Source organism: Plecotus auritus (assembly GCF_963455305.1).
Source record: "Plecotus auritus genome assembly, chromosome: 9".
Taxonomy (NCBI): Eukaryota; Metazoa; Chordata; class Mammalia; order Chiroptera; family Vespertilionidae; genus Plecotus; species Plecotus auritus.
Genome location: NC_137783.1, coordinates 91097523 through 91241701, shown reverse-complemented (window position 1 = coordinate 91241701; position 144179 = coordinate 91097523). Strand labels below are relative to the sequence as shown.

Below are 144179 nucleotides of genomic sequence, written 5' to 3'. Positions count from 1 at the left end.
TGCGCAGAAGTCCGTTTTCAGCTCTCAAAAGAAATTTCAATTGTTGTACTGTTGATATTTGGCTCTGTTGACTAAGGAGTTTGCCGACCACTGCCCTACACCATTTTCCAGGCTGGGTAGCAGATTCCTTTAAGGTATCTCATTGTGGCTCCATAAATTTGTAACCACTTTCAGTTACTAAAACAGTCACATTTTGGATCTTTAAAACTGAGTGCTGTTCATTTAGCTTCAGTCTCAAATTTGATCCAAAGTTCTTGTTCTCATTGCCCTAGCACTGGCTAAACTCATGACTTCAGCAGCTTGAGAGGAGAGGGAGGAACACGGGGTTGTTGAATTCTCTCCTCTTGACCTCTCCCCATCCTCCACCCTCACCCCACCCCCACTGCCTGCCTCTGATGTTGAGGCACGGGGAGGGAATGGGAGAAGAGACTACTCTTCTGTACCTATCCATGATGAAGTTTCCAGCCCTCTGCTGAAGGCAATGGCGTCTTTTCTGTCAACCATGGGCAGGCTAGCAATCCCTTCACTGTTGCTGACATCCAAATATCCTTGAACCTCTTTTTTCTATTCACACTTCATTCCTAGTTGATCTCACCCAGTCTGGTGCCTTTTTTTTTTTTTTTTTTTTAAATATATTTTATTGATTTTTTTACAGAGAGGAAGGGAGAGGGATAGAGAGTTAGAAACATCGATGAGAGAGAAACATCGATCAGCTGCCTCCTGCACACCTCCTACTGGGGATGTGCCCGCAACCAAGGTACATGCCCTTGACCGGAATCGAACCAGGGACCCTTCAGTCCGCAGGCCGACGCTCTATCCACTGAGCCAAACCGGTTTCGGCCAGTCTGGTGCCTTTTAATATTTTTTATACATTAAAAAAAATTCCAATATCAAACTCCTTGTTCACTGTCTCTACTTAGATGTTCAGTAAGCATCTCAAACTTTACATGTCCACAGGCCTGCTCCACCTGAACTCTTCCCAATCTTAACTAGCAGCAACTCCATCCCTTTAGTTGCTCAAACCAAAATTTAGGATCATTTTTCTTTCTTTCTCTCTAACCCCACAGCCAATATTTCAACAAATTCCGTAACTCCTCCCTTGAAGACTCATCTGGAATCCAAATCCTTCTTTCCACGTCCACTGCTGCCTCCCTCATCCAATCCTTGTTAGCTCTAGGCCAGATTATTGTAATGACCTTCTAATGGATCTGCTTTGCTTCCTACTATCTTCCTTAACATAGCAACCAGAGTGATCCTATTAAAACAGATCAATTCATGCCTGTGCTCAAAATCCTACAAAGGGTCCCTATCTCATCCAGAAGAAAAGCCAGAGGTCTTGCAATGGCCTAGTAGGCCCTACATGATAACTTTCATCCCCTATTATATCTTTGTCCTCTTCTTCTGCTACACTCTTTTCATTCACTTCACACCAAATAAGCTGATTTTCTGCTTCAACACTCCAGGCATGTTTTATTTTTTTTTGAAGTCTAATTTACACACAATAAAATTATAAGTCTTAGTGTCCAGTTCATAGAATTTTTGACAATTATATCCACCCATGTAACCAGCACCCAAATCAAGATCTAGAATATTGCTATCTCCTGAGAAAATTGCCTCGTGGTTTTTTTTAGTCAACTTCTACCCATCCCCATAGGCAACCAGTGCTTTTATTTCTGTCACCATAGATTAATTTTACCTGTTCTTAGACTTAATATAAACAGAATCGAATAGTGAGCTCATTCAGAATGCAAGAAACTTCCCTCATCAATTACGTCAATTGTTATAACTATTACAAGTTAACAAAGATGCTTGTCTCTGAAATCTTAAAGTGATTTTCAGTACCTGCTCTGGTCAGGGAATAGCTAGGAAAACACAATTCACTTACAGTGTTTACAGTAGAGGTTACACAATGCAGGAAGTTGGTTGCACAGGTGATGAAGGAGCTAGGAAGCCATGGTGAGAGGGAATCCAGAAATTAGCCATTTCAGGAAACCACTGCTATCCCTAAGCTGGAAGATAAATGGAGGAAGCAAAGTTACCAGAGCCCAGGTGCCAGGGTCACTCAGCAGGAGCTTGTTTCATGGCACACCTGTCAGACAGGACAGGTGCCATGGAAAATACATAGCCCAGCCAGAGGTATCCACAAGGAAGAGATCAGCAAAGAGAAATAAATACCCTGGCATCTTCATTTCTCTCTCACTCCAGGCTCCTGGAGAGCTTCCCATTGGTCACACTGAGCCAGAAGCCAACTGACACCTGAACCTGGGAAATAGCCTACAGGGACTAGCCTGCTCAAGCCGGGGATGGGCAAGGAACAGATCTGAGGGCAGCAATTAGAACTGTGACAAAGCTATAGCATAAATACACATAGCAGAATTTGGAAAACATTCAATAATTCTATCAGAAACATTTCAAAATGCATGCATTAACATAAACAAATATAAATGGCCCTGACCGGTTTGGCTCGGTGGATAGAGCGTCGGCCTGCGGACTGAAAGGTCCCAGGTTCGATTCCGGTCAAGGGCATGTACCTTGGTTGCGGGCACATCCCCAGTAGGAGGTGTGCAGGAGGCAGCTGATCGATGTTTCTCTCTCATCGATGTTTCTAACTCTCTATCCCTCTCCCTTCCTCTCTGTAAAATATCAATAAAATATATTTAAAAAAAAAAAACAAATATAAATGCCTTATGCTCCCCTAGTTTCAAAAAGGGAAAGGAGGAAGGAAAGAAGGGAGGAAGGACTACCAAATGCTAAAACATTATTCAAGTTGCTTAACACTCAAACAGAGTTTGAAGTGGGGGTTCTTTTTTTTTTTTTTTTTTTTTTTTTTTAAAGTGTGAATTTTTTTTTTTATGATGTGTGAATTATCTCTTTTTTTTTTTTAAATATATTTTATTGATTTTCCACAGAGAGGAAGGGAGAGGGATAGAGAGCCAGAAACATCGATGAGAGAGAAACATCGATCAGCTGCCTCCTGCACACCTCCCACTGGGGATGTGCCCGCAACCAAGGCACATGCCCTTGACCGGAATCGAACCCGGGACCCTTCAGTCCGCAGGCCGACGCTCTATCCACTGAGCCAAACCAGCTAGGGCGTGGGGGTTCTTTTTGAATTCCATCCTATTCTCTTATGGCATTGAGATCGGTAGTAGTGAGGCAAAAAGGATTAGATAATTCCATGTAATTTTTGGTCACTCCAATTGCAGCATGGAAAAAGAAAATGAAGACTAACAGTACTTGTTCAGATCTTAGCTTGATTTATCTCAAAAATTTGTATATTTTTAGAGCAATGAAACTAGTAAATAAATTTGGAAGATAAAGTTTCTTTTTCTTCTTTTTGACACTGTAAAGTTATTTCAACAATTAAAAAATAGTCTGGGGAAAAAAGATTGTGCCCCTAAAAATCAAGGGTTTATATACTTCTTAAGTCTGCAATTTACTAGGCAGAATGTTTTGGCAAGACTCACAATTAGGCCATTGCTGTTATGACTGCGGTTAACTTACAAGCAGTGGAGAGTGCCAAGGATTTTGAGTTCCAAGACCCGGCTCTGAGTTCCACCTGGAGTACTTTCCTACCTGTGTATTTTTGGACAAACAACTTGGCAACTCTGAGACTCCAGTCATTTGAAATAAAGTAGCTCCAGTCATGGTACCACGCCACAGGGTCATTGTGATGATTAATGAAATAAGGTTGGTGATTGTTACTGCACAAATGTTGGCTGTTGTTTTATCTCAAGGACCTGAGAATGAGCCTTTCTTTTATCCGATGAAAAAACACGGAACACAAACATTATGTCGTCAGAAGCAACCTAAAATAGCCACTATATAATTAACTCAGTCTTCTGAAGAAAAAACAACTGCAGGATTAGAGAAGGAAAAACACAGACAATTTTCAGTGCCTTCTCAGTTGCAACAGCTGAATGAAGACCTGTCAAACTCATTTATGGTACCCAGCCATGTTACTGAATCTTTACAGCCCTAAATATTCCAGATGTGTAGGGCTCACTGGTGTCTGGTAAGCTAGTAAACAAGCTAAACAGTGATTTTCTACAAAACAGTGGATTAAAAAATCAGAAGAAGAAATGAAGAACACCTGAACATTTTTATCTTAAAATAATTGACAGAGGGGGTGGGGGAAAATTAGTTTTGTAAACCCAAGTTTCTAGCAGCAGTATTCTTACTTAAATAATCCTGGAAAGCATTTTGTCTACCAAATGACCAAGTCCTGGTTTCAGCTCCATTGCTTATCTTCCTCTCTAATTCAGACCCCAAGAACAACCTATTGCAACCCACTCACTCTCCTTTTAAAAGATCATTTACTTCATAAACCTCTCTCTCTCTCCCTCTCTCTCTCTCTCTCTCTCTCTCTCTCTCTCTCCCTCCCTCCCTCCCTCCCTCCTTCCCTCTCCCTCTCCCTCTCCCTTTCCCTTCCCCTCTCCCTCTCTCTCTCTCTCCTCCTTCCATTTTAGTCCCTTGGAGGAATTTTATACATCCATCATACAATGAGTACTTAAAGACCTACAGTTGTTACGTGCTCTGCTAGGCCAGGGTTGGGGAGGTGGGGAAGACTACATTAAAAGTAAACAAAGATCCCTAACCTTATGAGTTTATATTCTAGTGGGGGAGACAGACAATAAATAACCAATATAATAAAGAGGTAAATTAGATAACATGTTAAGTGAAAACTGTTATGGATTGAAAAATGAGTTGTAGACCTGACCTTGAGGAAGGGAAGAAGGGTAGGAAATTCTCCCCTGTCCTTTCAACAGTCAGCATTCAAAAGACTGATGTTTCTGTGAAGACGCATTCCTTCCTCGGGAACAAGGTTTCATACAGACAGTAATAGCCTGTTCCCTTCCCATTCATGCAAGTAATGGAATTTTACACCATTGTTTTTACTCTTTCGATTTCCAGATCTGATTTTGTGGAACGACATATATTAAGATACCCTCGTTCCTCTATCCATTATATTTCATTAGAGCTAATTTAGCTTCTCATCTCCAAGTCCTCAATCTTTCCATGTTCCCTTCACTAATAGAATAATTACCAGTTCATATCCTTTGACGTCAGAATAGTCCGACCAATTCAGTGTTTTACCAATTCAATTCTGAGGCTTTCATCTGATTCCCTGGACCTCATTCGAACTTCCGTGGGTATAAGTCTATCTTAATAAAAGACACTGACTCTGGGCAAAATAGTAAAGCAAGTGAAGACTGGGAGGGAGCCCCTCCACAGTCCATTTATGAGGCTCTTAACCCATTTATTGCTGCACCTTCTTCTCCCTTCCAATGGTGGACTATACCCTACATTACATATTTCCCTCAGCCAAAGCCTACACCCTGTATGGCAATACCGTGAGGACTTTCCACATAACTGGTAAACCAATGCCTGCTGATACATTAATTCACAGTTACTTTAAGTAAAGTGAATATTTTATTTAAAGAAAGGGGGGTGCTTCTGGCTTATTCTTATTCAGCATTGTATCTCCAGGGCTCAATACATGTTAGTACTCAATATATGTTTGATGTAAGAATGAATGAATAACATTATTACAGAAAAATATAATTCTGACATACAGGAAAGAAACAATGTGAATTTTGTGTAAGTGGTTGAAACTTGGATTCTATCTCTCCTATAACTGAATGCTTTATCCCCTACTCATACATGCTTTGATTTTATTTCACCATGTTTCATTTGTCTGTCTGCCCCTCTTCCACTGGACCCGGAGTTCCTTGAGAGATTATATGTGTTCAGCTGTTTTATTTCCTGTCATTAACATCCAGGCTGGGAGAACACCACTTGTTTCCAGCCAGAGAAGAGCAGGGATGTCTACATTCCTCCTCAGGGAAGAAAAGCTGGGAGAAACTACTAATGTCTCTCCAAGCCCTCTCACTCTTCTCCACTGTGAAACATGGGAGAAGAAATCACATAGCTCAGACCCATTCACCTCCAACCCATCCTCTGTGGCTGCCATGGGGTAAGCTGGAGAGGGAAGGAGTTATACTGCTCTTCCAGGGCCTGGGTGGGTAGGTCTGCCCAATTCAGAAGTAAAGTCTTAAGTGGTTCATTGGGAATGTCATTTCTAAACCACAATTTCTACTCAGCCTTACCAACAAAGCCAGTTTTCCTTCTCTGTTAGATTCCTGCATCTACGCCTGAATCGGCTCTCACTGCCACTACTAGCACAGGGCCTGGCTCAGGATATGCACTCAAAGATGAATGAGATTAATAAAATAATGTTGTCAGGGTCTTTGTGATACTTGAATGGAAATGAAGAATGACCTTGATAAGCACAAGGCACTTTCAATGCTCAGGAAAATGGGGAGTAGCTCTCATTCAAAAGTCTAGGAGTCATTAATGTATTTGAAACTCGAAGGCAGCGATTTTCATCTCATGGCACAGATAAACTAATTACTAAAATTCTGTGGCACACCAAAAACTATATTTTTTGCCTATCTGGCAAAAGAAAAAGGTATAAGGTATCATTGTGATTCATTCAATATTATTGCTGTGTTGGCAGTTGGCGGTTTTTTATTTGACAATCTAAGGGAAAAGAGGTCAGTGCCTCTGACTAAATAGTCAGGTACTGCATGTTTTAAAAATTCTTGTATCTTACCAGTGTGCACACCAGTTGAAAAATCACTGCTCTAGGGAATAGGTTTAGGCTAGGATGAACTGAAAAATGTATAACTTGTCTCTGTTTTCTTATCTCCACTATATTATAAATGTGTTGACCCAGAGCTGGGGCACATCCAGCAATATGTGACATATTTATCCTAGAAATACCCTTCTCAAAGTGTAATCTGTGAGATTCTGCTTGAGCAAGATGCTCTTGGGGAAAAGGAAAAAAGAAAGAAAGAATAGAGCATTGTGGTCAAGAGTATGGGTTCTATAGCCGAACTGCTGGTTCAAATCCCAGCAAAGGCACTTGCTCATCATGACTTTAGCAAAGTTTTTTAAGCACTCCAGGCCTCAAGGTCATCATTCCAGAAAAATAAAGATAAATCATAGAATAATTATATGGATTAAATGAAGCAATCTGTGTGTAAAACTATGTAAATCTATAAAAGTAATCTGTATGTAATAAATAGTACATAGATGCTCAATAAATGCTGGTTTCCTTATATACATCTGATAATTGTATTACCTCCCTCTCTTAGAGATGTGCAATGCTCCTATGTTTACTCACCGCTCTGGAATACCCTGCACTAAAGAAATGCATTGTACTTTGTTCAATACAGGACTTTTTAAATGTATTTCACCATAAATTCTTTTCTGTGTGTGGGTTTTCAAATTATTCTTAACATCCATGCAAAACTTTAGGCAACAGTGCCATAGGATTGTGAATACAGCCAGAGCCACACACAATCCTAGTGGCCATCAAACCTTAAAAAAAGGAGATGCAATTCAGAAATATACACCCATTTGGCCAGTTAGTCATTTCTGAACTCTTAAGAGTACAGCTTCCCTTCACCATCTGCTTTTTCATGACCAGCAGTCTGCACAGGCCTTAGCTAATTGAACATGCAAAGTGCTACTCACAGACAATGATCTCAGTATATATTTTAACTCATCATCCACCGAAATCAGAGATGAGAGCAACATCTAATGGCTGCAAATACATAAATAGCCACTTCCATTCACTTTCAATTACTCTGCAGAGAAATCTGGTCACAAATGAGCTCAGTAAATTTACCATATGTTATCATCAATAGCCAAGCTGAGCAAAATGACCCAATTTGTTAGAACATTAATCCTCTATAAGTGTTCCAACCCTAATCAGTTTATGGCTTCAGATTGCTTAATGGTAAAGTTAAAAGAACCCCCAGGGATGCCCAGGTGTGACCTTCAGTTAGTCAAATGCAGACAGTATCCTGATAACATGGATGCAAGTGGTGCTGCCCCAATACCTCATTTACACTACAGTACATGACATTGACTAAGTCATCTTGGTGGAATGTCCAAATCTTTGAAAGTAAGGATTATGTCTTATTTATTTCTGAATCTCCATTGATGGGCATAATATCAGGCACATAGGAGTCACTCAACATATTTTGTTAAATGAAAGATCAAATAAATGACCCTTAGTAGTCACTTTCAATAGAAGGGGGTGTTTTTTATACCTGTCAATCTGCAGATGGAGCTGAAGGCTCTCTCTGCTTGATTCTACCTGTGAGGAGCAATTCTGAAGTTCTGATAATTTAAGTAAAACTGGTAGAATAATGTAACAATTAAAAGCATAGACTCTGCATCATACTTTATGGATTTCAATCTTGGATCTGCTTCTTAGTAGCTGTGTGACCCTGGGCAAGGTACTTAGCCTCTTTGTGTCTTAGTTACTAAACTACCAGATAGGGATAATAATGAAGGTTGTCATAAAGAGTAAATAAATTTTATATATTTACATATATAGCTTTCTACCTATACATATGTCTATATCTACATCTCTATATATCTATGTAAGTATGTATCTGTCTACTGAATGTGTAGGTGTGACCCTAAACCTGGGCTTTTACTGTGTGAAGGACTAGGAGTAAAGCAGTAATGAGTTGATTGCACCCATGTAAATTGCCCTCTCTTAAAGTTCTGTTCCCTTTTCTGCATCTCTTAGAATTCACTTCTTACAAGGCTGATGCAGCAGGAGAGTGAAAAAGCCTGGCAAGGAGTAGTGTATATTTGTATGGCCTTGCCCTCTACTCAGATCTCTCTGGGACCTACTAGAAGTGGTATCTGGTCATCAAGCACAAGGCAAACTTGTGCCCTTTGGCCTTCTCTTTCCTGTATTCTTGGAGTCTCGCACTCACATCTCCCACCACCCAGAGCCCATGATAAATTCTAGCCATGCAAAACCCCCACATCTCCATCAAAGAACTGTATTCATATCCTCGCTTGGATATTGAATCAGTGTAACATGAATTCATATAATTAGTAGGATGATTGTTGCTGGCTGACGAGTGATCATCTCAGGGAATCATGATTTATAGTAACCTTCCTTTTCCCAATTAAAAAAAAACAACACCAAATGCCATTTTAAAAATCAACTTAATTGAGGTAAAAATTATCTTAAATAATAAAAGGCTAATATGCAAATTGACCCAACGGCAGAATGACCGGTTGCTATGATGCTCACTGGCCACCAGGGGGCAGATGCTCAACGCAGGAGCTGGGCTCACGGCTGGCGAGCTCAGCAGCAGTGGCAGGAGCCTCTCCCGCCTCCGCAGCAGGGCTAAGGATGTCCAGGGAGCGGGCCTAAGCCACCAGTCGATATCCCCCAAGGGCTCCTGGACTGTGAGAGGGCGCAGGCCAGGCTGAGGGACCCCCACCCCAGTGCACAAATCTCGTGCACCCGGCTTTAGTATGTAATAAAATGCTTCCATTTTTAAGTGTTCAGTTTAATGAAATTTGACAAATACCTATATATATCTGTATAAGTACCATCATCATTAATACATTTCTACCACTCCATAAAGTTCCCTTGTACCCCTTGGTAGTAAATTATTCCCATTCTAATCCCCAAGCAACCACTCATCTGCCACTATGACGAGCTTTTCCTTTGCTAAATCTTCATATAAATTCACTTTTGTGTCTTTTATTCAACACTAGATGCCTAGTGCACAAATTCGTGCACCAGTGGCATCCCTTGGCCTGGCCTGCAGGGATCGGGCCAAAACCAGTTCTCTGACATTCCCCAAGGGGTCCTGGATTGCAAGAGGGTGCAGGCCAAGCCGAAGAACCCCACCAGTGCACGATCGGGGCTAGGGAGGGACGTGGGAGGTTGGCCAGCCAGGGAGGGACTGCGGGAGGGCTCCAGGACATGTCTGGCCCATCTTGCTCAGTCCCGATCAGCCGGATCCCAGCAGCAAGCTAACCTACCAGTCAAAGCAACTGCCCCCTGGTGGTCAGTGCAGGTCATAGGAAGCGGTTGAGTGTCCTTAGCATATCATTATCATATTACACTTTGAATATATTTTATTGATTTTTTACAGAGAGGAAGAGAGAGGGATAGAGAGTTAGAAACATCGATGAGAGAGAGACATCGATCAGCTGCCTCCTGCACGCCCCCTACTGGGGATGTGCCCGCAACCCAGGTACATGCCCTTGACCGGAATCGAACCCGGGACCCTTCAGTCCACAGGCCGACGCTCTATCCACTGAGCCAAACCGGTTAGGGCTCATATTACACTTTGATTGGTTGAATGGGCAACCGGACAATTGGACACTTAGCATATTAGGCTTTTATTATATAGGATGGTTTTGAGAGCTTATCCATGTTGTTATGTTTCAGTGGTATGTTGCATTTTATTGCTAAATAGTATTCTAGTATATGTATATACTATAATTTGTTCATTCATTCACCTGTTGATGAATTGTTTCAATTGTTTGCAGTTTTTGGCTATTATGAATAAAGCTGTGAAAATTCATGAACAATTTTTCATGTAGACATATGCTTTCATTTCTTTTGGGTAGATTCTTAGGCTATTGCTGATCCTATGGTAATTTTGTACTTAACTATTTAAAAATCTATCAGTCTGTTTTACAAAAATTTTATAGTTTCAGCATTTATATTTAGGCCTATGAACCATTTCAAGTTACTGCATGAAAATGATGTGATATAAGGCTTGTTCATTTTTTTTTTCTGAACTTATACCCATTTGTTCCAGCATTATTTGTGAAAAAGACTTGGTTCAAAGGCACTTCAGTACACACACACACACACACACACACACACACACACACACAAACACACTATCTTCTGTTCTATTGATCTGTGTGCCCATCCTGACATCAATACCATACTGTCTTGAATATCATAGTTTTTGTAAATCTTGAAAAGAGATGGTGTAAATCCTCCAATATTCTTCTTTTTCAAAATAGTTGTCATTACTCTAGATGCTTTGTAGTTTCTTATAAATTGTAGAATCAGCTTCACAATTTCTACCAAAAAAGAATTGCTGTGTTAGAATTAAAATTCTATGTCAACTCAAGGCAAATTGATATTTTAATAATACAGCATCTTCCAATTAATGATGATGGTATTACCTTACCATTTATTTAGATGTTCTTTCATTTATCTCAGAAATGTTTTGTGGTTGTAAAGTATTATAGTGTACAGTCTTAATATCCTTTGCTAAATGTATCCATAATTATTTTATGTCTTTTATACTATTCTAGATGGAATCACTTTTTATTGCATGTTCCTGAGGTTCATTGCTAGTATATAAAATACAATTATATTTGTATACTACCTAGTATCTTGTGACCTTGCTAAATTCACTTGTTAATTAAAGATATTTTACCATGAATATGTATTGAATATTGTCCAATACGTGTTCTGCATCTAAGGAAACATATTGTTTTTCTTCTTTATTCTAATGATATGATGACTGATATTAATTGATTTTTTAATGTAAATCAACTTTGCATCTGTGAGATAAACCTTGTTCATTTTTTATTATTTCTATAACATATTGCTGGTTTCCTTTTGATGATAATTTGTAGTATAGTTTTGTTTCAGTGCTGATGAGGGACATGGGTCAATAGTTTTCTTGTAATGTCTTAGTCTGGTTTGTTATCAGAATAAGGCTGGCCTCATAAAATGAATTAATAAGTATTTCCTCCTCTACTGTTTGACAATAAAATTTGTGTACCATTTGTATTATTTATTCTGTAAATGTTTGAAGGAATTCACCTTTGAAGCAATCTAGCAAATCTGTAATTTTATTTGATGGAAATCTTTTAATTTTTAATGCAATATCTTCTCTATAGGGCTATTCAGATATTTTTTTTTACCTATGTTAGTTTTGGTAATTTATGCTTTTAAGAAATGTTTATTTCATCTAAACTGTCAATTTGTGTGTGGGGGGGGCATATAGTTGTTCATAATAATTTCTTATTTTTCTTTTAATGCAGAAAGATCTATATTGATAAATCCTCTTTAATATTATAACTTGAATTTTTTTCTGATCAGCCTCACCTGAGGCTTATCGATTTTATCTTACTTTATTTTTTCCACTTATCCGCTCTATGCCCTCTTCCACCTCCACGTACCCCGCCATCAGCACACACACACAATCACCACACTGTTATCCATGTCTATGAGTTCTCTTTCTTTTTCTTTTTTTGCTCAGTCCTTTTACCCCCCTCACTCTTCATCACACACACACACACACACACACACACACACACACACACACCCCAGAGCTGTCTTCCTCTCTATCTATGAGTCTGCCTCTATTTTGCTTGGTAGTTCAGTTTGTTCATTAAATTTCACATATGAATGAAATCATATGGTACTTGTCTTTTTCTTACTGGCTTATTTCACTTAGCATAATGTTCTCTAGGTCTATCCATGCTTGCAATTTTATTGATATTTTCAAAGAATCAACTTTTGTTTTTATTGACTTTTCTCTTAGTCCTCTTTTCTATTTAATTACTTTTTGTCTTTATTATTTCTTCCCTTCTCTTTATTTTGGGGTTTATTTCCTCTATAGTGTCCAACAGCATCTTCTTAAAGTGGAGGCCTAAATTGTAATGTACTTTTTTTATCCTGATAATATTCTAGTTTGAGTCTAGTTTAATATAGCCACTCTATTTTTCTTTTGATAGTTTTTTCTTGGTATTTTTTCCATTCTTTTACTTTTAACCCAGGTTTAGATATTTAAAGTAGGTTCTTGTAGGTATTATAGAGTTAATTGTTGCTTTATTAATGTAATTGGAGTAAAGTTCCTAAATAAAAGGCCAATTTGACAATATTGTTTTTTTTATTTAGGGTCTTTAGTCCATTTACATTTCATGAATTATTGATATGGTTGGGCTTAAATCCACAATCTTGCTATGTGGTGTTTATGTTTGTCTGAATAAGTCTTCTTTTTCTTTTTTATTTAATTTATTGGGGTCACATTGGTTAATAAAATTATGACTATGTCTTTTTCTCACCTTCATTTCTGAAGGACATTTTTGCTTAATATAGAATTCTAGGTTAATAGGTTTTATTTTCTTTTTCCAGTAGTTTAAATCTGTTTTTTCAATTATTTATTGGCTCATATTGTTCTGATAATAAGTCTGACATCTTTCTTTGTTCCCTTTTATATTCATGATATTTTCTTTTCCTCTGGCTGTTTTAGGATCTTCTCTTTATCATTGATTTTCAGTAATTTGATAAAGATATACTTTGGTAGGTTTTTTTTGCTTATTGTTTATGTGATTGTTAATTTTGGTTGGGATTTGTTGAGTTTCTTGGGTTTATAATTTATGGTTTTTATCAAATTTGGAGATGGTTTTTTTTTTTATCAAATACTTTTTCTATCCCCTATCTTTCTCCTTGGATTTTATATAGGTTTGTAGAGTACCTGAAATTGTGTCAAATATTGCTGAGGTTCCATTCACTTGTTTTAATCTATTTCTTTCTCTGCTTTCCTTTGGATAGTTTCTATTCCTCTATCTTCAACTTCACTGATGTCTTGCACTATACTATCTAATCTTCTGTTGTGTTCATCCTATAACATGTTCATTTTAAATATTGATTTTTTTCATTCTTGGACGTTCCCTTTGATTTTTTAAAATGTTTTTATTTCTCTACTCACTGGTTTGTTTGTTTTTAATTCCATGTGCATATTTGTTACAGCAGTTTCAAAGCTGTTACATGTTGATTTCATCTTCTATGTCATATCTAAGTTTCTTACTACTAACTAGTTATTTTCCTGGTAATGAGTCACATTTTACCATTTTTTTACATGTCTAATCATTTTTATTGGATGCTTGGAATTGTGATTGTTACACTTGGAATGCCTAGATATTGTCTTCCATTAAAATGTTTTCGAGTTTGTTTTGTCAGGCAATCAATTTACTTGTGGATCAATTTGATCTAATTGATGTTTGTTTCTTTTCTTTTCTTTTCTTTTTTTTTTTTAATATATTTTATTGATATTTCACAGAGAGGAAGGGAGAGGGATAGAGAGCTAGAAACATCGATGAGAGAGAAACATCGATCAGCTGCCTCCTGCACACCTCCCACTGGGGATGTGCCCGCAACCAAGGTACATGCCCTTGACCGGAATCGAACCCGGGACCTTTCAGTCCGCAGGCCGACGCTCTATCCACTGAGCCAAACCGGTTTCGGCTGATGTTTGTTTCTAAAATTTTAGGAATGTCTAGAGTAGCCTTTACACTAGGGTTAATCTTGCCTTACAACTAAACTGTGAACCTTCCGAGGTCCCTATTTAATATTCTATGAGGTCTCACTACTTTGGCTAGTTGGAACTCAAATAGTTTTCAGTCAATTGTAATCTATGAAAATTGCTTAGTGCGTCTCCTTAGTGGTTCCTTGCTTGGCAGTGAGGAGTTTTCATGCTCTGTATAGATAGATTAGAATTCAGCAACAGACTAAAGTGGACTTCTGTGTAAGTTTCTCTGCATGGCTGCCTGCTCTTTAGTTCACTGATCTACAAATCCAGCTACCTCAACCTCCTCAACTTCTGATTTCTGTATCGTCAACACAACAGGACCACTGAGTTCTGCTTGGGCTCTTCCTCTATGAGCTGCCATCCAGAATGAACAGAAAGCTGGGGTCATTGGAAGAATGACCCCACATTGCTTTGCTTACCTTCTCTCAAGGGTCACAGTCCTGTACTGCCTGTTGTCCAAAATCTGAAGATAGTTGTTTAATTTGTTTCCCCCAATGTTCTAGTGTTTTGGGTGGGAGAGCAAGTACAGTCTCAGTTACTTCATCATATCTGGCAGTGAAAGTCAAACATGGTGTTTCAATTGCTGTTATACTATAGGAAAAAAGTTTTCTGATTTAACTAAAATTTACATTAATCTACAAAAGACATAACCTTCCCCTTCAAAGACCACAGTAATTCCTTTTAATCATTGAACTTATTTGAAGAAGAGCAAAGAATAAATGGTCAAAGAAATCCTAAAGTGGTGATGTTGGCAAGGATTTCCATACAAAAGGATGTACCCTTTTCAGTTAGCAACACTCTTCACCTCTCACCCTTCCTCACCCGCAGTCTTGGTTCTGGATTCCCCCTGCAGTACACTATGCCCTTAACTTTTTTCAAAATATCTCTGAACAAAATTTTCTGCCTAATTATCCATCTGTTCAGAGCCCATCTCCCCATTCAGAGACCGTATATATGGGCCACACTTCAGTGGTGGTGGGAGACTAGCTCAGTATTTATTGCTTTTGACCAAGGTAACATCTGTTCTTGTCAGCAGGCACTTTCTGGGGACAACAGTTCTGTCTTTGTTGTTTAACTCAAAAGAGCACATCTAATCATCCCAGGTAGGAACAAAGGCTTCTTGGCCAGTCATTCAGAGTGAACATTTTAATTAGATCAACTCTTTAAGTAAGTCTCCAGGTGAATAACTAATAAAACTGGAGAACTTTTCATAACATTTGGACAAAATATCTATACCTCCTTTCAGTCTCCAGAAGAGCAATAAAGGGAGCATTCAAAATGATTGCTACTTAATTGACCTCCAAGGAATGATACAGCCTTACTTGACAAGTATGTACAGTTTGGGTTTTTAGTTTTATTTATTATTTATTTTTACTGTTTTTAGTAATTTGTTAATTGGCACATTTGGAGTCATTTAATTATTAATTCAGAAACAGTTATTTCACAGTTAATATGTGTCATGCCCTATGCTAGCCATTCTCTAGGGATGAATGGATATGGTGGCTGTTTCCCAGAAGTTCACCGTCTCCTGAAGGAGCAAGATATGTAACTGGATTATTATAATACTAGAGGCCCAGTGCATGGATTCGTGCACCAGTGGGGTCCCTCTACGTGGCCTGTGGGGATTGGGCCGCAGCAGGCGTCTGGGAAGGAGCCTGAGCCAGGCCAGTGCCGCACCACTCCCGCTCATCCCGGCTTGCTACACCTGCCGCAGGCTCACTCCCAGTCAGTCCCAATCTGGAGAGGCTTGAGCCACCTCAGTGGCGCTTGCCAGCCATGAGCCCAGCATCTGGCACCCATCGGTCAGCTGAGCTGCGCTCCCATTGTGGGAGCACACTGACCAGCAGGGGGCAGCTCCTGCATTGAGCGTCTGCCCCCTGGTGGTCAGTGCATGTCATAGCCCGGTCTGCTGGTTGCTTAGGCTTTTATATATATAGATGTTGTGAAGAGATGTGCAGAGAGCTACAGGAACACAGAAGGGGGTGTAATTCTCCATGCTGTAAGAAAAGCTACCCACAGCAGGTACTATTTCAGTAGTAGATTATAGTCAATATATCTGAACGTCTCAGAATTAAGATAGTTTTGAACTGAAAACATTGTAAGAGACACAGGGAGCTATAAATTAATCATTATAATACAAAGTATCTACCTGTGGAGCCTGGGAGGAGCTGCTGATTAAAGCTAAGTGAGGATATTCTTGTGCTCAATGCCCAGATTATCAGAGAGGAGAGAAATCAAGAGAGCAGGTCTGATGTAGTTTATAGTGAAAAAGCTGGATCCCTATTAGAAGGCTGAGTAATGATTGCATATGAAGGAGAAACATAATTGACTAACAAGCATGTTCTCATAGAGCAATAATGCCTAATCTAAGGTCCATGACTGGGTTTCAGCTGTATGGAGACAATGAACCTCTCCATCCCTGAATTTGTCTTTGCATTTTTAGAAGTTTGCCCATATGCATTTTTTCTTTAAAAAGTTTCTTAGCTTTGATCAGGTTGTCAAAATATCATGTTAAATACCGTTGCATAGTAAATTATCAGGTAATGGAAACAAGCCATGAAGCCAAAAAACTCAAGTTTGAGACTTGGGTCCTCCATAGACTAGCTGTGTGGCCTTGAATATGTCCCTTTATCTCTCTATGCCTAAATCTGTCATCTGCTTACCTTGTACAATTATCGTGAAAGTCAAATGATTTCATAAAACATAAATTGCTACACTATTATCTATAAAAATAAAAATTAACTTAAGTAAATGCAAATTGAATTTATTAGAAGTTTATTGCTTGATTAAATATGGCAAATCTACTCTAGTGGTTAATTCCTGTATGTGTATGTGTGTGTGTGTAAATTTAAAAAAAATTTTCAGTGTGAAAGTTTTCAAACATATGCAAAAGAAGAGAAAATAGTATAATACACCCATGTACTAGTTTCCATAATTACTAGTATCAACATTTTTCCAATCTTGTTTCATTTATACCCCCATTTCCTCCTCCTCCATTTGCTGAATTATTTTAAGGTAAATCCAATACATATTTTACTTTAGTATATTTCTTATAAAATAAGGACTCTTTTTTTTTTTTTTTAAGAAAATGGCATTACCATTTTAAACTTAACAATATCACTATCACACCCCAAAATAACAGTAAATCTTTAGCATCATCAGTGTTCCCATTTTCTGGTCTTTTTCCTGAATCAGCTCCAAATAAGGTTCACTGAACCTTTGGTTGATAGAGCTACAGAGGTTCACTCCATGCTGACCTTCCCAGGTCCTCCTCGCCAGGCCCCTAGATGCCCTTCTCCTGCAGCCAGGGCTGATCAGGCCGGAACTCTAGCAGCAGCTTCAGCCACCAAGTGGATTGGAAAGTTATTTTTGTTGCCATATCTGTTATCAACTAGGGCTCTGCCTGATTTTCCTCTGAGCTTCTGCTTTGATTTCCCTGATTAGCATCTGACCATTTAACTATTGCTCTCATGACTACTAGTATATGGGGTGGATTTAGTGCCCAGCTACAAATTCTTTGACGCTCCTTCTATTGAGTAATGATGTTTATGCCCCACTTGAATCTGGATGAGATTCCACTGCTTTGACCAATTAAATACAGCAGAAGTGGTACAATGTGACATACAAGACTGAATCATTAATGGCCAGGGAGCTTCTATCATCATGCTGTACCATTCCACCATGGGGAGCTCAAACTACATGGAAGGGCCACGTGTGGTCATTCCAGTTGACAATCCTGGTTGAGCAATCTTTACACCATCCCACAGGTATCATACCTGCAGCTGAAGAAATTTCTAGATTATTCCAGTCCCTAGTCATTTGAGTCACTCTAGATGTTTGTCTTCCCAGTTGGGACTAGAGGTGTGATAAAGCAGGGACAAGCCACCCTCACTTACGTTTTATTAGAGAGCACCCTGTCTGAAATCCTGACTCACAGAATCCATTAGCATAATAAAATGGCTTATGTTTTATGCCACTAAATTTTGTGGTGGTTTGTTATATACAATGTTAATAACCACCCTAGTTCTTGTCATACCTGTTTCCTTAGAGGGCTAAATACCCGCCCCCACCCCCCAAGCTCCTTTCTTAGTGCAATACACCGAGTGTCCACGATTTGGGAGACAAGCTAAAGAAACAGACTGAGAGAGCTTACTAGTCACTCTGCAGAATTTAGTGTAATCCTCATTTCTAATAAAGTGACTCACTCTGACCCCAGGCTGTATTTGTCATCACTAAATCCAAAGTGACTTGGTTCAATTTTTTGGACAATAAACCCCCAGATTCCAGGCTTAAAGGGGTGGGAGAAGCGTTCAAATAGTCTAAATTCCAATAAACCTTCATTAAGTCCATGCTTACCCTGCTTCCAATTCCTAAGTCTTTCTGGGTCCTGCAGAGTAAAGCCTCGTTGTTGGCACCTTCTTTTCATTCGGCTAAGTTGGAATCCACAAGCTTTCTCTCTTCTACAACATTTGTTGGAATGTCATATCAGGTGTAGTTTCCGACTGCCTTTTCTCTATCATTGTGTATTTGTGCCTTGTTTTATTCATCCTCAGGCATCTGATCTAGAAGCAAGACAGGGAAAATGGCTGGAGGGCTGATCTTATTTTCTGCATTTGGACTCGACCTCAGTCCCTGATTTCTGGCCTGCCTCTTATCCCTGTCAAACACGATACACAATATTGTGGCGTTCTGAGCTCAAGCTTTCTTTTGTTTGTTGCAGACTTTCAAGCAGCCTTCTTATTTTCAGCCCTGGGCCTCAGTGCAACCTCCACAGTACCTGACACCCCCAAATTCTGAGCCTTGGAAGGTTTCTCTGGGGTGGACAAGCTCACTACTAGTAAGTTTCCCCTTTTGTAGACTCCACTCTGCTACCTCAGTCATCACTTCTCTGTCTACTTTCTATCTCCCAAAAATGTGCCAAACTCCTGCATCTGCTGAATTGCCATTTTTCTCCCTGAGTCCATAGCTTTTAAATTTCTTTAGTTTTAATATGATCTTGGAAGAGGATAGAAACCTATGTGGTTAATACATCAAGTTTAATAAAAATTGAAAATCACCAATATTTACTTAGAAAGTGACCAATAAATAATGAAAGTTTTGCTTAGATACAAATCAGTATTTGTAGAAATAATGAATAGCAGTTGCTGTATTGTGTCACTCTCAGTACCTAATTTTCTTCTTTATTTTGTGAGAGGGTATTGCAGAATATTGAGAATCTTCTATTTCATAGAGAAAAATTGCAAATGATAATGTTTTTAACAGATTGCCCAACAGTCTCTGTTGACTCCTGATGATATCTAACATTGTAAGCAATAAAGGGGAGAAATTCCTAAAAGAGCAGAGAATGGGAAAGGGGATATCCATGTAGAAAAGTCATTGGTAAATTTTCATAAGATAGAAACTAGATGATATAATACCAGTGGATGAGCAAAAGTAGATGGATCTCCAACTCCAAGCATGTCCTGACATGGCTGAGGCAGAGGCCTGATCAATTTTCATGATACCCACATAGTCAAGAGATAATAATTATCATGAGTTTTACTGAGCACTTACTACATGTCAAACAGTGTTTTAAGCTAGGTGTTATCCCATTTAATCCTTCAACAACCTATACAATTGATACTAGATCCATTTTATAGATAAAAAAAATTGAGGCACAGAAAGGTCAAGTAATATGCCCAAGATTCTCAGCTTGTAGGTGGTAAAGTTAGAAGTGAAACTCGGGTAATTCATCTCCAGTATCTCATACTGGCTGTTTCAAGTGGCTATATTCATTTTATTTTGCATGTAGAATTCAAACTTTAAGGTTTACTTTTATCGTTGATATTTTATCTGCATTTATAAGCTGGAAAATACTGGAAGACTGTATTGTAAAATTGAGCTTATTCATCTTATTAAAAGTTAGAAAGCACCACAAACTTACAAATGCTAAATCTGTCTATAATATAATTGGATCACGTTACCCATTCACATATTTCCTAAAACTTCTATTTCTCCATGAAAATGCCACACATCCAGGGGATGCATCTAAGTGTTGCCTCACATTTAATTGAGCACAGTATATGTGGGTTGCTATCATGTACTTATATATATAACTTTATGAGGGAGCACACACAGCAGGCTGAAATAATAAAACACTAGAGTAGGCCTACAAATCTCCTATCTAATGCATTTTTTTAAAGTACAAATACAAAAGCTGTCAAAATTTTTATTCCAAAGTTTGCACAAAAGCAAGCTAAACTATGTATCATAAGTCAGCGCATAACATGTGGCCCCTGTAGTAGCTCAGAGGTACCTCAGCGCCAGCACACACAAAGCCCCTCACCCACAGGTACTTATACTGTACTTATTCTGCATGATTCTGTGCCCTACACCTAGGGACTCAAAAAAGAAGTCACATGGACACTGGTAGGAAGGGCAGAGATGAGTAACAGGCTGGTCCCACACCCACATGTGGCAGCTAAAAATCGGGAGGGATATCTCCGCTGCGGAGGTTCCTCACTGAAGAGCAAGAGGTCCCAGCCCCACATCATGCCCCCAAGTCCAGGGTTTCAATGTTGAGAAGAGAAATCCCCATAACTTCTGTCTGTAAAAACAAACAAACAAAAAATAAAAACAGTGAGAATTGAGGCTGAGTCCGATGGAGGCTGCTGGAATCCCAGGCAGTTTTTAAAGGGCCTGCACAGGAATTTCCTATGACTGAGTTCTAGCACTGGGGTGGCAGCTCAAAAGGAATCAGGGGCATATGAGGAGGAACTGAGGTGTCTGGCATCAGGGCATGAACTGGGGGACAGCTTTCTCCCAGATAAAAGTACCTGGCAGAGGCCACTGGTCCTTTGATAAGCACGCTCCTCCACAGAGCTGGGAAGTGGGTGCTATGTCTGAGTCTCCACCAGCCTGCCTATCACTGTTTGCCCTACCATTGTGATTCCCTGAGACCCCACCCCACCAAACTTGCAGGCCTACCCAAGCTGTTTCCAGTGGAATGTCCTGTCTTGGCTCACACTTCAGACTTTTCTAAAATCTCTCAAGCAGCATCTGGCCTCAGCATGCCCCTTACCCCTCTCTAAATGGCTCCAGGTAAGCCCAAGCAGCAGCTGGCTGTGTTTCACAGCTTGGCCTGTCCTGGGCACCTCCAAGCCCAGGACAAATAGCAGAAAACTGCAGATTGTTTTGTAGCTCAAGCCCTGAGCAGAACACAGGTGACCACTGATCATGGCCTACACCTCCCAGGGAGGCCGCAGAGCCAGCACACGCGGTGGACAGCTGTGGGTTGGCATTATAACCCAACCACCTCCATGATATCAGTGGTTGTAGCCAGTCTTTGTAGCAGATTGACCTGGGGGTAAATCCCTCCAGTTGACAACAGCAGTCAAGGATCAACTATAACAGGAGGGTGTACACAGCTCACATGGGGTGGGCTGTTCTCAGCTTGGGTGATAAGGGAGGCTGTGCCACTGAACCCTACAGAACACTTTCTACATAAGGCAACTCTACCAAGCCTGGGAGACTTAGCGGTTCTACTTAAAACATAGAAACAAACACAGGGGCCGGGGAGAGGTCAATGGGGGAAAAAGGAGATTCATATAATACTTTAAACAATAAAGAATTTAAATTAAAAAAGAAACAAATACAGGAAGGCCAAAATGAGGAGACAAAGAAACATGTCCCAAATGAAAGAACAAAACTCCAGAAAAAGAACTCAACAAAACAGAAACAAACAATCTACTAGATGCAGAGTTCAAAGGATGCTAATTAAACTTAGGGAAAGAATAGTTGAACTTAGAGAAAACTTCAGCAGCATAAAAAAGAACATGGATACCATAAAAAATAAGTCAGAAATGAAGAATACACTAACTTAAATGGAGAAAATTTACAGAGAATCAACAGCAGAGTAGATGATGCCAAGAACTGAATCAGCAATTTGGAATATAAGGAAGCAAAAAACACCCAATCAGAACACCAAAAAGAAAAAGGAATCTTGGTAAATGAGGATAGCGTAAGGAGCCTATGGGACAACTTCAAGCATACCAACATTCACATCATGAGGGTGCCTGAAGGAGAAAGAGGAGAACAAGAGATTGAAAACCTATTTGAAAAAATGACAGAAAACTTCCCTAACCTACTGAAGGAAATAGACATACAAGTCCAGAAAGGATAGAGAGTTCCAAACAAGGTGAACCCAAAAAAGCCCACACCAAGATATATCATAATTAAAATGCACAAGGTTAAAGACAAAGAGAGAAGCTTAAAAGCAGCAAGAGAAAAGCAGTTAGTCACCTATAAGGAAACTCCCATAAGACTGTCAACTGATTTCTCAACAGAAACTTGCAGGCCAGAAGGGATTGTTAAGAAATATTCAAAGTGATGAAAAGCAAGAATCTAAAACCAACATTATTCTAGACCTCAAAACTATCATTTAGAATCGAAGGACAGATAAAGAGCTTTCCAGACAAGGAAAAGCTAAAGGAGTTAATCACCACCAAACCAGTATTAGATGAAATGTTAAAGGGTCTTCTTTAAGAAGAAAAAAAAATTATAAAAAATAGCCAAAACCGGTTTGGCTCAGTGGATAGAGCGTCAGCCTGCGGACTGAAGGGTCCCAGGTTCGATTCCGGTCAAGGGCATGTAACTTGGTTGCGGGCACATCCCCAGTGGGAGGTGTGCAGGAGGCAGCTGATCGATATTTCTGACTATCTATCCCTCTTCCTTCCTCTCTGTAAAAAATCAATAAAAATATATTTTTAAAAAAAATATGAAAAATAAAATGGCAATAAATACATATCAATAAATGGATCTGAAAAAAAACACAATCAAAAAAGAAGCACAACAGAAACAAACTCATAGATACAGAGAATATTTTGACAGTTGCCAGATGGGAGGGTGTTGGGGAGGTTGGAAAAAGGTGAAGGGATTAAGTACAAATTGGTTTGTTACAGAATAGTCGTGGGGAGGAGGAGATCCAAGATGGCGGCGTAGGTAAACACCTAAACTGCTGCCTCGTACAACAATTTCAAAACTACAACTAAAAGACAAAACGTCTATCACCCAGAACCACGGGAAAGCTGGCTGAGTGGAAGTTCTACAACTAGAAGGAAAGAGCAAACAGCATTGAGGGGTGCACAAGCGCTGAAAAGCTGAGGTACGGAGACGCGCGAATCGGGCTGGCGACGGGTGACTGGGAGCGCTGCTGTTTTCAACCCGAAGGGAGATAAGCTCCCGATTACTCTGAACTCGTTACTGGGGAGACGCGGGGGACCCAAACTCCTACGGGGAGAAGCTGGACTGTCTGCCGTGGCGTCGGAAAGTGAGGGAGGCTTGCTTGCAGGGCTGCACGCAGGAACAATTGTTTATTGTGCTGGGGCACGGACGCAGGGACACGGTTGGAGACGCAGAGCCACAGAGCGGGCTTACTGGCAGCCATCGCTGTTTGCCACACCCTAGCCTAGTGACGCCCTGAGACCCCGCCCAGCACAATCTACAAACCCACCCAAGCTCCAAGCAGCGGCTTTAGCATATGAATGGCCTGCCCTATCGCAGCTTAACCTAGCAAACTTGCAGCCCAGGTCAGACAGCTCCAAAACCTCCAAACCCCAAGCAAAGAGGAGAAAACTGCAGTTCTTGCTGTAGCTCCTGCTGGGTGGCCTCAGACAGTAGCTGACCTGCACCCCATTGGAGATCCAGAAGCCAGTGTACCTAGTGGTCAGTGTGAGACACCAGATTTCAACTCCTCACATCCATAAGTGATACATTCAAGAGGCAGACTCAGTGAGCACCAAAGCCCCACTGAAACAAGTCCTGCACCATAAGCGTGTCTCCAGCGCAGCAGTTCTTCCATTATAGACACAGCGGGTCCTCACAGCCAATTGGCCTGGAGGTCAATTCCTCCCAGTGTACCAACAGCAATCAAGGCTTAACTACACCAAGACTTTGCACTCAGCCCACAAAGGGGTGTACCAAAGGCGTCCACCTCAGGTGATTGGGGAGGCTGAGCTACTGGCCCCTATAGGTCACCTACCACACAAAGCCACTCCGTCAACACAAGGAAGCAGCAAAATGGGGAGACAAAGAAACATGTCACGAATAAAAGAAATGGAGGAAAGCAAACTAATGGACGACATAGAGTTCAGAACCACATTTATAAGGTTACTCAAGAATCTTCTAAAAACCGCTGAGAAACTTGATGAGACCTCTGAGGAGCTTAGTGAGACCTTCAAGGACCTTAATGAGAATGCCAAAAAAATGGAAAAGGACCAGTCAGAAATTAAGCATACACTGTCTGAAATAAAGAATATACAGAAACTCAACTGTAGATCAACGTACCCCAAGAATCAAACTAAAGATCTGAAATATGAGGAAACAAAAAACACCCAACCAGAAAAACAAAAAGAAAAAATCCAAAAATATGAAGATAGTGTAAGGAGCCTCTGGGACAACTTTAAGCATACCAACATCCGAATTTTTGGGGTGCCAGAAGAAGAGAGAGAGCAAAATATTGAAAACCTATTAGAAGAAATAATGACAGAAAACTTTCCCTACCTGGTGAAAGAAATAGACGTACAAGTTCAGGAAGCACACAGAACCCCATACAAGAGGAATCCAAAGAGGACCACACCAAGACACATCATAATTAAAATGCCAAGGGCAAAAGGCAAAGAGAGAATCTTGAAAGCAGCAAGAGAAAAACGGTTAGTTACCTACAAGGGAGCACCCATACGACTGTCAGCTGATTTCTTGGCAGAAACTATGCAGGCCAGAAGGGAGTGGCAAGAAATATTCAAAGTGATGAACAGCAAGAACCTACAACCAAGATTACTCTACCCAGCAAAGCTATCATTCAGAGTTGAAGGTCAGATAAAGAGCTTCACAGACAAGAAAAAGCTAAAGGAGTTCATCACCACCAAACCAGGATTACATGAAATGCTGAAGGGTGTTCTTTAAGAAGAGGAAGAAGAAGAAAAAGGTAAAGATAAAAATTATGAACAACAAAATGACATCAAATACCTACCAACAAGTGAATCTAAAAATCAAGTGAATAAAAAATCTGAGGAACAGAATGGACTGGTGAATATAATAGAATCAGGGACATAGAAAGGGAGTGGACTGACAATTCTCAGAGGGGAGGGGGTGTGAGGGGTGCGGGAAGAGACTGGACAAAAAGCTTACACCTATGAATGAAGACAGTGGCGGGGGGTAAGGGCATGGGGTGGGGTGGGGAATCAGGTGGAGGGGAGCTAGGGGGAAAAAAAGAGGAACACCTGTAATAATCTGAACAATAAAGATTTATTTTAAAAAAAAAAGAATAGTCGTGGGGATGTAAATAAAGTACAGCATAGGGAATATAGTTAGTAATATTCTAATAACTATGTATGATGTCAGATGGATACTAGATTTATTGGGATGATCATTTAGTAAGTTATATAATGTCTGATCACTGGGGTATACACCTGAAACTAATACAATACTGTATGTCAACTGTAATTGAAAAATAAAAAGATTAAATTTTTAAAAAATATGTGAAGATTCTGTGACATAAAGACAGCCCATCTGCTAGTTCTGTACCACACTGAGAACTTGTAGTCTTGAAAGACATTCAGTGAAAGGGCATGTAACTTGTTAACTTTGGCAGCTTCCTAGTGCATAGCAGAATTCTGACTGTGCTGTGTTTAAAGTACCCCAGTGGACTCAGCTCAGCTCAGCTGGCAAGGAAAGATCTGCTAGATGGTCTATAATAACAATATTTGATGGCAATCAATTGTGTATATGAATTTTTATAATCATGATCTTATTTGATTCTCATAGCCCTGGGGATTGATGGTTACTGCAATATTATTGTGACACTTTAAAAGTGAGGGGGCGGGGGGGGGGAAGTGAGATGCAAAAAAAGTTATCTTCTCAAGGATTTCTGATTCCCAATCTCACATTTCTTTCCATACACCACAAGCCTTTAATTCAATAATTAATTTTACAGAAACTCAGCTCTGAAAGTTATGCAATGGCATAGATATCCCTTTCTCTTGAAAGGGACAAATAATTTAAAAGCAAGTGGGTATCAAGGACTTTTTCAAGGGAGCAAGTTCCAGTTGTCCCTCAGATTCCATTTTTAGGAAATAATAATAGCCCATTTACTGAGCATTTACTATGTGCCAGGAAATGGGATCAGCAACTTCTGTGCTTTATTTACATTTAACAACACCATGTGATTAACCTCCATTTTAGCGAATGATAAAACTGAGGCTCAGAGAAGTTAAGTAACTCACTGATGCACAGCCAGATAGTGACAGTGTCTGGGCTTGAACCATAATCTAACTCTAAAGCCTCTGTTCTTAACCAACACATCTTGTGGTCTCTGTATGCAAAACCGTGCTAAATCTAATGGGAGATAGCTTGTCTTTGAGTCAAGGAAAAGTTAAAGTGTTTTCAACAATTGCCATGTAAGAATGCTAGAAAGTGTTATTTAGGAGTTGGGGAGAATCATCAAAAACTAGTTTAAATTGTTTGACTTAAACTTTAGTGGTCAGGAAAAATTACTTTCCCAAATTACTCCTTTCCCTGAAGTTCAGGATACATGAGTTGTTATCCCACTTTTTTATTTTGTATATCCTTGCTAAAGTTTATCTTTATTGTTATTTTAAATGCACAATTCTCTTTATTTACTTAAGGCAGAACAGTTTTTTCTAAAAATAAAAAAACTCTTGAGCACTAGGTCATTTTAAAAAAATAAATACCCATCTAATTTTTATATATTTAAAAACATGATTATATTCATGCTAGATTCTTTTTTTAAAAAAAATATATTTTATTGATATTTTACAGAGAGGAAGGGAGAGGGATAGAGAGCTAGAAACATCGATGAGAGAGAGAAACATCGATCAGCTGCCTCCTGCACACCTCCCACTGGGGATGTGCCTGCAACCAAGGTACATGCCCTTGACCGGAATCGAACCCGGGACCCTTCAGTCCGCAAGCCGACGCTCTATCCACTGAGCCAAACCGGTTTCGGCTCATGCTAGATTCTTATGGCACAGTCTTTTTCCATATAACTTGCCACTTTTCTCTCCCTGTAGTTATTTTTTAAAAGATGCTTTCATTTTTCCTTTTCATTATTTTTATGGATTTGATCAAGCTGCTTTGTCTAGTTTCCCCCCGATATCTTATAAGTTGTACTTCCCTTTCATTTCATTAATGGCCACAACCCTTTCCTATGCTCACAACCACACTCATATTTTCCTATTTCATTGAAGAAAAGATGCCGATTGGTTTCTCCCACCTCAGGGGTTCTATTTTTTCATTTTCTCCTCAATCCTTTATATGCTCACTAGAGGCCCAATGCACAAAATACATGCACAGGTAGGGTCCCTAGGCCTGTCCAGTGATCAGGGCCAATTCGGGCTTTCCGGCTGCCAGCCAGGGCTTTCCTTTGTTCCGCACCGCCCCCTGGTGGTCAGCACACGTCATAGCAAGTGATTGAACTCCTGGTCTCCCAGTCAAACTCCCGAGGGGACACTTTGCATATTAGCCTTTTATATATATAGATTCCCCTTTCTCTTGCTGTCTGTCATTTGCTGTCTGCCTTACTTGCTTGAAACTTTGGGAATGGAATTTAGTCCTGTTTCTTATCTCCAACTCTTAGATTTAACGGAGATAGTCAAAATCTTTGTAGTGCCTTCTTTTTCAATAGTTCATTTTTATCACTTCCAGATAGTGAAAGACCCCAGGCTAATACTATCTGTTTAGATTTAAAGATAAAAATACCTTGCAAGCTTCATTGCTCACCACTGTTTCCTCTCTGCCACATCTCCATACTGTATTTCTTTTTCTAGTTCCTTTGTTTATGTCTTTTCTAGAATAGTTTTCTCATATGTAGAACATGGGTGATACAGTCTTTGATTACTAACACATCCACATTCTTCTTGACAGGAGAATGATACTTGGCTAGAGTAGGATTCCTTGGTAGCTGCCTCTCTCTGTAAGTGGTTTGTGAGATGTTGTTTCACTAAAGCTTCTGGTGTTACAGATGAGAAGTCAAGTTCCTTTTCCTTTGCAGGAAACCTGCTTTTTTTTTTGGTCTGGAAGCTTATTAGATTTTTCTCTTTAGCCTTGGAATGTAGACATTTTACCAAGATATTTCTTTTAAATCAATACTACCAGAAATTTATTAATTCCTTTTAATATGTAGACTCAAGCCTTTCATAGCTCTAGGATGATTTCTACTATAATTTAATGTATGTCTCTATTTCTTCTGTTCCTTTTACATTTTTTCTTTTAGAACTCCTTTTAAAATTATTATTGCTTTGCATGTCAGGACTCCTTAACCTATATTATAAAGAAATGAATATATTCTCTCATTATTTCTGCTTTGCACTTTGGATGTATTTCTTGTCGTTATTTTTCCACTTATCCAATCTTAGCAATGACTATCCTCTCCATTTACTGAAATGTTTGGTTTGGATATCACCTTTTTTTTATTTTAGCACGTGTGTGTGTGTGTGTGTGTGTGTGTTTAAACTTCTATATATTTAATTTTGTGCTTTTTTTTATTTTAAGCCTCCATCATTGTTGTGACTTTTTAAAATTTAAATTCTTTATTGTATATAGTATTACATAAGTCTTCTTTTCCCCCATTGACATCTCTGCAGCCATTTCCACCCCCCCCCCCAGCACATGCCCTCATCCCCCTACTGTCTGTGTCCATTGGTTATGCTCATATGCATGCATACAAGTCCTTTGGTTGATCCCTTACCCACCCCACACCACCTTAGGTTGGACAACCTGTTTGATGCTTCTGGCTCTATTTTTGTTCATCAGTTTATGTTGTTCATTATATTCCACAAATAAGTGAGATCATGTGATATTTATCTTTCTCCAACTGGCTTATTTTGCTTAGCATAATGCTCTCCAGTCCCACCCACACTGTTGCAAATGGTAAGAATTCCTTCTTTTTTACAGCAGCATAGTATTCCATTGTGTAGATGTACCACAGTTTTCTAATCCACTCATCTGCTGATGGGCACTTAGGCTGTTTCCAAATCTTAGCTATTGTAAATTGTGCTGCTATGAACATAGGGGTGCATATATCCTTTCTGATTGGTGTTTCTGATTTCTTGGGATATATTCCTAGAAGTGGTATTGCTGGGTCAAATGGGAGTTCCATTTTTAATTTTTTGAAGAAACTCCATACTGTTTTCCACAGTGGCTGCACCAGTCTGCATTCCCACCAGCAGTGCATGAGGGTTTTTTTTTCTCCGCATCCTCGCCAGCACTTGTCGTTTGTTGATTTGTTGATGATAGCAATTTGGACAGGTATGAGATGGTACCTCATTGTTGTTTTGATTTGCATCTCTCGGATGATTAGTGACTTTGAGCATGTTTTCATATGTCTCTCGGCCTTCTGTATGCCCTCTTTTAAAAAGTATCTATTTAAGTCCTTTGCCATTTTTTTATTGGATTGTTTATCTTCCTTTTGTTAAGATGTATGAGTTCCCTATAAATTTTAGAGAGTAGGCCCTTATCAGATATATCATTGGTAAATATGTTCTCCAATGCAGTGGGCTTTCTTGTTGTTTTGTTGATGGTTTCTTTTGCTGTACAGAAGCTTTTTATTTTGATTTAGTCCCATTTGTTTATTTTCTCCTTAGTTTTCATTGCCCAAGGAGCTGTATTGGTAAATATATTGCTATTACATATGTCTGATATTTTGCTGCCTATGGATTCTTCTAAGATTTTTATGGTTTCCCATCTTATGTTTAAGTCCTTTATCCATTTTGAGTTTATTTTTGTGTATGATGTAAGTTGGTAGTCTAGTTTCAATTTTTTTTGCATGTATCTGTGCAATTTTCCCAACACAATTTATTGAAGAGACTGTCTTGACTCCATTGTATGCTCTTGCCTCCTTTGTCAAATATTCATAGTGGTTTGGGTTGATTTCTGGGTTCTCTGTTGTTGTTGATGTTTGCCAGTTTAATTATGATGTGTATTGGAGTTGGTCTTTTTGGGTTCATCTTGTTTGGGACTCTGTGTGCTTCTTAGACTTATGTGACTTTTTTCTTCCCCAAATCAGGGAAGTTTTCTGTCATTATTTCTTTAAACAGGTTTTCTATTCCTTACTCAGCTTCCTCTCCTTCTGGCACCCCTACTATGTGGATGTTGTTTCCTTTCATGTTGTCCCAAAGCTCCCTTAGGCTCTCCTCTTGCTTTTTAAGTTTTTATTCCAGTTGCTGTTCTGCTTGGGTGTTTTTCTACCTTGTCTTCTAACTCACTGATGAGGTCCTCAGCTTCTTGTAGTCTGTTGAAACTTTCCATTGTGTTCTTTATTGTAGTTATGTCATTCTTCGTTTCCTCATTCTTCTTTATTTCCTCTTGGTTCTTGCACGTTGTTGAATTTGCCTTCCATCCTTGTCAGTGTCCTTATGACCATTGTTCTGAATTCTTTCTCTGACAAATTGCTTGCCTCCATTTCTTTTCTTTTCTGGTGATTCCTCCTTTTCTTTCATATGGGGGTTGTTTCTTGTCTCCCCATTTTTGCTATTCCTTTGTGATTGTTTCTATTTATTAGATCAAACTGCTATGCCATCCAGATTTTTTGAATTTGTCTTATATAGTAGATGTCTTGTGGGTCCCAGTGGTGCAATCTCTCTGGTCTTCTGGTCTGGGTATTTTGGGAAGCCCCCTACTTGGGATATTTGAGTTCTTCTGGTGTAGTTTGGTCTTGAGTGCTGTTGTCCCATTCATGGATGGAGTCTCCTCTCAAGGTGTCTGATTATGTGGCTCACTCTCTACCACATTGACCAAACAGCACAAAATACAACTCGACAAGACATGACACAAAGGGAACAAAACCCTAATGTACTCAGGACACCAATAACCCCAATAAAAGTAACTACCAGAGAAAAGAGAATTAGGAGAGAGAAAAGAGAGCAAAGATGATATCGGGGGTGGGGGAGGGAGGAGGTAAGAGACAAAAGAAAAAGAAGAAAAAAATGTGGGGAGAAAACACCACAAAACAAACAGATAAACCAAAAAATGCAAACACCCAGAAAAAGAGGGGGACAGAATCTGTAGAGGCAGAGCTTATATATAGAAAGTAAGGTTAAGGAATTGAATGAATAGGGGAAGAACCATGGTCCAGTATAGAGGAGGTAGAAAGAGAATGAGTGGATAAGAAATAACAAAAAAAAAAACACAAAATTAAATTAAAATGCTACTAATAAAAAATTTAAAAAATAAAAAGATAAAAATATATATTTAAATTTATCTATTCATTTATTCATCCATTTTTTGAAAAGAAGAATAGAGGAGAGAGTAGGTAGGCTTGAGTTTATTGAGTGGAACTAACTAAACAAGAGAAGAAGAGAGCAAGAAAGGAGAGGAAAAGCAAGCATAAAAAATTGACTAGTGAAGAAAGAGAAAAGAGAAGCGTGTGTAGAGTTGGAGCAGGGGAGAGGAAATTTGATATATGAGTAAGCCAACAGAGACTACAATAATAATAACCCGTCAATAAATCAGATAAAGATGATCAATTTTTAACAAGGGGTAAAAAGAAAGGAAAGAGAAAAACTAAAGCGGGCACAGGAGAGGGGAAAACAGGATGAAAGAGGGAGAAGTGGTGAAAAAATGTTTAAAGCTGATTTCTTGTGACGGGATGAGTGGCAGAGTTGGTGCTTTCACAAGTTCTTTTGAGATCTCCCTCCACGCCCCTGGGAATTCTTTATCATACTTTCCACAACATGGGCAAGAAGATACTTTCCTATAGCTCACTGCACATTCTTAAAACTCTGGGTTTTCTTTTGACTATTCAATGAAGACTCCTTGCTGGAATCTCCTCACTGCTCATCTCCTACTAATCCAAAACAGTCCTCTTGGGCAAAATTTGGAACAACTCCACACTGGCTGAATCACGTTTCCCACAATTGGAAACACTACTCACACATCTTAGACCCAATAATTCCTGAAAATGAAAATCAGTCTCGATGCAGCAACGTTTCCTTTGTTGGTACCATCAGAGAAGCCAGCCAAGCCAGCTGATATCTGCCAGATTTTAGCTTTTCCAGGGAGAAGTCACACTCCAGTGTGGGCAACATATCAAGCTCTTCAAGTGAGTTCATTGAAAATTCTCTCCTTTTAGCCTTGGGTGCAGAGAAAGGGCTTACAGTTTAGCTCTCCAAACAAATCTTTTCCTAGGTACCACTTTCAACCTGTTTAGCCCCTCAGTGTTGGTGAGGGGTTAAGAATTGTGTCCTGGGTTTTCAGTTACATTCTTTTCACAAATTTCCTGGGGTGGCCCATCTCACTTCGGTGTCTACCATCTATTGTAGCTGGTTGTTTCACTCATGACTTCCATTTCATATCCTAGTACAAATAATCTATGTGCACAAGCTGAATTCATAGCCCTATTCCTACCTAAAATGTTTCTTTTTCACTCTTTTTCACTTGCTCCCCAAAAGGTTTTCTTACTCCAGTGTTTTGAGACAGGTACATTGAGAGCACAGTTATTTAGAGGACATAGAAAATGTGTAGGAGGGGTGGGATGAGGGCATGCGACAGTGGGTAGGGGAGGCTGGGGGAAAGTCAGTGGGGGAAAAAAAAGGAGATATATGTACTACTATGTGTAATACTTTGAACAATAAAAAAAAAAAAAAAAGAAAGAAAATGTGTAGTGCTTTATGTTTTAAGAATAATTTCTATCACAACGTCCTCATGCTTCTTTACCCACAAGAGAGACTAAATACTGACATTGCCCTTTCTCTCTCTACTCTGTGCAACCACAGAGATATTTATAGTCCGGGAACCAGGCTACCTCACCGACATGGATGATCAGGAATTGGAACCCGTCTTGGTCACCATAGCAGCAGGCAGCCAGTGACATCAGAAGCCTGACATCGGTCAGTGCTGCTATGCTGAAGGAAACCAGAAGTTGATATAAAGAAAACATTATATAAAATGCTTTTTATTTCTTTTGAGAGACATATATATTTACCATTAGTTTTAACTGCTAGTTTGACTATGAGGACACCCTGCTGTAGGATAACTATGCCATAACCCAGACTAAGTCAACTTGTATAAAGTCTTTCTAATGTAAACAAATGGATGCATTAATTATGCTGGCCTTTGGTGTTTGTTGATTCCTATCTGAACTCCATTTTTCCTAATGTTCCGCTTTCCTTCTAGCTACACTCCAGGCTTCTCAGATTAACCCCTCACACTTATTCTACTGCATCATTATTTCCATTTCCATTTATTAATTTTCAGTGAATCTCCTAATCCAGACCTGAAATAACTTGAAACCTGCTTAGTTTATTATTCAGAACTAGAGGCCTGGTACACAAAATTCGTGCATGGTTAGGGTCCCTAGGCCTGGCTGGCGATCAGGGCTGATCTGTGGGGCAACCTGCAGGGTGATCAGGGGCCTTCGTTGGCACCCACCTTGGCCGGCCTGGCACCGCCCGCTCATCAGCCCCACCCCCCGCCGCCGCCATTTGCCTCCCTCTGCGAGACAACTGGCGGGTCGATTGGGGGGCCCCCGCTGGCACCCACTTTGGCTGGCCTGGGGCCTGCAGGCTGGGGGCAGCTCCTGTGTTGAGAATATGCCCCCTGGTGGTCAGTGTGCATCATAGCGACTGGTCATTTCACCAGTCATTCCACCGTTGGGTCAATTTGCGTATTAGGCTTTTATTATATAGGATGATAATGCATGTGATACATTTGGCCCAATGCCTCAATAATATTGGCCTCAACAGAAGTTAGTGATTTTATTCAACAAAGAAAATTTGCAGTTCTCATCATGACTAGAAGTAGCTAGCAGTTTGGTTGGTTGTTATATGGGCAAGGCAGAAATGATTTTTCTAGCTTAAATTAACAATTAAGAATATGAAAAGAAGGGCTTTCAATAGAAGCTGAATGGCCCCGTTCATATGAGTTCCTGGTATCCTGGAAGATCTTTCCTACAACTAACAAATAAGGGAGACCTTAACAACCCTCTCAAAGAAAAGTCCATGCCACAGGAAGTGCACAAAGATGAGCAAAATCTATAAAGAAGTGATCGTTCAGGAGCTGTTCAGTACATGCAATAGCTCGGCTCAGAGCACACCATTCCAGCCAGCAGGTGCTCCAAGTCTCAGGCCATCAACCATGGGCTGTGTATTATATAACCCCATGGAGGGTTTCTGACTTAGGACTGCTGATTCCCTGACTCATCATGTTGCCTCTGAGTATAGTGGGTAGAGAAACTCCCTCATAGGCTTTAGAGAGAAAGGAATGTGTACAGAACTTCAAGGCAGATATTAAAAGCAATTATATAATAAAAGCGTAATGTGCAAATAGACCAAATGGCCAAACAGCAGAATGACCATCAGGGTGACCATCCAGGATCATGCTATGACACCCACTGGTGCCAGGCCAGCCAAGGTGAGTGCGATGCTATTGGTTGGGGGCCCGGCCATCACCCCATGATCGCCCCGCAGAGGGAGGCCCAGGCCACCAGTTGGCGGGGAAATCAATTGGGGGGCTCCACGATTGCCCCAAAAAGGGAGGCCCAGGCCACTGACAGGCAGGCTGCAGCAGGTGGGTGGGGCCTCCCTCTGTGAGGGAAGCCCAGGTCCTGGGTGCCAGCAACTGGAGGGAAGCCCGGGTCCCAGGTGCTGGAGGGAAGCCCATGCCGGCAGCCAGGGGAAGGAAGGCATACTCTTGCATGAATTTCGTGCATCGGGCCTCTAGTTTTTAAAATAAAACTCCTGAATTCAAAATTGATACTTCCAAAGGCAAACATTTTAAATTCTTTTTTTGTGTGTGAGCTGACTGACTGAATTGAAAAGTTGTATTCTGGAATTATGCAAAACCAATTGCTTTTGCAAATAGGTTTTCCATTTATAACAATACCTAGCCCATATTTAATAAAATTTCCCGTTGCACAGCGTAGCTATGAGAATGCTTGCTCTTACTACAGTGCCTCCCATGGCTGGCTGCACAACAAATGAAGATTGTAGGGTATTATTTAGTAGTGAAGTGCTCCCCCTAGTGAACATAAGTAGGAATTTAAACAAAAACAGAAAAATCTTGAAAATATTTCAGTTCCTCTTTAATATTTAAATCATAGAATTAAAAAAAGTAGGGCACTGGCTACTTTGATTGGTCCTATAAGCTGTAGTGTAGTAGAGAGACACATTAAAATCAAGGCTTTTTAGGCTACTGTAAGGGTTGAGATGGCAAGTCATTTTAGGGTTTTGAATGCAGCAGGGTCTCTCAACCCTGTTATTATTGACATTGTAGGCCAGACAATTCTTAGTTTGGGCAGGGCCATCCTGTGCATTGTAGGTTGTTTAGCAGCATTCCTGGCCTCTACCCACTTGATGTTAGCAGCATCTTCCTACCCCCCATTCCCACCGCCCCCCGCTTCCGCCCCCTCCACACACACTCACTCCTAACAGTCCTGATGACCAAAAATGTCTCGATATTGATTGCCAATTTCCCCAGGAGAGCAATATATCCTCCAGCTGAGAACCACTGGAACGGAGGGATGACACAATATGACATCCTTTAATAGAATCACTCTCTGTTTCTCTGTTGAGAGTAGCCTGCGGACAACAAAAATACCAGATAGGAATGGAGATGGTGAAAAGTGGTCAAATTCTGAATATATTTTGAAGTTAGAACTGACCAATTTTGAAAGAACAGATATGAAGACAGGAGAGAGGAGAGAAAGAGGGGGGAGAGAGAGAGAGAGGAGAGAAAGAGAGAGGAGGGGAAAAGGGAGAGGGAGAGAGGGAGGAAGAAAGGGAGAGAGGAAGGGGACAGGGCGAGGGAGAGAGCAGAGTCAAGGATGACATCAAGGACTTTAGCCTGAAGAATTAGAACTGAGTTGTCATTAACTGGGATGTGGAGACAGAAAGAGGAGCTGACTTCAGAGGCTTTTTAGATATCCAAAAAGAGATGAAATACAGTCTGGAAATTAGGAGAGGTGAGGTCCAGACTGTTGTTATAATAATATATATAAGTTGATCTATGAAGTGAATATATATATGAAATTCCAACTATTCAATGTAAGAAATGTGAGAAGGAACCAGCAAAAGAAACTGAGAAGCAATAAGTACAGTTGGAGACAAACAGATCAGTGTGATGTTCTGGAAGTCAGGAGCCTTTGCACAGTTTTTCTCTTTATATGAAAGGGTTGCATCTTAGTAACTTCCTTCTTAAGGTTATCATTTTTGAATATATGCAATTTTTCTTATTTTCTGCAGTAACATACTTACCTGGCTGTATCCCCTAGATTGTGAGCTCCTGAAAATATAGATCTCTGCATCTTTGTAGCAACCAGCACAATAACTGGCATAATACATGTTCAGTTGATACTGAGATTTAATAGGAAATCCACCCTTCTGAAATCAGTTAAATCGAGGCTCTCAATTAATTCACAATTAGCAATAACTCAGACATAATTCAAATAACTGAGATGTTTAAATTCTGTGTTGAATCATACCATGAAAGGGCACTTTATAGTATCGAAGTTAAGTTCTAGGTATCTTTTTATGTATATTATCTCCCCAACTAGACTATTATCTTGTCTTCAACTTTTATCCTATCAAACAACCTAGTATAGTCTAATCATACTCCAAAGTTTTCAAAACTTTACTATATGTAGCTTGATTTGTTGCTTTGAAATAGCTCATTGAACATTTATATACTGTCCCCACCCCCGAAAAATATTTCATAAAAGCAATCTGAATGAACAGTTAGGAAAATAAAGCTTCTGTTTGGCCTGAGCCAATTACATCAAATCTGTTGTTTTAGGACCTCATCCTGGATATAAGTAGATAAAGCTTATGGTAGGTTCAATAATGGTCCCCCAAGATGTCTATGTCAGAATCCCTGGAATCTGTGAATGTTACCTTATATGACAAAAGGATTGTGATAAAGGATTGAAAATGGGGGAACATCCAGGTGAGCCCAATGAGATAGATTATATATAAATAATGCCTAAGCAACCATTACGGCCGGTCGACCAAACGACCAGTCACTATGACTCACAATGACCACCAGGGGGCAGACGCTCAATGCAGGAGCTGTACCCTGGTGGTCAGTGCACTCCCATAGCCAGCCTCTGCAGCTGGCCAACCTCCTGTGGTCCCTCCCCCCAGCCGGTTGGCCCCAATTGCCCGCCAGGCTGAGGAACCCCACCCGTGCACGAATTCATGCACCAGGCCTCTAGTGTCTTCATAAGGGGGAGCAGAGGGAGACACTACAACCAAAGAGAGGAGACCATATGATAATGGAGGCAGAGACTTAAAGATACTAAACTTTTAGCTGTTAAGATGGAGGAAGGGGCAAAGGGCCACAGAATGCAAGAAATGCAGCCCAAGACGCTGGAAAAGCCAAGGAATAGTATTCTCCACTAGAGTTTCATGAAGAAAACAGTGCTGTCAATACCCTGACTTTAGCCAGTGAAACTGATTTTGGACTTCTGGCCTCCAGAACCATAAGAGAATCTTTGCTGTTTTAAGCCACTAGGTTTGTGGTAATTTGCTACAGCAGCAATAGGAAACTAATACAAAGCTTTTGAGAAGTTTTATTGTGAAATATTAGATTTAGAAAAAGGTACAAAATGTCAACAGTCGGATGTGTACAAGTACAGTATTTCAAGTCTATACATGTGAACAGCTTAACAGGTTCACCTCAGTATGCATATTTAGACCAATACAATCTAAAAAGGGCTGTAATATTCACAGGCTATTAATACATAAATAGCTTGAGCCAAAATGATCCACACTGGTAAATGCTAATAGCTGAAAACAGGCTAAAAAGCACAATACAGCACACCATAGTATCTCCTTACAGGTCCACATTTAAAGAATATCAGCTCATTATGTCAATACACTATAGATCCGGGACTAGGACTCAATTGCTAATACAACTGAAATCATTTTAAGTGATAAAATAAAGTCATGGGATAAAGGGAGGGCATTTAATCAGTGCTAAATACTGTGAAACCCCTAAAAGATTTTAGCAAAGTTTAATTATTTAGATTGATTTTCAATTTTCAATGTTACCTAAAAAAGTGGGAAGGGGCACCTTTCCTTTGCAGCAGCTCCAAAAAAGGTGTAAAACTACTACACCATCTTATTTTAAAACCATAATAACCACGGTGGATTGTCAAATGACTATAACTAGAACATAAAACATTAAAATCTGTGATAAGAAGGCAGTATCTAACATTGTTCAAAGTACTGAAATTTATGAAGAACATTACATATGAGGATCTCATAAAAATAAACTGCTTTAGTTCTTCCAAGTCTTAGAGATTCAGTCTTTTGCTATCACTTGAAAATTACCCTAGATTATGTTTTCAAATTTGGCAAGGAATTGTTTTATATTGCTTTATAATGAATAAACCATAGGAATAATCGACTGAAACATGAGTCATATTACAAACAATTACAATTATCCTGTGTTCTGAGAAAAGATGACCTTTGATGAGATTCATAATCATTGCTTGCTTAAAAACAAAACTTTCCAAAATTGACAAATTTAATAATCAGTTTTCTTCAAACAAATTTACCCTGCTCATAAATTCCTAAGAGAAAGAGCTCTTCCACTCTATCCAATATATCTAGCAATGCCTGATGCTTTAAAATTTAACTACAAGTCTGAACTGGCACATATTAAGTAGGCCATCAATTCCATTACAGGCTGAAAACCGATGGATCTGAATATAATTAGTCAATAACTTCCCATAACCTACCCCACCCTACCTTAACCTTTTATAGACAATTTTAAAGACTCTTATATAATTTTCTTATAAATAGTACCTTAATCTTAAACAAGATTCCAATTTATTCAAAGATAGTCACAGATTGATTTAAAAGTTATTTAATTTTTTCCAGATTTGCTTTAAACTTACAAATTAAGTATGGTGTACATAAATATTAACTTAGATAACCACGTTATGAGGAAAGCAGATATATGGACCACTGCAGAAAAATTATAAATTTTTAAATTTTTTATAAAAGAAAATAAAACAAAACATGTAACTTATAAAATATGAACATGAAGCCATATCACATAAAAATAAAATTACTCTATCACAAGTGATTTAAAATTAAATCTTTGGGGAAGTATTTTGACTAATTCAATGAATTCAATGACCAACAACTTCCCGTATTACACAGAAACAAACCACAAAATCATCTAAAGTTTATATGCATTATCAGTTCTTAATGCAACCTCAAACATTTTACTAGCAAGTTTGATTTCCTTTTGAAATAGGCTCCTGTACATATGCATTTATATACAAACATTTATTAAACATGATTTTAAAACAACTATGTACAAAAGATCAACATTCCTATAAATAAAAACATTAGGTGGCAAAAAGGCACTTGTAAGTAAAAATCCACAGTTTATACAAAACAAAACACTTTTAACCTTGGGTACTGTACAATAAACATTAATTCCTATACCAATAATGAAAATACTAGTATACTAACTAATGTTAATTATGTAAATTTAAAAACATATTTACATATTCTCTGAAGTTCATTTAATAAAAGCACCATGATTCTTCTCTCCTAAATTAATGTTGATGCAAAGTGAAAACACAATCACCAAAAAAACCAGTGTTCACCATTTTCCTTGTTTAAAAGCTTTTGTATTTCTAAATTGAAAACTGTTTATTTGAAATTAGCATGGTGTAAAACAAAAAAACAAAACAAAAACCCTGTTGCTATGATTTCTTAAAAACATACCTACTCTATTATTGCATGTTACATTTTATAAAAAGCACTACTCATGCACTCCGTTACAACTGTTTAATACTATTGCTGGCAAAATAGTTCCTGGATATCAAATAATAAAAAGTTACTTCAAACCAGTTGAAGTTTTATTTGGATGTTTTACAACTTAAAAATCTTACCAGTTACAAAAGTGAATAGGAAATATGCCAATTCATTTGATGTGCAAAAATATTTTTTCACTACACAGAATTTAAGCGCTTTACTGAAATTTTTTCAAATTTACATTTTCAGCAGAAACATTAAAACTTTCTCAAGGAGATGTTAGTATACTTCCACTTTTGTCAAACTTTTTACCCTTTGACAATGCAGCAACCTGTTTGAGTAGTTCTCTGTTTTTGGCCTGTGGGAGACAAAAACATTTAAAAGATTTAAGATTAACAATATTTGAAATATTAAGACATGCTAAAGACTACTACTTAATTAATGCTGTTTTTTTCATTTATAGAACAAGATTTCATTGAAACACTAACAAATAAGAGTATACTTAGATTCATCTTTTTAACTATGGCTATGTAGATGGAAAATTATAGATTGGTTTGTAAATGTCAATATTAATGTAATTGTTGATTAAGGATATAACCATTTACAAAAAACAGGCAACTTAAAGTGAATCTGCTTAAGCCAGAGTCAATATTTTATTTTATTATTATTATTTTTTATAATTATATTTTTATTGACTTCAGAGAGGAAGGGAGAGAGAGAAACATCAATGATGAGAGAGAATCATTGATCAGCTGCTTCCTATACGCCCCCTACTGGTGACCAAGCCAGCAACCTGGGCATGTGCCCTGACTGGGCATTGAATCTTGACCTCCTAGTTCATAGGTCAACGCTCAACCACTGAGCCTCACTGGCCAGGGTGAGAGTAAACATTTTAAATAGGAAAAAAAAGTTGGCTCTTAATCCTAAAAACATGAAGGGGAAAGTTTTATTTTATGATGAATAAGATCAAATGACTCAAGTGATGATCTGTGGAAGGACTATTTCCCTATGAACTATACAAAGCCTTTTATTTGATGTTCACCAATTAACAGAACAAGCTTAAGAAGTCCTTTTTGCAAAATGCTGACTTTATTACTTTGCCACAAAGACTCTTATCATAATGATATTCAATTCTTAAAAAAAATACCCATCAGAACCACCCTTCCTAATCTTATTTTTTGTTCTGTTACTTGCCAAACATTTTGTGCTGGCTTTGATATAATTTGAGCAGTTATATCATCATTTTTAGTTTCACAAAAGGCTGAAGTTTTTTTTCAAAGATTCAGAATTTCACATTGTCATCTACCTGAACTGAATTTGCATTTCATTCAAATGTTGCATCCACCACTGACAAAGACACTATCCTTGAGCCAATGTGCTGCGACATATTTTGACTGTCTCCCTATGTAATCTCCTGACTACGGAAATGTAAATAATAAGGACTCTCCATATATACAAGTACATTAATGATCAGATACTTTTGGAGCTTTTGAGCCAAAATGGGGAGAGTGCCGACAATAGTTTGAAATCTGAGCACTGTCCTAAAATTTTAAAAGATATCCTCTGGTTATATTTCCAAACCATTTTCCTTCACAAGTCTCAAGAGTTCTTATTATTTAGGTAGACTCCATTTTAACCTCAGTGCTTCATCTTCTACTCTAACTTTAGCCTTTCTATGGCAACATACATCCTGCCTTCTCTGCATACCATCTTAAAAGCAGTTTCATGAAACAGAAACCTTTGCAGGCTTTGTGCTTTCACTGCCCCACTCTTTCCCAATCAAACTCTCCCTAATTAATACCTATGACCTCCAAAATGCAAATATTCTTAGAGCAATCTTATATTTGTAAGTCAAAAGTTTTTTTCATGTTCGACTCCATAACAGCATTTCTCTGTTCTTGGTTGTTTAATATTTAAGGTGGTAATTAAGAATTTCAATTTCAAATTTAGAAAACCATCAAGAATTTAAAAGGGCCCTGACCCATTTGGCTCAGTGGATAGAGCATCGCCCTGCAGACTGAAGGGTCCCAGGTTCGATTCCAGTCAAGGGCATGTACCTTGGTTGTGGGCACATCCCCAGTAGGGAATGTGCAGGAGGCAGCTGATCGATATTTCTCTCTCATTGATGTTTCTAACTCTCCATCCCTCTTCCTTCCTCTCTGTAAAAAATTGATAGAATATATTAAAAAAAAAGAATTTAAAAGGATTTTTATTTTTCCTTAAACCTAAACAATTTGAGAAATTCAGAGGACAAATCATTAAGAATGCCTGACAGTTAGTGATCATAAACAACTGCTTATTACTCAGTTGACCAGTCCTAGTCAAATGTAGATTTTAATTGTTTTCTTCCTTTCTTTTTTTAAATTAAATTTTTGAGGTGACATCTATAATAATAAAAGGGAAATATGCTAATTAGACTGGACAACCTTCTGGACAAAGCCGGGGCTGTGAGGGCCGAGGCAGAGGCAGCTGCCACGGCAGTGGGGTCCAAGCCCCTGGCAGAGATTTTGTGCATTGGGCCTCTAGTTGGTTAATAAAATTATTATATAGGTTCCAGGTGTATAATTACAATTCTATTATACAACATTGGAAAACTGCATTGTGTGTTCACCACCCAAAGTCAAATCTCCTTCCAACACCCTATATTTGACCTCTTTTACCCCTTTACTATCTCTCCCCCATCCCCTTCCCTCTGGGAACCATACTGTTATCTGTGTCTATGAGTTGTTGTCTGTCTTGTCTATTCATTTGTTGATTCCAGTTTTAATATCTCATATATGAGTAAAATCATATGGGTCTTGACTTCTTCTGTCTGACTTATTTCCTTAGCATAATATTTTCAAGAGTGATCCATGCTGTTGCAAATGGCAGTATTATTTGTTAGCTACAGATTTAATTTATAACTGAAATAGACTTCCTGGCCAAAAAAGAAGTATCTTAAGAAACAAATTTTAAAATATAAATGTATGAAGAGCATGAAAAAGGATATGTCTGCAAATTTGCTTCAAAGAGATCTCCATCAGATCTGACAGTTATATTTATATAAAAGCATAACAAATTATTAAAAAGTTAATCTTAGTTTATAATTTTCATATTCTAAGTATGAAATACCAGAACTCAAATATTTGGTAATGATAGCAATGTTTCCTTTTAATTCTATAGCAGCTAATTTTCTTTTTTTTAAAAATATATTTTATTGATATTTCACAGAGAGGAAGGGAGAGGGATAGAGAGCTAGAAACATCGATGAGAGAGAAACATCGATCAGCTGCCTCCTGCACACCTCCCACTGGGGATGTGCCCGCAACCAAGGTACATGCCCTTGACCGGAATCGAATCCGGGACCTTTCAGTCCGCAGGCCGATGCTCTATCCACTGAGCCAAACCGGTTTCGGCCAGCTAATTTTCAATATATACAGTCTCCTAATCATGTCACTAATAAATTCAGTTGCCAATAAATTATGTTAAAAAAATGCCTTTAAGAAAAATAAATAATACATCAGTTATTAAATGGAGATAAGACCCAAACTGTCTATTCTAATATAGGTATAAAAATATATTTTATAATGCAACATTAAAATATAAACATTCAAAATTTATATACTAATATTACTTCTTTATTATGCACCCTCAAAAATGCATTACATTGTTTTAAAACTCTTAAGCAAGTTAAGTTACAAATGTTTAGAAATGCTGGCATAAAGGAAAGGTTATCTGGATTAGGAAGCACACATATCCTGCTTTGAATTCTGGCTCTGCTACTTATCTGCTATGTAATCCAGAGTCTATTTTTTCACATGTAAACAGAAACTTCACCCCCCATAACAGGAGCTGAAAGAACTAAATCCTATATAATAAAAGCCTAATACGCTAAGTGTCCGGCCGACTGTTCAACCAATCAAAGTGCAATATGCTAATGATATGCCAAGGGCACTCAAGCGCTCACTATGATGTGCACTGACCACCAGGGGGTAGACGCTACGACCTGTAGGTTAGCTTGCTGCTGGGGTCTGGCTGATCAGGACTGAGCGAGACGGATCGGACATGCCCTGGAGCTCTCCTGCGGTCCCTCTCCAGACCCGATCGTGCACCGGTAGGGTCACTCAGCGTGGCCTGCGCCCTCTTGCAATCCAGGACCCCTCAGGGGATGTCAGAGAGCCAGTTTCGGCCCAATCTCACAGGCCAGGCCAAGGGACACTACTAGTGCACTAGTTTGTGCACTGGGCCTCTAGTAAATATATAAAACACTTAGCCAAACACAGTAGCTCCTATATAGTAGGCATTCAAATGTTAGTACCCTATCCTCTTTTATCAACTCATCTCCTAAATGAGAGGCAGCTGTTTTTAATTTGTTATTCTTGACATTTCAGATAATTTAGGGTGTTTGTGGGTGTGTTTTTTTGGTATTTTGTGCAATTTTTTTCTTATTATGCTCAATGCTTTTTTCCCATTTGATAATTAAAAATGTTTTGAGAGCTATTAGAGCAAGGTAAATTTCCTGCTCAGGGGTTCAGTTTCTTATCACAAAAAGATAAGACAAACAGTTAACTATATTTACTCACCTACTAGTACATGGTTGCTAAAGGGAATGGGATTAAAAGAGGGTATTTAGCTGTAATAGAATGTCTCCAGATATGGGAAAGTGGTCTGATAACAAGGATGAAACAGAAAACCTAAGTAACATGAGATGGTAAGAAAACTACAGAACAGGAGAAAGTCCAGTCAAATCAAAGTCAAAAGATATAGGTTTCTATGTCACTTCAGACTAATTATGTGAACACAGTTTCATACCACATAACAAAGTTATCTTAAGGAGCAAAAAATGATAGTCTATGTAAACTCACATTGAAAATGTCATACTTCTATATAAATATTAGTCACTATTCTCTCATATGAAAACTTAGCTATCAATCAAGAGGTAGGCTTAAGATGCCAATCAGGCTAAAAGGACAAAGATAGTAAATATAATAAATACTATAAATACACTAAAAAAAAAATCAAACAATAAAATGCTCTTTTGAACAGAAGTACTAAGTTTTATCATATTTAAGTACTGCTTACAGTTTTTCTGTTACTTCATTCTGGATTAACTCCGGAGTTTTGGTTATACCACACTAAATCAGACCAGAGATCATCATACAGAAGATTTTGTTCCCAGGTAATCATTCAACATTAATAACTGAGAAAAATAAGAGTGTCATAAAACTAATACTTGCTGGTGATGATAAACAATAATGTGTAAGAAACCTAATATATGGGCAATCTCTCAGGACAGAGGGAAAAGGGGCAGTTCCATAAATCACCACACATTCAAAAAATTACCTAAATGCCTATTATGTGCCAGGTTCCATGCAAGATCTCTCTTCAAAATTCTTTGTAATAGTACAAAGAATAAGAGTTAAGAGTAGAGTAGACAGAGATAAGAGTAAACAACTTGTACTTCAAATTTCAACACGTTTTCCTAAATCTAATTCTGATCTTACACAATTTAAGCTATTTATGAAGAATACAGAGCCAAAAGATAGAAATCACAAATATTCTTTGGTGTTGCATTGTTTATAACAAAAAATAGGGCAAAATCCTTACTCCCCAAGCTGCACTCTCCCATCAAGAGTCTAAAGCTGTGTGCTGGCATGTGCTATGCTTTTAAAACTTCTGAAAACCCTGTTACCCAAAGATTAATTCTACAATAAAAGACCATAAACCAATAGGATATGTAATTAATTTAATGTTGTCTAATTTCTAAATTTATGAAACCTAGATGAGAAAAAGCTTGGATGCTCTCCATCTCAGTGTGCCAGACATCAGATACTACCTTCTTTGTAACTGTGGTGGCCCTTGGCTTCATCATTCATTTGTTCGCTATATAAAAATCCTACTGAGTATATGCAGTATACTTGTCACTATTTTGAGATTGACGTAGTGCCTTACATCACTGCAAACAATGTAAAGTTCTTCCACTTGAGGACCCTGAAAATTAGTTTTCTACACCCATCTCCCTTCCCATTATGTGGGAGGAAATAGGAAGAATAATTGCACAATGTACTAAAAACCTTGTTTTCGCATATCCAATATTTAATGTTTTGCTTTACAATGATCACTGTAATGACATCCTCCTCTAAAATTTCATTTGACGTTTAGGCAGAAGTTTTATTGAATCCCCTATTGAGTGATTTCTTTTAATGGGAGTATGATTAAGCAATAACTTTTAATTGGAGTAGGATTAAGAACTATTGGGAAGTCTAAATCAAAGCTGAAAATGCACCAAATATGCATAAAATAGGGATACCAATACCTGTCAAAGGCAATGAATACTATTAACAAAGTTTAGCTTTCCTTGTCTAATAGTTTACATAAATAATGTCACTTACCTGAAGTTGTTCCACAGTTTCTTTGTGAGCTTTTTCCATACTGTTCATTTTTGTTCTCAAGTTTGACTCTTGGTACTGAAAGTCTGCCTTTAGTTCAGTTAACTAATAAAAACAAAGATAAAAAAACACCATATATATGTATATGTGTGTGAGATCATTTTAAATATTCTTTACAATAAACTCACAATTCATTATAAAAATGGAAGATGTTAACAGTGGTTTCCTGAGTTTTATAACTTATCTATAATTTGTTTTGTGAAATGATAAATTCTGTCTACTTTAGTATAATTTTAATGTTAAGATAGATTAATATTAAACCATTACTAAAACTTTTGAGAAGTTGTCTTTTTGTTTCTATTAAGGGCTTCAGCCCAGCTAGCGCGGCTCAGGGGTTGAGGGTGGATCCAGGAACCAAGTGGTCACTGGTTTGATTCCTGGTCAGGGCACATGCCTGGGTTGTAGGCTGGATCCCCCACCCCAGTAGGGGGCGTGCAGGAGGCAGCTAGTCAATGTTGTTTCTCTCTCATCAATATTTCTATTCCTCTATCCCTCTCCCTTCCTCTCTCCCTCGAAAAACAACCAACCAAACAAAAAACAACTGTATTAAATAAATAAAGGGCTTCACACTGGACAGTTTGGCAACTGGTATGCCAACAGGAAAGCTTAAAGACTAATACCCTGAAAATGCTTCAGTTAAAATGTACTTTATGTTATATGTATACAAAATAAACAATAAAACTGGTTTCAGGTTAAAATAATTTCTCAATAATTAAGAAAACAGTTTCACACAGAAAAAAGTTTCACACAGGGCAAGTATAAAAAGAAATGATCTTATGAACCAAGAGCTATATTGCTTTCATTTGAAAACATATGACGGAATTATGTACTCAATTCCAACTAAAATTTGAGGTAAATATGGAGAACAAAGCACAGGAAATACAAATAATAAGAAAGGAAAAGGGGTTTCTTTAAAATTTGGGCTAAACTAGACAAATGTAAGAAAAACACAAAGAAGGCAATGTCAATTTTTCATATATATCAATGACACAAAAATAGAAAATCTCATGACTTTAAACTAAAAAATAAGTTGGAATTATGTAATTCTACTATTAGAACCATGCATAAGAAAGCTTCTGGGTAGTTTTACATGATTTTTATTATGTAAGCTTTAAAGGTTTGCAGGGTGGTTTTTGTTTTGTTTTTTTTTTTTTTTTGGTAATTATCTAATAGCTAATAAACTGAAAGATGTACAACAGCCAAAAGAAAGTCACGGTGTCTTACATTTTTATTTTCTGAATAAAAGCCAAAGCTTTTGTCAATTAAAGAATAACTGAATTCTGCCCTGACCGGTTTGGCTCAGTGGATGGAGCATCGGCCTGCGGACTGAAGGGTCCTGGGTTCGATTCCGGTCAAGGGCATGTACCTTGGTTGTGGGCACATCCCCAGTAGGGAGTGTGCAGGAGGCAGCTGGTTGATGTTTCTAACTTTCTATCCCTCTCTCTTCCTCTCTGTAAAAAATAAATAAAAAATATATTAAAAAAAAAAAAAAAGAATAACTGAATTCTCCCTTTTTCACAGTACAAAGAAATTCCTGTTCTGAAATGCCAATTCATATCAGATCAGCTAAAATAATTATTCTCATTATTCTATGAGTTGCCTCCAGATTATGAATTTCTGAAAGATAAGGACTGTTTCTTATTTATTCATCTTTGTATCCTAATGATCTATATGTGGCTGGCTCTAGAAATCGCTAAATAAAGTGAAATAAATTCAAGAAAATAACTTGGTTGTCTTAGATTTACATTTATAAGAAAAACTGCAAATATATAACTACTTTAGACTTACAATTAATTACTTTCCTTACATCACTGCTAATTCCCATACCCATTAGTGTTTTTTAAGAAAAAAGGAACACTAACAAAAGCAGAAAACTCAATGTATGCACTAATATAGAATAATTATGCTAGGAAAAGGAAAAGTAGCTAAAAAAAGTCAAAATTCCACAATTCATTACTACTTGGTTTTGGAATCATTATTATAGTAAACTTACCATTTTATTTAACCTTTATCTAGGTTAATACAGATATACCCATCTTAGTGCAATAGAAATGTCTCTAAGATTTTGAGCATGAAACAAATTTCCATAAAAGCCCACTAATATAAAAAACCTGCAATTAATAAAAAATGACCCTAAAAAATAAGACACAACTATCCTATTTTTCTTATGTCAATCCTTGATTTTCTATACTGAATTTGCTTAAAATAAGGTACAAATGTATTGAAATAAATTTAGATCTGTTAAACCATCAAGGTGTGGGAAAATGTAACATAAAAGTTGTTGAATGTACCCTAACCGGTTTGGCTCAATGGATAGAGCATCGGCCTGCGGACTGGAAGGTCCCAGGTTTGATTCTGGTCAAGGGCATGTACCTGGGTTGGGGGCACATCCCCAGTAGGAGGTGTGCAGGAGGCAGCTGATCGATGTTTCTCTCTCATCGATGTTTCTAACTCTCTATCCCTCTCCCTTCCTCTCTGTAAAAAAATGAATAAAATATATTAAAAAAAAAAAGTTGTTGAATGTCAGAGGTAAAAGCTAGCTCAGACTGAAGCACTACTACAGATAACTTAGAAACAGGTAATTCATGTACATATTTATAATCAAATTATAATTTTAAAATTAAGGTTTGTAATATTTTCCTACTGCATAAAATATCTGAAATAGAATAAACTAGTCTAGGACAATAAAACAAGTACAAATGTAGGTTCTACCCTCAAAGATGACAAAGAGTCTCTACTGAGTCTTAGAACAGTAATAGCAATATGAGCACTTACACATGCCAGGAGCTGAAGTACTTACATGTTCATTTAATAGTAACAACCATCCCAGGAGATGGCATTAACACTCTCATTTTTAAAATGAGAAAACTGAGACCCAAAGAGGTGAAAACATTCCACTCAAGTTCACCCAGACAGCGTCAGAACTTTTCACTTAATGGGCAACATATTTTGGTATTCTTTTTGATCTAACTGATAAAGTCCCATGAATACTTACTTGATGCAAAATGATTTTAGACATGTAATGCTAATCACTGACTAAAACACAGGAAATTCCCACACATTTACTTTCACCCGTTATTTGATCTCAACTAAAATAAATACAATTGGATTATCAACAACTATATTCAATTGCTTTCTTAAATCATAAGAATTCACATAATATACCATTTATATCTCATTTTCAAATTAATATATTATTTTAAATTACAGGCTTACTGAAAACTAATGTTCAGAAATTATTATAATTCTAATTAGCTCTCTACTGACTCTTAGAACAAAAATTCTGAAAGACTATTTTACCTATCTTCACTAATGGCTTAGGTTCCAATTTGGGCTTTTGTTATGTGTTCTACAAGAATCATGTATAACAAACATTACCAGATTATTAAAGAAAGTCTAATAAAATTCACATTTATCAAGCAAGAGTCAAAATGTAAGTCTTACCAAGCTTCAGTGAACCATGTTCTTACCTTTTTATCTTTTTCTAAAATGGTCTGGTCTCTCTGCTGTAAGAGACGTTTAAGTGACATCACTTCTTCTTTCAGTTGACTTATAAGGACAAAATTGTCTGTTCCCCCACTATCTGCTGACTGATTTATAGAGCTACTAAAAAGAAAGAAGTAAAACAGAATTAAATGAAGTAGAAGGAAAATAAGCAAGTGTTCAAATTGCATAAATTAGACAATTCCACAAACATCCTTAAGGCTAATGCAAAAAAATATGTACCTGACAGAAATGGATGCAACTGGCAAATTACCTTACTAATGGCACACATTACATACACCTGCAGAAATATAATTCAGTATTAGCTTTTAGGGGGTCAATACTTCTAGTGTAAAGCAATAGGCAGCCAATTTGTACAGTAACATCAGCAAACTTTTGGCTAATGAACTAAAACAAAGTCACGCTCATAATACTTTACATCTAAAAACATTTTCCAAGCAGGCCAATTTAAAATATCACAATTAGATTTGTGTTTCATTGAAGTATTATTAAGATAAAAAGAATGTTCTCCATTCAGATTTGTTTTCCTATTTTCAAAACCCAAATTTATTTCCCAAATAGAACAACATAGTTCAGTGCCACTTTCTTATTGCCAAAATTAAGTTAAAAAATTTTAACTGATTATGTCTATTCTTCTGGATGACTCAAAGAAGTCAATGTAGAAGATACATGTTTCTGATCTTTCACCTAGTAGTAACTGGCAATCAACTATAACTGTTCAACTAAGTTGGATTTTCGCTAAAAGGAATTCATTTTTACCTATCTCCATTAGATGGCTTAGATTCCAATTTGGGCTTTTTCTTTGGAGTTTCATTCTGAATTGCTGCAGAGGATTTATGGCTGAAACCAAACATTAATAAGAATAATTAGAGGAAAAAGGGCTGAGGCACCAAATGATAAGTTATTCTTCATCCCCTAAAATATTACCAAACATCATTGATTTTTTTAAAAGCCTAAGTAACAAGGTTAATGGGATATCACACTTAAAAAATACTTTTCAAAATACTTCAGAAAATATGTTAACATATTTACCTCTGTTTCCACAGTCCCTGCTCTTGTTCTGGACTCAGATTGCTGATTCTGAAAAATATATAAATGGCATCTAATAACAACATTTATTTAATACATCTACATTTAATAACATTCTTCCCAATGAATTTACAAGATATATGTTTATTATAATCTCTTGTTCAGAGAAAGGCATATTCAATTAAGCAAATATATATTGAATAAATCACATTCTAATAAGATGCATTCTAATCAGATGACTGCTAGTCATCTTAAGTTCTTCAAAAAAGGTACAAAGATAAGAACTGAATTTTATTTTAATGAGGACCTCCAAATTCAATTTACTATCATACTAAGGATGGAAGGATATGACCATGAAACACCACAAAAGGGATTTATAATTATAAAATCTGAGAATCATCATACTTAGACTGCCCTTATTATTTCAGATAGGGCGATTTCTACCTTTAGAGTCAGGGTTTCCTAATAATCCTACATGAAGATTCTTCCTTAGGAGTAACTCAAGTTGCTCAAAATTGTGTGTCAAGTTGAACCAGGAAATACCTTAATTTCTTTGTTTCCTTCCTACTTTTTCTAAGAACTCTCTCCAAAGTCTCTAGATCTTTCTTTTATCAGTACTCTGAAGAAGTCATCCTGAAATATTGGGAAATTTCATAGTAACAACTGATATAACTTTTACTTATAATTAGTATTATACCACTTTTTTCATTATGCCATAATATCAATATAACCACTTCATAATGCACTATGAATCCTACAAACTTCCCCCCTGTACTTGCACATTAGCCAATTCTTCATTAATCCCTAATTTACTGGCTCAACATGTATAGAGCATCCACTACACATCTATTTATACAATATAAGAGATGTAGAAGACCTGGGTTGTGTGGCCTTTTGCAAGGTACTTAAAATTCCTTAGTTGCCTCATCTATAAAATAGATATATCTGACGATTAATGAGTTATTTATGTATGTATAAATATATATATCTATATATATGCATGTTTGTGTATACATTTTTCTATTGTTTTAGTCCAGAAGTTTTTTTAAACAAAAGCAAAAAACAAATCATGTTCTTAAAAATCGAAGTAAATATCAAGTTGAGGAATTCATTTTTTAACCTATATACTTGAGTTTTTCCTTACATGTGGCAATATATGGCAACTCTAAGAAATTCAGTTGCCATTTTATTTTTAAAAATTTCATTATTAGCAGTAGCAAACCATAAAATCACATGTGAATTAATGGCACTATCCAGATTTCAAAATGAGAACAGTCATCATAATATATAAAGAGCCAGGGTCCGTCATGACCTAAACGTCTGGAAGGACAACCGAATACCAGGCTAGGGTCCCGGCCGGTGCGGCAGGAGTCAGTCCTGGGTCCCAGCCGCCCGCCCACAGCGCAGTGGCAGGAGGGAGCTGTGGGAAAGGAGCCATGCTGCCATTGGACTGGCCTCTTGGTCCCTACCCCTGGCCCGCAGGCTCCGGGAACTGCAGCCATGCTGCAATCAGACTGGCCTCTTGGTCCCTCCCCCCACCCACAGGCTCAGCTTGCAGGCCTGGGGAACCAGAGCCATGCTGTGGTGGGACTACATCCTACCTGAGGGGTCCCAGATTGTGAGAGCATGCAGGCTGGGCTGAGAGGCCCTCCACCCCCGAGTGCATGGATTTTCGTGCACCGGGCCTCTAGTATTCATAATGATTAAACTGAAATAGAATTCTCATCCTCACTTTCTGAGGTATGCCATTTCTGGATCCAGACTGACCAGAATTTCTTCCCTTCCCCTCTTCCATCACTGTATTTCACAATATGTATGCTCCTCATAATTTTTCTAATCTACTGAACTTAAGATAGGACTCCACAAACTGGTTAGTTACATGTCAAAGGTCTCTATCCACCAAATACAAAACAGTATTTGCATCTCTTAAGTAATCAAAAGGAAAAAAAGTCAATCCCATCCTCTTTCCCTTTATTTTTGAAATCTGTGATTTTTAAAAGATTAAGTTCCGATCATAGAATTTTATCTTATAAACATACTCTGAGTATGTCCTTTCACATCACACTAAGACCAATTTATCTGTAAAGGACAAAGGAAAGGGACACTTCGGCTGAGTCTTAGGAGTAGGTCTGCCGGATAACATTTGTCATATTTTTTATTAAAGCAAGAAACAGAAACAGGAAAGATTTATGTTCCTTTGCTCCTTGGGGTATTCTGATATAGAGACCACAAGATTTCTTCAAAATAGCCAGATTAAAAGTCACCATTCGGTCTAGCACTGTTACATCCAGAAAGCACAACACAGTAAGTAAGGAAAGTGGAAAAAATTGCTCCTGAAGTAAACAACATCATTGCCTCAATAATACCCCATAATCTAATATGTACTTGCCTTGATTTAAAATCAAATTTTAATTAGAACCATGTTATATTTTCAATATATCACTAATTGTGTTCCTAACTAATTCATGTTTCCTGTAAATAAAATTTAAGTTTTGCCTATCTAGAACTTTAAAGACTCATAGAGGAATTTGGGGAAAAAACAGTGAACTCTTCTGAAAATCTGTATATGATGTTCCTGTGTTCTCCATTTAAATATGTGTTCGTGTTTTAATATTCTTGATTTTTCCCTGATAAGTAAAATCACACTTAAACATCTTTATAGCACACACAATAAGTGTTAAGATATTGCTACTATATAACTGCCCCCCCTTAAAAAATCAAGGAATTCTTTATATTTGAATAGAGTTCCTATGTATTTTTTAAAAATACAGCAAAGCACCACCAGTTAAAAAAATTACTTCTCACACTTTGAGAACTTTCAAGATTTCGAATGTTTCTATCATGGTCACAAATGGTAGTGTTACAATCAGTTCTCAGTAATACTGAATTTACATTTCCTAGTCACTGATTTAATTGTTTTTAACTAAAACAAATTAATGACAACAAAGGTACATATAATTGTTACAAGTAAAGTCCTAACAGTTATTTAAAGAAAAAAAAGAAAAAGAAAATTGCCCTGGCCAGGTGGCTCAGTTAGTTGGAATGCGGTCACATACACCAAAAAGATTTCAGGTTCCATCCCCAATCGGGGCATGTACAAGAGGCAACCAATCGATGTTTCTCTCTCACATGGATGATTCTGTCTCTTTTTTCCCTTCCTCCTTCCTCCCTCCTTTTCTCTCTAAAAATCCTTGGGTGAGAATTAAAAAAAGAAAGAAAATCGAGGCTTTCTTTTTTTAAATCATCACCTGCAATCATCACTTGTATTTTGACTCCATAAAATTCCCTAAATGTCCTATCTTTATTATAATGGTAAATAGCTAAACACAGTCCATGTGTATAAATTAAATACATTGAATAAAGTGGGGAAACAACTATAGACACTCAAGAAGTTTACCATGTACAATGGAAACCAGCACATAGCTAGTATTTGGCATTAAACGCCTGGGAGGATTTTAGAAAACATGATTTCAAAGTACTTACTTGTGATGGCTACTGCTGTGACGATGGTGATGGTGATGATGGTGATGATGATGTTTTGAATGATGCTGGTCTTTCTCCGTAAGAGATGAAGATGAAGAATTTGAATGGGAAGATCCCAGGCTCTTCCTTTGTTCTTTTGTCTTCTGTAAAACTCTTTTGTATGATAAAGTACAGAGCCAGCATAATAACTTTCCATCAACCTTTTTAAAGAAAAGATTTATATTAGATTAAGTGCACTTATTAACTGGCCATAAGTGAAACCAAGTAATATAAAGTGCTAAACTTCTAGCTGTATTTACCTTCATCTCTCTCTCTCTTCTCTCTCACTTTTACACACACACACACACACACACACACAGTGTTGCAAAAGGGAAGTAAAATTAAGACTTTTCTGAAACTTGGGAAAATGCTTGTTTGGAGTCATAAAGTTGGTCATAAAGGATGATACCTAGACTTCTGTTTTGAGATACTGTTTACTTTGTTTTCTTTTTACTTTGAAAATTGATGATATACTTCAAAGAAATATTACCAAAACACTAACTTTAACTCTTAAATCACTGTGTAATTACTAAAATAACAAAGTATTTTCCCCTACAGCAAAAACTATTAATTTATAGAAAAAAGGAGTTTGAATAACATATACAGTGATTTTCATTATTTGCAGATTTCACATTTTTAAATTCATCACCTACTTGCTGAAATTTAGACATAACCCTAAAGTCAACTTGCAGCACTTTCGTGACCATCCATGCGCACGCACATGCTCGGAGCAGCCATTTGTGTAGCTGGATGGCAAACTTTCCCAGCTCAGGCTGTTGCCTTCTTTTAGCTCTCATACTGTAAACAAGTGTCCTTCTCATGGTCTAGCAGTGTCATGTTTTTTTTTGCATTTTGGGCTTTTGATTAGTAATTTCACTGATTAAAATGGTTCCCAGGTGTAGTGACCTGATGTGTTCCTAAGCACAAGGCTGTGAAGTACCTTATGCAGAAAATACATGTGTTAGATAAGCTTCATTCAGGCATAGTTTTAATAGCTGTTTGCTATGAGCTCAATTTAATCAATTAACAATATAAAGGTGTCTTTAAACAGAAATATATACAAAACAAAACAAGATTATGTGCTGATCGCCACATTGTGACTAGAGGCAGAAACCTTATCCTTAGGAGCAATGGTTCAGTATTCACTAATTCAAAGTTTGCACCTTCTCGAAATCGGGACCCCTTGGGGGATAGCCGGTTTCAGCCCGATCCCCACAGGCCAGTCGGAGGGACCCCACTGGTACACAAATCCGTGCATTGGACCTCTAGTATGCATATAAGATCTTTGGTTAATCTCTTCTTGCCCTCCTCCCTTAGATTCATCAGTCTGTCCTATGTTTCCATGCCTGTGCGTTGAGCGTCTGCTCCCTGGTGGTCATTGTGCAGCATAGCTACCAGCCAGTCGCTTAGGCTTCTATGTATATACTAGTGGCCTGGTGCACGAAATTCGTGCACATTAAAAGGGGGGCCCAGAGTCAAGTCCCGGCTCACCCACATGTGCCTCAAAAATCATGAGACCCAGACCCGGCTGCCCCCCGCATTGGGTTAGATCCAGACCTGACCAGTCCCACCCTTGTCAGGCCCCGCCGGGCAGGGGGTGTAGGGTATAGCCTCAGGTCCCCTGGGCTGGCGTCAGGATGGGGGGCGTGGCCTGAGGTCCCCCAGATGGGGTGGGAGGCGTGCCTTGAGGTCCCCCGTCAAGCCCTGTCAGGCGGGGGGTGGGGGGGGGGCACAGCCTCAGGTCCCCTGGCCTGGCACCGCTGGGTAGGGGGCGTGGCCTGAGTTCCCCTGACCCAGCACTGGGGGTGCACCTTGAGGTCCCTTGTCAAGCCCCGCCAGGCAGGGGGTGCAGCCTGAGGTCCCCCAGCCTGGTGCCGGGGTGGGGGGCGCGGCCTGAAGTCCCCTGTCAAACCCCACCTGGTGGGGGGCGCGGCCTGAGGTCCCCTAGCCCAGCACCAGGATGGGAAGCGCACCTTGAGGTCCCCTGTCAAGCCCCGCCGGTCGGGGGGTTGTGGCCTCAGGTCCTCTGGCCTGGTGCCGGGGCAGGGGTCTCGGCCTGAGGTCCCCCAGCCTGGCGCCGGGGCAGGGGGCGAGGCCTGAGGTCCCCATCAATCCCTGCCGGGTGGGGACGTGGCCTAGGTCCCCTGGTCTGGTGCCAAGGCAGGAGGTGCGGCCTGAGGTCCTCCAACCTGACACCAGGGCTGGGGGCATGGCCTGAGGTCCCCTGTCAAGCCCTGCCGGGTGGGGGGGCACAGCCTGAGGTCCCCTGTCAAGCCCCACAGGGGCCGGGAAGGGCGTAGCCCAGCCGTGGGCAAACTACGGCCCGCGGGCCGAATCCTGCCCGTTCGGCTGTTCTATCCGGCCCGTGGAGCCGAAAGAGCAGAGGGTTCTCTTGCTCTCCCCTCTGCTCCTTTACTTTGAATTTATATTAGTTCACACAAACACTCCATCCATGCTTTTGTTCCAGCCCTCCGGTCCAGTTTAAGAACCCATTGTGGCCCTCGAGTCAAAAAGTTTGCCCACCCCTGGCATAGCCTCAGGTCCCTGCTGATTGCTTGTTAAGGCTCCTTAAGGGAACTTGGCCTCAGCTGTGGGTGCATCCATCTTTGTAACGGAGTGACGGTCAATTAGCATAGTCCATCTTTATTAGATAGGATACTAGTAGAGGCCTGGTGCATGAAACTCATACACCGGGGGGGGGGGGGGGGGGGGGGGAGGGAGGAATTCCCTCAGCCCAGCCCGCACCCTCTCCAATCAGGGACCCCTTGGGGGATGTCCAACTGCCGGTTTAGGCCCAATCCCAGGGATTGGGTCTAAACGGGCAGTCGGACATCCCTCTCACAATCCTGGACCGCAGGGGGGGTGCAGTTGGGGGCGACCTAACCTAATCGCTCACCTGCCTGCCGGCCTGGTTGCCCCCAACTGCCCCCACCCCCTGCTGACCTGGTTGCCCCCACCTGCCCCCCTTGCCGGCCTGGTCATGCCCAACTGCCCCCCCCTTGCCAGCCTGGTTGCCCCTCATGGCCACCCCCCCTGCCGGCCTGGTCACCCCACACAGCCTGCTGTTCAGTTGTTTGGTCGTCCCTCACTAACCCCCCTGCCGGCCTGGTTGTAGGCAGCCATCTTGTGAGGGTGTGAGGGTTAATTTGCATATTACTTCTTTATTATATAGGATATAACTACTCTGAAAAAGAGAATCATTTGTACACGTCAAGGGGGAAGAAGAGAGACTTCTTTCCAAAATTATTAAGACTAAAACTATAAAAATAAATTAAGTTTCTAGCTTCTATTTGTTCACCCAAAAAGTGCTGGAGGAACATTTGTTATAACTAGGGTACATATATTGCTGTGAGAGCAGCTAGGGGAGCTCCTCAGGCAGTCACTTTTCAAGTCAACTGAAAATGATGGACAACAGGCCTGTGTGAATGCTGATCAGCAGAAGAATGCCACATGCATACACACACTTTTTAAGTCACTATAGGTAGAGAAAAAGAATGATTTAAAATAAACCCCAAATAAAAGGCACAAGACTAACTTTGAATTACACATGTTAATGTGCCATCAGGTACTTTTTCATACCAGTAACTTCAAATAACCAGCAAAAGGATAAGCTGTAAGGATGTAAAAGCAGTAATTCTCCGAAACCAATTGTTAGATAACCAAGTAGTACAGAATAGCCATCACGGACTATTTTTTAAAGTACAGTAATTTCAATTGATCAACACCTATCTACATATGATGCAAAGAGAAGATGCATTGTTCCTACACTTTCATCTAACTACCTGCTTTCAGGGACCCAAAGAATACATCAAGTTTCACTAGTGTATTAGTTATAATGACTTCCATTTGTTTGGTATTTTATTTAATTTCTAGAATATGTCATAACATAAATAAAACAGACCTTTCTTCTTCCTTCCTCCTTCCGATCAAAAGCACATTGTTGTTTGCACTGTTCACAGGTCTGAGGTGGTCCATATTTCTTTTCTGAATTTGTGCAACGCTGACATTTCGTACCAATAAATGCTGCAATTATGTTACAGTACTGGCAAGGCTTAGGCTGAAAAACAGATATATATTTTTCTTAACTGAGACATTTAAAAATGTTAAAAATTTGCTGCACAAAATATAACCAAAGTACAATTTCTGGAATTAAGAAAAATAATAGGTAAAAAAAAAATTTTCTGTTAAATACAGCAAGTTCTCAGTTAACATCAATGATGTGACTTTAAGTGAAATAATGTATATGAAAACCATATGGTAAAATGTTATATTCAATGACATTCATAATGTTTATGATGTTTCTATTAATTTAATGAAATTTATTTCTAGTTATGAAACTTTGTTACTCTATTGAATAGTTAAAAAAAAGACCATGAGAAACATTTATGATTTGCAATGTATGTTATATAATACACAAACTACAGGGGTAAAAGTTCTTAAAGAATGAAAATAGAAGTACAGACAGATAGAAAATTTTCATGTATCCAGTATTTAGGGAATAAACTTCTACTAATTTAATATCTTGGTAAGGTTAATCATTATACCATTTATTCAAAAAACATTTATACAGGTACAGATGATACAAGGAATGTACACTATAGGTGAATTTTCAACTTTAAAAATTGGCATACGCATACCTTGATTTTCTTTTGATATTCAAAAAACAATTAAGGATTTTGTAGAACCTTAAGGCCTACACTTTGACTAATCATGACTGTAATAGATCAATAATGACTATAATATGTAAAACAAGAATTTGTACTAGAATAATGTCATGACTTTTGTGAATAAATGCCTGAATTGTGCTGCTACATAAACATTGTTGAAGGGAACAAACCATGATTATGCAAACTTTATCGGTAAGTAGGTTCTCCATAACCAGAAGTTTATTTTTTTTGAATCTTTAATGAATAAATTATATTTGAATCTTTAATAACTTTCACCCTGTATTTCAATATATATAAAACATGTACATGACTTTTTTTAGATATCGTCATCTTCCCCAGACTGTCTACAGAAAATTTATATCCTGAAATATTTTGACATGTTGAAATATTTAAGAACTACATATGTATTTTAAAAGGTCCATCTCTGTGTAAAACATTAATTTACCAGTGACAGTAACATGAAATGAAAATATGTAACATACTTACCGTGCCAAACTGCTTCACATTTTGAGCACACTTCTTACAAATTGTATTAGTTTTGCTGAAAAGGAAATTGTAGGTGATCAAATTTATGTAGCTTTCTGAGATAACAGGCATGATGTTGACTTAAAAGAGATAAAGAGTACAACTTACTTTAGTACCTAAAACTCACTCAAATAAAAACTAACAATTTTTAAAATATACAAACACAAGGATCTTTTTAGGGTTATCTATTATTCAAATTTACTCCTCTTCCATTATCTGAAGACAGTGATTGGTGTGCTGCAAGAATTTTTAAAACATGCAATACCTGACTACTTAGCCAGAGGCACTGACCTCTTTTCCCTTAGATTGACAAAAAATTAACAGCCAACACAAGAATAGCCGTCCAGTGTAAATGAATCAAAATAAAAGTTTTTTTGTCAGATAAGCAAAAATTATCTTTTTTGGTGTGCCGTAGATTCTAATAATTAGAATTTTAGTAATTAGTTTATATGTGCCATGAGATGAAAAAGGCTGAAAATAAATGACTTAAGATAAATGTTTTATATACATTTTCTTTGTGCATTTTTGGTATCTTGTTGCAAAACCTTCACACAATACCACTATTTATGCAGAGTATTATAAGTCAGTGCCTATCTAACCTACCACTGGGCCTTCACACCAATTTAAGAAGAAATTACTGTTCTTCTCTTAGGTTACTTACTCTCTTATGTGTACTCTAATTTTCTAACAAGAACCATCCTATTAAAAAGTACTAGATTTCACTCGTGGAAGATAGTTGGTAACACTATAGACCTTCCCTCAGGTCCATGTCAGCACTAACATTGTGCCATTTTTTTAGCTTAATAGTACATGCTTATATTTGAATATTTTGTTAGCAAGGCTATACATTTTCCATACAATAATTTATTTCCTCACGTTCAAACGTCTAGATAAACAACCATTAATTTTTGGTCAACATTCTCTCTTCCACAACTTAACATTTAAGAAGCTAAACCATTTTAAAAAAACACTTTATAATATAAATATGGAGTTACAACCCCCAAGTATTCCTTACAGACAATAGCTTTATCAAAAAGTGTTGTTATACAAACCTCTCTTGTTGAAATTCTGATCTGCAGTAAGTACATTTTACAATAGGATGCGCAATCCGACATTCCTGTAATAAGACAGTGAATTAATCAGTATCTATCTCAAAGTCCCATGTTTCACTTTTCTGGTTTAAAATGATCATTAACCTAGTCATTGTCTAAAACATTAATAAGATTTATTCCCCAACTAAGACAATTGGGCGATTCATCACACAAGTGGTATAACTCCTTAGGGAAGTCATAGGTATCTTTGTCTTTATTAGATGTGGGGGGGGGGGTATGCTACTGATAAATTAAGAAAGCTGTCAGGGCCAACTTCAAGCCTTGCTTAAATGTGAAACTATTATTTTGCACCGTTGCTCACAGACAGCATCCCGGCTTTAATGGGATGGGAGGAGCTCCAAATCATAGAGCATTCTGTTCCCAAGCTAGTCGCTTCGCTTTCCTGGACAGGGAAGAAGGATGCCATCAGCTTTGCTGCTTCAGGTTCCTAGCAAGAAAGTGCAAAAACCGTCCCCGGCCTCCCGGTGGAAGGAGAGGACAAACCAGGCAAAGGAGGGGGGAAAAAAGGCAAAAAAACAAAAACGAGATGAAAACATCTCCACCCCAGGGTCTCTGCGACACAGACAGGTGGCTGTCTCAGTCAGCCCCACCCCTGAGACCCCTGAATGTTGTTGGGGCCCGGACCCCTCCTGGACCGCCTGGAAGAGGGCAGGATTGTCTTCCTCTCAGGGGCCTTTCTCAGCTGGTGCCCAGGTCATACACTAAATGGGTCCCCGGGTGAGGGGGCGAGGGCTCCAAAGCCCCAAGGCGCAGGCAGAGAGCGGGGATGCAGTTCACTGGGCACCCAGCTCCCTCGGGCTACGGCCGAGGAAACCCCACCCGCCCGCCGCCCAGCGCCCACGGACCTTGCAGAGCTGCTGGCCCTGGGAGAGCTCCTCGAAGGGATAGCGCTGGGTACACTTGGTGCAGGCGTACAGGGCCGAGGCCGCCATCCTGCTCCTCGGTCTCCTCCACAGCCGCCCGCTCCGAGGCGGGGCCCTACGGGGAAGTCGGGCGCTGCCGCCGCCCGGGCCGCGGGCTCCTCCTCCGCCCCCTCCCCCTACCTTAAGCCCACCAGGGCCTCGCCCGGGGAGCCCGAGCCTCTGTGGACGCCGCCGTCTCCCTCCGCCTCCACTTCCGCCCCAGCCCACCCAGTGACGCCGTCCCAGTTGCTCCCGCTCAGGCCCCGCTAAGCGGCGGAGGGAGACGAAACGGGTTGCTGGCTGCAGTTTAGCTGCGCGGCAGAGGATCCGCTTCCTTCTTGGCCCCCCTTCCCCATCCCTGATTAGCTGGGGGAGCTTCTGCGTCACTCGGCCGCTCCTCCCAACCCCTAACCCCGGCGACGCAGGGAGCTCCCACAAAGGGAGGAAGTCGCCGGCCAATCACCGCCCGACGCTTTGGGCGCGGGAAAGCCGCTTTAAACTCGCCCCGCCCCCAGGCCCGGGTCACGGCGATCTCCAGCAGCCAGTCCGAGGTTTGGGTGAGAGTTCCCGGATCCAATTGGGCAAGGGTTCGCGAAGGTTTACGCTCTGTCTCCACTCCCCTTCTCTTGACTTGTATTGGACCAGATCATCAAGCCCCTCCTCATTCTATCTGCTATTGGCCAAAAGGTGAGTACTTCACCTGGACTGACGTCCCGGAGTCAAGCAAACGCCCTCCTTTGGCCTTTGATCCAAGAGAACCGGTGCAGTGTTTGAACTTCGCATTCGCTTTAACTCATAACGGTCATTTGATTCAAGTGCATCAGGAGACAAAACGACCCCTCGCCCACCTCTCCTCCGGCAGACGATTCGCCCTCAGAGCTGTCTAGCAGCCACCGCATTAGCGCCGTGGCGTTCTCGGCAACGCGCTACCTTGTGACGTCACCGGGGAAGAGGCGGATTCGCTCTTACTCCCGGAAGACGCCCGCCTTTTTGATTGGCTATTCCAGACGCCCGTTAGTGCGTGTGGCCCTTTCCGTGTGCGCTCTCAGCGTGGGCGTCCTTCTGGGGGTGTGCGGTAGGGGTTTCTAGACCCGGCGCCAGCAGCCCCTTCCACCTGGGGCTCGGCTTAGGGTCGCCCTCGGCGGGCGGCTCCCGGATTTGGAAGGACGGCAGAAGAACCAGCCCGCTCCGGGGCTGCGGGGTCCACTGGGCAGACAGGAAGATGGCGGCAGCATCGGTCTCTACGACTTCTGGGTCTCAGTTCTCGGTAAGAAGCGGGTGCTCTGCGCCTAGGCCCCTGGTCGGTCCTGGTGCCTCTGCTTTTCTCATCCTTCAGAGCGCTCTCGGCCCCGCATGTCACCGCATCCTGGGGAAGGGCGCCTAAAGCCCCGTGCTACCCCCCTCCGCCCCCTGCTCCTCTGCGAGGCTGCACCCTCCCATTAAAACAGGCCCGGCCAGTTTCTATCTCCCACGCCCCCTTACCTTTAGCCTAGCAGCCCCAGAGCACAGCCAGGACCCGCTATTGGATGACTGTGCCCACACGCTGTGTTGCGAAAACATTGTTCAATTGGTCACGTGGGTGTAACGGCCCCCCTAGGAATCTTGCCCAAACCAGGTAGGCGCCCTCGCCGGCCGGCTTAATTGGCTGCTGTGGAATAGACCGCAATCTGGAGTGCATACCAGCCCTTGTTTAAGCTGATTCCTTCGACTGCAATGCCCCCGCTCCCATCCTCCCAGTAACTTTGCTTTGTGCTTATCCTACCCTGAGCTCGTGCTTCCTACCTCCCACCTAATTACTGACTTCAACGTGTAAATAAATGCCCTTTTATAGAAGCGACACGGGGAGCTGATCTTACTGTTTTTGCCTCCACGAGGGCCACCAGCCAGTTAAGTCACTAATATTTGTTGGAATGTCGAACATGCATTTTGGAAACCGCTGCTTTGGGAATACTATAAATAAGCAGTAAATGTGAAGAGGCCCACGTTAGAGCCATTATCTCTTAATTAGCAAATGCTGAGTGCCTCGCATACCTTTAGGCTCTATGATTACACAGATAAATAGGATAGAATCCCTGTTCTGAAGCAGCAAAGCACTGAACAGAAACCACACGTAATTAGATTATTGCACTGTAGAGGTTGACCAATGCTACCATACTGGAATAACCTAGGGAACAGTGATTAGCAGTGCTTAGGTTAATGACAGTTTCCTGGAAGGAAAGATGGAGCAAGCTGGATGATGAAGGGGTTCTAAGTGCTTGTCACAAGAAGAGAAAAAGGAACCACAGGCATTTGAGGTATGTGCCAAGAGAGTAGGTACTTTCAGTAAACTGGAAATAATTTGGGATGAGCAGTATTAGTGTAGGGGTAGAGTTGTATTTAGATGAATTATAAAAGTAGGTTTAAAAAAAAGGACTGGATAGTGAAGGAAGAAGACAGGAGAATATCAGGGTAAAGTTGTCTCATAGAAGCTAATGGGGGAAAGTGTTTAGGGAATGTTAAAAGAGAGCAGTCACCTTGATAAAGACACACTTTTCCTTAGTTTCAGTTTTTGGTGACTATTGTTAGGGTCTGTGTTAATGAGGCCAGAAATAACCTTCAGGGTTTCAGCTGAATGAGAGTAACAGGTTTGCAGAGGTCAGGGATGATTAAGGAGAAAGAATGACTGAAGCAATTGGAATTCAACCAGGAATTAGGTCAGTAAAAAGGAAGGTAAAAGAAGAACCATTAGACTATTAGGAAGAAGTGTCACTAAGTAGATGGATGAGATTATATAAGAATTGTGGTTCATGAAACTTAATTGGGATAAGAGGCTTTCTGCTGCTCTCAAAAACACCTGTACTGGGAGACTGAGCAAGGAGTGCTATAATACTGGCATACCTTGGAGATACCTAGGGTTTGGTTACAAACCATCACAATAAAACAAGTAGTAATCTTTCTGCAGGGGGAGGGTCTTACTTTCTATTTGTAAAAAATACCTAGCTGTGAAGTGCAACAAAGCAAAGCACAAATAATGAGGTATGCCTGTAAATGTTGAACTGCACACGGCCAAGACTATCGAGCTGAGCAGTGGTACTGGGATGTGGTTTTTAATGTAACCTGGTCAGAAACCTCAGAATGTTTAATAGGAAAGCATATATATTTTTATACTAAGTTCAGCTTTAGATTCTAAATATCAAAAATACACTAAGGTTTAAATATCTACCACCCTTTACAAATCAAAACATGACCAACCTTCCTAATCACCTTGAACCTGCTACATCAACATGTCTAATTTGGAAATCACTATTTTTCAAAACAAAAATGACTAAATTTAAATTATCAGAAAAAATGGCACAGCTTAGATACTTTAACTGTCATGTCAGAAATAAGGCTGCATTTCCAACAGAATTTAAAAAGCATTTTAGCTTAACAAACATATGGCCATAAAATGTAACAACACAAAACGACCTTTTAAAACTACCACATGAAATCAGAAGGCTACTCATACTCAGATTTCAGGGTTATGAACATTAACAATTCATACTTACTAACATTGATAAATCTAGCATGGAGTTAGCTATAGTAAATAAAGGTGCTTTGACCAGGCAAGGATTTTTTAACAGGTAGATTAACAAATAACACAGTCTAGGAAGCAGCTACCATATAAATCTCAGGTAACATGGACTTAGGTGATACATTTGAATTGTTCTTTTAAGTATGGTAGCCTTTTACTTTAAGAGTAACAACAGAAGCTCTTGTTACTAACATTTATTGAATGAATTGCTGTCTATCAACTCACTAGTGGAGAGCAGCCGGAAAACAAAAATGATAGTACAGGCAGCATAGTGTTGTCCTTTTTTATTTTCCTAGTAACAATAGTCAACACTTAAGACACTTGGGACTTAATTTATAAGCTAATCTAATTGGGTCTCCCTGGCTTTTTAGCCAGGCCTTTTACCCAAAAATGTTTTGTGAATATATCATAGATTTTATAACATTAAATATATAAAAAGTTTATTTTTGAGAATAAAATGAATACTTGCATGCCCCTTTTTGCATCTTCCTGCTTCTTTCACACACACTACCATACATCTTGAGATTATAATAATACATAGTAGTTGTTAGTACTGGCAGTCATCTTTTAAATACTTCTCATAACTCATTTAATCCTCAATGATTTTACGAGGTTGGCATTAGTATTTCCATTTTCTAATGAGCAATGAGGCACAGAAAGGTTGTTGAGGAAAGAATGTACAGCCTATAGAAAAGGTTTTTTAAAAGAGTTTATTTGAGACAAAATTTTGAGAACATGCCTGGAAACAAAATCTCAATGGATTGAGAAAATGCTCCCAAGAATGGCAGTTTTGCAGCCTATCCCATACATGAGAATCAAAGGAAAAGATGTAAGGAAGATTACATGAAATCCATTAATGGTATGGTGCAGTGGTCAGCAAACTCATTACTCAACAGAGTGGCAAACTGTGGCTGCGGCTCGCGAGCCGCAGTTTGCCGACCACTGGCATACTATGGTGGATCAAGGAGGCAGGAGAAAGCAAAGTAGGGAAATCTCTAGATTGGATAAAAAGCAAAATGGAGAAGCATATTTTTACATTAGTGGGTACATGATAGATAACATTTATAGCATAGAGTGATGGTATGAGGGGATCAAGATAGCAATGAAGGGTTCTGTGGTCTTGTGCTCTGGTGCCTGCTGTGATGCCTTTAAGGGTCTAGAAAAGAATTATTCTGGTATGTTACCCTAGATCAGTGGTCGGCAAATCGCGGCTTGCGAGCCACATGCGGCTCGGGAGCCGCAGTTTGCCAACCACTGCTCTAGATGCAAAAGGACAATGGACAGAGCTCACTTAGGTAATGATTGATCTTTGCTAAGGAAGGAGGCTATAGGCTTGAGATGGAACTATCCACCATGGCCTACGCTAGGAGTTTATGATCAGACCATCCTCTGTGATTACTCTTGAGCTTGTCATGCTCCCCATGTAGCCCCTGGTAGCTTGTCAGATCTTAACATCAGTTATTTCTTTCCATTAAATGTGCAGGCTAGGAAATGTAGCACATCATTGACTAGAAGTTGTCTTGTAAATATCTTTGTCTTGTTCCTGAATTTAAAAGGAATGTTTAAAATTTTGCACCATTAAATATGGTGTCATGTGGGTTTTTTGGGGGGTAATTTTTCTTACAAGAAAATAGTTCTTTAATAATGGCTAGATAGTGAGTTTAATTGAATGCGTGTTTGCATTTGTTGATGATTGTATGGATTTTCACTTTAATTGGGGTGTATTGCATTAAAAGATGTTCCCATGTTCACCTAGTCTTATCTGGAATAACCCCACCTTCATCATACTTTATCTTTTCTACAGAGTTGAGTATGATTTACTAAATGGTATTTAAACTTTTATGTACCTGCTTTTTCCAACCGTATTGAACGTTCTGTTTAAAAAGAAGGCAAGCAATATACATTTTAAATCATACTTTACACTTAACATGGTGTTACAGAGATGTTAAGTAAATATCTGAATCACTAGAGGCCCGGTGCCCGAAATCATGCATTCTGGGGGGTCTCTCTGCCCGGCCTGCACCCTCTCACAGTCCTGGAGCCCTTGGGGGACATCCTTAGGGCTGCCATGGAGGCAGGAGAAGCTCCCACCACCACTATTGGTGCTCGCCAACTATGAGCCCGTATAAGCATCTGCCCCCTGGTGGTCAGTGCACATCATAGCGACCGGTCATTCCGCCGTTGGTCCGAAACCGGCTCTCCGACATCTCCTAAGGGGTCCCGGATTGTGAGAGGGCACAGACCAGGCCAAGGGACCCCACTGGTGCACGATTGGGGCCAGGGAGGGACGCAGGAGGTTGGCCAGCTGGGGAGGGACTACAGGAGGGCTCCAGGGCATGTCCGGCCTGTCTCACTCAGTCCCTAGTGGCTGGAACCCAGCAGCAAGATAACCTACCAGTCCAAGTGTCTGCCCCCTCGTGGTCATTGCACATCATAGCGAGCAGTTGAGTAGCCTTGGCATATTACTCTTTGATTGGTTGAACGGATGACTGGACACTTAGCATATTAGGCTTTTATTATATAGGATAAGTGTTCCTAAGTATAATATTTGCCTTAATAACTAAAGCTACCAGCAAAGAAAGTGGTCAGGTTAAACATTTTGTCTTTAATTCTGGAAATTTTTTTTAGAATTCCATCATTTTAGTTGGAAAAATATTTATTGATGCTTGGGGTCATGCATTAGGAGTTGGTCTTGGGCTTCTTAGTAGCTATGAGAACTTAAACAAATGGATTAAATTTTCTTAGCCTCTATTTTTTTTAACCTACAAAAGGGACAATGATATTTGCTATGCTTCACAAGGTTCTTGTGATAGAGGTGAATACGAATGTGCTTAAAAAACAACAACAATGTGCTAACAAATCTAGGATATCATGTTCAGTGTTCTGAGAATAAGTCCAAGTATGTCTTTCATAAAGTGGAGATGTTTTTTCTTACCTGTCAGGATTGTTGTGAGAATCAACCCAGATACTGGGGTATAAATTGTTAACTGCAATTGGAATTTGTGGTTTATGGGTGGTTATTTTTAGTATGTATGTGGAGGGAGTGAGCATAAACATTCTGCTTGAAGGATCTTTTGCCCTTCCATAGTTTTCAGGTGCTCATGATTGGATGGCATATGGCATTGGAAACAAGAAGAATAATTCACTTGAAATCTACCATCCTAGATTACTGCTATCTTAGAAAGGCCTGTTGACAAGTTTGGCTCTTGGTTGACACCTAGGAACTGAATAGTAAACGATTTCCTACACTGATATAACACTTGAGCCTAAATGATGAGTGCCTCACTGTGCCTGAATTGTTTGTACAATTTGGTTTATGCTGAACACCTGCTTTTTTTTTATGGAAGTCAGGAATGTGACCAGCCCCCAATAAAAACATGGCACTCAGTGTAATGTGAGCTTTCTTGGTAGACAGCACTTCACCTAAGTTGTCGTTATTAATTGCTGGAGGAATTAAGCACATTCTGTAGAGAAATTTTGAAAGCTTGCACCTGATTTTCTATGGACTTCACCCCATGCATCTTTTCCCTTTGCTGATTTTACTCTGTATCCTTTTACTAGAATAACCACAACCATGAATATAACTATCTGCTGAATCCTATTAATCCTTCTAGCAAGTTATTGAACCTGGGGCTGGTCTTGGGAACCCATAACAGTCATGCTGACAATAGTTGAAACCTTCCCAAAAGTTTTTTAAATTTTATTTTATTGTTTAAAGTATTACAATAGTAGTACATATGTCTCCATTTTTTCCCCCCATTGACCTTCCCCCAGCCTCTCCTATCCCCGCACATGTCCTCACCACCCCCCAGTGTCTTGCGTCCATTGGTTATGCTTATATGCATGCATACAAGTCCTACGGTTGATCTCCTACTCCCCCTGCCCTCGCGCCCAACCCTCCCCAGCCTTCCCGCTGTAATTTGACAGTCTGTTCCATGCTTCTCTGCCTCTGTATCTTTTTGTTCATCAGGTTATAATGTTCCTTATCCATAAATGAGTGAGATCATGTGGTATTTTTCTTTCACTGACTGGCTTATTTCACTTAGCATAATGCTCTCCAGTTCCATCCATGCTGCTGCAAATGGTAAGAATTCCTTCTTTTTTATAGCAGCATAATATTCCATTGTGTAGATGTACCATAGTTTTCTAATCCACTCCTCTGCTGATAGGCATTTTGGCTGTTTCCAAATCTTAGCTATTGTAAATTGTGCCGCTATGAACATAGGGGTGCATATATCCTTTCTGATTGGTGTTTCTGTTTTCTTAGGATATATTCCTAGAAGTGGTATTGCTGGGTCAAATGGCAGTTCCATTTTTAAATTTTTGAAGAAACTCCATACTGTTTGCCACAATGGCTGCACAGGTCTGCATTCCCACCAACAGTGAAGGACGGTTCCTTTTTCTCCAAATCCTCTCCAGCACTTGTCCTTGATTTGTTAATGGTAGCCATTCTGACAGGTGTGTGGTGGTACCTCATTGTTGTTTTGATTTAGATCTCTCGGATAATTAGTGACTTTGAGCATGTTTTCATATGTCTCTTTCATATGTCTCTGAATGTCCTCTTTTGCAAAGTGTCTATTTGATCCTTTGTCCATTTTTTGATTGGATTGTTTATCTTCCTTTTGTTAAGTTGTATGAGCTTCCTGTAAATATTGGAGATTAAACCCTTATCGGAGATAACATTGGCAAATATGTTCTCCCATGCAGTGGGCTTTCTTGTTTTGTTGATGGTTTCTTTTGCTGTGCAGAAGCTTTTTATTTTGATGTAGTCCCATTTGTTTATTTTCTCCTTAGTCTCTCTTGCCCTAGGATCTGTGTCTGTAAAGATACTGCTACGACATAATGTCTGCAATTTTGCTGCCTATGGAGTCTTGTAGGATTTTTATGGTTTCCCGTCTTACATTCAAGTCATTATCCATTTTGTGTGTGGTGTAAGTTGGTGATCTAGTTTCATTTTTTTGCATCTCTGATCAAATTTCCCAGCACCATTTATTAAAGAGACTGTTTTGACTCCATTGTATGCTCTTGCCTCCTTTGTCAAATATTAATTGAGTATAATGGCTTGGCTCAATTTCTGGGTTCTCTATTCTGTTCCATTGGTCTATATGTCTGTTCTTGTGCCAGTACCAGGCAGTTTTGAGAACCGTGGCTTGGTAATATAGCTTGATGTCTGGAATTGTGATCCCTCCAACTTTGTTCTTCTTTCTCAGGATAGCTGTGGCTATTAGGGGTCTTTTTTTATTCCAGATGAATTTTTGGAGAGTTTGTTCTAGATCTTTGAAATATGCCATTGGTATTTTAATAGGTATTGTATTGAATCTATAGATTGCTTTAGGTAGTATGGACATTTTAATGATGTTGATTCTACCAATCCATGAACATGGTATGTTCTTCCATTTGTTTATGTCTTCCTCTCTTTTTTTCAATGTCCTGTAGTTTTCTGAGTACAGGTCTTTTATGTCCTTAGTTAAGTTTATTCCTAAGTATCTTAATTTTTTTGGTGCAATGGTAAATGGGATTTTTTTTTTCATTTCTCTTTCTCTGAGTTCATTATTGGTGTATAAAAAGGCCATAGATTTCTGGGTGTTAATTTTGTATCCTGCTACATTGCCAAATTCATTTATTAGGTCTAGTAGCTTTTTGAAGGATTCTTTGGGGTTTACTATGTATAGTATCATGTCATCTGTGAATAAGGACAGTTTTACTTCTCCAATTTGGATGCCTTTTATTTCTTCTTCCGGTCTGATCGCTATGGCTAGCACTTCTAGTACTATGTCGAAGAGGAGTGGTGAAAGTGGGCATCCTTGTCTTGTTCCTGTTCTCAGGGGAAATGGGTTTAGTTTTTGCCCATTGAGTATGATGTTTGCTGCAGGTTTGTCTTATAGGGCTTTTATTATGTTGAGGTATGATCCCTCTATTCCCACTTTGCTGAGAGTTTTTATCAAGAAAGGGTCTTGGATTTTGTCAAATGCTTTTTCTGCATCAGTTGATATAATTATGTGATTCTTGTCTCTCAGTTTGTTTAGGTTATGTATCACATTTATTGATTTGTGGATATTGTACCATCCTTGCATCCCCAGAATAAATCCCACTTGGTCATGGTGTATGATTTTTCTAATGTATTGCTGAATCCGATTTGCTAGAATTTTGTTGAGGATTTTAGCATCTATGTTCATCAAGTATATGGGCCTGTAGGTCTCTTTTTTGTGTGGTGTCTTTATCAGGTTTTGGGATTAGGATAATGCTGGCTTCATAGAAAGAGCTTGGAAGTGTGCCTTCCTCTTGAATTTTTTGGAATAGTCTGAGGAGGATAGGTTTTAATTCTTACTTGAATGCTTGGTAGAACTCCCCTGTAAAGTTGTCCGGACCAGGGCTTTTGTTTGCTGGAAGATTTTTGATCGCTATTTCAATTTCTTGAGTAGTTATCAGCCTATTCAAGTTTTTTTATTCTCCTTGGTTGAGTATTGGAAGCTTATATTTTTCTAAGAATATGTCCATTTCATCTAGCTCGTCCATTTTGTTGGAATAGAGTTGTTCATAGTATTTTTTCATAACCATGTGTATTTCTTTGGGATCGGTTGTTACTTCACCTCTTTCATTTCTGATCTTGTTTATTTGGATTATTTCTCTCTGCTTCTTGGTAAGCCTGGCTAGAGGTTCATCAATCTTGTTTATCCTTTCAAAGAACCAGCTCTTGGTTTTGTTGATCTTTTGTATTGTTTTTTTTGGACTCTATGTCGTTATCTCCACACTGATTTTTATTATTTTCTTCCTTCTGCTTACACTGGGCTTGTTGGTCTCTTTCTAACACTTTGAGTTGTAGGGTTAGATAATTTATTACCATTGTTTCTTGTTTTTTGAGGTAGGCCTGTAGAGCTATGAATTTCCCTCTCAAGACTGCTTTCACTGTGTCCCATAGATTTTGGATTGTTGTGTTTTCATTGTCATTTGTTGCCATGATCCTTTTTATTTCTTCGTTGATCTCTCTGGTAACCCAGTCATTGTTTAGTACAGCCATGGGCAAACTACGGCCCGCGGGCCAGATCCGGCCCGTTCGGCTGTTCTATCCGGCCCGCGGAGCCAAAAGAGCGGAGAGTTCTCTTGTTCTCCCCTCTGCTCCTTTACTTTGAATTTATATTAGTTCACACAAACACTCCATCCATGCTTTTGTTCCAGCCCTCCGGTCCAGTTTAAGAACCTATTGTGGCCCTCGAGTCAAAAAGATTGCCCACCCCTGGTTTAGTAGCATGCTATTTAGCCTCCATGTGGTGGTTTTTATTTTTATTGTAGTTGATTTCTAGTTTTATGCCACTGTGATCTGAGAAGACGCTTGATATGATTTCTATCTTCTTGAATTTGAAGAGACTTTGCCTGTGTCCCAACATATGGTCTATCTTTGAAAATGACCCATGTGCACTTGAGAAGAATGTATATTCTGTGGCTTTGGGGTGAAATGTTCTGAAGATATCAGTTAATTCCATCTGATCTACCATGTCATTTAGGATTGATATTTCTTTGCTGATTATTTTGTTTAGAGGATTTGTCACTGGTTTTAGTGGGGTATTAAAGTCCCCTACTATGACTGTATTGCTGTCAATCTCTCCCTTGATATCCTCCAGGAGTTTTTTTATGTATTTGGGTGCTCCTGTATTGGGTGCATATATGTTTACCAGAGTTATATCTTCTTGTTGGATTGCTCCCTTTAGTATTATGAAATGGCCTTCCTTATCTCTTGTTGTGTCCTTCACTTTGAGATCTAATTTGTCAGATATAAGTATTGCTACCCCAGATTTTTTTTTTTTCATTTCCATTCGCCTGAAATACCTTTTTCCATCCCTTCACCATCAGTCTGTCTGGGTCCTTTTTTCTGAGGTGGGTTTCCTGTAGACAGCAGATATATGGGTCGTGTTTTCTTATCCACTGAGCTATTCTATGTCTTTTGATTGGGCCATTTAATCCATTTACAGGTTCTTGTTTGTCGCCATTTTTATTTTTTATGCCTGTGTTCCTTCTTTGCTTCCTATTTCTTCTTTTTACAGCAGACCTTTTAGCATTTCTTGCATTGCTGGTTTGGTGGTGATAAACCTCCTTAGTCCTTTTTTGTCTGTGAAGCTCTTGATTTTACCCTCAATTTTGATTGATAGCCTTGCTGGGTACAGTATTCTTGGATTCAGACCCTTCCTTTGCATGACTTTGTATATTCATTCCATTCCCTTGTGGCCTGATGTGTTTCTGTTGAGAAATCGGTCGCTAGTTTGATGGGGGATCCTTTGTAGGTAACTTCCTGTCTCTGGCTGCTTTTAAGATTCTTATTTTGTTGGTGTTTGCCAGTTTAATTATAATGTGCCTTGGCGTCAGTCTTTTGGGGTTCATTTTGTTTGGAACTCTGTGAGCTTCTTTTTCTTCCTTATATCAGGGAAGATTTTGTCATTATTTCTTCAAACAAGTTTTCTATTCCTTGCTCAGTTTCCTCTCCTTCTGACAGCCCTATTATGCAGATGTTGTTTTGTTTCGTGTTGTCCCAAAGTTCCCTTAGACTCTCCTCCTATTTTTTAAGTTTTTTTTCTAGATGCTGCTATGCTTGGGTATTTTTTCCTACCTTGTCTTCTAGCTCACTGATGCGGTCCTCCGCTGCTTCTAGTCTACTGTTGATTCTTTCTATTGAGTTCTTTATTGAAGTGATATCATTTCTTATTTCTTCTTTATTTCCTCTTGGTTCTTACACTTATCAAATTTATCTTCCAACCTTTTCAGTGACCTTATGACCATTTCACTGAATTCTTTCTCTGACATATTGCTTTCCTCCATTTCGTATAGTTCTTTTTCTGGTGATGCCTCCTTTTCTTTTGTATGCGGGCTGTTTCTTTGTCTCCCCATGATCTCTCCTCTCTGGGTGTCTGATTATGTAGCTCTCTCTCTCCTGCGTTGACTTAAAGGCACAAAATACAACATAACAAGGTACAATGCACAAGGCACTGAACACAAATGTATTCATGATAGTAATAACCCCAAATATAGGTGACCTCCAGAGAAAAGAGAATTAGTGGATTAAAATAAAAAAGAGTACAAAGATAATATTGAGAAAGGGAAAAAAAAGTAAGAGAGAAAAGAAAGAATAAAAAAGAAGAGGGGTGAAAACTACTTATATGGGGAGAAGACTCCAATAGAACAACTAATTTAAAAAAAATGCAAACTAACACCCAGATATGAATGGAAACTACAAACAACATCTAATAACAAGAGAAGGGAGGAAAAACAGAAGCAAAAAAAAAAAAAGAGAGTGAAATAATTACACAAGCAAACAAAAAAACAATCTAATCAACAATCTAACAACAACAGGACAGAGAGAAAGAAGGGCAAAACAAAACAAAATAAAACAAAAAAAAACATACAAAAAAGGGAGGAGAAGAAAAAATTGGTATAGTGAAGAAAGAGAAGAGAGAAGTGTGTATGGACTTGGAGCAGGGGATCAGAAATTAGATATAAGTAGGATGAATTTTTAATGGGGTAAGAAGAAGGAATAGGGAAAATCTAAAGCAGGAATAGGGTACGAGAAACAGTACAACAAAAGTGAAAAAGTGAGGAAGAGAGTGTTGGCATAAAGGTAAAGTTGAGATTGACTAAAATGATGCTAAAGGAAAGATGAAAATAGAATGTAGAACACTAATCCCAAAGTAAAATAACATAATATAAAGAGAAAATAAAATGAAACTTTAAAAGAAGGTAAAATAGTAGTAGTGATAATACTGATTAAAAATAAAAATATAATAATTAAAAAAGGAAAATCAAGTGAGACAAAACATTTAGTTTCTTTTCTTTTTTTTTTTTTTTACATATGTATCAATAATTACTTTTTTTTTTTTTTCAAATTTTTATTAAGGTATTATATGTGTACATATCTTACCATTGCCCCCCACCCCCACCCCACTCCCATACATGCCCTCACCCCCCAATGTTTTGCATCCGTTGGTTACTCTTATATACATGCATATAAGTCCTTCAGTTGATCTCTTATTTCCCCCACCTCTCCCTAACCTTACCACTGTAATTTGACAGTCTGTTTGATGCTTTACTGCCTCTGTAACTATCTTTTTGTTCATCAGTTTATAATGTTTTTCATTATCCCCAAATGAGTGGGATCATGTGGTATTTTTCTTTCATTGACTGGCTTATTTCACTTAGCATAATGTTCTCTAATTCCATCCAAGTGCCTACAAATGGTAGTAATTCCTTCTTTTTTACGGCAGCATAGTATTCCATTGTGTAGATGTACCATAGTTTTCTGATCCAGTCATCTGCTGATGGGCATTTAGGCTGTTTCCAAATCTTAGCTATTGTAAATTGTGCTGCTATGAACATAGGGGTGCATATATCCTTTCTGATTGGTGTTTCTGGTTTCTTAGGATATATTCCTAGGAGTGGGATTACTGGGTCAAATGGGAGTTCCATTTTCAGTTTTTTGAGGAAACTCCATACTGTTCTCCACAGTGGCTGCACCAGTCTGCATTCCCACCAGCAGTGCACGAGGGTTCCTTTTTCTCCGCATCCTCGCCAACACTTGTCGTTTGTTGATTTGTTGATGATAGCCATTCTGACAGGTGTGAGATGGTATCGCATTGTTGTTTTGATTTGCATCTCTCGGATAATTAGTGACTTTGAGCATGTTTTCATGTGTCTCTTGGCCTTCCTTCTGTCTTCTTTCGAAAAGCTTCTATTTAGGTCCGTTGCCCATTTTTTTATTGGATCATTTATCTTCCTTTTATTAAGTTGTATAAGCTGCCTGTAGATGTTGGAAATTAAACCTTTATCAGTGATACCATTTGCAAATATGTTCTCCCATACAGTGGGGTTTCTTGTTGTTTTGTTGATGGTTTCTTTTGCTGTGCAAAAGCTTTTTATTTTGATGTAGTCCCATTTGTTTATTTTCTGTTTGGCTTCCATTGCCCTAGGGGCAGTATCACTGAAAAAGTTCTTTTGGCATATGTCTGAGATTTTGCTGCCTGTGGATGCCTCTAGTATTTTTATGGTTTCCCGTCTTATATTTAAGTCCTGTACCCATTTTGAGTTTATTTTTGTGTATGGTGTAAGTTGGTGATCTAGTTTCATTTTTTTGCATGTATCTGTCCAATTTTCCCAACACCATTTATTAAATAGACTGTCTTGACTCCATTGTATGCTCATGCCTCCTTTGTCAAATATTAAATGTGCATATTGGTTTGGGTCGATATCTGGATTCTCTATTCTGTTCCATTGATCTATATGTCTGTTCTTGTGCCAGTACCAGGCTGTTTTGATGACAGTGGCTTTGTAATACAGCTTGAAATCTGGTATTGAGATCCCTCCTACTTTATTCTTCTTTCTCAGGATTGCTGTGGCTATTCGGGGTCTTTTTTTATTCCAGATGAATTTTTGGAGAGTTCTTTCTAGGTCTGTGAAATACGCCGTTGGTATTTTAATGGGGAGTGCATTGAATCTATAGATTGCTTTGGGTAGTATGGACATTTTAATGATGTTGATTCTACCAATCCATGAACATGGTATGTTTTCCATCTGTTTACATCTTCCTCTATCTCTTTTTTCAGTGTCCTGTAGTTTTCCGCATATAGGTCTTTTACCTCCTTGGTTAGGTTTATTCCTAAGTATCTTAATTTTTTTGGTGCGATGGAAAATGGGATTGCTTTTTTAGTCTCTCTTTCTGTAAGTTCATTGTTGGTGTATAGAAATGCCATAGATTTCTTGGTGTTAATTTTGTATCCTGCTACATTGCCGAAATCATTTATTAAGTCTGTTAGTTTTTTGATGGAGTCTTTCGGGTTTTTTATGTACAATATCATGTCATCTGCAAATAAGGACAGCTTTACTTCTTCTTTTCCAATTTGGATGCCTTTTATTTCTTCTTCTTGTCTAATTGCAGTGGCTAATACTTCCAGTACTATGTCAAACAGGAGTGGTGAGAGTGGGCATCCCTGTCTTGTTCCTGTTCTTAGGGGAAATGGTTTTAGTTTTTGCCCATTGAGTATGATGTTAGCTGTGGGTTTATCATATATAGCTTTTATGATGTTGAGGTATGATCCTTCTATTCCCACCTTGTTGAGAGTTTTTATCAAGAAAGGGTGTTGGATTTTGTCAAATGCTTTTTCTGCATCAATTGATATGACTATGTGATTTTTATCTCTCAATTTGTTTATGTGATGTATCACATTTATTGATTTGCGGATATTGAACCATACTTGCATTCCTGGGATAAACCCTACTTGGTCATGGTGTATGATCTTTCTGATGTACTGCTGGATCCTATTTGCTAGAATTTTGTTGAGGATTTTGGCATCTACATTCATGAGGGATATTGGCCTGTAATTCTCTTTCATTGTGTTGTCTTTATCTGGTTTTGGTATTAGGGTGATGCTGGCTTCATAGAAGGAGCTTGGAAGTGTTCCTTCCTCTTGAATTTTTTGGAATAGTCTGAGGAGGATAGGTTTTAGTTCTTCCTTGAATGTTTGGTAGAACTCTCCTGTGAAGCCGTCTGGCCCCGGGCTTTTGTTTGCCGGAAGCTCTTTGATGACTGCTTCAATTTCTTCCATAGTTACTGGCATGTTGAGCTGTTTAGATTCTTCCTGATTGAGTTTTGGAAGGTTATATTTTTCTAGGAATATGTCCATTTCCTCCAGGTTGTCCAGTTTGTTGGAATAGAGTTGTTCGTAGTATTTTTTAACAATCCTTTGTATTTCGGCGGGATCTGTTGTTATTTCACCTCTTTCATTTCTGATCTTGTTTATTTGGGTCCTCTCCCTTTGCTTCTTGGTGAGCCTGGCTAGAGGTTCATCAATCTTGTTTATCCTTTCAAAAAGCAGCTCTTGGTTTTGTTGATCTTTTGTATTGTTTCTTTGGTCTCTATGTCGTTTATCTGTGCTCTGATCTTTATTATTTCCTTCCTTCTGCTTACACTGGGCTTTTCTTGTTGCTCTTTTTCTAACTCTTTGAGTTGTTGGGTTAGGTAATTTATTACCCCTGTTTCTTGTTTTTTGCAGTAGGCTTGTAGAGCTATGAACTTCCCTCTCAAGACTGCTTTCGCTGTGTCCCATAGATTTTGGATTGTAGTGTTTTCATTGTCATTTGTTGTCATGATGTTTTTTATTTCTTCTTTGATCTCTCTGGTAACCCAGTCATGGTTTAATAGCATGCTGTTTAGTCTCCATGTGTTTGATTTCTTTGGGTTGTTTTTATTGTAGTTGATTTCCAGTTTTATGCCACTGTGGTCTGAGAAGATGCTTGATATGATTTCTATCTTCTTGAATTTGAAGAGACTTTGCCTATGTCCCAACATATGGTCTATCTTTGAAAATGACCCATGTGCGCTTGAGAAGAATGTATATTCTGTGGCTTTGGGGTGAAATGTTCTGAAGATGTCAATTAATTCCATCTGGTCTAGTGAGTCATTTAGGATTGATGTTTCTTTGCTGATGTTTTGTTTAGAGGATTTGTCCAATGGTGATAGTGGGGTATTAAAGTCTCCTACTATGATTGTATTGCTGTCAATGTCTCCCTTGATATCTTCCAGGAGTTTTTTTATGTATTTGGGTGCTCCTGTATTGGGTGCATATATGTTTACCAGAGTTATTTCTTCTTGTTGGATTGCTCCCTTTAGTATTATGAAATGGCCTTCCTTATCTCTTGTTATGTCCTTCAGTTTGAGATCTAATTTGTCAGAAATAAGTATTGCTACCCCAGCTTTTTTTTCAGTTCCATTTGCCTGGAAAACCTTTTTCCATCCCTTCACCCTCAGTCTGTGTGCGTCTTTTTTTCTGAGGTGGGTTTCTTGTAGACAGCAGATATATGGGTCGTGTTTTCTTATCCAATCTGTTACCCTATGTCTTTTGATTGGGGCATTTAATCCATTTACATTTAAAGTTATTATTGATAGGTACTTATTTGTCGCCATTCCTATTCTTTACCCCTGTGTTACTTCTTCGCTTCCTGTTTCTTTCTTTCTTTCTTTCTTTCTTTCTTTCTTTCTTTCTTTCTTTCTTTCTTTCTTTCTTTCTTTTTTTTTTACAGTAGACCCTTTAGCATTTCTTGCATTGCTGGTTTGGTGGTAATAAATTCCCTTAGCCCTTTTTTGTCTGTGAAGCTCCTGATCTCACCTTCAATTTTGATTGACAGCCTTGCTGGGTACAGTATTCTTGGATTCAGCCCCTTCCTTTGCATGACTTTGTATATTTCATTCCATTCCCTTCTGGCCTGATGAGTTTCTGTTGAGAAATCAGTTGCTAGTCTGATGGGGGTTCCTTTGTATGTAACTTTCTGTCTCTCTCTTGCTGCTTTTAAGATTCTTACTTTGTCGTTGGTGTTTGCCAATTTAATTATAATGTGCCTTGGCGTCGGTCTTTTGGGGTTCATTTTGCTTGGGACTCTGTGAGCTTCTTGGATTTGTGTGGGTTTTTTCTTCCCTATATCTGGGAAATTTTCTGTCATTATTTCTTCAAAGAGGGTTTTCTATTCCTTGCTCAGCTTCCTTTCCTTCTGGAACCCCTATTATGCGGATGTTGTTTTGTTTCGTGTTGTCCCAAAGTTCCCTTAGACTCTCCTCCTGCCTTTTAATTTTTTTTTCTAGAAGTTGCTTTTCTTGGGTATTTTTTTCCATCTTGTCTTCTAGCTCACTGATGCGGTCCTCTGCTTCTTCTAGTCTACTCTTGATGCTTTCTATTGAGTTCTTTACAGCAGCGATGTCATTTTTCATTTCTTCTTGGTTCTTCTTCATTTCCTCTTGGTTCTTGCTCATATTGTCGAATTTGTCTTCCATTCTTTTCAGCCACCTTATGACCATTTCTCTGAATTCTTTTTCTGGAAGGTTGCTTGTCTCCATTTCGTTTACTTCCTTTTCTGGTGATGCCTGCTTTTCTTTCATATGCGGGCTGCTTCTTTGTCTCCCCATGGTCTCTCTTCTCTGGGTGTCTGGTTATGTAGTTCTCTCTCTCCTGGGTTGATTTAAAGGCACAAAATACAGCACTACCAGGTACAACTCACAAGGCACTGAACAGGAATGTATTCACGATATTAATAACCTCAAATAAAGGTGACCACCAGAGAAAGGCAAATTAGGTGATAGAAGAGAAAGAAGAAGAGGAAAAAAGAAAGAAAAAAAGAAAAAAAGAAAAAAGTAGTGTGAAAATGAAATTGGGAAAAGGGAAAGTAAAGAGAAAAGAAAAAAAAAAAGTAAGAGAGACAAGAAATTGACTAAGAGAGAAAGGGGAACAGACTATATATATTGGGGATAAAACTCCAATAGAACAATCACTAATCCCAGCAAATGCCAGCAACAAGTGCCTGGGGATTAGTACAAACTACAACACCAACTAATATGGAGTGAGGCAAGGGAAAGCTGAAGCAAAAAACAAACAAAAAAATAAAAGAAGAATAAGCAAAACAATCTCACAAAAAAAGCATAAAAATTGGATATAATCTACATTCAAGCAAACAACAACAAAAGGACAGAGATAAGGACAAGTTTATGGATAACTCAGACAGCGAAGGGAAAGGTGTATGTGGACTTGGAGCAGGGGATTGGAGATTAGATATGTAAGTAGGGTGAAATTTTAACAAGGGGTAAACAGAAAGAATAGGGAAAATCTACAGCAGTAAAAGGGTAAGACAAACAGGACACTGAAAAGGGGGAGGTTAGGAAGAGAGTGATGGCCTAAAGGTAGAGTTGAGATAGAGTAAAACGATGCTAAAGGGAAGATAGAAAATAGAATGTAGAACCCTAATCCCAAAATAAAATGAAGAGAAAATAAAATGACACTTTAAAAAAAAAAAAAAAGATAAAATAGCAGTAGTAATAATACGGATTGAAAATAAAAATGTAATCATTAAAAAGGTAAAATCAAGTGATGAAAAAAGAAAAAAAAAGTTTCTTGATTAAAAGATGCAAAAAATGAAAATTTTAAATAAAAAAATAAAAAAAGTAAAAGGTAAAAATAAAATGTGGAGTAGTGAAGGTCATTCACTTCCTCTGTTTTTCTGTTTGGCACGCCTGTTTCTCAGTCCAGACAGTATTGCAGTTCCCTGCGTTCCACTGCTCTTCGGTGTTGTAAGCCAGTCCTGATTTTAAGCAGGCGGTTTGTCTTAATTTCTCGTATTCCTTTATTTTTGATTACACAAGAGTCAATTTGTGATTCAGCCCCTGGGTGGCAGTGTTTCTGGATTGACTTCCGGGTCTATCTATGGCCTCTCTAGGCAGTGTTAGAGCCTTCTTTCCCTGTGGCACTCGCCAGGGGCCTGTGGGAGTGGGCTGCCTCAGAGCTGGCTCTCTGATGGTCACTCCCCGCTCCGATCCCCAGTTTCCAGAAAAACAACCTTCCCCTGCAGTCTCCCAGGGTGTCCCCAACTGGGTGATCCTATGTATTGGGCTTAGTAATCAGATGCAAGGATTTGAAGAGGAAAAAGCCCAAGTGTGCGAATTCCGGGACTGCGAGTAAGCCCAGGCACCCAGGGAGCGCACGGGCTGCGCGTAAGTCTGGACTGCCTGAAATTCTTAGGGTGTCCCTGCACTTCAGATCAAAATGGGTTGCTTTTTAGAGTGCCCTTCTCTTAGCAGCTCTGAGGACCCCTTTCCACAGTCACAGATCACGCCAGCCCCTACAGCCACGGATTTTTCTAGGCACAGACTTCCCTGGTCCTCCAGCTCCCGCAAAACGCGCGTTCCTCTCTCCCGCCGGGACCAGAGACCTCACCTTATCCCAGGCGAAATCTGACCTTTCCGTGGTGGAGTGTAGAGCTTCTCTGAACCCGTGTGCTTGCGCCAGTTGGGGAGCGTTGTTCTGGGGCTCGCAGCTGTTCCTGGGGTGCCGCAGTTGTGGATTCTCAGGCTTCCGATAAGCTCCACTTTCCGGATCAAGATGGCGCAGACTCCGCGTCCAAGCCCGCAGCTCCGGGAGGGGACCCAGCCGCAGTTCGTGCTGCCAGGTCAGGGGAACCCCGTTCAGCAGTCCCCCACCTCCTTCTGGAATTCAGCTGTCTCCCAACCAGCCAACAAACACTCCTTGTGCGTCCCTCAGCTGTTCTTTCTTTCTGCTCCGGGACAAGGCTCGGAACACGTCTGTCTATTCCGCCGCCATTATTCCCTCCCCCGCCTCAATAATTACTTTTAATGCAAATCAACATTTAGTTTCTTAAGTAAAAGATAAAAAATAAAAATGTGCAGTAGTGAAGGTCATTCATTTCCTCTACTGTTCTTTGCACGCCTGTTTCCTGTTAGGTAGTCAGTACAGTTTGAAGTTCCCTGCGTTCCACAGCCCCTCTGTGTTGTAAGCCACAGTCTTGTTTTCAAGCAGACAGTACTTCTTTGTTTCTTAGCCTGCCTGTGGTTTTATTTACACAAGAGTAAATTTGTGATTCAACCCCTGGGTGGCAGTGTTTCTGTGTTGACATTTGGGGCCAGAAATCCTCTCTACCCAGTATTTAGAATTTGCTTTCCCTGCTGCACTTAATACTGGTTTGGGGGTTTGGACTGCCCAAGGCCTGGTGTTCTGATCATTTCTCCCCGTTCTGATCCCCAGGTTCCACAAAAACAATTTTCCCCTGCAGTCTCTGAGAGTGTTTTTAATTGGGTGATCCTATGTACTGTGCTTAGTAATCAAAAGCAGGGATTTAAAGAGAAAGAGACAGAGTAAGCACGAACTCGTGACTTTTTCGCCCTGGCCCTGTGCGCGACTCTGCTCACGTCTCTGTTCACGTCTTTTCCCCCAGCACAGCGCAGCCGGTTTACTGCTAAAGCTTCAGGCTGCCTTTTTGTGCCCAGCCCAGCTCTGGGTTGGTTTCTAGAGTTCTCTTCTGTCAGCAGCCCTGTGGACCGCCCCCCCCCCCCCTACACATTCGCGGACTACGCTAGCCCCAACGGCCACGGATTTTGTGGGGCGCAGACTTTCTCTGAACCTCTAGATCCCGCTGTGCGCGTTTCTTCTTCCAGCCTGGATCACAGACCTCTCCTTTCTGTGGGCGAAATCTGACCTTTCCGTGAGAAGGTGCAGAGCTCATCTGAGTCCACTGCTGGAGACCCGGTGTTTGTGGGTTCGCAGCTGGTCCCTGGGTGTTGTGGTTGTAGGGTCCCGGGAGGTATCGGATTCTTCCCGATTGATGGTAAGGCTAGGCTTCCCATCACAGCCACTCTTCCCTTCCTGATGGCACGGTCTCTGCGGCAGAGCTGGTTGCTCCGTGAGAGATTTCATCAGCAGTGAAGGCTGCCCAATCTGGGGAGCCCGGTCCAGCAGTCCCCAACAGTCCCTTAGAATATAGTTGTCCCTCACTCACAAATAGACATTCCCCGTAAATCCACACACTCTCCTCTCGTTCTCTCACACACTATCTTGCAGCCTGCCTTCCCGTCGGCAGCCATCTTCGATCTCTCACCTTCCCAAAATTTAACTTTCTAGGTAACTAGCTAGGAACCAACCTTGTAAGCAGACATTTCTAAGGATAGCATTTGCAAAATTTGCTATTAACTCTACTTCATGTGACATTTGTGCTATTTGTTTTTTGATATAAATGAAACCAAAAGCTTTTATTGTCTTTCAATGGGTTATAGCAGCTTTATTAAATAGCATAATTCAGTTTCATAAACAGTGGGTGTTTTTTTTTCTGTTTTGCAGGGGGATTGTATAACTAATTTATTAACATTTATTCCACAGATTTATCGAGTGTCTTTATTAGAACTTAAACTCTATTGATGATGACTGTTTTTACATCAGTTCTATGCCAACTGGGTGCTCTACAATTCAGTTCACTTCTGGCACTAACTTCCAGGAGATAGTGCAGACCCTATAGGGATTAGGTGCTCCCACTTCAGTTGTCAGCTCTAAGTCCCAGATGTTCCCAATGCAAACAGCCCAGCCAACTGCAAATTAAGGTGTTACATTTAATAATTCTCCAGAATGACTCTCAGAACTCAGGAAAGCACTATACATATAATTACAGCTTTTTAGTAAAAGATAGGACTGAGAAAACAGGCAAATGGCAGAGACACCTAGGGCAAGATGGTACTACTAAAGAGGATTTCATGACCAATCTGGACGCTCCAGGAAATTAACTGCAAGAGTTTTTTTTGAGGTTTCATTATGGAGGCATGCTTGGTGAAATCATTGGCCATTGGTGACCGAACTCAATGTCCATTTCCTCTCCCTTCTGAGGTCTGGGTGTGTGGCTAAAATGTCTAACTCTTTAATCACCTGGTTGGTTTTTCTGGCTACCAGCTCTCATCCTAAAGTTAACTAGGGGGCCCCACTATTAGATAACAAAGACACTGCTATCACTTAAGAAATTTCAAGTTTTTAAATGTCAGGAACCAGGGACACAGACACCAAGTATATTTTTTATTCCACAGGGCATATAGATAATATATGTAAGTCAGGTAGGATAATTTTTTTTTTTTTCAAGAGTAAGGAGATTGAGTGACAGAAGGGCACTTACTACTTTAGATAGGGTAGTCAGGGAAAGCTGCACTGACAGGCAGATTACTCCATGGTGTGAGGAAGGGAGCTTTCCAGGCAGAGTAAACTTAGCAAATGAAAATGGAGGGTACTGTGCATTCTAGAAATCCAAGATAGATAGTATGGCTGGCAAATGGTGCTGGTGGTAAGGAGAGAGTGGTGGGGAATGAGGTCAGGGTTAGCATGGGTCAGATAATGTGGGGCCTTCTAAGCCATGATAAGATTTTGGATTTTTTTCAGTGATAGAAAGCCATTGGAGGGTTTGGACTAGGAGTATTACTTGAATTAATTTACTTTTAAAAAAGAGTCATAAGGACTATTTGGAGAGCAGACTAAGGCAGTGGTCGCCAACCAGTGATCCACGGACCACTGGTGGTCCGTGAAGTCCGAAAGGTTGGCAACCCCTGGACTAAGGGGATGTGGACAAAAATGGTTAAGAAGCTATTCTGTTAGTCCAAACGAAAGATCTCATCAACCAGAGAATTAGTAGTGGCATTGATGAGAAGTTGGGGGAGTTTCTTGATATATTTTGACAGAGCTCCAACAAAGATTAGATGTGGGATATAAGAAATGACTTCATCCAAGGATTTTGGCCTGAGCAGTTGGGTAAATGGTGGTGCCACTTATTGTGCTATGCTGAGAGAGGAGCAGGTTTGGGGATAAGATTCAAGAATTTGGTTATAGACGTGTTAACTTGAGAAGCCCATATTGACATCCCAGTTGCCGGAAACCGATCATTGTCTCACTAATTAGAAAGGTGTGGACAAGGAACCTTGGAAGGCTGGTCAACCTTGAAGCTCTGAGAGGTCAGAGCCAACCACTCCCTATCTAATTGAGACCATGGTAGCTGAAGCAACTTCCCCACCAAATAATCATGTAAATCCTTACTGATAAGATAATCTGCCTGTTACTGGAATTGCCTGCCTAAGAGCAATGAGTGTATCCCAAACCTGAATAAAAGGGATGGCAAGGCCAAAGCAAAGGGTAGTCCTCCCACTAGAGTTGGGCTTCCGCCTGGCCCCCATTTCCCAAATTAATATTTTTCTAGTCTTCTTTCATTTGTGTGCGGCCTTCTCCAGAACCCGAACCCTGAACCGGAACCCTGAACCACGCGGGACGTGAAAGGGGTTCCCACACCCAGTGGAGATGAGTGGGAAGGTTGATTTGAATATAGAGTTTAAGAGGGAGAACTCTGTATTCTGAATTTAAACTTGAAAGTTTTTAGCAAATAAAGGCTTTTCAAAGCCCTGAGAGTAGGTGAGATCATCAGAGGAATCCATGTAGGTAAAAATGAGAAAAGGTGGGAGTGCTAAGCTTTGGGGAATCCCAGCATTTACAGAAAAAAAGAGCCAAAGAGATTCTGAGGGAGGAGCCTGTGTTAAGAGGAAAACCAAAGAGAATGTGTTCCATCCACTAAAAACCGTAAAGTGGTCTATCACATGCTTCTGGGAGGTCACTGAATTCAGCAGTGTAAAAGTCATTGGTGAACTTGAGAGCTGCTTCTCTGAATTGAAGACTCCAGCTGATTGAAAGGGGTAGGAGGGAGAGGTGATTAAGAGGTGGCTCAATTATAGATATTGTGAGGGACTTTTTATTAAAGCTAAGAAATGAAGCAGGAGCTGGAGGGGAGTCCTAAAGTTGAGGAAAGTTTTTAATTTTTCCTTTCTCTTTTTCCCTAGTTTTGTCCTTAATAGTAATGTGAAAGATCTGGTAGGGAGGGAGAACTAGATGGCATCAGAAGGGAGAGGGGTTTTATAGGAACCAAGACTTTGAGTAGGTTAGTTACACAAAGCTCACTCCTTGTTTCAGGAGAGGGAAGGCAGAGTGAGAGCAGTGTAGGTAGGTTGGCGAGTTCTCTTTTGAGAACTAGTTCATTGTTCAGTTAATCACATAGAATGTGATTGCCCCTTTTCTGCAGGGAGTGAGGTCGTGATGGGGGGTGGAATAGGGTGGAGGGAGATAATAGGGAGAGGTAGTAGGCAAGTCAACTTTTTTGAAACTCCTTTTCCTCTTTTTGTAAAATAGGGAGATTATACTAGACTGGAGGCCCAGTGCACGAACATGCAGGGGTAGGGTCCCTAGCGGCTGCTGACCAGGGCCTCCCTTCTTGGTGGTCAGCGCACGTCATAGCAAGTGATCAAACTCCTGGTCCGTCGAACTCCTGAGGGACACTTTGCATATTAGGCTTTTACATATATAGACTAGAGCAGGGGTGGGCAAACTTTTTGACTCGAGGGCCACAATGGGTTCTTAAACTGGACCGGAGGGCCGGAACAAAAGCATGGATGGAGTGTTTGTGTGAACTAATATAAATTCAAAGTAAAGGAGCAGAGGGGAGAGCAAGAGAACCCTCCGCTCTTTCGGCTCCGCGGGCCGGATAGAACAGCTGTTTGCCCACAGCTGGACTAGAGGCTTGGTGCACGTAATTTGTGCATGGGGAGTCCCCTCAGCCTGGGGATTGGGCCTAAACCGGCAGTCAGACATCCCTCTCAAAATCCCTCTCACTGGCTCCTAACCGCTCGCCTGCCTGCGCCTGGTCACCCCTAACTGCCCCCCCACCCTGATTGCCCTTCACTGCCTCTGTGTGCCAGCTTGGTTGCCCTAACTGCCCCCCGCTGCCAGCCAGGTCACCCCCAACTGCCTCCTCCCTGCCAGCCTGTTTGCTTCTAACTGCCCCCCCCCCTTGGTCTGGTCACCCCTAACTGCCCCCCTCTGCTGGCCTGGTTGCCCCCAACTGCCCCCCTTACTGGCCTGGTCAACCCTCATGCCCCCCCCCCCCCCCCCACGCTGGCCTGGTCTCCACACGCAGCCTGCTTGTTTAGTCATTTGGTCGTCCCTCACTAACCCCCCTGCCGTCCTGGTCGTAGGCAGCCATCTTGTGAGGATGTGAGCATTAATTTGCATATTACCTCTTTATTTTATAGGATTGTTTCTATGGAGCTTCCAACTCTTAAAAAGAATACTGCTTTTCTAATCCCTGAAGTGTATAACTCCTTACAGTTCTTTTTATTTGTCTTGGAGTTTACCTAAACTTTACCATCTTAACCATTTTTAAGTGTATGGTTTATTTATTTATTTCTTAAAATGTATTTTTATTGATTTGGGAGAGAAAGAGGAGATAAAAACATCAATAATGTGAGAGAATCATTGATTTGCTGCCTCCTTCTCCCCCCCCCCCGGGGATTGAGCCTGAAACCCAGGCATGTGCCCTGATCGGGAATTGAACTGTGACCTCCTGGTTCATAGGTCAACGCTCAACCACTGAGCCACGCCAGTTGAGCTAAGTGTACAGTAGTGTTAAATATATTTACATTGTTGTGAATCAGATCTCCAGAATTTTGTCATCTTTTAAAATTGAAGCTCTATATCCATTCAACAACTCCCATTTGCAACCTCCCCTCAGCCCCTGGTAACCAAGATTCTACTTTCTGTTTCTGTGAATTTGACTACCTTAGATACCTCATGTGCTAGTAAGTAGAATAGTAAAATATTTGCCTTTTTGTGACTGACTGATCATAATGTCCTTAAGGTTCATCCATTGTGTAGCATGTGATGAGATTTCCCTCCTTCTAAAGGCTGAATAATATTTATGTATATATCAAATTTTGTCCTTTACTGTTTTTAGTAGACACATTTAGACACATTAAGAGTATATGTTAGTTTTTCATGTCTTGTTTTAATTTGATTTAAAAATAGTATTGTAAATAATTTTTCAAAACCATTTTATTTTGTCTTCCTACTCTTTGCTTCAGACTGCTGGCAGCAATGAGGACATTTGAGTTTCCTTGATTAAACCTTGGCATTCAAAATGAGTTGGCTGACTTAGAAAATGGAGTACATTTAGAATTGCTTTTCGCAAATGGTGGGGTGCAGGGGGACCCATCTTATAACTTGCATGTTTATATAAAGACACTGCATAGTTTGCTGACCCAACCCAAGCAGTATTTCAATGACATATATGTGACAAATTTTTTTGGACAAATCTTAAACTATTTTATAAGAGCTAGCAGGCAGTGATTTTAATGAGGTTGGTGTCTTTTTGTTTTGTTTTCTTTGGTAAATTATTTAGGCACAGCCCTTCTGTTAATATCTGTGCAATGTTCAGTAATTCTAACAAAAATAGTTTTAAAAATCATAAGTGAATTTGCAGGTAGTTTATGTTCATAAATATATTGATAAGGACTATTTCCTAACCATTGTTACTACATGATAGGATTTAGTGTTTTGTATGAAGACCTAAAGTTTTCTGTGAAGAATCATATTTAAAATTAAGCTATATGCATGGTGCTTTGCGAGAGCTTTGTCAGCATTATATCTATATTATAAAAGGCCAGTGGCTGTAACAACCAAACGAACGGTCACCAGAAGGTGCATTGATGGGTCTCGCAGCACAGTGGGTCTCGGTCTTGTGCGATTTCGGGCTGGGCCTCTACTATTACAATAATTGAAAACTCACCAGCCATCTGCCAAACCTGATGCCAGATTGCCAAAAAGCTTGAAAAATGTTAACTCTCAGTCCTTGTTTCATGTGAACATACTTTTTACAATAGACCTACCATTGATTTACCACTTTTGAGACTTATTCCTACCCCTTCCAAGTTCTTTCCCCTCTCCTTTAGTTTTCATAGCCATAATGTGTGTTTTGCATTGGCTTTCTTAACTGAAAAACTGCATGGTTTTTAAAAATGAAATAGTCTTCAGTTTTTAATAAGATTTAGATACAGTGTGGTTATTTTGGTGGCCTTAGTTTATACCAAGAGATTTTTTATTGTTATTGTAAATACTTATATTTCTTTGTCCTTTTCTGGAAGCAGATTTTTCTGGTGCTGTATAAATAGTTGTAGTTCTCTAATAGGAGTCGAAAGCCTACATTACTATGGCTACTTGAATAAGAAAAATGAATGTTGAGAATTTTTAGCAGCTAGCAGTCATATCTTCCTTCCCCCTTAGCTTTCAGTTTCTCCATTACTTCCCCCACTCTAGATCTCTGTACTAAAAGGGAGTCACCTGTAACACAAAACTCCACATTTAGTATCTCCTGCACTGAAAATTATCATGTGGAACAGAATCCCAAATTGAACAGAATCCCATTTATGACAGAACGTGTGTGTGTGGAAATAAACTTTGATAAGTTTAATGTTTTCTTTGCCCCCCCCCCAACTAAATGTAAGTTTTTGAGGCAAGGACTATGTACACATTGATTAAACCTTGGCATTCAAAATGAGTTGGCTGGACATTTGACAAATATTCATGAAGTATTTAGTTAATTGGGGACAGATGAATGCAGTCATTTTGTGTCAGTTTCTGATACGGTAAAAATACAATATTTTTCTGACTGCATTTTACAGTAAGTATTTTTAAAATAAATTAATTGTGAGTATAATATTAAAGTATTTCTATGCAGCGTTTGTATTCAAATTATGTGAACATTATTTCCTTTCTTTCTCTTAAAAAAAAAAAAAGAGAAACATTGATTTGTTGTTCCACTTATTTATGCACTCACTGGTTAATTCTTGTATGTGCCCTTATTGGGGATCAAAGCCACAACCTTGGTGTATGAGGTACACACACTAACCAACTGAGCTACCCAGCCACGGCTAACATTATTTCCTTTTTATAGTGTCTGGCATGTGGCTAGACTCACACAAATATGAAACACTTTAAAAGTTTTCTTATTTTAAAATATACATGAGGAACGTCCAGCCCATGGGCCATATAAGGCCCATGAAATCATTGGGTCTGGCCCTGCCAAGGCATTAGGGGTGAGTTAATTAAATGTTTACCATGTATAGCAGACTATTTGTATGGCCCACAAATGATGTTCTAAATATCCAAATGCTGCTTGGCAGAAAAAAGGTCCCCCACACCTGTTTTAAAGTGATGATTGGATTCTGTCACATATGATTAGTGGACTCTGTCGTCGCTATCAGTGGAACATATAAACAGTCCGGTTCTCAGTCATGAACATGGGTGTGCGGGTGCGTGTGTGTGTGTGTGTGTGTGTATGTATATGTATACACATGCCATTTGCATTTAAAATTTGAAAGGTTATTTCTGTATTTTTATCTTACAGAATATCTTAGCTGAACCATCAAGGTCTAATGGAAGTATGCTTCGCCATTCCACATCTTCATATGTAGTATATCCACCAGATAAGCCTTTCCTTAATAGTGATCTACGACGCTCCCCAAATAAGCCTACGCTTGCCTATCCAGAAAGCAACAGCAGAGGTAATAGAGCCTAGCAAAACAGATGTGGGTTTTGTGTGTGTGTGTGTGTGTGTGTGTGTGTGTGTGTTTAGTTGATGCTTAAAAATTCTTAATTGTGTCTTTCATTTAAATTTAGAGGAGGCAAGAATATTTCCCGTCTTCCTATTTTAACCTCAAAATATAATGCCTTTTTTAGTTTGTTTCTTGTCAAACATCATCATTCTTAATATTTTATCCTGCAGTAATTCACTTTTCTGAACTTTTGAAAAAGTTCCTTTACATAGATGTAAAAATCAGAACTAAATATAATATTGTAACAGAAGGAGTATCTAATTCTTAGACTTGTGTTCTGCTGGAACTCTAGTGCTTGGGTTTTTTTATATGGGTTTTTTATTTTATTTTTTTTTTGTTTTTAAGAAGAAATTATTACTAAAAGGAAACTGTTTTTATTCCACTGTGAACTTAGTTATTTGTTTTTCACTTTTTTAACCTATGTTAAGTTGTTTGAATGTCATGTAGTTTTTGTTATTTTTCAGAATTGCCGGTCTTTAACTACTGTATTCTGATAAGTAGCACTTTAGCAGTTGTTCTATTAACCATTAAATTAATTAGCATGTTCTTTGTCATCATCATCTTTGAGAAACAGTATCTTATAAATAAGTTTCTGATTAGGAAATTGAATATTGAATTTTAAAATTCTTAAAAGATACCAGACACCAGGTTAAATTTATTTAGCAAACACTTTTGAGGCCCCAGGATTTACATTGGAAACTATACTTGGATATTATTATCTACCTGATACTTGACTATACAGTCACCTCACAGTTTACAAAACAGTCATTCTGAGATTAATCTTTTAAGATATTTGCAATGCATTTCCCACTTAAAACAAAAAGTTCCAAACTAATTTACAAATGCCTATTTAATTTATATGTGGCAAACCTAACACTTCTTTTATCTAGAGAATTGTTAGTAAATATAATTGCCACAGTACTAGTGATTAAACACAATATATATTTTTTAAAGAATGAAATGCAGTATCATTCCAGGTAAAGCAAATATATTTGATTTAATCACAATAGGAAAATTGTATAAGGTAGGTATATTCATAATCGACAGATGAAGAAACATCTCGAAGATGTTAAACTTTATAATAGCAAAACCTTTATCCCTTTCCACTTTTTCCCTGATTTGTTTTAGTGTACCCTCAAATATTTATTGAAGTTTTATTTTTAATAAAACTCCTATAATAAACTCTTCTTTTGCATATTATAAATGCTTTTCTCTCACTAATACTTTATTTAGCTGGGGAAAGCTTTGTAATTCTTTAGTTATGGTTTAATATATTTTCATTGATAAATAAACACTTTACACTGCTATCTGATAATTACAGAACATGAAAATACTAGAGGCCCGGTGTACGAATTTGTGCACGGGTGGGGTTCCTCAGCCTGGTGGGCGATTGGGGCCGGCCAGCCGGTGCGGGGGAGGGACCGTGGGAGGTTGGCCGGCCGCGGGAGATTGGCTGTGGGAGCACACTGACCACCAGGGGGAACCTCCTTTGTTTAGCATCTGCCCCCTGGTGGTCAGTGCACATCATAGTAACCGGTCAACCAGTTGTAAAGATTGCTTAGGCTTTTATATGTATAGATAGTTTGACTAATGGCTATGGAAAGAGATAATTAAGCTGTTTCTTGTACTTCTCATTCATTTGAACTTTAGTTAGAAAAGAAATTGGAAATTATTACTGCCTTCAAAAATGTATTAATGTCTTTAGAGCCGTTTAAAAATTTGTAACGTCATTCCAAAGAGTTTTAATATAACCCATTGTTCATGTTATTTGTTCAGTACATTTCAAATGACAGTGTCATGGAGAATAACTTGGAAACCTGAAGTAAGATAATTAGATGTAAGGCAGTTCTTCTAGACAGTGCTTTCTAGTCTTTCACACATTATATAGTACATGTGGAAAATGAAAGGGCAATATATGTACACCACAGAAAGTATAGATATAATGCAGGCTTGATGACAACTAGTTTGGTCTCTTTAACTGTTCCATGTCACTCTTGTCTCCCCATCCCTCTTCAGAGTTGAGAGAGAAAACATCTTGGCATATCTATTATAAATTTGTGTCAGATCTGTAGAAAGCTCAGTGTTATTGTGTTAGGTATTAAAAATGTATTGCCCATCTGTTCTTTTAAAGCATTGGGTCTCAATTTTTTGATCCAAGAAGCCCTAATAAACCTATTGCATATTTACATAAATATTTTGATGAACAATAACTATTTTTCAGATTTAAAGAAATAGTCTAAAACAGGCGTCCTCAAACTACGGCCCGCGGACCACATGTGGCCCGCCAAGGACATTTACCAGCCCGCCGGGTGTCGCTGCCTGTCCTGCTTAGCAGCCGACTCGTCCCGGGCCCGCAGTGCGCATAGGAATTTGTTCATAGTTTTTTTTTTTGAACTATAGTCCGGCCCTCCAACGGTCTGAGGGACAGTGAACTGGCCCCCTGTTTAAAAAGTTTGAGGACCCCTGGTCTAAAAAGTGACATTGTTTTATTTAATACTCTGTAAATCTCTTATTTATGACTTACAGAAGACAGCTTGATTCTCATATATACTTTTACATTTCATTTGAGGTAATGTTATTTTGATTGAAGTATGTGAAAAAAATCTACACAGGTATGTAGTTGGAAAAGGAATAATAAATAGCCTTTCCAACAATTTAGATATTCTTTGATACTATACCAAAATTTAGCACATGGTAGTTTTTTAAAATTTAGTTGCAATATGCAATCTGAAAATATCAGTGAATTTTCTATACTCTGTGACTTCAGGAACACCTATATGTTTGGAGATTAACTATGAGTTTTAAGAATCAGAAGTGGTTTTAATTATGGTTATGGTTTATTACAATGCAATCTAAAGAAATCTAGATGTTTCCAAAGTTCTCCCTCATAGAGGTCACACAGAAACACACTTCTTTCTCCAATAATGAACTCTCCAACATCTATACTGTGTTTCTGTCCAGTAAAGCCCACTTAAGGCTCAGATTAGGGTTTTTGTCTGGAGCACTTCTTGCCTGCGCAACCAGTTGTGATATTTACCATAAAACACATTGTGTACACAAACAATCTAGGCAGACTTATGCAGTAGAATTTAGTGCCCTAGGCCTACAAAACATTTTATCAATTAATAACATAGGAAACACTTCAAAAGCCAAGTTTCATAGATTAGCCAAGGTTCAGGCCTGCTGTATAAACTTTTTTTATCCTATTACATTGAGATCTAGTGTTTGCTGTGAAAAATCTGTTCGTGAAAATAAACCTAACATGTACAGTATTTTTATGACATTTTTTCAATATTTGAGTTTGCTTCTTATTCTAGAAATATATTTTCCACAGTATCTCTCACAATTTATGAAGTTAAAAATCTTCTAATCTTTCAGTGTTCATTTCTACATAAAGTATTTTTCACTCCAGGGTCTCTCTAGGTCAGTGGTCGGCAAACTCATTAGTCAACAGAGCCAAATATCAACAGTACAACGATTGAAATTTCTTTTGAGAGCCGAAAACCGACTTCTGCGCATGGGCCACGAAGTTTCAATCGCACTGTATGTGCGCGCCTGCACGTGGTATTTTGTGGAAGAGCCACACTCAAGGGGCCAAAGAGCTGCATGTGGCTCGCGAGCCACAGTTTGCCGACCACTGCTCTAGGTAATGTGGTAATTTGAACATAAATAGCACAATGGTGCATGACCTCATAGAAGTGAGGGCAATAGAAGGGAAGAAAAAGCAAGAGTTCATTCACATACTTTTTGAAGGTGGCGGGGTGGCAGGGAGCTTAAGATCAGTCACTTGGTCATCTAGAATGTTTTTTAACTTAAGAAAGCCAGCATGCTAGTATGAAAAGTAAATATTTGTAAAACTAAAAGTAAATATTTGTAAAACAAATGCAGCTTTTGAAATGAAAATATTATAAAGCAAACTATTTAATCATTTGGACCCAAATATCTCCAATTAAAACGTTAGAAATAAGGGGATGAAGTAAAAGTTTGTTATATTTCTTATGTGAACTTTGTTTTATATACAATTTCATTTTTGTTATAGAAAATGCACTCAGAGATGTGTTTATGTATGTGTATTTATATATTTAAAAATATATATTGTGGATTAGTAGAACAAAGTTATATTGTATCTTTATACTAGACTTATTTAAGAACATTTTAGAAAACAAAGTACATTTAATAAAAAGTTAACTATTAGTGATAGAAACTCCCAATCTTAACTAGTTTTGGCAAAGGGGACTCGTTTTGGTTTACAAACATGAAAGGTAGGATTGAAAAACCAAGAACAGGAAGGCAGATATAACGGTGAACTTAAGAACATTAGGAGCCAGGGACTCAAACATGGCCTACATTGCCCTAGCTCAGAGGTCGGCAAACTCATTAGTCAATAGAGCGGCAAACCATGGCTCGCGAGCCGCAGTTTGCCGACCACTGCCCTGGCTGGTTTGGCTCAGTGGATAGAGCATTGGCCTGCGGAATGAAAGGTCTCTCCCATCTCTCTCTCTCTTTTTTTTTTGTGCTTGCCACAGACCAGTTTTTCTACATGTCAGGAAACGTGGTTACTAACAAAGTGAGTTTTAAGTTGAACTAAATTCTGGATTTAACTTTTGGACAAAATTCTAAAAATTCCCTAAAGAGCCTATGTCTGAGTCAGTCAGCTTTGGTGAGTTTTGTGAGAGGCCACTAAAGGAATCCTATATATTAAAAGGCTAATATGCAAATTGTCCCTTCTACCAGGAGTACAACTGGGAGTTTGACCAGGGGTGGGGCTGGCCGGCCAACTGCCCGTGGCCCCTCCCCCCCGCCGGCTGGCCCAATCGACTCGAACCCGTGCACGAATTTGTGCACCGGGCCTCTAGTGTATACATAAGTTGTAGTTAAAGCCATGTTGACATAAGGGCAAATTCCCAGGAAAAGCTGTGTGCAAAATCAGACAAACCGCTATGCTATGCTTCATATAATAAATATACTTCATATAATAAAAAGTCAAGGAAACAAAATTAGAAAGCATAAAATACAATGATAAAGAATAGGATGACATCAGGTATGATGGTAAATGGGATTATGTTAAAAGACTCAAAAAAGCCCTGGCTGGGTGCTCAGTGGTTAGTCAGCCTGCAGACCCAAGGTTCCAGAGTTAGATTTCTGGTCAAGGACACGTCAGGTGTGAGCACTTGTGGGAGGCAACCAATCCATGTGTCTTTCTCATGTAGATGTTTCTTTCTCTCTCTCTCTCTCTCTCTCCCCCCTCTACCTCTTCCCTCCCTTCCACTCTGTCTAGAAATCAATGGAGAAAATAACCTCAGGTGAGGATTTAAAAAAAAAAAAGAGAAGAAGAAAAGTTAGTATATGCTTTTTAAGTCAAAACTAAAACAAAAGGACACAGGTTAAAAATAATGGGTTGGCAAAGACATGTTAGAAATATAACAAATAAAAAGGATGGATGGCAGTATTGTCAGATTAGTATTATACACAAATAGTTTCATCGTATCTAATAAAAGAGTAATATCCAAATTGACTGTCACTCCAACACACAAGATGGCTGCCCCCATGTGGACACAAGATGGCCACCACAAGATGGCCAGCAGGGGAGGGCAATTGGGAGGGACCAGGCCTTCAAGGGAGGGCAGTTGGGGGCAATCAGGCCTGCAGGGGAAGGCAATTAGGGGTAACGAGGCCTGCAGAGGAAGGAAGTTGGGGGTGACCGGGCCTGCAGGGGAGAGCAGTTGCGGGGGACCAGGCCTGCAGGGGAGGGCATTTGGGGGGGACTAGGCCGGCAGAGGAGGGAAGGTGGGGGCAACCGGGCCTGCAGGGAAGGGCAGTTGGTGGGGACCCAGACCTGCAGGGGAGAGCAGTTGGGGGGGACCAGGCCTGCAGGGGAGGGCAGTTAGGGATGACCAGGCCAGCCGGGGAGGGCAGTTAGTGGCAATAGGGCTGGCAAGGGAGCAGTTAGGCATCAATCATGTTGGCAGGCAGAAATGGTTAGGGGCAATCAGGAAGGCAGGCAGGCGAGCAGTTGGGAGCCAGCAGTCCTGGATTGTGAGAGGGATCGGGTCTAAATGGGCAGTAGGACATCCCTCGAGGGGTCCCAGATTGGAGAGGGTGCAGGCTGGGCTGAGGGACACCCCCCTCCCCCGCCCGTGCACGAATTTCGTGCACCGGGCCTCTAGTATAATAAATTGCAATGACTAATACCCAGGTGTCAAAAATAAGTGAACTTAAAGCATAAGCAGTAAGAAGGTAAATAAAGCCCAAACTTGGGGACACTAAGAGTCTATATAAGGCCTAAGTATTGGGATACAATTGAGGAGAAGTTGGGATTTAAAATCTAGGTAGGGACTGGAGAACAAAACTTTAGACCCATGCAAGGGATCTAAAACTTCTGAAATAATGTTTCCTTTGAAAAACGGAGACTAATGGAGAAAGGGAACTGGAACAACTCAGCCCCCTGGCCTGGGAAAGTGGCTGTGGATAGAAAAGTCACCTCTCAAAAATCAACCTAAGAATGTTCTCTGTGCTCACTGAGGTGCATACATGAATGAATAAATAGAGCTGTACAGTGTTAACTCAGTGGAAATGCTTAATATTGTGAGTTGCATTTAAAGAATGTGTGAGAGCTGCATTTTTTCTTTTAATAGAAGGGTTCAATATGTAAGTGATGGCCTCACTTTGTCAACTAATAACAGATTATCGAGCTATAAAGATAGGAAGTGTGGAACTGGTACAGAACTAGATACTAGGGAAATAGAAAGTATATAGACACAGATGTATATAAGAATGGAATTCTAGAAATGCATCTATTGACATGGAGAATGATTACACATATGAGTGTGATACAGCATAGTCGAGAGTAATCCCACTAACATAATAGCATAGAAAAGTACAAAAGGATTTCAGCAAAATATTTTAAATTATGCCGAGTTGTTACCATTTGGGTGTCATATTTTTCCTTCTCGTTCCTGTTTTTTTTTTAAATTCAATTTATCTGTAGTTAACACTGCTGTATAATAAAGAGCAGGTCCTCAACATCGTTTCAAAGTTTTATTATGACATTGATTACATGGGTGCCCTAGGAACTTTTGCTTATATCAGTTAGTCTATGGTAGAATTGGTTTTGTTATACGTCATTTCCCTTAAAGTTGTAAAACCTATTGATGATGTTAGGTGAGGACTTACTGTATAGGAAAGTTGTTAAAGAGAGTAGATCTTAAGAGTTCTCATCACAAGGAGAAATTTTTTTCTTTTTATATAAGGTAATGGATGTTAGCTGAACGTATTGTGATCATTTCACAATACATGCTCATCACACCATCAAGTTGAACACTTTAAACTTACATAGTGATGTATGTCAGTTGTTTCTCAAAACTGGAAAAAATAAGCATTAATTCAGGTTTGATAAACTAAGGAAAGTGGGAGAAAGAACTAATGTTTGGCCTGTGTTGTGTTTTGTTTTAAAATAAAAATGCTGAGGATTCTAAGGAACTTCTAAGAAAGATTCTAAAGAAATGCCAAGATTCTAAGGAAGGTACATAAATCTATTATGCAGAAAATTGGAAATTAGGGACAATATGGTAGATGTTTATAAGACTAAAATGTTGGGTTCTCTATTAATAAATTTGAGTATTATAATAAAATTTTTAAGGTGTCAAAGTCTCAGTAAAGCTCTAACCCCAAGTAGTTTTAGGGAATAAATTTTGCAAAATGTTTAAACAGAAAATCTCCAGGATATATAAGCCATTCTAGAATGCAGAAAAATAAAGCATATACCCACCCCAGATCTTTTTTGTTAATCTAGTATAGCCCTGTCATAACCACATTTGCTCACTTATAAACAAAAATTGAGTGTTCCAGCCGATTGCAAAATAACTGTAAATCCTAATATATAAAAACCCAGGGTCCGTAACATCCAAAACGACTGAAGGCTCAACCAACCAGAAGTCAGTGCTGGGTTGCCGTGGCAGGTCTTGATCAGCACTTGCCTCTGTCTTTTGCTCTGGGCCTGGCCAGCAGCCGTGCCTCTCTTTCTCTAGGGCCTCCACTGGGGCTTCTGATCAGGCCCGTTGATAGGCCCGGAGATGCTGACTGGCATAGAAACCAACCAGTCAGAACCAAATCTGGGTGAAGTGTGAGGAGCCAATGGCTGCCTTAGGAGGCAGAGCTTTTGACGCTGACTGGCATAGAAACTGACCAATCAGAACCTAACCTGGGTGAACTGCAAAGGCAGAACTTAAGGTTTGGGCTTAGGAGGGGTTTTAAGGGCAACAGCGGTTTGGTGTACAATGTAAGAACGCGGTTCAATTTTTTAATGACCGGTTTGGCAGTATAGTGCATATGGCTGGCTATCAGTCCAGATACAGGGGTTATGTATTTTTTGTCTGCCAAGAGCATTTCCTCCTGATGAAAAAGGCTCTCCCCCCACCCCCTATTTAAGCAATCCTATACTATATAATCTATCTATACTACTAAAAGGGTAATATGCTAATTACTGGGTCGACTGGCCATCTTCCAGACATCTGTCTTCCTTCCAGACAAAGCCATGGTGGTGGGGGCCAAGGCAGAGGCCGTTAGGGGTGATCAGGCCAGCAGGGGAGAGCAGTTGGGGGTGAGATCAGGCCGGCAGGGGAGGAAAGTTGGAGGCGAGATCAGGCCTGCAGGGGAGGGCAGTTGGGGGCAAGATCAGGCCGGCAGGGGAGGGCAGTTAGGGGCAATCAGGCAGGCAGAGGCATTTAGGGGTGATCAGGCAGGCAGAGGTTAGGGGCGATCAGACAGGCAGGCAGAGGGGTTAGAGCAGCCTTGGGCAAACTACGGCCCGCGGGCTGGATCCGGCTGTTCTATCCGGTTCTCTTGCTCTCCCCTCCGCTCCTTTACTTTGAATTTATATTAGTTCACACAAACACTCCATCCATGCTTTTGTTCCGGCCCCCCGGTCCAGTTTAAGAACCCATTGTGGCCCTCGAGTCAAAAAGTTTACCCACCCCTGGGTTAGAGGGAATCAGGCAGGCAGGCAGAGGCAGTTAGGGGTGAGATCAGGCCAGCAGGGTAGAGCAGTTGGGGGTGAGATCAGGCTGGCAGGGGAGTGCAGTTAGGGGTGATCAGGCAGGCAGAGGCAGTTGGGGGTGAGATCAGGCTGACAGAGAGCAGTTGGGGGCAATTAGGCAGGCAGGCAGAGGTTAGGGGCAATCAGGCAGGCAGGCAGAGGCAGTTAGGGGCAATCAGGTAGTCAGTCAGGTGAGTGGTTAGGAGCCAGCAGTCCCAGATTGGGAGAGGGATGTCCCCCATGAGGTCCGGATTGGAGAGAGTGCAGGCTGGGCTGAGAGAATCCCCCCACCCCCGTGCATGAATTTCGTGCACCGGGCCACTAGTGTAACAATAAAATACTAACAAAATTGTATACTAATTTTTATAATTTAATGAAGGAATAAAAGGAATTTTTGATATTACAAAATTTTATTTTAGGAAGTACTGCTCTGTGGTTCGGAATGGGTTAATGAACCTCATTTGATATTAAAAAGCATTTATTAACTTTCTGTTTTCCTATTGCATTTGTTATCTAATTATTCCAGGTATACCAGAAATTATTATTACTTTGAATATTAATCTTATATTGAGCTTTTTTGGTATTTTCATAGTCTGTGTGTGTGCTTCATGTCTGCAGTCTTCCTATGCATACCTAGAAGAATAAGCTATCTATATTATGAAATGTATGAATCTCCTATTTGGGCGTATTGCACTGAAATATTTGGTAAATGAATGAATTACGTTAATAAATGGAAATGAATGCCTTGTTTTGAGTGCAGGCTCGATTTTTAAAAGATGTTAATTCTTCCTACCTATTGTATAGTTTACATGAAGTTTCATTAAATCAGTGTTTAGGCATAATGATTCTGAACATCTAATCAGTGAGGATAATATTGAAATGGTTTAAAGATTTATATAATGTGGGACACTGGCAATATTAACATTTATAAAGTTAATTAAAATACTGGCATAATATTAATGGAATTAGAATAAAAAGTCTTGAAATTGTCGGGCACGTGTCTAATAATTGGTTTTTGATAAAGTTGCCATTTAAAGTTTTTTAGTACAAAAATACTTTTTATTTGACTTACAGAATTAAATGTAAAAATCTGTGAAACTATTATTTTTAAGTAGAATAAACGAAAATACAAAGCTTTAATTTTCATTACAGAAAAACATTCCATGTATAAAACAAAGAACTTGATGGAAAAGATTATTAGATATAACTGAAAAATTAAAACATTAGTACATCAAAACTAGAATTAAAGACACAGTAAAATGGAGGGTTGGACTTTTTCTTATGTAAAATGGGCAAAGAAATTCATAAAAGGTAGAAAATTGACCAATAATATATATAAACATATTTATACTTCTAGCAATCTATACTAATAAAAGGCCAGGCATCACGACCAGAACGACCAGAGACCAGACCACCATGGCCCCTCGCTGGGCTGGCCCGCCCTTAAACAAGCAGTTAGGGGCAATTAGGCAGGCAGGCAGAGTGGTTAGGGGTGATCAGGTAGGCAGACCAGCAGTTAGGGGTGATCAGGTAGGCAGGCCAGCTGCTAGAGGAGATCAGGTAGGCAGATGGCCCCTCCTCGCTGGGGGCTGGCCCCGCCCCCAAGCAAGCAGTGAGGGGCAATCAGGCAGACAGGCAGAGTGGTTAGGGGTGATCAGGTAGGCATACCAGCGGTTAGGGGTGATCATGCAAGCAGACCAGCAGTTAGGGGTGATCAGGTAGGCAAGCAAGTGGTTAGGGATGATCAGGTAGGCAGGCCAGCGGTTAGGGATGATCAGGTAGGCAGGCCAGCTGTTAGGGGCAATCAGGTAGGCAGACGGCCCCTCGCAGGGCTAGCCCCGCTCCCCAGCAAGCAGTTAGAGGTGATCAGGTAGGCAGGCCAGCGGTTAGGGGTGATCAGGTAGGCAGGCGAGTGGTTAGGGTCGTTCAGGTAGGCAGACAGCCCCTTGCAGAGCTGGCCCCGCCCCGCAGCAAAGAAAGAGGAAGGCCCAAGCCAGCCAAGTCATCGCACTCCAGCCTGTCACCTGCAGAGGGAGGCCACCGGTGTCAGGGGATGAGGGGCAGCGCTGCACAGATGGCAAGCAGTGGCAGTGGCGGTGGTGGGGCCAGCTGCCTGCAGCCAGGGGAAGGAAAGCCCCGCTAGGCCCTGATCTCAGGCCAGACCTTGCAACCCTACCCGAGGAGTCCCAGATTGTGAGAGGGTGCAGGCCGGGCTGAGGGGACCCCTCCACCCCCGAGTGCACGAATTTTCATGCACTGGGCCTCTAGTCCTATATAATAAAACCCTAATATGCAAATAGACCAAACAGCAGAATGACGGGTTGCTACGATGCTTATTGACCACCAGGGGGCAGACACTCAATACAGGAGCTGCCCCTGATGGTCAGTGCACTCCCACAGGGGAAGCACTGCTCAGCCAGAAGCTGGGCTGTGATCACGGCTGGTGAGCACAGCAGCAGTAGCAGGAGCCTCTCCCGCCTCCACAGCAGCACTAAGGACCCCTCAGGGGATGTCTGCCTGCCAGGAGTCGGACATTCCCCTGAGGGGTCCCAGGCTGCGAGAGGACGCAGGCCGGGCTGAGGGGACCCTCCCCTCTCTTCCCCTCCCTCCCCCCCAGTGCACTAATGTCGTGCACAGGGCCTGTAGTGCAAAATAAAATAGCCAGAAGTTTCATGTGTTTTTAAACAGAGAGTCAGAGGTGACCCTGGCCAGGTAGCTCAGTTGGTTACAGCTTCATCCCTATACACCAAGGTTGCAGGTTTTATCTCTGGTCAGGGCACATACAAGAATCAACAAATGAATGTATAAATAAGTGGGACAGCAAATTGATGTTTCTCCCTTCCCCTTCCTCTCTCTCTGAAATCAATAATTTTTTTTTAAATGGCAAAGAGATTGTAATTAATAATGGTCTGTGTTGGCAAAGACATGCTTCTGATGAAAGTATAAATTGACGCAACCTTTTTTGAAGGTACTTTACTTTTTCAGGAAACTTTAAAATATGAATATTTTTGAGCCAGTAACTTGATTTTTCAATTTTTATTGTTTATAATAAGGATATACCCATTTAAGACAGCATGAATGAGAGCTCACAGTATCTTAATGCTAGAGTGAAAAACAAAAATTTTAATCTCAATTTATAGTAAAAAGTATATATAGTAAAAAATTGAAAGAAATAACAAATTGACAGTCATTATCTTTTGGTAGTAGGATTATCAGTTATTTTCTTTGTTGTATTTTCCTGTGTCTTGTACAGAGAATACATACTACTTTTATAATTAGGAACTTTCATTGGGCAGTTAAAGTGCGCTTAGATTTTTATCCTAAGTAATGAAAAAATAGACATTAAAAATAGTCCTTTTTATGCTAGACTATTTTAGCTCTGATTGGATTCTACCCGTGATCCTTTTAATGAAACAAAAAAGAGTGATAGTTAATGTACTTCAGGACAGTTATATGAACTGTATGATTAGCTAAATATTTTCACCATTTTGAAAATCTGAAATATCTTTACCATGATAAAGTGGTTTTTACTTGCATACCTCATATGTTTCAGAAACTCAAAAACTATCTTTAAATGGATTTTTTAAAAATTCTCATATGATGGTAATTAACATTTTATTGTTCCCAAAGAGTGATCCTCCACTGGACCCACCCATCAGTTTTGTTTTTTATGTAGATAAGGTTATTCTTTCTAAGTGAACTTTCTCCATATATATTGTTACCTTACAGTATTCATATTTGTATTTGGCAGCCATATTTTCTGCTCTGAAGAATCTTCAAGATAAGATTCGACGCTTAGAACTTGAAAGGATTCAGGCAGAAGAAAGTGTGAAAACCTTGTCTAGAGAAACAGTTGAATATAAGAAAGTATTGGATGAACAGATACAAGAAAGGGAGAATTCAAAGAATGAGGAATCAAAGCACAATCAAGGTTTGTTTAATTATTAAGGAAATAAAACACCGTCAAACAAAGTATTGTAAAAGTACTCCAAAATTGCACATTAGCATTTTCTGGTGGTCCGTCTTCAGGCACTACAAAACTGCATTATACTCTGATGCATGTTGAGGAGCTTATAGGTATGTATGGTTTACATCATCTGTAAAGGCTCAGAGGGCTACTGGAAATGTTTATTATGTACACAGACTAAGTTCCTTTTAACAGCTTGTTAAAACTGTTCTAATTTCTGCTTTTCTTACTTATTCTTTTTAGAACTGACATCTCAGTTGTTAGCTGCAGAAAGTAAATGCAATCTTTTAGAGAAGCAATTGGAATACATGCGTAATATGATAAAGCATGCAGAAATAGAAAGGACATCTGTCTTGGAGAAACAGGTATGATACCTCACCGACTCATTCTCAAGGACAATTATTTGTGGGAAAAATTAGACAAAGTTTTTTTTCCTCAGTGAGGACTAATGGTGCTGTTGTAATAATCATTTCTACTTTTATCTTAAAGTAACCATTGGCAATAGTACCAGCAGTTCATTTTGGAAAACTAGTGTAAGCTTTGAGAAAAAAATGTAATTTTTTTTTTTTTTTTTCAGCATAGCTATGAAGGGGAGGTTCCCTTTTGGATGACACTCACACACACTGCCCCATCCTCTACACCAAGCTTTGATAGCTTCTGCTTTTGAGTAGTGTAACAGCCCATGACTTGGGGTCATTACTTGGGGTCCTTTGTAGTATCTGAAGATTTGATTGGCCTTCTAGTTATTTCTATATTTGGTAAAGTTTTACTTAAATTGGAAAAACATTGCATAGTGAGTTGTGTGATTCTTTTCACGTTAACTTCTTTGAGTCTACATTATAAAAAGTATTAAAAAATTATATCATGGCCCTGGCTGGTGTGACTCGGTTGGGCAGCATCCCTTGCACCGAAAGGTTGCTGGTTCAATTTCTGGTCAGAGCACATGCCAAGATTGCCGGCTAGATCCCTGGTGAGGAACATGAAGAAGGCAGCTGATCAACGATGCTTATCTCTATATCCCTCTCCCTCTTTCTCTAAAAATCAATTTTAAAAAATCCAATAAAATAGAAAGAAAGAGAGAAAGAAAGAATCATACTGTACTTCTACTTCTTTGCTTTAAGGACTCAGTAAGGTTAGCAGATTTCAAGTTTCTTTATACTTTGAAAAACTTTGGTTTCTTTATTACAGTGTAGTTAACATACGATATTACATTAGTTTCGGGTGTACAAATAATGATTTAGCATTTATATACCTTATATAAAGATCACCATGATAAATCTAGTAACCATCTGTCACCATATGGTTATTATGATATTGATTATATTTTTTATGTTGTACAGTACATCCCTGTGATACTTATTTTATAACTGGAATTTTGTACTTTGAAATCTTTTCTCATTTAGTCTACCCTATCCCCTCTGACAGCCATTTAGTTTTTCTGTATCTATGACTATGTTTTGTTTTACTCATTTGTTTTTTCTCTTTTTAGATTCCGCACATCAGTGAAATCATAGGGTATTTGTCTTCGTCTGATTTATTTCACTGCACATACTATCCTTAGGCCCATCCACATTGTTACCAATGGCAAGATTTCATTATTTTTTATGGCTGAGTAATGTTGTGTGTGTGTGTGTCCTTTATCCATTCATCTTTTGATGGACACCTAGGTTGTTTCCATATCTTGGCTGTTATAAATAATGCAGCAGTGAACATAGAGGTGCATACTAGTATACTACTATCTTTTGAATCAGTGTTTTCATTTCAGGGTTCCTATTTCTTCACATCCTTGCTAACACTTTTTATTTAATGTCTTTTTTATAATTCCGTTCTGGGAGATGTAAGGTGATATCTCACTATGGTTTTCATTTGTATTTCCCTAATGATTAGTGATATTGAGCATCTTTTTTAAATAAATTTATTTTTTGATAATTTTAGTTTATATTCTATATTATTTTATAATTATGGCTCAAAGAGTGTTTGAGGCACTTGATACTCAAAGAATAATGCTAATCGTAATATCAGTTATAATCATATCAAAGTCAAGGATTAACAACTACACACATAACATTTAAATTAATATCAGTGCTTTCCAATCTTAAGTCCAGGACCACCTACGATAGGAACTGAGAGTTCAAGATTTTTTTTTTAAATAAATCTTTATTGTTCAGATTATTACAGGTGTTCCTCTTTTTTTCCCCCTATAGCTCCCCTCCACCTGATTCCTCACCCCACCCCATGCCTTTACTACCCCCCCCCCCGCCACTGTCTTCATCCATAGGTGTAAGATTTTTGTCCAGTCTCTTCCCGCACCTCTCACACCCCCTGCCCCCTGAGAATCGTCAGTCCACTCCCTTTCTATGTCCCTGATGCTATTATATTCACCAGTCCATTCTGTTCTTCAGATTTTTTATTCACTTGATTTTTAGATTCACTTGTTGGTAGGTATGTATTTGATGTCATTTTGTTGTTCATAATTTTTATCTTTACCTTTTTCTTCTTCCTCTTCTTAAAGAATACCCTTCAGCATTTCATGTAATCCTGGTTTGGTGGTGATGAACTCCTTTAGCTTTTTCTTGTCTGTGAAGCTCTTTATCTGATCTTCAACTCTAAGTGATAGCTTTGCTGGGTAATCTTGGTTGGAGGTTCTTGCTGTTCATCACTTTGAATATTTCTTGCCACTCCCTCTGGCCTGCATAGTTTCTGCCGAGAAATCAGCTGATAGTCGTATGGGTACTCCCTTGTAGGTAACTAACCGTTTTTCTCTTGCTGCTTTCAAGATTCTCTGTCTTTTGCCCTTGGCATTTTAATTATGATGTGTCTTGGTGTGGTCCTCTTTGGATTCCTCTTGTATGGGGTTCTGTGCGCTTCCTGAACTTGTAAGTCTATTTCTTTCACCAGGTAGGGAAAGTTTTCTGTCATTATTTCTTCTAATAGGTTTTCAATATTTTGCTCTCTCTCTTCCTCTGGCACCCCAAAAATTTGGATGTTGGTACGCTTAAAGTTGTCCCAGAGGCTCCTTACATTATCTTCATATTTTTGGATTCTTTTTTCTTTTTGTTTTTCTGGTTGGGTGTTTTTTGTTTCCTCATATTTCAGATCTTTGGTTTGATTCTTGGGTTACGTTGATCTACAGTTGAGTTTCTGTATATTCTTTATTTTAGACAGTGTATGCTTAATTTCTGACTGGTCCTTTTCCATTTTTTTGGCATTCTCATTAAGGTCCTTGAAGGTCTCACTAAGCTCCTCGGAGGTCTTATCAAGTTTTGAGAGTTCAAGATTTAAAAATAGTCCAGTAGCCTCATAAACTATATGAAACAGAGCTTTTTACACTAAGATAACCAAATTTCATTTTGAAGGCTGGAATTAAAACTTTATTTGGTAATACCAATTATCTGATAGTGATTACAAGCTCTGCTTGTAGTTATAGTCTTCAGCAATGAAAATAGAAAACCCAATGAATAATTAAGTAATAAATGTATTTTATTTTGTGGAAAAACTTGTTTGGATTCTAACCCCTGAAAAGTAGTGGAAAGAGTATAATTTAGGGTTTTTTTAATGTTCTAAAAAAGCAAAATGTGAACTAAAAATACATACCAGACTCAGTCTTCAGCAATGAAAATAGAAAACCCAATGAATAATTAAGTAATAAATGTATTTTATTTTGGGGAAAAACTTCTTTGGATTCTAACCCCTTGAAAAGTAGTGGAAAGAATATAGTTTAGGTTTTTTTTAATGTTCTAAAAATGCAAAATGTGAACTAAAAATACATGCCAGACTCTACATATTGGCAAAATGTTTTATCAGGATAATATTCATTTGTGCTGGGTGCAGACAGAAAGACTTATGAATTATATATATTCATCCTTTTTTGATAGATAGATACAGATATATCCTTATATCTATATACATATCCTTTTTTTTTTTTTTTATCCTTTTCTTTAAATCCTAATGGCTCAATTGATGCTTTAAGAAATAACAGGTGCCCTGACCAGTGTGGCTCAGTTGATTGGGCATTGTCCTTGCTGTAAGGTTGCTGGTTCTATTCCCAGTGAGGGCACATGCCTGGGTTCCATACTCAATCCCCAGTAGGGGGCTTGCAAGAGGCAAATGATCAATGTTTTGCTTTCTCCCTCTCCCTTCTTCTCTCTAAAGATCAATTTAAAATCTTTTTTAAAAAATAACAAGTAATGACAAAGGATAGACTGATCAGATCCCAAACTATGAAGGAAATTTAACAGAAGGATGAGTCTCTGTGTTCTCCAACTCCAATTTTCCTTCTTATACTTTTTTTTTTATAACGTATGTCCCCTTTTTTCTCCCATTGTCCCCCTCCAGCTCACCCCTACTCTGCCCCAGGCCCTCACCACTCCATTGTCTGTGCCCATGGGCCATGCATATATGCATACATGTCCTTGGTTGATTACCTCCCACCCTCCCTGCCTTCCCTTTAAGATTCCACACACCATTCCAGTTCCTAGCTCCCATGTCCCTGGATCCACTCCGTTTATCAGTTTATTTTGTTTCTTAGATTCCACATATGAGTGAGATCATGTGATACTTGTCTTTCTCTGACTGACTTATTTCACTTAGCATGATACTCTCCAGGTCCCTCCATGCTGTCTCAATGGGTAAGAGATTCTTCTTTATTACTGCTGCATAGTATTCCATGGTTTAAATGTACCACGGTTTTTTTATCCACTCATCTACTTATGGGCACTTGGGCTATTTCCAGATCTTAGCTATTGTAAGTCATGCTACTATGAACATAGGAGTGCATACATTCTTTCTGATTGGTATTTTGGGTTTCTTAGGATATATCCCTAGAAGTGGGATCACTGGGTCAAATGGAAGTTCCATTTTTAATTTTTTTGATGAACCTCCATACTCTTTTCCACAGTGCCTGCACCAGTCTTTATTCCCACCAGTAGTGTACTAGGGTTCTCTTTTCTCCACATCATTGGCAGCACTTGTCATTTGTTGATGGTAGCCATTCTGACAGGTGTGAAGTGATACCTCATTGTTGTTTTCATTTGAATCTCTGATGATCAGTGACTTTGAGCATTTTTTCATGTCTCTTGACCTTCTGTATGTCCTCTTTGGAGTAGTGTTTATGTTCTTTGTCCATTTTGTAATTGGATTGTTTGTCTTCTGTTAAGTTGTATGAGTTCCTTATATATTTTGGATATTAATCCTTTAGCATATATATCATTGCCAAAAATGTTCTCTGATACAGTGGGCTCCCTTTTTGTTTTTTTTATGCTTTCTTTTGCTGTGCAGAAGCTTTTTATTTTGATGTAGTCCTATTTAAGTCTTTTATCTATTTTGACTTTATTCTTTTGTATGGTGTAAGTTAGTGGTCTAGTTTCATTTTTTTGCATGTATCTGTCCAATTATTCCAGCACCCTTTATCGAAGAGACTGTCTTGACTCCACTGTATGCTCTTGCCTCCTTTGTCAAATATTAATTGAGCGTAATGGCTTGGGTTCATTTCTAGGGTCTCTGTTCTGTTCCATTGATCTATATGTCTGTTTTTGTGCCAGTACCAGGCTGTTTTGATTATGGGATTTGCAGTATAACTTGAAATCTGGTTATTCCGCCAACTTTGTTCTTCTTAAGATTGCTGTCACTATTTGGTGTCTTTTTGGTTCCATATAAGTTTTTGGAGTACTCTATATCGGTGAAATATGCTGTTGGAAGCCTTGACTGGTTTGCTCAGTGGATAGAGCGTTGACCTGCGGACTCAGAGGTCCCGGGTTCAATTCCGGTCAAGGGCATGTACCTTGCTTGCGGGCACACCCCCATTGGGGGATGTGCAGGAGGCAGCTGATGGATGTTTCTCTCTCATTGATGTTTCTGACTCTCCCTCTCCCTTCCTCTCTGTAAAAAATCAATAAGATACATTTTTTTAAAAATATGCTGTTGGTATATTAATAGGGATTACATTGATATGTAGATTGCCTTGGGGAGTATGGACATTTTAATGATGTTGATTCTATCAATCCATGAACATGGTATATTCTTCCACTTCTGTAGATCTTCTCTCTTTTTTCAATGTCCTGTAGTTTTCCAAATACAGGTCTTTTGCTTCCTCGGTTAAGTTTATTCCCAAGTATTTTAATTTTTTGTTGTTGTGCAGTGGTAAGTGGGATTACTTAGTTTCTCTTTCTGAGAATTCATTATTGGTGTCTAAAAAAGCCATCAATTTTTGGGTGTTGATTTTATATCCTGCTACATTGCCAAATTCATTTATTAAATCTAGTAGTTTTTTGTTGGAGTCTGTAGGGTTTTCTATGTATAATATTATGTCATCTGTGAATAATGAGAGTTTTACTTCCTCCTTTTCAATTTGGATGCCTTTTATTTCTTCTTCTTTTCTGATCATGGTGGCTAGGACTTCCAGTACTATCCTATATAATAATCCTATATAATAAAAGGCTGATATGCAAATCGACTGGACAGCAGAACAACCAGTCACTATGATGCGCACTGACCACTAGGGGGCAGATGTTCAATGTAGGAGCTGCCCTCTGGTGGTCAGTGCGCTCTTACAGGGGGAGTGTCTCTCAGCCAGAAGCCCTGAGCCGGGCTCACGGCTGGCAAGCATAGTGGTGGTGGTGGTGGGAGCCTCTCCCGCCTCTGGCAGCGCTAAGAATGTTTGACTGCCGGCTTAGGCCACAGGGAGCGGGCCTAAGCTGTCAGTTGGACATCCCCCAAGGGCTCCCAGACTGCGAGAGGGCACAGGCCAGGCTGAGGACCCTCCCCACAGCCCCCCCCCCCAAGTGCACGAATTCCGTGCACCGGGCCTCTAGTGTTGAATAAGAGTGGTGAAAGCTGACATCCCTGTCTTGTTCTTATTCTGTTGTACCAGCCTTGTATCCCTAGAATAAATCCCACTTGGTCATGGTATATTATCTTTTTAATACATTGCTGGATCTGATTAACTGATATTTTATTGAGGATTCTAGCATCTATGTTCATCAGGAATATTGGCCTGTAATTCTCTTTTTTTGTAGTGTCTTTATCTGGTTTTGGAATTAGAGTAATGCTGACCTCATACAAAAAGAGCTTGGAAGTGTTCCTTCCTCTTGGATTTTTTGGAATAGTTTGAGGAGTATAGGTGTTAGTTCTTTGAATGTTTGATAAAACTCCCCTGTGAAGCCATCAGGACTCAAGCTTTTGTTTGCTGGAAGTTTTTTGATTACTGCTTCCATTTCATCAGTTGTTATTGGCCTATTTAGGTTTTCTGGTTCTTCCTGATTCACTTTTGGGATATTGTATTTTTTTCTAGGAATTTGTCCATTTCATCCACATTGTCCAGCTTGTCAGCATATAGTTATTCATAGTATTTCCTTACAATCCTTGTATTTCTGTGGTATCAGTGGTTACTTCTCTGCTTTCGTTTCCGATTTTATTCACTTGGTTACTCTCTCTTTGTTTCTTGATGAGTCTTGCTAACAGTTCATCAATTTTGTTTATCCTTTCAAAGAACCAGCTCTTGGTTTCAATTATTCTTTTTGTATTTTTTTTTTAGTCTCTATGTCATTTATTTCTGCTCTAATCTTTATTATTTCCCTCCTCCTACTTTGAGCTTTTCTTGTTCTCTTTCTAGTTCGTTAAGTTTTAGGATAAAATAGTTTATTGTTAATTTTTGTTATGTTTTTGAGGTAGGCATTGCAGAACTGCCTTTACTGTGTCCCAAAGATTTTTGGGTTATTGTGTGTTCATTTTCATTAGTTTTTAATTTTTTTCTTGATCTCATTGGTAACCCATTAATTGTTTAATAAATGCTATTTAGGGAGGAGAACCAAGATGACATAGGTAACACCTGTACTTGCTGCTCCCACAACCACATCAAAATTACAACTGAAATACATAACTATCATCCAGAAGCGCGGGAAAGCTGTCTGAGTGGAAGTACTACAACTAGAGTGGTTAAGAAGAATGCACACTGAGACTGGTAGGCGGTGTGGAGACGTGGAATGTGCTGGCACCCAGGTGTGCCACTTTTTAAATCAGAAGGGAGATACAAGCTTCCGCTTGCTGTGAGCTCCAGTGCCAGGCGAGACTCGGGGCGACCCAAACCCATATGGGGAGAGTTTGGCATTGGGGCAGGAATGCGGGGGCGGCTTTCTTCCAGATGGAGGTGCTCACAATGGTCATTGTTCCTGTGCTGGGACCTCCCAGGTGCAGGGCTGACTAGCAGCCATTGCTGTTTGCTCTGCCCTGGAGATTCCCTGAGACCCCACCCTACCCAATTTACAACTCCACCCAAGCTGTGCACAGCTGTTTTTGTGTATGAATAGCCTGCCCTTTCTCAGCCTAAAACCTGTCAAAAAAGCTGCAGCTGGGTCAGGGAGCCCCAAAGCTATCAAAAGAAGGCCCAAGGCCGTACCAGCCTGCCTTGCTTCACAGCTGGGTCTCTGGGCACTTCCAAACCTGATACAAAGAGGAGGAATCTGCAGATCTCTCTATAACTCCTATTGGGTGGCCCCAGGCAGTGGCTGACTTTGTACCTCCTTGGAGATCCAAGAGCCATTGTACCCAGTGGTCAGTGCAAGACCATACCAGATTACAACTCTTCACATCCATAAGTAACACACTCAAGGGGCAGACTCATTGAGCACCAAAGCCCCACTGAAGCAAGTCCTGCCCTATAAGGGTGTCTCCTGGACAGCAGTTCTTCCATTGTAGACACAGCTGGTTCTCACAGCCAGTTGGCGTGAAGGTCAAGTCCTCCCAGTGATACCAACAGCAATCAAGGCTCAACTACAGCAAGACTGTGCACACAGTCCACAAAGGGGTGCACCAAGAGTGTCCACCTCAGGTGATTGGAGAGGCTGAGCCACTGGGTCCTATAGGACATCTACTATACACAAGACCACTCTATCAACTCAAGGAGACTTAGCAGCTACCCAATACATAGAAACACAGGGAAGCAGCCAAAATGTGGAGACAAAGAAACATGTCACAAATGAAAGAAATGGATGAAAGCAAAATACTGGATATAGAGTTCAAAACCACAGTTATAAGGTTACTCAAGAATATTCTAGAAACCTCCGAGGAACTTAGTGAGACCTTTAAGGATCTTATTGAGAATGCCCCCCCGCCCCCCCAAAAAAAAAAGAAAATGGAAAAGGACCAGTCAGAAATTAAGCATACACTGACTGAAATAAAGAATAATATACAGAGGCCAAAACCGGTTTGGTTCAGTGGATAGAGCGTCGGCCTGTGGACTGAAGGGTCCCGGGTTCAATTCCGGTCAAGGGCATGTACCTTGGTTGCGGGCACATCCCCAGTGGGAGGTGTGCAGGAGGCAGCTGATCGATGTATCTCTCTCATCGATGTTTCTAGCTCTCTATCCCTCTCCCTTCCTCTGTAAAATATCAATAAAATACATTTTTTTTAAAAAAGAATAATATACAGAGATTCAACAGTAGAGTGGAGGATCCCAAGAATCAAGTCAAAGATTTGAAATACGAGGAAGCAAAAAACACTCCACCAGAAGAGCAGAAGGAAAAAAAGAATCTAAAAATATGAAGAGAGTGTCAGGAGCCTCTGGGACAAGCTCAAGCCTACCAACATCAGAATTATGGGGGTGCTAGAAGAAGAGAGAGAGCAAGATATTGAAAACCTATTTGAAGAAACAATGACAGAAAACTTTGAAAGAAATAGACTTACAAGTCCAAGAAGCGCAGAGAACCCCAAACGAAAGGAATCCAAAGAGGACCACACCAAGACACATCATAATTAAAATGCCAAGGGCAAAAGACAAAGAGAGAATCTTAAAAGCAAGAGAAAAACCGTTAGTTACCTACAAGGGAGTACCTGTACGACTGTCAGCTGATTTCTCAACAGAAACTAAGCAGGCCAGAAGGGAGTGGCAAGAAATTTTCAAAGTGACAAATAGCAAGAACCTACATCCAAGATTATTCGACCCAGCAAAGCTCTTTTAGAATTGAAGGTCAGATAAAGAGCTTCACAGACAAGAAGAAGCTAAAGGAGTTTATCACCACCAAACCAGTATTATATGAAATGCTAAAGGGTATTCTCTAAGAAGAGGAAAAAGAAGAAAAAGGTAAAGATAAAAATTTATGAACAACAAAGTGACAACGAATATATATCAACAAGTGAATCTAAAAATCAAATGAATAAAATCTGATGAACAGAATAAACTAATGAATGTAATAGAATGAGGGGCATGGAAATGGAGCAGACTGACAATTCTCGGGGGGAAGGTGTTGTGGGGAGGTGCAGGAAGAGTTTGGACAAAGATCTTATATGCATGTATGCAGTATCTATGGATGTGGACAGTGGGGTGGCGAGGGTCTGGGGTGGGTGGGAACTGGGTGAAGGAGCTATGGGGGGTGGGAAGAGGGACATCTGTAATAATCTGAACAATAAAGATTTAAATAAGTAAATAAATACTAGTTAGTCTCCATGTGTTTAAATGTTTTTGAGTGTTTTTACTGTAGTTGATTTCTAATTTCATTCCACTGTGATCTGAGCATATGCTTGAGATGATTTCAATCTTCTTGAACCTGTAGAAACTTGTTTTTTATCCTAACATGTGGTATACCTTTGTGAATGATCCATGTGTACTTGAGAAGAATGTATATTATGTATATTCTGCAGCTTTGGGGTGAAATGTTCTATTAATGTCAATTAAATCCATCTGATCTAGTGTGTTTTTTAAAGTCACTGTTTCCTTGTTTTTTGTCTGGAAGATCTGTCCAGTGAAGTCAGCAGGATGTTAAAGTCCCCTACTATGACTATATTGTTGTCTGTCTCTCCCTTAGTGAGAATGCCCCCCCCCCCAAAAAAAGTGGAAAAGGACCAGTTATTTTATATATTTAGGTGCTCCTATATTGGGTGGAGTGGCCAGATTATTATGATTTCTGAACACATAATAATCTGGCCACTCAGTGTATATCCTATATAATAAAAAGCTAATATGCAAATTGTCCCCTCAACCAGGAGTTCGACCAGCAGGCAGGCTGGCCAACCGCCCATGTCCCCTGGCCAGGCTGGCTGGACCCCACCCATGCACGAATTCATGCACCGGGCCTCTAATGTATACACCCACACACACACACACACACACACACACACACACACACACACACAGACACACACACAGGCCAGATTATTATGCGTACAGAGATCATAATAATCTGGCCACTCAGTGTATATTTACCAGGGTTATAGCTTCTTGTTGGATCAATCCCTATAGTATTATGTAGTGACCTTTGTTGTCTTTTGTGATGACCTTTATTTTGAAGTCTATTTTGTCGGATATGAGTATTGCTACTCCAGCTTTTTTTTTTTTTTTTTTTTTTTCCATTTGGATGGAAATTTTTTTTCCCATCCCTTCACTCTCATCCTATGTGTCTTTTGTTCTGAGGTGGGTCTCTTGTAGACAACATATAGTTGGGTCATGGTTTTGTATCCATTCAGCTACTCTGTATCTTTTAATGGGAACATTTAATCCATTTACATTTAAGGTTATTATCAATATGTATTTATTTCTTCAAAATAATGAATTAAAACTTCCTGCAAATGCTCTTTTTTTGGGCACGAAATTCGACATTTTTAAGCGTAAAAGTATCTGTGATGTTAACACCTTCAGAAAACTTGACATACGAAGTTTTGAAGCTTGTTGTCAATACAATAGAACAGCATACATACCAAATTTCATATATATCAACATATGTGTTACTCCATCTATTGAAAAAAATCCATATTATTAACCGGTACACCTAGTAAGTTTTTTTCTTTTAACATTTTAAATATATCCTATCACACCCTTCTGACCTGCAAAGTTTCTGCTTAGAAATGAGCTGATTGCCTTAAGGAGGGGGTGATGAACTTTTTTTCTTCCAAGGACCATTTGGATATTTTTAACATCATTTGCGGGCCATATAAAATTATCAACTTAAAAATTAGCCTGCTATATTTGGTCAAACTTAATTAACTCACCCTTAATGCCTTTGCAGGTCCAGATCAAATTATTTCAAGGCCCTTACATTCCCCACCTCTGCCTTAAAGGGTTTCCCTTGTATATAATTAGTTTTCTCTTGCTGCCTTCAAGATTTTTTTTTTTTTTTTTTTTTTTTGCCATTTTAATTGTAATTTGTCTTCATGTGGATTTATTTGGGTTCTTGTTTGGGACTTTCTATGCTTCCTGAATCTGGATGTCTATTTCCTTCAAATAAGATTTCTGCCCCTTTCTCCTCTCCTTCTAGGACCCCTATAAGGCCAATATAAGTGCATTTCGTGGTGTCCCTTTTAAACTATTCTCTTTTTTATTTTATTTGTTTTATTTTTGCTGTTCTGATTGATTTCCACTATTCTGTCTTCCATATTGTTAACCTGTTCTTCTATATCACCTAACCTGTTGATTCCATCTAGTGTATTTTTCATTCTAGTTATTTTATTCTTCAGTTCTGATGGATTCTTTCGGATACTTTCTATTTTTTTTTTTTTTTAATTCTCACTGTATTCCTCTGTTCTTCTCCCGTTTTCTGAGCACTTTTTTTTTTTGCCATTACTTTTTTTTCTTTTCTTATCTGTGTGCCATTAGGGTAATTATTAGGATAAATAATAATAATAAACTATTCTCATGGTTTTTTTTTTGTTTTTGATTTTGATTTTTTTCCTCAAGAGTTTGATTTTGTCCTTTCATTTGGGACATATTCTTCAGTATCCTCATTTTGTTTGACACTCTTGTTTGTTTTTATGAAATACGTGAAACAGCTACTTCTCCCTGTCTTGAAAGAGTGGCCTTGTATAGGAACAACCCCTGCTTAGACTGTGCATGCCACTGGCTTTGGTAAGCTGGGTAGAGCTGGAATGAACATGGCCAACATGACCTGGGGCTGCCCTGGTGGGAAGGCTGTTAATAGTTGGGGACGGAATGGGCTGAGATGTCCTAGAGTTTTCCTTTCCACATCCCTTCTGGTGGGATGGCAAACTGGATCTGGGGTGGACCTGGGCTGAGGTGTCCTGGTGTGCTGAGTTCCAGAGCCACCGTGGTTGGGTGGCTGACTAGAGGTGGAAAGCTGTTGGTGACTAGGGGTCCTCAGTGTGCTGTGGGGCCTTGTAGGCTGGCTAGAATGCTCAACCCCAGCTCTCCCACCCATGCTACCCAGGTGGTGGGGGATTGTAAACTGGCCTCTTATCCCAGTGTCTTCTAGCAATTCCCTACCCTCTTGGCAGATGCTTTAGGATTAATTTATTTAAGTACCTTACACCTTTGTGAGAGGACATCTGCAACATCAGTCTTGAATATATAGTTTTAAAAATAACTGTTCCTATTATGAATCTAAAATTTTAATTCATCATGAATACCACGATATCTAAACATCTTTATTATGCAAAATTTTAAGATTTATATGCTTCATATTTTGCTAAATGCTCTGCAGTGTGAAAATGTTTATGCTTTTTCCCTTCAGTCAACTGATATCAGATCTAAAAAAATAGTTGAATAATTGTACAACAAGGCTATACTAAGCTAATTTAAAATTTTAAACTTAAATCATCCTTACTGTATTGTTCTCATTCTTTTTCCTGTTATTTTTTCTATTATTTCTACAAATACTCAAATTAAAAAATAAAAACCCTCAATTTTGAAACAACTTACATTGGAGTTCTAAGTTAGTTTACCCCGTTTGGCTCAGTTGATAGAAAGCTTTTGGACTGAAGGGTCCCGGGTGGGCACATGCCTGGGTTGCAGGCTCAATCCCCAGTAGGGGGTGTGCAGGAGGCAGCCAAGCAATGATTCTCTCTTATCATTGATGTTTCTCTTTCCCTCTCTCCTCCTCTCTGAAATCAATAAAAATATATTTAAAAATAAAATATTGTGATAAAATGTAAAAACCCCAAAATTACAAAAAATTAACTGTCTTGCAGAATATATCTAATTTATTTTTTTAAATCCTGAACTGTTTTTATAGAGGTAATCAAGTGTTAATTTCTTTCAAATGAAACTCCTTTAAAGGCTAGAAGAGGTTATGTGATATTGCACTTTAAAAACCAATACAAATTTCATTTTTTCTATGCTGATACTTCAAGAGATATGTCTTTCTCTTTATGGAAGTGTACAGCCTTCTTTACTATTTCAAGCTGTTGTTCTTCTGTTTCATTTCTGTGCAATCTTGAGCTTCTTTCTGAGTTTTTTTACTTGTGTTCCAGCTAATGAGTCCCTTTTCTCTTGCACATTGTATTCTCTACAGTATACAATTGTGATCAAAGAAAACTGAAAGATTACCAGGGTTCTGAAGAGGAGGCATTAGTAATCCAATAGCAACATCATCCTGGGAATTAGGAGGTTTTAGAGGCCAGGGAAGCTGTTCTTGTGGCTCCAAAAGATCTTCCTTCTTGTCATGTGGTTCAGAAATATTATGGGTACAGCATTCTCTTTCAGTAACTTACTGCATTCCCTCATAAAGCAATCTGGAGTAAAGTGTTCTGAAAAAATACTGCTATACTTGCTGGGTTTAGTTTTTTCTTCTGATAGCTGCCTCCCATTCTTTGCAAAGACTGGATCAAGTAAGAGGAAACTTGTGGAAATAAATGGGCTTATCCTTATCCTATTGGTTTCTTGCCACCTTAGGTGGAACAGGACTGCACCACCCTTCACTTCTGCTGCCCCAGCAAGCAGGTGAAGCTGTTACCAGGGTCACTGCTCTTGGCTTTGACACCCTCACTTCTTCTGTAGCTTTGGCCAACAATTACGATGATAGCCTCAGTCTGGGTGCCTAATGTGCCTTTTTCTTGCTTGCAATAGCAGAAGGACCACGTACCATCTCCTGTCTTCCATCTCTAATTGTCACCATATTTTTTGTTTCCGATGGCATCTTCTTTACTCCACCTTGTTTTAATGTATCATAACTTTGGTTTTTATTTCTTCCTTTTATCTCTTTAAACTCTATAATCTGTTTTTAATTTTTTCTTAATTATCTGATGTCTTCAGAGTACCAGTTCTGTCATTTACTATATCTGCTTAATCTCACTTATAGTGTGGTGGTTGCTTTTTTATGGGAAATAAAAAACATGCATTGTATGGTGAACTTACTCTTTCGAGGTGTTTTTCCCCGCCTTGGGAATTTATACTTTCTATAAGTCAGTGGTTCTCAACCTTTCTAATGCCGCGACCCTTTAATACAGTTACTCATGTTGTGGTGACCCCCAACCATAAAATTATTTTCGTTGCTACTTCATAACTGTAATTTTGCTACTGTTATGAATCGTAATGTAAATATCTGTGTTTTCCGATGATCTTGTCGCGACCCACAGGTTGAGAACCGCTGCTGTAGAGCCTAAGACCATCGGAAAACACAAATGTTTACATTACGATTCATTAACAGTAGCAAAATTACAGTTATGAAGTAGCAACGAAAATAATTTTATGGTTGGGGGTCACCACAACATGAGGAACTGTATTAAAGGGTCGCGGCATTAGAAAGGTTGAGAACCACTGTTCTAAGTGGTGTTACAACTTTAGGAGGCAGTTGTGTATTTACCTATGCTGAGGCTTGATGGTTTTCACTGGTTCTGGTCCCAATTTATATTAATTTATTGGCTGGGAGTTCTTATATCTGCAGATGGTAGTACATTGAGATTTTTTTTTTTTGTCATATTCCTGGTATATTTTATACATCGAGGCTCCAGTACAGCCTCATGTGATATATTGCCTCCTTATCCCTTTTCACTTGCTTTTGAGCTTATCTTTTGCATTTGTAGATTTTTCTTTCATGCTTTCAAACTTAATTATGTTATTTATTACAGTGGTTTGTCTATCACTTTTATGTGATAGATTGGGTGTGGAAGAAGGTGTTTAGTTCAGTCTGCCACATCATTGGAAATATAAGACATTTCTAGGTTTGTGCAAGTGCACACTATGATATTTGTACATTGTCGAAGTCGCCTAATATGCACTTCTAAGAATGTATACGTATTGTTAACTGGTATATATAATAGTTGACTTTGAATTATAGCCCCATTTCATCAGTAAATTTCAAATACCTTATTCAATAGGAATGGTTCCAATACTGGAAATAAAATGTGATTTTTTGCCAATTTTTATCTAAATGTATTTTTTTTTTTTTAATATATTTTATTGATTTTTTACAGAGAGGAAGGAAGAGGGATAGATAGTCAGAAACATCGATGAGAGAGAAACATCGATCAGCTGCCTCTTGCACACCTCCTACTGGGGATGTGCCCGCAACCAAGTTACATGCCCTTGACCGGAATCGAACCTGGGACCTTTCAGTCCGCAGGCTGACGCTCTATCCACTGAGCCAAACCGGTTTTGGCTAAATGTATTCTTTTAAAGTCAGTAAACTACCCACTGTAATGGATAGGGGAAAATGAATAGTTCACACAAATTCTTGAAAAAATTATTGCTGTTTGTATTACTTTGCCATTTTCAAATTTCTGATAGTATATTTACCTACTGCTGTAGACTTGTATGTGGAGATATCCTCTTTACAAGTTTAGGTACTTGGTATATTGGCTTTTTACCAATAGACATCAGTTTAGCATATTTCCACTTTTTATCCTAGTTTAATAGTTCGTCTTGTGATTGTCAGTTCTGAAACCTGATAGGTGGCAGTCTTTTCAAATCCTTGATCCTGAAACTGGAAAAAAAAAAAAAAAAAGTTTTACATAAAATTCACAGGAAATTAAATAATAGATACTAAAAACCGTAATTATTGCCTTAATAAAGAGATTAGCTATTTAAGATAACCAGACTAATTAGAAGAGTCTCTGTGTGTGTCCCCTACATATCTAGTAAATCTCTGCTATTTTACAGTATAATGATAGTTTTGCTATATAATAGAACCACATTATAATAGTATTTAGTGAAGACAGGAGTCCATTTGTATTAATGTGATGTTCCTGTGGTTTCATCTTAATGTTTTCCTAGAATTCCTCTATATTATGTAAGTAGTTATATGAAAGGCCAGAAGAAAATAACATACAGTGTACTTACTCTAAATTATACTCAGTGTTGTTTTTCAGTTTTATTTTGCTGAAATCATCATGCTGTATTTAATATTGTTTCCCAGGTTTCCCTAGAAAGAGAACGACAACATGATCAAACACACGTTCAGAGCCAACTTGAAAAATTGGACCTTCTTGAGCAGGAATATAACAAACTAACTGCAATGCAGGCCCTTGCTGAAGTCAGTGAATATAATTTTTTACTTATCTGTATCAATGGAACGACCAGCTGACTAGTTGCTGTGGTGTGCATTGATCACCAGGGGCCAGACACTCAATGCAGCAGCGTCCCCCTGGTGGTCAGTGTGCTCCCACAGGCAACCTCCTGCGGCCGGCCAACCGCCTGCGGTCCTCCCCTGGCTGGCCAACCTCCCTTGGTCCCTCCCCCGTCCCTCCCCCCGGTTGGCAGGCCCTGATTGGCCCCCTGCCCGCCCACCCGCCGCAGTGTCAGGGTGATGACGGCAGCATTGGCGTCTGAGTCTGGCATCCTTTCCTTCCGTGCCTGGCCTGGCAACCTTTGCTTCCTCTCCTGACCCCGCCGGGGCCTTTGGGCCCCGGGCTGGGATGGGGAACCAGGGGTGGGTGGCAGTGGATGCGGCCCCTTTCTCAGGGGCTGGTGGCCAACCTTCCACGATGGACACCCCTCCATTCCCCCCCCCCCCCCCCCCCGCCAGCAGGCCCTGATTGCTGGCCAGGCCTAGGGAGTCCACCCATGCATGAATTAGTGCACCGGGTCTCTAGTCAATGTATAATATCTATAAAATAGATCATTTTATAATACTGGATATTTGTAGAAAGAAGTGATATAACAAACAATAGGAAGAAATATATTGTATTTCTTTAATAGGAAGAAATATAATTTGGAGAGAATGTTCACATTTTAAAACTTACATACATGAAAAGTAGGTGTTTGTTTTTTAAATGTTTGAAGATTAAATGTTTTTGAGTATTCCTAAGGCTTGCATCACTTGTTTTAAGTTGTTCTGTTACCTAATTTTAGTTCTAATTAATTTTCTCAGGAAATACCAGTACCACTGACACTAACGTTTCAGACTTGGCTTCCATCTAACTTGAGTGTGTTCATACAGAGCTGTGTTCTTTGGACATAGATTTTTTTATCCATAATTCTGTCGAACCTCACAAATGACTAATAATAAATCACAAGGGAGTGTCGAGGATACTGGCAAACGCAGACCCATTACTAGAGTGAACTAGCAAACTTATATTTACTATACTAAAATTTTACACGTATTCCTCTGTTGCTATATTAAAATTTTACAAATTAGACAATAAGACTTTTTCACTGTTACCACTTTGAACTTTTTTTTTTTTTTACTAGAAAAAAATGCAAGAATTGGAAGCAAAACTTCATGAAGAAGAAAAGGAAAGAAAACGTATGCAGGCTAAAGCAGCTGAGGTAAATTGAAATGTGAACAACTAGGCCCCTCATGTTTTGTACTGTTTTTATATAAGTAGATGGTTAACTGTGGGCTTCTTAGATTATTTATATTTTGGAATGGTCCAATATATAAATTCTTAGATGTACTTTAATATGGAAAATTACAAACATTTTTACAGAGTAAAACCTGAGCATTTCTTAGGCTTTTTCAAATTGTGGGATTTCAGTCAGGATTTTGTATGTGCCCTGACCAGGGATTAAACCACAACCTTGGCATATCCAGACAACGCTTTAACCAACTGAGCTACCTGGCCAGGGCTCAATCAGTATTTTAAAAAATCAGTAGACTGAAAAATGCCAGAGGCTGTGTACATAATGTAATTAATAATACCTAATCATGTAAAACTTTTCACACAGGTCACTATTAGAAATATATTAAAGCCATCATTTGGTATTCTATTTATAGGTGCTTTCTTTTCCTTGGTGACCTCAAGACAGAAGTTGAGGTACAGGGCTGCCCCAATAGCTATTAACATATTAATTCACAAAAGCTACCATATTAGGCAAATGAGATTGGCTTACTAGTCTTGGCTTTTTATTTTTTTTACTTTTATTGATTTCAGAGAGGTAGGGAGAGTGAGAGAGAGTTAAGTTAGAAACATCAGTGATGACAGAGAATCATTGGTTGGCTGCCTCCTGCATGCCTCACACTGAGGATGGATCCCACAACCCTGTCATGAATCCTGACCAGGAATCCAACCGTGACCTCCTGGTTCATAGGTCAATGCTCAAACACTGAGCCATGCCAGCCGGGTTAGTCTTGGATTTTTATCCCTTGCAGTGGCCACTAGGTAGAATAGGTAAGGCAGTGTAAATTCACAAAAAACATTGAGTTTATGTACAGCAAACCAGAACTGCATTTCTAGAAGTAGCAACACTTCTGTACCCATTAAGTCTTATTTACAGGCTTAATAAGACTTACGTTTATAACTGTTGACTCTCCCCTATTTATTCAAATATCTCCTATATATTGCCCTCCCCATTCCAAAGTTTGTAAATAACATTGGCATATAATATTCTCATAATAATAATAACACAAGAAGTAGATCCTGATTTCAAAACAATTGGGAGGGAAGGATTTCTAGTTCAGACTGTGGCAGATGCCAACACCATCCTGGGATCACTTCATGAGTGTGCTCGCAGGATTGTGACCATTCTAGTAATCTCATCTTTGTTATCTATTTCTTCCTGTGCCTCCCAGAATTCATTGACTTCACATACTCTCTTTCTTTAAAACATGTATTTTTTCCTCAAATATCTACCTTTTGATCCATTTGCATATACTTTTCCCCTCAGTGTGCTTTCTGAGTTATATAGTCATGTGACTTTATTTTTGACTGTCTACAAAGTTTGAAATTACTTGTTTTCTCTGCCCATTCCACTTTAGGGTGGGCCACTTTACTGTGTCTACATTTCCTCATTTGTAACATGAAACTTATGGGTTGTGCTTTATATACGTTGTGGTGGTGAGTTTTATTGTACATGTAATACAAATTAAACAAGTTCATAATTTTATTTTAATAAAGGTATGAAAGCAACCAGTAAGTCAAAGTACTGATTATTGGTCATAATTTATGTATCATATTTCTTGCTTGCTTTTTTATTTAGCAGGCATAAAGTAGGGACCAAATCAGTTACTACTGGTAGTGTAATGTCAATAAAGGTTTTGAGTTCTGATAATTCTATTGTAGTGAAAGAACAATGGCCAAGCATAATAAGTGGTTCCAAGTCTAGATAACCCTTATTTGTTAAGCCTTAGGCAAGATATTTGACCATTCAGAGCTTGAATTTTACCATGGATAAAGTAATCTTCATTTTATTTCTGCTTAGTACTAGATAAACTAGAGAAAAAGATAATGAAAGCACTTTAAATTGTTAAAACTCTGCCATACAGTTACCGGGAAGAACTAAAAAGCTGGAAGTTAAAAGTATACAAACAAATTGTTCTTTTGTTTACTATTCAAACTCATTGGCTTCTTAGGTCTTCCATATAGTAATTTCATGTTCCTTGAATTATAGTTATTCAGTTTACTGTGTATAAAACATTGTTAGATGTGTACGAATATAGGTGCTCCTGAAAATGAAGGTCCTATATTTCTTTGTCACTGAATAGATTCTTTCCTGGTAGAATGCAGTAATTGTGGGAAGTCTAAGTAATGATCTCAGTATTTCTTTTAACTAAGCCATTGGTTCTAAGTGTTTATTCCAGTTCCATCTTAATTTCCTGGAGAACTTTAAGATACTGTTAAATACAAATTTCCCCAACCTAGAAGGTTTTAAATGATGAGGTCAGGATAGGAGCACTCTTAATTTTATTTCTCATAAACTCCAGACAATTTTGATACATAGGCAAGTTTGAAAACCACTATTCTAGACTAATGAACTAACTCGTAAATGTGTATGATTATATTGATTTAAGTAAAGTTGTAAGTTGGCTTAGGGAAAATAGCAGTCCTTGTTTGAAATCCTTCGTAATTGCTTGTGGAATTTCTATGATGTAGATAGAAAATTATTTTTATTGTAGTTACTAAGCTCCTAGAGAAATGGGCTTGATTACATTTGCTGACATACCTTCCATTTCTTTTGGAAATAAATTTCCAGTTCCTTTTTCTTTTTTTTAAATATATTTTATTGATATTTTACAGAGAGGAAGGGAGAGGGATAGAGAGCTAGAAACATCGATGAGAGAGAAACATTGATCAGCTGCCTCCTGCACACCTCCCACTGGGGATGTTCCCGCAGCCAAGGTACATGCCCTTGACCAGAATCGAACCCGGGACCCTTCAGTCCGCAGGCCGACGCTCTATCCACTGAGCCAAACCGGTTTCGGCCAGTTCCTTTTTCTTATATCATTAAGTGCATGAGTTTTTAAAAGAGGAAGAAATGTATTTGCTTTCAAGCCACTTTTGTGTTAGGTGTTGTTACAGATTCTGTGTGTGAAAGAAAGAAAATACTGAAGCATCAGATTGCAGTTAGATATAGTGCATTTAACTTATTAGCTATAATTTATGGAGCAGCTTCAAATAAGGGAGCTTCAAGATAAAATGAGATGCTGGTATTGATTTAAAATGCTTGACAGTTGTTGACAGATTGGTTTAAGACATAGTTATACAGCTATGATGTATTTTTTAATCAGACAATCCTGTAAGTTTCATAGGCTTTTACATGGAAAATCTCAAATTTGAATTGTAGCTTTTATTTCTACAGCATTAACTTTAGGCTCATATTTTTTCTAGATGCAGACAGGTCTAGAAACAAATAGACTTATCTTTGAAGATAAGGAAACTCCTTGTGCCCCCTGTGCAAGAAGAATTAAAAAAAAGAAGTCAAAACCACCAGAAAAGGTATGAAAGCAACCAGTAAGTCAATGTACTGATTATTATTGTCATAATTTATGTGAAAACACTCATAAACCCTATAATATTACAACCTTGGATGAGTAAATTAAATCTATTTCATTCTCAGTTTCTTCATTGGGAAGATGGGGATAAGTAATACCCACTTCTAAATTTTACCCTGATAGTGAGATAATATATATGAAAACATTTTAGAACTACAAAACATTGCATAAATATTAGTTGTTAATATTCAGTATTGCATTAATTACTCTTTGCTCTTAAAATGTTTTATACTAGTACACACAAACACAGCACTAAACTGTAATTGCTGTTTTGCCAGGTTTTATTTTTTCTTTCCTAGACTAGGATGCATGTTAACAAGTATTATTAGGAACTTGAGACCATAATATAGATGAGGCTAGTAGTAGCCCAGCAGTAAGCTGGAGTTTCAGGTTAGTCATATACTAGTATAGTTAGCTTTTACTGTCATGTGAGTAAAACTGTTTTTCTTTCCTTTCCATTCAGAAGGGTTCTAGGAACTATTTTGCTGCTCAACCACATTATAGATTATGCTTGGGTGATATGCCATTTGTAGCTGGGAAGGTGAGTTGGTTGAACTCTAGATTTTTTTTTGTATAACTTAGATCTTTGAATCAAATCTACCCGTTTGCCTGTATACCTAAAAATGTTGGAAATACTTTCTGCTCTTTTGTGGGTCATAGTGATGTAAGGATGAGATGGAGGAAGGTTTTATGGGATTGGAGGATCAGGGAGGGGACTAGGAGGACACTTTAAAACAGAAATTTTTTGTGGAAGGGAAGTTACTAACAAAAGCAGAGACCCCGGTTTGGAGAAGGTGTGGTTGCAGAGAAGGGTCAAGGGAATAAGAAACAGTATGTTTGTAGCATTGAATTTTTAGTATCAACCCTGTTGATTTCTATTTAGATATGGATATTTAAATAAATAAAAATCACATTCTGGTTATCTTCACTTCCATATTACTTATAAGACTCGTTCTCCAAGAAGCACTTAACTTATTTTCCTTGAGTGCTTAAATGTAGAGAAGATAATTTTGTCAAATATCAGCAAGTACTGAGTAATTTCTACTAAGTGCTTAACACTGTTAGTTTATACCACTTTTGATGAACTGTTTGTGTTGATGGTTTGTTTCACAAACACACACACACACATCCAGCTAAATTGTGCATTTATGAATTCGAGAGGCTTTGGGAGTAAATTTTTATTTGTCCTTTATTTAATTTTAAATTCCACCCCACCCCCGATCGAATTGTCATTGAAAGTTTGGAAATTAACTATTTCCAAGCTTTTCCACTTGCCTTTTGTAGGGAGGCACAAATTGCTTGGAAAAATATTGCATTGGCTCTATGCTATCCCCTACCCTAAAATTACCCTGTTGTTGGATTGCAGACCATCTTTTGACCTATGTTATATATCCTTTATCTTTTATTCCTACCAGACTTCTTTTGTTTCACAATAGAATCTTTGATATAGGTTGGAAATAGAGGTTCTTAAAGGAATGCCAGAATCATCAAGCATGCATTTGAAAAGCAGATTACAAAGCCAATCACAACCCTACTAAGTCCGAAGTTTCTGGGTGTGGGGTCTAGAAAGTCTCTATTTTAAAAAATATATTTTTATTGATTTCAGAGAGGAAGAGAGAGGGACAAAGAGAGAAACATCAATGATGAGAGAGAATCATTGATTGGCTGCCTCCTGCACGCCCCCTAATGGGGATCGAGCCCACAATCTGGGCATGTGCCCTTGATCAGAATCAAACCTGGGACCCTTCAGTCCATAGGCCAGTGCTCTATCCACTGAACCAAACCGGCCAGGTCTGGAAAATATTTTTAACTGTTCCCTGGTCCCACTCTAATGTCCAATGTAATTAGGAATGCACTTACACACCTCCCTGTTCAGTCTTTTCATGTAAACATTCAGGACAATGATTGTATGTTCTGTTAAAATATATCTACTGGTGAAGACATCATTATACCTCAGACATCCCATCATATTTCTAGACTGCTTTATTTGAAAGTGCTTAAGTGAGTTCAAATCTGTCACTGTATAAATTCTACTCATTAGTCTTTTTTTACTCATAGGGATTCACATGGAACAAATGAATGAGCCCATGACTTGTAAAATTTAAAAAATTTTGAAGAAAGCTTTACCTTTATCTTCTTATCCTATTCTAGGTTATAAATAAAGACCATTTTCTTCACTTATTCATAAGATGTGCTTTATGAGTTTCTTTACTGTCTCATCACTCTTTTTGCTCCTAAGTTGAATATAATCTTCTAAATGGGCTGTGACTAGCACAGAATAGAGTCTTTGTCATATTCTGGATAATCTGTTAACTCAGCTTAGTATCACATTAATTTTATGGGATAAGCTGAACTATCCCTTTCACTCAGTGCTTTTTGAGTCAACTGAAATTATAGATCTTTTGTTGCTGTTGTTGTTAATCTTCACCTGAGGATATATTTTCCATTTATTTTAGACAGAGTGGAAGGGAAGGGGGGAGAGAGAGAGAAACATTAATATGAGAGAGACACTTATTTTTTTTTTTTAATATATATTTTATTGGTTTTTTACAGAGAGGAAGGGAGAGGGATAGAGAGTTAGAAACATCGATGAGAGAGAAACATCGATCAGCTGCCTCCTGCACACCTCCTACTGGGGATGTGCCCGCAACCAAGGTACGTGCCCTTGACCGGAATCGAACCTGGGACCCTTCAGTCCGCAGGCCGACGCTCTATCCACTGAGCCAAACCGGTTTCAGCGTGAGAGAGACACTTAAATTGGTTGCCTCCTGCATACGCCCCAACCAAGGCTGGGCAACTGAGGTACGTGCCCTTGACCAGAATCAAACCTGCGAGCTTTTAGTGAATAGGCCAACACTAACCACTGAGCAAACCAACTAGGACAATTACAGATCTTTTACTGAATCTTTGCGTCACCCTTTATGGATTCTGTACTTGTGGAATTGATTTTTTTTATCAGACATTTAATCTATGAAGCTCTCTAAGAATGGATTCACCCATCTCACATTAGATTAGAATCAAGTTCAGTCTTCCACTATATTTCTATTATTTCCAAATTTAATTGCTTATCTTCTACACTAATTAAAGAGAAAGATGCAAATTGTACCTTCGTGATGCCTGCCAGCCAATCAGGAGTGAATATGCAAATTAACCCAACAAAGATGGCAGGTTAATTTGCAGGTGCGGAGCAGCTGGAGGCGGGACGGGACGCTTGCGTCGTCACCATGGTGACAATGCAGGCATTCCGCACTGCCCCAGCAGCTCCGGGCCTCTGGGCAGCATGGGAAGGCGGAAAGGCGGCTCTGGTTGGAGAGAAGGTGGTGCTGGCAGCCAGGGTAAGGAAGGCCCATTCTTGCACAAATCTTCGTGCATCGGGCCTCTAGTCTTATATAATAAAAGGCTAATATGCAAATTGACTGGACAGTGGACAATAAGTCGTTATGATGCATAGTGACCACCAAGGGGCAGACGCTCAATACAGGAGCTGCCCCCTGGTGGTCAGTGCACTCCCACAGGGGAAGCGCTGCTCAGCCAGAGCCCTGAGCCGGGCTCACAGCTGGCAAGCACAGCAGCGATGGTGAGAGCCTCTCCCACCTCCGCAGCAGCGCTAAGGAAGTCCAACTGCTGGCTTAGGCCTGCTCCCCGACTGCCGACTTAGGCCTGCTCCCCAGGGAGCAGGCCTAAGCCGGCAGTCGGACATCCCCCGAGGGCTCCCGGACTGCGAGAGGGCTCAGGCCGGGCTGAGGGACCCCCCAAGTGCACAAATTTCGTGCACCTGGCTTCTAGTCTTTCATAATTCTCATTGATGTCATTAATACAAAGATTGAACAAGACAAGTTCAAAGACAGCTTTTCAACCTGAGCTTCCCTTTTGAAGTTACTTATATTATTCAAACAACTGTGTCACCTAGCTGAGTGTTTCTCAAATTATCTATTGTGTAGGACCAGTATTTATTTGTAATTACACATTTTCATAGACCAATACTTTTGTAAAATGCAACAAAGTGAATTACTAGAAAAATAAAATTAAAAAGACAAAATAACAAGTCCCTATATTTTATTACTAGATTCAACAGACACAAAATTACATTAATAAATAACAATAAAAAATAACAGGAAAATGATTTTCAGAAACTATATACTGCTTATTGAGTGTGTGTGTATATAAGCAATTAGTATAATGCATATATACTGCAAGTTATGAGCAATGTAGTGAATCAACACATTTTTCAGTTTAAACAAATACCACATATATCAATGTTTAAAGTTGTTAATGAGACAAATGAATTTGTATCTTGATAATCAAGGTTGTAATGATGATAGTGTAACTTGAAAGGTGAGTATGTATATCGAAACCATTGAATTGTTGAATTAAAATTATCTTGATAAAACATGGATTAACATTTATTTTGAAATGATTGTAGATTCATAGGACATTGGAGAAATAATACAAAAAGGTCTCTTTACCTCAATAGTAACATGGTATATAACTAAAGCACAGTATCAAAACTAGGAGATTGCCATTAGTACAAACACAGACCTTCTTCAGATTTCTGTAGTTTCACATATACTCCTGTGTGTGCTGTATGCATATACTCAGGCACAGGTCAGTGCAGTTTTATCATGTAGATTTGTGTAACCACCACCATACCATATCTATAATTTTGTCATTTCAAAAATGTTATGTAATGGAAGCATACAGTTATGATACCCTTTTTTGAGATTGAATGAAAACTTTGTTACTCAGCATAATTCCCTTGAGATCCATCAAATTATTTTGTGCCCATAGTTCTTTCTGTTGCTAAGTACTATTCCATGGTGTGGATGTACCACAGTTTGTTTAACCATTCATTCGCCCATTGAAGAATGTTTGGGTTGTTTCCAATTTTTGGCATTTACAATTAAAACCACTATGAACGTTTACATACAGAGTTTTGTGTGGACATGTGTTTTACATTCCCAGTAGTAATGTATGAAAGATGCAGGTTTTCCACATTCTCGCCAGCATTTAGTGTTGTCACTTTTTATTGCAGCTGTTCTGATTAGTATTTTGTGATCCCTCACTGTGATTTTAATTTGTATTACCCTAATGATTAAAGATGTTTGAATTTCTTTTCATGTGCTTATTTGACATCTAGATATCATCTAGCGCAGTGGTCGGCAAACTGCGGCTCGCGAGCCACATGTGGCTTACGAGCCGCGGTTTACTGCTCTGTTGACTGAGTTTGCCAACCACTGGGATAGGGGCTTAATCACAAGGAACAACAGCCTGTAATTATTTGAATTGAGAGTCTACTCTAGTGAATTGTCTATTTATATATTTAGCTCTTTTTAATTTAATTTTCCTTTTCACTATTAGGTTTTGAGAGTTCTATATGTATATGTATTTTAGAGACAAGGCATTTTTAAGATATGTGGTTTTCAGGTACGTTCTCCCAGTCTGTAGCTTCTCTTTTCATCCTCTTAACAGATTGTTTCACAGAGGAGAAGCTTTTCATTATGACAGTGTAGTTAATTGATTTATTTGCTTTTATGGATCATGCTTTTGGTGTTATATCTAAGAACTCTGCCTTCGACCTATGTTATGTAGATTTTCACCTGTTTTCATTTATATTTGAACCCATCAGCCACTTAAAATAATTTTTATATACAGTATGAGGCTATTAGGTCAAGATTCATTTTTTATTCTGTTTGGTATATGTGTTTGCTTCTTTGTCAATACACACTGTCTTGATTACTGTGGCTTTATATAGTAAGTCTTAACATCAGGGAAAGTGATCCCTCCTACTTTATTCTTCTCTTTTCAAAAATTGTATAACTTTTCTAGTTCCTTTGCCTCTCCATATGAATTTTAAAATAAACTTGTCTCTAAAAGAAAAAATCTACTGGGTTATGATAGGAATTATAAGTGTAGATCAATTTGAAAAGAATTGACATCCTTGTTGAGTCTTCCAGCCCATGAATACAGTATATCTAATTTATTTAGATCTTTGATTTCTTTTATCAGTGTTTTATGGTTGTCAGCATATTAATTTCATGTTTTATTAGATTTATACTCAATTTTTTGAGTGATTGTAAATTGTAGTTTGCATTTCAGTTTCTATATGACCATTGCTAGTATATTTAATTTTTGTATGTTGGTTTTACATTCTGTTACCTTGCTGAATTCACTTATTCTAGGAATTATTTTTTGGATTACTTAAGGTTTGCTGTGTAGAGAATCACGTCATCTGTAATTAGGGAGAGTTTTAATTTTTCCTTTTTAATTAGTATACCTTTTATTTCCTTCTCTTGTCTTACTGCACTGGCAAGAATTTCCAATATTATGTTGAGTAAGAGTGTTGAGAGTGGACATCTTTGCCTTTTTTTCTGATTTTAAGGGGAAAGCATTCAGTCTTTCAACAATAACTATGATATTAAGTATAGGTTCTTTGTTAGTGCTCTTTATCAACTCGAGGAGATTTCCCTCTGTTCCACCTTTACTTAACTGAGTATTAGTGCCCTGAATGGGTGTTGGATTTTTTTCAAATGCTTTTCTTTATCAAATGATATGATTACATAATTTTAATTTTTTACCCTATTGAGATGTTGGATTGCATTGATTGATTGTAGAATATTGAATTAGCCTTGCATTCCTGAAATAAACCCCACTTGGATGCAGTGTATACATGTTTGTACAAATTGCTGAAATCAGTTTACTCCCTAACAGCAGAAACTAGGATAAAAAGAACATCTGTTTAGCTTATCACAGTGGTCTCCAAACCTGACTGATCAGAATCAACTTGGCAGGCTTAAAAAGAAACATTTCTAACTCCTGACCTCCCACTGATTATGAGTTTGATGTGCTGCCTAGGAATCTGCATTTTAAGCTATCTGGATAATTCTTTTGGAGCGAAGTTAGCTCAGCCATCTATGTGTGAGTTGAAATAGCATGTTGAGGTTAGTGGTTAGTATTCAAAACAAAACCAAAAGTTTTGAGAAGGCTACCAGGTTTTTCTTGTTGATTATGTGACAAATACGACCTTAGTGCTTTCTATTATTCGGGGACAAAGAAATAAATACAGTAATAATCCCTATCACCTAGGAGCGCATACATTGTTTAATAGGGGAAATAGACATGCAAACACGATTACAATCTTTTGTGATAAATATTGTGATGAGATAAAGGCCATAAGAGATCTGAGTTTGGACAAATGAATTACCTGGAGATTTTATGGAAATCTTTAAAAAATTATATATTTGAACTGGGTTTTAAAGAATGGCAAAGAAGTTGTCACACACAAAATTATGGCATGTGCAAATAGTTTGTTCAAATAATGGAGAGAAATTAGGAGATGGGACATGAGGCCAAGGATTATAAATTGCAGATCACTTGTTATAAAGCCTTATTTTCTAGGTTGAAGAGTTTGAAACCAGTGGGCTTAACACCAGAGGATTTCAAGTAGACAACCTGTTCAGAATACTATTTTAGGGTAGCTGATAGCACTGTGGAGTTACAGCCTGAAGAGGCTGGGAGCAGAGATACCAGTTAGGATGTTCTACCTATGAGGTGGGTGCATAAACCAAATGAATTGACAGTAGTAGGGTGGAGAATAAAAGGGGCATTGGAGATTTTTCTATTGTTACATCCTTGGTAGTTAGTAATTGATTTAACTAGACTAGGAGACATAGGCTTTTGGTGAGGTAGGGGGAGTTCTTTTTTTTTTTACCCAGGTTAGGGAGTGAAAAAAACAACAAATTTCGAGGATGTGGCTTCTAATTATTTCTCCTCATTTTTCTTCAGTCTACGAGTCCCAGTCATGCTGTGGTAGCCAATGTCCAGCATGTCTTGCATCTAATGAAGCAACACAGCAAAGCCTTGTGTAATGATCGAGTAGTCAACAGTGTTCCTTTGGCAAAGCAAGTATCTTCACGAAGTAGTAAAAGTAAGAAGTTGTCAGTAAGGCCATCCTCCTCTAGCACCATTAATGAAGAGTTGTCAGAAGTCTTACAGACTTTACAAGATGAATTTGGGCAAATGAGCTTGTGAGTTTTAGTTTTGCTTTTTGCTTTTTTTTTTTTTTTTTTAATTTAGTTGTAAAATCTTGTTTTAACTTCTTGGTGACTTGTCATACATTTTGTTTGTTCAACAAATATTTGTTGGACACAATTCTTGCACCAACCACTGAGCAAGTTACTAGGACTTTAACAAATATAACAATTACTATCACTGGTAATTTGGAAATTTGTTGCTCTATTAAAAAAATTGAGACATTTTTAAATGCATGAGCAATGGTCCCATGGTGAGTGAGATGCATGACCTAACCATGATAACACAGGAAACTTAACCAAACCCTTACTTTTGTTTTTATATAGTGATCATCAGCAACTTGCAAAACTTATCCAAGAATCACCAACAATTGAACTGAAAGAAAATTTAGAATGTGAACTGGAAGCATTAGTGGCAAGGATGGAGGCAAAAGCCAATCAAATAACTAAAGTTCGGAAATATCAAGCCCAGGTAACTCAGGCTTTCTGTACTCGTTTCTAAAAACGATTAAAAAACAAAACAGTACAAAAAAATAACCTTTTTTTTTTTTCACAAGTATATGAATTTATGACATTGTAAGTGTATCATAGATAGGGAGCTACAGAAAGTCTTTACTGTAGACACTTGTTAATTTGGTTTATTAATGATTAAGAATTGGTATTAAGTGGGCTAGGAAAAAAGACACTTTTAGTATCTTAGAATCTTTGAAATACTGATTATGTTTCATATTCTGATCTTTATATGAACAAACTTAATTTCTGTGATGAATATAAATGGCTCTGAGTTGACCCAAATCATTTTAAAAGCACCTAGAAATTTTCATTTCTAATCTTTAGTTATATGGTTACTAATTATATTAAATTAAAAAAACAACCATTTATTTAGTATCTACTAAGTGCAGTGGGAAGTCACATGCCAAGGTTTTCATCTGGAGAGAAATGTGATGATTCATGTATTTAAGACATTACTCTGACTTTTGGGAGTGTGGTAGTGATGAGGCAAAGAGGCTGAGAGACCAGTGAGGCCATTTAAGTGCACCTCTATCAGGGTCATCAATGACTGCAGTTGGGGAGAAGGAGACAGATTGGAGGTGTGTTTTGGAAGTAGAAATATCAGGGCTACTTGCTGCTGGCTCTCATGTCTACTGAAATGTAGAAAATAGAACGGAATAAGATTGGCTGACATTAATTGGTTGCTATGTAACAGGCACAATGCAGGTGCTATGCATATGTCATCTAAAACATGAGGTTTTAAGCACTTTTTCTAAAGATTGTTTTCCAAAAAAGAAATATGATTCCTGTAGGAGTAATAATCTGATTTGTTTCTTGTACATTAGACTTGACTTTGTTCTTTCTAATGGAACATTGACATGCCAGCAGTATTTCATTTTAGCCAGCAGCTCAAGTAAAAATAAAGCTCCCCTATTTTTTTAAATTTATTTTTATTGTTGACAGTATTACAGATGTTCCCCATTTCCCCCCTTTCTATTTACTCCCATCTTCCTGCCCCATCCCAGGCTTTTCCCACACAAGTGTCTGTGTCCATGGGCTATGCACATCTATCTATCTATCTATCTATCTATCTATCTATCTATCTATCTATCTGGCTAATATGCTAAGTGTCCCTATGCCCGTCTGACCAGTTGTTATGACACACACTGACCACCAGGGGGCAGACGCTCAATGCAGGAGCTGTCATGACACACACTGGCCATTTACAGAGAAATGGCAGCGCGGACCTGGCACCGACAAAGCAACACTCGGCTTCCCCCAAGTGGGATACAGGCCCTGCCACCACCCCAAAGCAACACCCCACCAAATCACAGCTGATGCTGCCGAGACCCCATAGCCAGCCCGTAAACGGTGGCTGTGGGCTCTGGATAATGACGTCACGTAGCAGCGCTCAGCTTCTTCTCCCTAGCAGCTAGCCTCCTTGCAGTTTCTTCAGCCCAGGAACACGACTTACTTTATAGCCAGGTGGCAATATTTACACTGTAACCAAATGTCTGTGAAGGGTTTCCCATGCCTCATCTCATTTGATCCTCACAGAAGTTCTGGAGTAGGTAGATAGGAGACTCAGTAGAATCCTATTTTCTTTTCATTAGCCGGAAAATGGAGATTTAGAAAGCTTAGAAACCTGACCTGACTGAAAAGAAGTAAGAAATGGTGGACCTTTAAAATGACTTCAGGTTTTCTCACTGCGTAAAATATAGTCAAACACTGCTGCAGTTAAATATTTTACCCTTTGTTCTCCCTGCATGATCTACAATAATAATCTGCTTCATGTTGATATTTATTGCTGTGTTGCTGACAATTACCTGAAAGAGAAGTTGGGGTGCTTCACTGGGCTGGAAAAAGTTTAGCTAAATCAGAAAGCAGGTCTAATTAAGCAAATTTATTCTATTATCTATAAAAGGCTAAGTTGACTCACACATGTGCGATACATAAGAAGCTCTCGCTGGCGCCAATTGCATGTGTGTGTTTCCATCTGTCATTGTTGTCCATGAATTTGGTTGACACTTCTATTATAGAGAAAGGGTGAATGGCGATATTAAAATATTCTAATTAATGACCTTTCAGTGTGCACGAATTCGTGTACCGGGCTACTAGTATGCATATAAGTTCTTTGGTTAATCTCTTCTAGTTCCAACGCCCCTGCCCTCTGAGATCTGTCAGTCTATTTCATGCATCCCTGCCTCTGGACCTGTTTTGTTTGTCACTTTATTTTGTCCACTAGATTCCACATATAAATAAGATCATCTGATATTTGTCTTTCTCTGACTGCCATATTTCATTTAGCATAGTAATCTCCATGTCCATTCATAGTGTCTAAAAGGGCAAGAGCTCCTTATTTTTCACAGCCGAATAGCATTTCATTGTGTAAATGTACCACATCTTTTTTATCCACTCATCTACTGATTCTATTTCCAATTCTTAGCTATTGTAAAAAATACTGCTATGAACATAGGGGTGCATATATTCTTTCTGATTGGTGTTTTGGGATTCTTAGAATATATTCCCAGAAGTGGGAACACTGGGTCAAGTGGCAGTTCCATTTTTTACTTGTTTAGGAAACTCCATACTGTTTTCCACAGTGGCTACACCAATCTACATTCCCACCTGCAGTGTACCGGGTTTCCTTTTCTCCACATCCTTGCCAACACTTGTTGTTTGTTGATTTATTGGTGGTAGCCATTTTGACAGGTGTGAAGTGATACCTCATTGTCATTTTAATTTGCATCTCTCTGATGACTAGTGATGTTGAGCATTTTTTCATGTCTATTGGCCATCTATATGTTCTCTTTAGAGAAGTGTCTATTAAGATCCTTTGCCCATTTTTTTTAAATTGGGTTATTTGTCTTTTGTTGAGTTGCATGAGTTCTTTATATACTTTGGAAATTAACCCCTTATCAGATGTATATTGGTAAATACGTTCTCCCAAACAGTGGGATCCCTTTTCATTTTGAGGATGGTTTCTTTTGCTGTACTGAAGCTTTTTAGTTTGATGTAGTCCTATTTATTTTTTTCTTTATTTCTCTTGCCCTAGGACCGTGGTTGGCAAACTGCGGCTCGCGAGCCACATGCGGCTCTTTGGCCCTTGAGTGTGGCTCTTCCACAAAATACCACGGCCTGGGCAAGTCTATTTTGAAGAAGTGGCATTAGAAGAAGTTTTAAGTTTAAAAAATTTGGCTCTCAAAAGAAATTTCAATCGTTGTACTGTTGATATTTGGCTTTTTTGACTGATGAGTTTGCCGACCACTGCCCTAGGAGATGTTTCAGTGGAAATTCTGCTACATGAGATGTCTGAGATTTTGCTGCCTATGTTTTCTTCTAGATTTTTATGGTTTATCAACTTACATTTAAGTCTTTTATCCATTTTGAGTTTATTCTTGTGTATGGTGTAAGTTAATGGTCTGGTTTCATTTTTTTGCATGTACTTTGCCAATTTTTCCAACACCATTTATTGAGGAGACTGTCTTGACTCCATAGTATGTTCTTGCCTCCTTTGTTAAATATTGACTAATGGCGTTGGTCGATTTCTGGGGTCTCAGTTCTGTTCCATTGATCTATATATCTGTTCTTGGGCCAGTAACAGGCTATTTTTATTACAATGACTTTGTAATATAGTTTGATATCTGGTATTGTGATCCTTCCAACTTTGTTCTTCTTTCTCAAGACTGCTACGGTTATTCATGGTCTTTGCTGGTTCCATATAAAGTTTTTTAATATTTGGTCTAGATCTGTGAAATATGTTGATGGTATTTTAAAAGGGATTTCATTGAATCTATAGATAGCTTTCGGTTGTATGGATATTATGTTAATTCTTCCAATCTTTGAACAGGCTATGTGCTTCTACTTGCTTGTATCTTCCTCTATTTCTTTTTTCAGTGTCCTATAGTTTTCTGAGTAAGAGGTCTTTTACCTCCTTGGTTAAGTTTATTCCTAGGTTTCTACTTCTTTTTGTTGTTGCAGTGGTAAATGGGACTGCTTTCTTTAGTTTCTCTTTTTGAGAATTCATTATTGGTGTATAAAAATGCCATCAATTTCTTGATGTTAATTTTGTATCCTGCTACATTGCCCAATTCCTTTATTAACTCTAGTTTTTTGATGGAGTCTTTAGGGTTTTCTATGTACAACATCACGTCATCTTTGAATAATGACAGTTTCACTTCTTTCCAATTTGAATGCCTTTTATTTATTTTTCTTGTCTGATCACAGTGGTTAGGACTTTCAGTACTATGTTGAATAAGAATGGTGAAAGCGCTTATCCCTGTCTTGTTCCTGTTCTTAAGGGAAACACTTTTAGTTTTTGCCCATTGCGTATGATATTAGCTATAGGTTTGTCCTATGTGGCCTTTATTATGTTGAGGTATGTTCCCTCTATTCCCACTTTGTTGAGAGTTTTTATCAAAAATGGTTGCTAGATTTTGTCAAATGCTGTTTTTGTGTCTATTGATATGATCATATGGTTTTTATCCTTCATTTTGTTTATTGATTTGCGAATATTGTACCAGCCTGGCATCCCTGGACTAAATTTCACTTGGTCATGATGTATGATCTTTTTAATATATTGCTGGATCCAAATTGCTAACATTTTGTTGAGGATTTTAGCATCTATTTTCATGGATATTGCCCTATAATTTTCTTTCTTTGTCATGTCTTCATCTGGTTTTGGGATTAGGATAGTGCTGGCCTCGTAAAACAAGCTTGAAAGTGTTCCTTCCTCTTGAATTTTTTGGGATATTTTAAGGAGGATAGGTGTTGATTCTTCTTTGACTGTTTGGTAAAACTCCCCTGTGAAGCCAGTTCTCTCCAGTGAAACACTGACATGTCAACAGCAGTTCATTTTAGCCAGCAGCTAAAGTAAAAATAAAGCTTCCCTATTTAAATTATTCTAATTATAGTGAAATAATAAAATAAAAATTATTTTCATATATTAGTACATTACCACTACATCTCTTCATCCATCTGGAACATGCTTCTTTGCCTGCCCAGACTAGAATGCCTTTCTTCTCTCCTTCACATACTATCCTTCATTTCCCTTGTCTCCAATATTTTTCCTCCTCCAAAGATCATCTCCCAACCCTCTTACTTCTCACTCACCCTGTTTTGCACTTTGCCAACATGACCTTAACTTCTGATACTGCACTACAATTGATATGTTTACTCTTGTTTACTTATTTATATGTCACTATATATTTTAAGCACTAAGTATTAAATGACTGGTAAATTAGATTTTTGAAGTCTTAAAAAAAATAAACCCAGAATATATTATTTTTATTATTTTTAATTTTTATTGATTTCGGAGAGGAAAAGAGAGGGAGAGAGAGAGAAACATCAGTGATGAGAGAGAATCATTGATTGGCTGCCTCCTGCACACCCCACACTGGGGATCGAGCCCACAACCCAGGCATATGCCCTGACTGGGAATCCTGGTTCATAGTTCAGTGCTCAACCACTGAGCCACGCTGGCCAGGCTATATTACTTGCATTTTGGTATGAGAGTTTAAAGGGTTGTCAGAATGTTTTCATTAAATTCTTCTTTTTTCCTTCACTTGGTTATTTGCTATAGCTGGAGAAACAGAAGATAGAAAAACAGAAAAGGGAACTAAGAACCACCAAAAAGACTCTTGATGAAGAAGGAAACAGCAGCAGCCGTTCTTCTGGAAACACAGGGACCACGAATAAGAAGGACTGTACCAAACCCAGACCTGGGGAAAAAAGCAGGAAAAATCTTCAGTTACTTAAGGACATGCAAACCATACAGAGTTCATTACAAAGCAATAATTTGTGTTGGGATTACTGACTGGTAACAGGTTATAAATTTTATTCAGATAACCTGTACTTCATCAATCAAATGTTGACAATTTCTTTTCCAGGTCTCATATTCTTGTGTTGGAATTAATAGGTGTTACGGGGCCAACGCTTTATTCAATACACAGGCTTCTTGTGTCTGCACATCACAACTCAATGTTAAATCATCTAAATAGAAATCGGGAGTTTCAAAGGCTAAGAAGCCACATATATACTTTGTTTCTTTGAGATGAATTTGTTGTACTGAAATATTGTGCTTTGTAAACAAAATACCAATTTTTTACTTGTGGGCGTGATCTTTTAAAATAGTTATTTGTCTAAGTAAATTTAGGTTTAATTTATCAAAATAGAGGCTGTCCCATAGGCATTGTTTGCTGGAAAAGTCTCATTTTTAAATCTTCCCCTGGCATGAATTGCCCTTATTACTACTACAAACATTAAATATACTTTGTTTTGACTTTTGATGGAGGTTTTCTATATTTAAATATTTATACATATTTAAGAAGATTGTTTTATTTTGCTTTTTGACATTTCAAACCAATCAATATTGAATACATTTAAAGTTTTTAAAAAGACTCAATCATTTTAAGTCAATGAACTGTGAAGATTATGAAAGAATTTTTTTTTAAAGTATAAACAAATTGTTAAGTAAATGAGGTTTTGGAATGAAGAGATAAGGGAAGGTATGGGAAAACACATTTGTTTTTAAATAGCACGTGTTTGTAATCATGCTATTCAATTCAAAGCATTATGGGTTTTAATCTTTATGAAGAACTCCTTGGATATTTACTTTTATTGGTGTACAGTATGAGTTCAGTCTTAACTGTACACGTGCAATTGTTATGTTAATAATGTAAATCATTTTGAATATATAAAAACGTTAACCTTTTATAAATTTGCCACTTAATAAAGCAGTTTTTTTAAGGAAACACTGAAATTTTCCTTAACAGCCTTGTTAATAAAGGCTTTATTTGTTGTAATTTTTAAAAATGCATTTCCAAGTAGTAGCATATTATGCGAAAAAATAAGAATATATGGTATTTATAAGTACTAATTTACTTGCCTTTAACATGCTTACATGGAAACTAAGTCCAAGAAAATTGAATTATCTCGTGGTACAGGATAAGATACTCTTAGGGTACTAAGGAACACATTAACCACATATCAAAAAAATTCATTTTTATGCCTCCTCTGGGATTGAAATAGATTTCTAGGATTTTTTTCTAGATAACCAACATGAATTGTATTGGCTGTCTGGGCACTATGCTTATTAAATTATTTTTCTATAGAATTCTCATTTTAGGATCTTTACATTTGGGGGTATTTGTGAATTTACTGAAATTGTATGTAAACTTTTGCTTGCATGTACAATTTTTTGATGAGCAGGTTTGTATCTTCATTGAATGCATATCTGTGAGTCCACAGACCCAAGGAATCACTGTTCCATGACATGGAAAATATTTTATTGTGTCTCATCCACTTTTTCAATTATTAAAATTTTGTTGCCTTTGTTTTTGAATTCCAGGTCATTAAATTGTGTAACTCTCACTTGCATTGTAGTGGCTCCAAGTCCTAATTAGAAGAGTGGTTTAATGTTGGTAAAACCCATCCCATCTTTTAGCTAGGAGTCAAACCAAAATATTCACTCCATTTTTTGATACCCTCAGGTGAAAACTGAAAACAAGAAAATGCTGCTTCAGACTCCTAATTTGAGTTTACAGCAGAGGATTATGTTGTCATTCATCCAGTTCTATTGTATGAGAGCTTTGTTGCAATACATTTCAAATACAAGAATCTTTCATGTGTAAGGTGCCAATATGGATACCAAGCTGAGTAAGAAAGGTATGTTTGCAGGTAGGTTGTAGATATCTGAATCATCATTCATTTCAATACAATGTGAATGCAGTGGTGATAGCATGGGCACATGTTATGGGAGCACAGAGAAAGGTGGGGCATGGCGGAGAAGGTACCCGTGAATCAGGAAAAACCTCCAGGAGGAGGAAATGATGCCTAAACACTAGAGAATAGGAATTAGCCACAAGGAAGAACAGTTTCAGGTCAACAAGATAAAGTGAATCTGCAGTTTACATAGGAGCATTGTGACTAGCTAAGTAGAACTGGTACATACATAAATGTTGATGTACGCAGAAAAGAAAAATAGGGTAAGCAGATGAGTCACAGGATGCTACCAAAGCGCTTCAACTTAATCATATTGGTCTCTAAATTGTGTATTCCTTATCCCAGTGGTCGGCAAACTCAGTCAACAAAGCGGCAAACCGCGGTTCACGAGCCACATGTGGCTTGCGAGCTGCAGTTTGCTGACCACTGCCTTATCCTAAAGGAAAAAATAGCTCCTAGATGAGCAATATTCATAGTTATTTATGAAGTTATACATAAAACTGTCAATGTTCTCTTTGCAAAAAATGTCTGCAATAATTCTGCCCCTTTTTACTTTATTTTTTTTAAGATTTTATTTTTTTTATTAAATTATTATATGTGTACATATCTTACCATTGCCACCCCCACCCCACTCCCATACATGCCCTCACCCCCCAATGTTTTGCATCCGTTGGTTATTCTTATATGCATGCATGCAAGTCCTTTGGTTGATCTCATTTCCCCCACCTCTCCCTAACCTTCCTGCTATAATTTGACAGTCTGTTTGATGCTTTACTGCCTCTGTATCTATCTTTTTGTTCATCAGTTTATAATGTTTTTTATTATCCACAAATGAGTGAGATCATGTGATATGTTTCTTTCATTGACTGCCTTATTTCACTTAGCATAATGTTCTCCAATTCCATCCAGGTTGCTACAAATGGTAAGAATTCCTTCTTTTTTATGGCAGCATAGTATTCCATTGTGGAGATGTACCATAGTTTTCTGATCCAGTCATCTGCTGACGGGCTCCTAGGCTGTTTCCGAATCTTAGCTATTGTAAATTGTGCTGCTATGAACATAGGGGTGCATATATCTTTTCTGATTGGTGTTTCTAGTTTCTTAGGATATATTCCTAGGAGTGGGATTACTGGGTCAAATGCGAGTTCCATTTTCAGTTTTTTGAGGAAACTCCATACTGTTCTCCATAGTGGCTGCACCAGTCTGCATTCCCACCAGCAGTGCACGAGGGTTCCTTTTTCTCCGCATCCTCGCCAACACTTGTCATTTGTTGATTTGTTGATGATAGCCATTCTGACAGGTGTGAGATGGTATCGCATTGTCATTTTGATTTGCATCTCTCGGATAACTAATGACTTGGAGCATGTTTTCATGTGTCTCTTGGCCTTCCTTCTGTCTTCTTTCGAAAAGATTCTATTTAGGTCCATTGCCCATTTTTTTATTGGATCATTTATCTTCCTTTTATTAAGTTGTATAAGCTGCCTGTAGATGTTGGAGATTAAACCTTTATCAGTGATAACATTTGCAAATATGTTCTCCCATACAGTGGAGTTTCTTCTTGTTTTGTTGATGGTTTCTTTTGCTGTGCAAAAGCTTTTTATTTTGATGTAGTCCCATTTGTTTATTTTCTCTTTGGCTTCCATTGCCCTAGGGGCAGTATCAGTGAAGAAGTTCTTTTGGCATATGTCTGAGATTTTGCTGCCTGTGGATTCCTCTAGTATTTTTATGGTTTCCCATCTTATGTTTAAGTCCTGTATCCATTTTGAGTTTGTTTTTGTGTATAGTGTAAGTTGGTGATCTAGTTTCATTTTTCTTGCACGTATCTGTCCAATTTTCCCAACACCATTTATTGAAGAGACTGTCTTGACTCCATTGTATGTTCATGCCTCCTTTGTCAAATATTAATTGCGCATAGTGCTTTGGGTCGATACCTGGGTTCTCTGTTCTGTTCCATTGATCTATATGTCTGTTCTTGTGCCAGTACCAGGCTGTTTTGAGAACATTGGCTTTGTAATACAGCTTGAAATCTGGTATTGAGATCCCTCCTACTTTATTCTTCCTCAGGATTGCTGTGGCTATTCGTGGCCTTTTTTTATTCCAGCTGAATTTTTGGAGAGTTCT

General features: G+C 38.9%; 2 protein-coding genes across 4 annotated transcripts; one reads left to right on the top strand and one right to left on the bottom strand.

Moving 5' to 3' along the window:
- Window positions 1-37723: 37723 nt before the first annotated feature.
- FAM76B (family with sequence similarity 76 member B) lies at window positions 37724-62044 on the bottom strand. 2 transcript variants are annotated; one of them, XM_080642722.1, is made up of 10 exons: window positions 61579-62044; window positions 60674-60738; window positions 59583-59637; window positions 58331-58486; window positions 54391-54590; window positions 50911-50958; window positions 50638-50718; window positions 49845-49980; window positions 46318-46419; window positions 37724-40304 (listed from the first exon to the last, which is right to left on the bottom strand). In XM_080642722.1, exons 1-10 carry the CDS (start codon window positions 61663-61665, stop codon window positions 40215-40217), a joined length of 1020 nt encoding a protein of 339 aa, XP_080498848.1. In that variant the 5' UTR covers window positions 61666-62044; the 3' UTR covers window positions 37724-40214. The 2 variants fall into 2 exon arrangements, with proteins under 2 accessions (XP_080498848.1, XP_080498849.1); XM_080642723.1 differs by having other exon boundaries at window positions 37725-40304; window positions 49845-49977.
- Window positions 62045-62381: 337 nt separating this feature from the next.
- CEP57 (centrosomal protein 57) lies at window positions 62382-141707 on the top strand. 2 transcript variants are annotated; one of them, XM_080642717.1, is made up of 11 exons: window positions 62382-62902; window positions 90743-90899; window positions 103736-103915; window positions 104195-104316; window positions 121024-121140; window positions 122298-122375; window positions 125654-125761; window positions 126281-126358; window positions 133600-133841; window positions 134172-134316; window positions 139918-141707. In XM_080642717.1, exons 1-11 carry the CDS (start codon window positions 62858-62860, stop codon window positions 140149-140151), a joined length of 1506 nt encoding a protein of 501 aa, XP_080498843.1. In that variant the 5' UTR covers window positions 62382-62857; the 3' UTR covers window positions 140152-141707. The 2 variants fall into 2 exon arrangements, with proteins under 2 accessions (XP_080498843.1, XP_080498844.1); XM_080642718.1 differs by lacking the exon at window positions 121024-121140 and having other exon boundaries at window positions 62658-62902.
- The last annotated feature ends 2472 nt before the right edge of the window (window positions 141708-144179 follow it).

Coding starts and splice junctions, on each gene's coding strand:
- FAM76B (XM_080642722.1), bottom strand. CDS start 61,665: ATGGCGGCCTCGGCCCTGTACGCCTGCACCAAGTGTACCCAGCGCTAT. Junction 50,719..50,910: donor CAGGGACTGTGGAAACAGAG/GTAAATATGTTA, acceptor GTTTGGTTTCAG/CCATAAATCCTCTGCAGCAA. Junction 40,305..46,317: donor AAACTGTGGAACAACTTCAG/GTAAGTGACATT, acceptor TGTCTCCCACAG/GCCAAAAACAGAGAACTACT.
- CEP57 (XM_080642717.1), top strand. CDS start 62,858: ATGGCGGCAGCATCGGTCTCTACGACTTCTGGGTCTCAGTTCTCG. Junction 90,900..103,735: donor TCCAGAAAGCAACAGCAGAG/GTAATAGAGCCT, acceptor TGTATTTGGCAG/CCATATTTTCTGCTCTGAAG. Junction 125,762..126,280: donor AGTCAAAACCACCAGAAAAG/GTATGAAAGCAA, acceptor CTTTCCATTCAG/AAGGGTTCTAGGAACTATTT.